General features: G+C 42.9%; 2 protein-coding genes across 4 annotated transcripts; both read left to right on the top strand.

Annotated features, from left to right (window-relative positions):
* The first annotated feature begins 3,112 nt into the window (after positions 1-3,112).
* DMRT1 (doublesex and mab-3 related transcription factor 1) lies at positions 3,113-96,658 on the top strand. Of its 3 annotated transcripts, XM_061613321.1 has the most exons (6): positions 3,113-3,953; positions 11,681-11,867; positions 42,641-42,924; positions 57,536-57,698; positions 63,998-64,039; positions 95,613-96,658. In XM_061613321.1, the coding sequence occupies exons 1-6, from the start codon at positions 3,645-3,647 to the stop codon at positions 95,765-95,767; spliced, it is 1,140 nt and encodes a 379-aa protein (XP_061469305.1). In that variant the 5' UTR covers positions 3,113-3,644; the 3' UTR covers positions 95,768-96,658. The 3 variants fall into 3 exon arrangements, with proteins under 3 accessions (XP_061469305.1, XP_061469322.1, XP_061469331.1); XM_061613338.1 differs by lacking the exon at positions 63,998-64,039; XM_061613347.1 differs by lacking the exon at positions 63,998-64,039 and having other exon boundaries at positions 95,665-96,658.
* Positions 96,659-119,085: 22,427 nt separating this feature from the next.
* Positions 119,086-135,497, top strand: DMRT3 (doublesex and mab-3 related transcription factor 3). The gene is made up of 2 exons (XM_061628888.1): positions 119,086-119,930; positions 133,889-135,497. The coding sequence occupies exons 1-2, from the start codon at positions 119,444-119,446 to the stop codon at positions 134,851-134,853; spliced, it is 1,452 nt and encodes a 483-aa protein (XP_061484872.1). The 5' UTR covers positions 119,086-119,443; the 3' UTR covers positions 134,854-135,497.
* The last annotated feature ends 8,682 nt before the right edge of the window (positions 135,498-144,179 follow it).

Consider the following 144,179-nt stretch of genomic DNA (forward strand, 5'->3'; position numbering starts at 1 on the left):
GGAGTTTCATGGCTCCGGGGGGCGGTGATGCGGGTTGGACCCCCTACACATCTTCAGGGTGTGGCTTGAGCTGGGGTCTGGCACAGGGCAGCCCCGGGCTCAGGCAAGGTTTAGTCGCCCTGTGGCTGCAAGCAGGCTTTGCGTGGATCATCAGAATGCTCCCGCACTTGATTTCCCCTCTGCAGGTTCATTATTCTAATTGATTCCGTTTAATAAAGTGGCCCACGATTTAACCCAATGAATGGTGTTTGTGTTTTATTTCGGCAATAGGCCGCAAACCAGCAAATTCAGGCTGTGCAATTAGAGGTTTTGGTGCTCTTGCACAACAAACCTGCTTGCAAAAAACCAAAACAAAAAAACCCCAGACTTTTGTGGTAACGAAAGATGCGAGAAAACACACTTTGTTCCAGAAATACCAAAACATTGGGACAATATACTAAAACATACATATGAAATAACTGGATATAGATTACCTCATGAAGCATGTGTTATTTTACTAAATTATTTTAAAGATGTAGTTATAGACAGACTTGGAACTGATAACTCAGCTTGGAAAAGTTACTTTTTTGAACTACAACTCCCATCAGCCCCAGCCAGCATGGCCACTGGATTGGACTGATGGGTGTAGTAGTTCAAAATAGTAACTTTTATTACCATTAGCAAAAACTGAAATTGCAAAACATTGTAAGCAATCTAGAGCACCATCAGTTCTTGCCTGGTTGAACAGAATCTGGGATTCCATCAGTATGATTAAAGTAACATATTTAAGATGAGAAACAGGCAATATATAGAAAATTGGGCAATTTTTATTAGTTTTTGGAACCAAATGTATCAGGAGAATAAGTCATCTATACAAATTATTTTCTTGGCTTTGACTTATTCTGTATATGTAACTATGTTTATACTTTTGACTATATATGTCTTTTCTTTTTGATCATTATTTATTATTTCATATATATATATATATTAACACACACAAGATGAACAAGTTGTATCTGTAAAAAAACTTTTTTCTCCTTTTCTTTTTGCTTTTTTCTATAATTTTTATTTTTTTTAATAAAGATTAGTTTTTAAAAATTGATTGACAAGATGCCATATAACTTCTCCACAAACAAATCGAAATGAATGCTCAATAAATGGCCAATGCCACATAATCTCCCCAGAAACTTTGTGCCAGGAAATCAGCATGACTGCTCAATAAATACATCTCCTGGAAGTGACTCTACTTTGATTCTCTGGGGAAAAAGCTGTTGTGTGTTCCCAACTTTAAAGAATCCTCACAACTTTTCTGCTTTGAGCATGGGCCAGTTTGGTTTCACATAGAACACGTCAATTGTGTTTTGCATTTCTTGTTATATGGGTAACGATGTCACAGTGACTCGCATTATACGTGTTGAAATGTTAACATTTTTTTCATTCCTCTATCATACTCGCCATTTAATAATGTGGGAGAGGCTACTTCCTGGGAAGGAGGTTTCTATAGCAAGAAATGACAAACAGCAATTGATAATGTACATCTTTAACAACAGCATCTCTTTGGAACAAAGTTTGCATCCCTCAGATCATTTGAATTAAAGACCCACATACCTAGGAATTATTATTCAAATTAAAAATGGTTGTTTTTTGTGTTCCACACCACATTAACCATACTCACAAGACATTGTTTTTTAAAAAAAAGAAAGTTAGAATCTAAAAGACATTCTTCCTTTCCACGCATTTATTTCACTGTGCAGGGAATATAGTTGATTCGTAAGTTGAAGACAAACAATAGTTGTTTTTCCCTCAAGAATTAAAAGGCAATTGGAAAGAGGACTGCTGTTCACTCATCCCCACTTCTGTCTCTGGTAAACCTGTCTTAACACAATGAGACTAACGTAAGAGGGGATAACCTGTGGGGCTGTCAACCTGTCCTTAGACTCTAGCTGCCATCAGCCCTGGCTATGTCAGGTAAGGCATTAACCAAGGACCCCAGGGGCTCAGAAGGGTCCCCACTAGCGTGACCTGGGTGTAATGCCACTCACTGCCCTATGCATCTGGCCCCTGTATGGCTGTTTTAGTGGTGGGTGGACTGTGGCACCACTTATGATGGGAACCAAGTTTGGCTTCCATCCGCAGTGGCTGCCCACTATTTTCACTTACCCAAATGCAATATGCTGTCCTGTAACATAGGGCAAATTTAAATGGCAGGCGGCCACTTTAGGTAGGAGCTGAGCTTGGCTTCCCTTCAAAATCTATAGAGCTATATGCCTGGGCATTGCATTTTGGGTAAATTAAGCCAGTGGGTGGCCACTGTGGATGGAAGACAACCTTGGCTCCCATTCCAAAGTGCCAGTGCCAATTACCCACTAGTAAAATGCCATCGGTGGACTGGTGGAGAGTGTGGTGAGTGGTGCTCCTGTCACCACCAGTCTGTGCCCACACCAGCAGCATAAAAATACAGTGGCTGCACTGGGGGCTGGAGGGCATGCATTGTGGGGGGTGGGGTGTTGACGTTCCTTAGCAGCATCCATGCTAAAGACCCCCTGAAGTCTGGCACCAGTGCTCAGCACAACCAATGAATATGGCCGATAATGGGAGTTGTAGTCCAGCAACATCTGGAGATGCACAGGTTAGCCGCCCCTGGGTTAAGTACCGTGCATGTTCTCCTTGGAAAGTGATGATGTCTCAACCCACTTCTCTTTCACCACTATCGCTAAAACAGTTTTTCACGGGACAGAGGCCCCTTTCCACTTCCAAGTAAACATGCTGAAAATTCTCCGAGAGTGAATATATGAAAGGCATAACAATTAATTGCTGCCTGCAAAGTATGCGGTTTAAGGGGAGGAAAATGGGTCAAAATGATGTGACCCCGTCCGCCCAGTCAGCAATGCAAGTTCACCTGCCCGCCCTTCCATAAAACTGAACTTGTTGCAGAGGTGAAGCGGCGCTTGCTGCTTGCTTACTTTTGCAGCAAAGTGCAAAGCGCCCCGTCTGTGGATCAGGAGGCTGCACTCGAAGCTAGCACGCGCGGGCTGCGACCCTGCACGCACACTGCCCTGGGAGTAAGCATTCCCATTGGAGCAACCGGGTTTTTTCCCCCACTGCAAATTTAAAGGCGCGCGGGGTGAGGATCCCAGTCCGGACCACAGTGGGCTGGCAGTGTTAAAGCCCCTACCATACCACGTTATTGTTTTCAAAAGAAACAACAACCCTGCATTCAAAAGTATAACTGAGTAAACTTTGGCCCTCACAGGAGGCCCTCACTCGTAAGGCGATAAGCACGGCAGGCTCAGGGAGGAGGCCGCGGGCTCGGCCTTGCAAATGGCAGCCCACTGGAGCAGGTGGGGGGCGGAGCCTGGCACGGTCGGGTGTCCAGGTCTCCCCCTGTAACGTCCCCTGCAGCCTCCTGAACAAAACTTCTGTGCCCCCCGCTTCGCAGCTAGCGCCAGAAGCCTGAGCAAATAAGAGCAACCGCTTCCTGCAGGCTGAGCGCAGGAGCACCTGCACTCTCGAAGGCCCATAGTCTGTAAGACTCGAAAGATAAATTGACTGATCATTAAGATATACTTACTGTCCCCCCAGTAAAAAAAAATAATTAAAAAAAATCTTAACCTCACATTTCCCTTGCCAAATCAATCGGCCAGAGAGAGAGAGAAAAAAAAAGGATGCCCAACGAGTCCTCGTTCAACAAGCCTTCGGCATCATCGGAGCATCACGGCCAAGGGGGTAAGATGGGCACTTTCGGGAAATCCTCTGCGCTGGCAGCCGCAGGAGCTGGAAGCAACGCAGGGGGTCCTGCTGGTGCCACCCCTACTTCGGGGAAAAAGTCCCCTCGGCTCCCCAAGTGCGCACGGTGTAGGAACCACGGATATTCTTCGCCTCTGAAAGGGCACAAGCGGTTCTGCATGTGGAGAGACTGCCAGTGTAAAAAATGCAGCTTGATCGCCGAGAGACAACGGGTGATGGCCGCCCAGGTGAGGAGCGGTAGTGGAAGATGGGGGTGAAGAATCTTCTGGGGGAGTAAGATGCGGGAGACCTTATTCCCGCTCGAATATGACATGTTTGAAATTCGAGGTAGGCTGATACATACGCCACTTGCGTGCTCTGGCATGCTAATCGCGGAGAAGGGATCACGCCAGCAGTTCGCATTTGAAAATTCGCATTTGTATTCTCAAAAGTAAGACCCACTGAGATCAGTGGGCTGCTGCCTAAGGGTGCGTAGAATTGCAATCTCAAGTACTTTTCTCCTGGATTGGGGGGGCACTTAGGGGATGTGTAATTAAGAGTCCAGTGATACGGCTGCAGTGCTAGTTTTCCTGGGAGTAACCCATATTGAATACAGTGGATCTTATTTCTGAGTAAGCATGCATAGTATTGTGTTAAAAAGCTCACCATTCAAGAGTTGAGTTTACCCCTATAATATTCTTAGATACGTCACACCATGTTACATTAAAAGAAAAAAATAGTCCAACTACTAAACAAAAAAAATATGTGCTGGGGTTTGTTTATTGGTTTGAAATAATATCCATTATATAAATTCTCTCTGTCGTTTTTGAATCTTTATCTCCCTTGTACCTTGTATATCAGCTATGGCTATAGGCTGTATTCTGTAGACCAGTATTCAACAAGTTCTGTATAATGGGTTCTCCTTTGTTTTCCTATATTTGCTTGTGAAACAAAATCACTGGAGTTAAGTGTATACAATTTAAAACTAAAATTAGAGGGGGGGGAAGTTGAATATTGTTGAGGGAAATCTCTAAACTAAAACAATTACATTGGAGGTTGGAAAGACTTATAATTACATTCCGGGAAGGCATATGGTTACACTAAAAAATGCATTTAGAAAATATTAAAAGGGTTTTATAGTACAAATAATAGCTCATGTCCTGCAATCCTATATCCACTTACCTGGGAGTAAGCCACATTGACCTCAGTGAGACTTAATTCTGAGTAGATATGTATAGGATAGTGCTGTTAGTCAGGGGGGAAACTTTGTTCTTTGGGATGAAAACAATTGAAATCATAAATAAGATGAAAACTCCCAATCTTTATTAAGCAGAAACTCCAGAATTTGGGATTCTTGGAAGTAGGTTGGCTTTGTTTTACAAGCACAAAAATATTTTGATTTGCCTGGTCTTCTCCATAAGTGAAAACAATCACTTTGCAAAATAACAACTCAAAAGGTTGAGTTGCAAATTAGTGTGTAAATACCTTTCATATATATTGTTGGATTCTTGTTCTTTCTCTCCCCATTATAAATCTGTTTCCCCCCATGTAAAATGCTATGTAATGACTTGGCCTGATGCAAAATGGGATGAAAAAGATCTGTTACAAATGTTTTCACAGTTCCCAGTTTTAGAGCATTTCAAGAGTTTCAGTCATCAGTCCATAGATAACAAGTAGCCCATATTTACATTCCAGTTAACCTTGTTGTTGCTGTTACGTGCCTTCAAGTCGGATTATGACTTATGGCGACCCTATGAATCAGTGACCTCCAAGAGCATCTGTCATGTACCACCCTGTTCAGACCTTGTAAGTTCAGGTCTGTGGCTTCCTTTATGGAATCAATCCATCTCTTGTTTGGTCTTCCTCTTTTTCTACTCCCTTCTGTTTTTCCCAGTTAAACTAAGATATTTAAATTTCAGTGAATGTCCCATTAACCTTAATAATAAGCATGATCTGTGTATCTTCATAGTAATTTATGTTTTTAATACCAGTGTTTTAATCATTTTTATCTGAGTTTTTTCACAGAAAAAGATGTATATAATAAAGATGTAACCAGTTATAAAAGCCCAATCTCAGAATAAAAAAAAGAAATAAATATACATTTAAATATAGATATACCAGTTATTATTTTTACAGTGTTTCTAGTAGTACATATGATTGGATATTTTCTTCAGGCTTGTTCTGGTAACACAGGGGTCACCACCTTTTTTGGATTAGAGGGCACATTTCAAATTTTGAGAGTGCTGGGGGCATCAGTCACAAAATTGCTGCCAGGGGGCATGGCACAACTCAAAATTAGAGAGTAGTCATGGTGAAACTTCCCATAATTATATTTCCATACTAGAAAAGGCATGACATGTCAAATTTCTGCCTGCCATACAGCTGTCACAGGATCAAGAACCCTCTTTTTCCCCAATGCCAACCCTAAACCAAAGCCTAAGCCTCTTTGCAAAGTTTTTACATTTGCCTTTTGAGGGAGGGGGATTCTTTAACATTCACCCACACTTATTATGTAGTAGTATTTGCAGAAAATAACTTCTGGGCACTATATGATCTTAGGTGAACCTAGCACAGAAAAGATGCATCCTGGTTGCTAGGGGAAAAGGAAGGAAAGACTAGGGTCTCTAGAAAAAAAGACAGAAGCAGGAAAAGCATGCTAAAAGGGAGAGCAAAGCAGCAGCTCTTTAGGACCCCAGGGATTCCTGTTGTCTGGTGTCCAAACAACTCACTTGTCATTCCCAGCTCTGACTTGGCTAAAAAACACTGACAGGCAGGAGCAGCCAGGTCTGCTCATTTCACATAGATCACTTAGAAGGGTACCTGCACATTTTGCTCCATGACTATCTTGCTAGGAGGACTAGAGGCTTACCTTTTTAAAAGGAAAAAGGAAAGCTCAGAATTTGTGTTACCTGCCATGAAGGCCTTCATGGGCACCGGGTTGGTGACCCCCCAGAACAAAGTTGCTCCACTTTTCAATTAATAGGTTACCAAGTTGTCTCCCTTCTATTACTCACATAATATTAGTTAGTTTTACTATCCAATCCTCTAATGTGGGGATAGCCATTTCTTCCAGTTAACACACTGTTATGCCAGCAGCTGTTAACAAATTACCAATTCTATTTCCACTGATCAGACCAAGTTCTTAACATACCAAAAAGTATGACCAGTGGATCAATTGGCAAATCATATCCTGTTAGAAGTTTTATCTCACTTATTATAGTTTTTTTATTTATAGCAAGACCAGAACATGGTTTTATTGCTGGATACATGCATGCCATTTCTGAATATTTTGCAAAGACAGCCGTCACAATTGATCTCATTTGTTAGGCTGTTCTGTTGTAGTTTGCAACCTTAACAGTCCTGATACTTCAGTTTAACTGAGCTGTATAGTTGCTTGGTGGTTTTCAGCATAGAAACTAAGCATAATGTGTGCAGTACCTACCTTTCCAAACATTAATTAAATGTTCTTTGTTGTTGTTGTTGTTATATGTACTTTATTTCTGTACTTGTTTGCACTGCAGTCTCAGTAAGGATTACATTACTGCTCTTTCTCTTTGCTCACTTGTTCAGAAGAAAGATATTGGCTACTCCATATTTCCTTGCCTGTATTCACATCCCAGTTAAACTGAGATAATTTGAATTTCAGTGGCTAAGGGATTCTTGAGTAGGTCTTTCAAAAAGGCACCCTCCCTAGGGTTTAATTCCCTTCTGCTCCAGGAGGATCCATACCATTTCTTTCAAACATTCCAGAGGAAACAGGTGGATTTCAAGCATTAATTTAACACTGAGCTACTGCTGATCAAATACAAACTCCCAAAGCTGGAGGGGTATGTTCCAGCAGTCACAGAGCAATCGAACTCAGGGGAAGCCGGCATAATTTGTGCTGGAGCAAGAGAAGCCTGCGTAAAGGTCAGCCACATCCAGTTGTCATTCAGGAACCTATGGGTTGGCTGAACACCGGCAGGAGCTGTGCGCAGGGCCAGGAAGTAAAAGCTTGCTCTCTAAATACCCCTACTGGAGAGTAAGCCTTCTCCATTGACTTATATTGTAATTATTTTCTTAAACTGACCTTTTTCCCAGTGGAACTTTCACTTGGATTGAGACCTGCAGGAGCGCTCTAAACATGAGTTTTATGTGGCCTAAGGCCCCTCAGCTTGATCCCTCCCTTGACACACCCCTTTTTGAGGCCTTACGCCACTTGTACCAGTCTCGGCTGAGCCCATTCTATGATTCTGTGAGCAGAGCTGAGGGACTTAAGGCGGTGCAGCCAAGCTGAGCTGGGACCCAGCTGGCTGAGCCAGAGTTTCCCCCATATCCAGCTCCCCTCAGACCAGCATAAATGCGGATTGGATTGTGTCCTTAGTCAGCAATATATTTATAATTCTAGGAAAATACTTCAGAAATCTGTAGCATTTTCTGTTACAGAGTGAATCTGCCTCAGTAGGGATAGCAGTGAGGACAAGATCCATTCCAAGTTAGTTGTCATGTTTTTGAAATATGTTTCTTTCTGATTATAAGTACAACATTGGATATTGTAGAGCTGGAAGAGGTTCAGGAAAGGACAACCAAAATGATCAAGGAGTTGGAGCAACTTCCCTATGAGGAGAGACTTTTTAGTTTCGAGAAAAGGGGAGGAAGAGACAAAGTGTATGAAATTATGCATGGTGTGGAGGCAGTGGATAGAGACACATTTTTTTCTCACATGGGGACAGTGAATGAAGCTAAATGTTGGAGGATTGAGAAGAGACAAGAAAGTACTTCTTCATATAGTGCATAGTTATAGCTATAGAATTTGATCCCACAATATGTAGTGATGGCCTCTAATTTGGGTGGCATTAAAAGAGGATTAGACAAATTCATGTAGGATAAAACTATGAATGGCTACTAGCCATGATGGCTATGTTACACCTCCACTGTTGGGAGGCAGGATGCCCCACATACCTGTTGCTGGAAATCACAAGTGGGAAGAGTGCTATTGCACTTGGGCCCTGCTTTCAGGCTTTCCATCGGCATCGGGTTGGCCACTGCGATAACAAGAAGTTGGACCAGATCGGCTTTTGGGCTGATACATCAGGGCTCTTCTTATGTCCAGGGTTGCAAGTTATGCCTCAATCAGAATAACATCACTTAACTGGGTTTGAAAGCTTGCCTTCTTTGATTGGAATTCAGAATGTATTCTATTTAAAAGCTGCCTTTTGAGAGGACACTTCTAAAGTATTTTTAACTGAAAGCATTCATTATATTGGTCTTGCACTGGACTACAGGTATTGTGGTTAACAGAACTCTGTAAAGCACAATACCTGTAGTCAAGTGCAAGATCATATAACAGAAGCCATAGCACTGTGGAAAAGGGCTCGAATGGTTGCAGACTTTAGCATATGCAGTTAAATAAAAGAATGATAAAGACTAGGGACTTACAGTCTACCTCCGAAGGCTGATCCTGTGCATGTTTACTCAGAAATCGGCATGTGTTCTATGGGATTTGCTTCCAGGTAATGGATAGGATTGCAGCTTCATAGTACAGTATAGTCCTATGCATGCTTACTCAGAAGCAATTCCTGCTGTGTATTGTGAGACTTACTCCCTAGTAAGCATGTTCAGGATTGCAGCCCTAAACACCTTTTCAGTCCTGGAGTACCAACTGCTGATTGTCAGTTTGAAACTCTGTTTGCAATCTTTGCTTGCCCTTTTACTGTCTGTTGTTCACTTACAACACGCTGCATGTCCTATCCAAACAGGACCGTGGAATTCATTCAGAGGACTTGAAGTCTACTTTAGATGGCCAAGGCAGGAAGAAAGGAGACGGATTGCCAAGGAATAGTGGAATGAAGATTTTTTTGGTGGGGGAGCTAGGTAGTAAAAATGGGGAACAAGCAAGAGACATCCATGCGAGTGACCTTTCTTTATGTGACTACGTTTGCTGAAGATTGTAGTAGAAAGAGAAGCAGCAATGAGATGTTTGTGCCTGATTCTGAAAAGGCTCTTGGATTTCACCTCCATTTCCTAGAAGTCTGTAGCTCTGAGAGCAACTGAATTGTATTGCTTACATCAGAGGTGCAGGAAACCTGTCACCCTCCAGGTATTGTTGGACTGCTGCTCCCATCAGCCCCAGGCAGCAATGTTCAGGGAAGATGGGAATGGTAGTCCAGCAACATCCTGGTCCTCAATGTGACTTATCTACATAGTGGGCATGAGAACCTCATCTTGCCTACATCATAGTCTTGCTTGTATAACCAAACAGCTTCAGTTGTTTCTACAGAGCTTATTTACTGTATTATTGCAACATATTTCTACTGCCTTTTGGTCCTGACAAGAGTCCCCAATGCTGTTTACAGAAGAAGAAAATACAAAAAAAAACCCCATATTTGAAACAATAACAGAGCTAAAACAAAACATTAAAAAAAAAAAGTGGAGCTGAAACCTTTTTCATGTCAAATTAAAAGCCAGGCAGAATAAAAATGCTTTTGCTGCTCTCCTAAACGTTACAAGGGTGGAGCCAGGGAGGGAATTCCAAACTGGGGTGCTGCCACAGAAAAGGCCTCGTTCCACGTCCCTACCAATCAAAGTTCTTTTGCACCCGAGACAATGATCTCAACATTCTAGCAAACTCATATGGAAGGAGGAGGAGGCTTTTCAGAAATCCTGGCACTAAGCCATTTAGGGGATACACCAGTCGCTTGAGTTAGGGCCTGGAAACAAATTGGAAGACAGTGCAATTGATAGAAGATTAGTAATAATGTTGTCCAAAGATTGCACATTTAATCAGGATTTATATGGAATCATAGCTGTTATTCTGATAAATGATAACATGCTTTTCTTAGCCTCATGCGTCACACGCTGATAATGTTTGCATGCTGTACTTACCCTTGCTTCTTTGACCATGGCATCACCTTCAGTGCTTGGATTCACCTGCTTTATCATCAGCTGAGCTTTTTCCTCTTCATAGCCAAATCTAGTTGCCATTTTTATGTTATCAGCCCCCTGTGTTACCCCACCACTGCCTCTCCATGTCTATAATGCAGCTGTTAAAGGCTCAGGAGCCAAGTGGCAAGACTAAACTCAGGGAAAGGGGACACTTGCACTTTACATATGCCTCCTTTAATGGCCCAGAACGCACAGCCTGCTCCTGTGCTGTTCCTCCGCTTTCACTATAGTGGCAATGCATAGCTTTAAAAACATACACACAAAACCTGGTTTGAATGAAGGAATTCTTGCATTTTCAAGAATAGTCTTCCTAGATTGGCTCTCATGAGATTCCTGAGGGAACAAGCCTTCTGAAATCTTAATTCTGATGCAGGAACACGGTGTTTTGAAAAGAAACCACAAGCTCCTTGCGAAATTATCAATGGCAAGTACAGCTTGTTCTCTTGCTGATGCAGAGCTACATCTCCCAGGATGCTTCTCCACCCACACCCTAGGCTCAAATGATTTCCCTTTGAGAGAGATGGACAATCATCATGTTGTTTAATAACAGATCCCTAAAACAAGTCCTACCTTAGTCACTTTGTACGTTCCCACCCTATACTTTTTTCTGCTGCAGGCCCTTCTGGAGGAACCACATAGATTACTTGAGAACAATATCAAAGGTCTCTGGATTTCAATAGTGGTTTTTACATTTTATTCGTGTGAATCTGATTCTCTTCCAAGAGCCTGAATTTATCATCTTTCCAAGAGCAACCAAGAATTCATTGAAACAAAGGAAGTCTTTCCTTTGTTGACTTCAGTGATTTTTTTGAATTGGAGTCCTGGCTTTGTCTAAGGTTAAGTGATCATAAATGAAGAAAGGTGGTGGTGGTTTTACAGCTGCTCTACCGTTCAGCTCCCTCTCCTGCCCTTATCGTAACACAAACTGTTAAAAATGACATTTCAGTTCCATCTAGCATTTTTCATCACATTTGCTGTTAAGTTGCTGCTGCTGGTGTAATTTTTTTTTTCAAACTAGAGAGCAAACACAGTGAAACATTCTCATTCCCAGGTTGCATTGAGAAGGCAGCAAGCTCAAGAGGAAGAGCTGGGGATCAGTCATCCCATCCCATTGCCCAGTGCCACGGAAATGTATGTGAAGAAAGAAAACAATGCCAACGGTTCCTGCCTGTTGTTGGAAAGCAGCAGCCCGCCACAGTCCGCGACCACAGCAACCACAGCGTCTGCCTCATCCACAGGTAATGCTGTGCAAAAGGACCCAGCCCTCTTTGCGCCTGGGGAAAGAGGAGGAGAACTGTTATAAGAAACAACACGATTATATATACAGTAGATATAGATATAGATAGATGTATAGATATATACACCCCCAAACCAGCTCAGATGACTTGCCTGTCTAGCCCCATATCACACACCCAGCTGCCAACAGCTCTCCATGTTTCCAGCATAGAGGTCTTTCCCATCGCCTGAGCCTTTTTAAACTGGAGGTGCCAGGGACGGAACCTGGGACCTTCCACGTGCAAAGCGTGGGCTCTGCTGCTGAACAGTGGCAGTCGTCCTGTTCGCACAAGGACTTCGGCCTCACAGTGGAACCTCCCTTCCCTCTTCTTTCCTTGGGTGCTCCAACACTCCCCCAAATCTGCTCAGAATGCTTGGGGAACCCCCAGAACAGATTGAGGGGGGCAGCTCGTTGATATGGAAACAAAGTGCAAGCTTTTGAGGTTGCAGCCAAGCAGTATGGGAAAATAGCTGCTTCCCACAGTGTTTTGCAGAAATGGACTGGAAAATTCACTGTAATCCAAAGGCCTCCATATTTGTGCAGTAATACAAATCAATGCGGAACGCATACCACCCTTCCCATTTTCTCTCCTCCTCTTGAAAACAAAGGAATCCTCTATTTTCATAGGGCAGGAGAATAGGCTGCTTCCACACTGGAGAAAAAGGCCATGGTCATAGTCCATTTATTTCTATATTGCTTTTTACACAAATACTTTTGAGCTCAAACCACAGGAAAAAAAGCAGTCTGCAATAATAGTATATAATCATAATGTGCTGTTTCTGTTCCTGGCACCCTTGAAACTATTCACTGTGAGAGTATGTCATTGTTTTAGATGTTTCTACATACGTTGTTATTTTATTTTTATTGTTTTGTTTTAAGGCTTTGCGAATGTGGTTGCTAACCTGGGCTCCTTTGGGAGGAAAAGCAGGATATACATTTAATTAATAAATAATACATAATAAAAGTATTTTATTGCTGTAACATAACTCTGATTCAATAATTAACAATTCATTTAAAGTAAATTTTAAAAATGAGTGTGAGTTCACTTAACAGAGTTCAGTACCTTTAACATCCCATAGCAGCCCCAAAGCTGATGGCTTTAGGACCTAGCGACCTCCCCTCTGCAAACAAAAAAGATTTTATACATAGACCCGATAGGCCAGAAACCCCCCTCACATTTTTTCTAGCAGTGGATCCTAATGAAGAAGACTCCTAGGATTGGAGGATTAGAGGATTATTGTTGTTGTTGTTGTTTATTTTTATGCCGCCTTTTGGCCAAAATGCCCTCAAGGCAGCTTACAAAAAATAAACACAAATATAGAAATACGTATCAATAAAAACAGTACAATTTACAAAATTTAAATAACAAAATGATAACATTATTAAAAAGCAACAATAACAACTTTCAGTAAAAATAGAATAACATATCACACTTTCCTAACCCTTTCCTAATCAATTCCTAACAATTAAACAATGTCTACTAGATCTTACATCAATATGTTGACATCAAAACATGATACCACTGAGGTGTTCTGCTGGTACTATGAGGATGAGGCAAGGCAGGTGCAAACAGCCATCCCCAGGTGACTTATTGTAGCTCCACCACTGCTTGAAGGTATATTAAGTCCATTGTGTTAACGGGTCTACTCTGAGTATGACCAACATTGGATATTGCCCATTGTAAGTTATCTCACATTTTCTATAATATCTCATAAGTGTAGGTTTATTTATATTTGATCAATTACTTAATCTGTAATTACATTGTCGAGAAGCAGGCAATCACTAAAGTAAACATTCTTTTATGTATGTGACAGCCTTGCTTGATATACATGTATCTTCTTGCAAAATAGATATATGTCTTCACCCATGGGATATGACATATTAATATGCTTTAAAATACAGGCCACAGTCTCCAGAGATTTGTCATGTAACTGTATAAGGAACATTGTAATCTTATTTATTTATTTATAAATATATTACTATACTGCTATTTTGTTTAAAACATCAAAGTGGTTTACAAGAAGTTTAAAACAAAACAAACAACAACCATACAATAAAAAAATTCAAAACACAATAAAAACAAAGGTTACCTATTGTGACAGAACATATTTTTAATTGCCTGCATAAGCTTGGCAGAACAGAAAGGTTTTCAGCAGACATTTAGAAGTTAAAACTTACTTGCATGCTTACCTGTAAGTTATTCCATTGAATATGGTGTGACTCACTTCTGAGTAAACATGCGTAAGATTGTGCTATGCAAGAACCCAGATCTGCTCAAAGAAGGCATCTTATTTGTACCATGCCCCATTTGTTTTGTTTATTAAAGAGATACTTGTGTGAATCTTTGCAAATTAGTCATGAAGAAAGATAGCTGACATTTTTTTTGCTGGAATCTTTTTGATGTAATGACTTTCGAAATCAGCAGAAGAACCTTAATTTTAAATATTTTGGGTTAGTTGATCAGATAAAGCCCTCCTTTGTAGCTTAGTGAATGGTTATGTATAGGTTAGAAAATGGTTTGGTATGCACCTTCACAAATGTAATTAAATTCCAGCAAATATAGCAGAAATGAATTCTAGAATACATGCCACAGTTTAACTTAGGCTACTATGCTTATACTAATACACCGTGCTGGTTGTGAATATTTTTGCTGCCACATGGGGATTTTGGTGGCCTGTGCCCTCCTTGATTTTTGTTACCATTCATTTCAACAGAACTGACTTTTAGTTAAGTGGTTTAAGATCAAAGTCAAACCATTTTAATTGCAGGCATGAGTGACCAACAACCTGGCACCTGTAGGTGCCATGGTGCCCGTAAAGAGATTGTTGGTACGACAGTGCTTGCAGGTTTTGGATAGGTGAACCTCAGCTATTTTTGGGGAACTTAAAAAAAATAGACTTTTGGGGGAGGTAAAAAAATGGCAGACACTTCTTTTGTGGAAGGGTTTTTTGAATATGTGTGAGGGGGCTGTTCAAGTATGTTTTGTGCATATGATTTAGATAGATTCACTTGGGCAGAGAGGGAAGGAGAGATGTATGTGTTTGGGGGGGGAGATATATATGAATATGTGGGAGAAATGCACCGGGCAGAGAGAGTGAGAGATGTATGTGTGCCTGTATACAGTATATGTGAAGTGTGTGTGTGTGTGTGAGAGAGAGAGAGAGAGAATGAGGAAGAGATACGTGTGTGGCTATGATATTGTTGCGTGCCTCCCCCAGTCTCCGAGCGGTGAGATTTCAGGGGTCTCTGCGCCTCCCCAGGGTTTGGTTTCCTTTGGGAAGAAGGTCAGCGGAGACTGCGGTGTCTTTATGAAATATGGTTTATTTATTTACACACATTCCAACCTGAGCTCAAGGATGGAGAGGTTCAATGCATCAGCAGTCCAATATTCAGCTTTCCATCTGGGTGCAGGGGTATCCTATAGCCGTGATGCAGAGGGATAGCCTCTCTGCGTGCCTGCAGCCCCAGCCATTCTCTAGAACACACTAAAAAACTACAAACACACTTCTGCCAGCTCCCAGAAGTGGGGGGAGAGACTCTCCTCCAGAAGAGTTTCAATCACAAAAGGGGTCTTCCTAGCCCATTCACTGTTTCTAGGCAACTGATCGGCCCATTATCTTACCTGGCCACTCTATTTAATTAACGAAGGAGATTCATCTGGCTAGCAGAGCCAGCCCCCAGGGCATAGGATTCCAAATCAGAGGCTGGAAAGGTGACCCATAGAAATCATCCATTCCAACCCCCCCCCCCATGCTCATAACAATATGTATGTGTGCTGGTATGTGTGTAAGAGTGAGTGTGATATGGCCACCTTGCATATTTTTCCTGCTACTGGAGAACGCTCCCTGTTGACATTAAACAGCAACAGCATTGTTGTGTGCTTGAGTGGCAGGGAAATCAATACTGTGTGATCTCCACAGTTTGGACCAGTAGGACATAGCTGACTTCCCACAGCAAGCATAAGGTTGTCCGTGGGGTGGGGGGGAGCAGTAATATTCTCTCTAATTTTGTATTATGCCATGCCTGCCATGTCAACCGTGTTGTGTTATGCCACACACCCATGGCAGCTATTTTGTGATTGGCACCCACAGCCCTTTTTCAAAATGGTTTAGACGGTTTAAGAGACTGCACCCACAAGCAAAGGCATGCTGCAAAGTGCTGCTGCACGAAGACTTTAGGGTTGCTGCACATTATGCAGTGGCTCCCACATTTTCCCCCCATGGACCACTTGACAATTGCTGAGGGTCTTGGTGGGCCACTTCATGATTTTTCTGCCTGTTGTAGCAAGTTGTGCTGTGCTAGGTGCTGTATGTTTTGTAATTGTATTTCGTATATATTGCATTACAATTTGAATTCTATAGAAATCAAATTGTAATACAGTAAAATGTAATATGAGAAATAAAAGAAGCAATAAAATTGAAAATCAGTATGAATGTTTAATCCAATGGATGTCATCTCCCATAGTCAGCTACAAATCCACAGACACACCATGGCCCACCTGAATGAAGCTCGTGGACCACAATTTAGGAACCCATGTATTAACAGATGTGCAACTCAAATCTGTGTATGCTTGCTTGGAAGTAGGTCCCACTGAGTTGAGGGGAACTTCAGTCCTAGAAAAGTATGCACAATTATTGCTCAGCAGGTCCACGATATTTCCAGAGTAGCAGCGGGTTCATTTTTTCCTTATCAGGATCCTCTGACTGCCCTCAGGTCTATCTGTTTTTCTTCCAAACTTCATCACACTATACATGGTTTACAGGGAGAGGAATAGGGTGTGAAGGAGCCACACAAATCATACAAGGTACCTGAAAAGTCTTTTTCTTGCTGTATCCATTTTATTGGCAGGACAGAAAAATTACAGCACATTGAGAGGCCAGAGATAATTTTTCAAGCTTCTGGTGACATGCTGTTCTTCAAAAAATAAGATAAGGCAGGGGAGCTGTTGTGCTTACCAGCATGCTCATGGTAGTCATGTAGTCATGGTAACAATGGTTATTTTTAAAGGAGTTTATCCAAGTTAAGGGAAAGAATAGGAAAAAGCTGAAGTAAAACCTGAACTGTTGGGTCAAGTAAAAACTCTGGAATTCAGCACACCTGTTCGCTGAAAACTTCCTTGTAAGTAATTATGCTTAAAATTGCAGCCCAAATGTGTTGCAGGTTATGACGATCAAGTGCAAAGTAAGGGCCACCACCTGCTGCAGGAGTCCGTAGTAAATCTGTTTAAACAGGTTTCGGGGCTGGGTGGGGATGAATACTTGTGTTGAATGGTGGGGTTGTGGTGGTAGCTTCTTACCCTCTTTCCTGGTGTGCTAGAGGAAAATTTGAACCAAGGATTTTGCATTGGGCCTGGGACATTTGGGATCCTATCTCAGGGTCAAATTTGAGGTGGCAATATGTGTGTTTTAAACATGGATCTACCTCAGTCACATAGAGGAAGTGGGACTGTGGGTCTTTTCTTATTTTTTTAAGAGGAAAAGGGAGACATGAATAATGATGAGTGCACAAAAGCATTCCCCCCACCATCAACACTTGACCTTTCCCCAAACGCTTTTCTTCCAGTGAGCACAGGAACTTGGCTAAAAAGAAAAACATCTTGGGGGGCGCAGACAGAGTGTGGGAAGGTAAGCAGCAGGTGAGTGGAGGGTTCTGCACTCATCAGCTATGCACTTTCAACTATGCATACCCTCATTCTGTTGTTTAAACATGGATCTGTTGTTGTCACATCTGGATTTGCCTTTAGCCAAGTGAGCTGAGGGGCTGATCACTGTCTCAAGTTTGGTGGAACAATGGAAAACAACAGTAATTGGTCATATGTGGTTGTTGCAAGGCCAAATTGGAGCAAGAAAATATCTGCATTGAGCATAAACGAGGCTGAAGGTATATAAATAAAATAATGACAATGACAAAAAATTGTAAGGTGACTTCACCGAGCGTAATTTTTCAAGATAATTTCAGAATTTTAGTGCAAAGTGAACACAGGATTTCAAGCTGTACTTCCATAACCTCTTTCTGTAAGACTGAACTATCAGGTGTAACAAAGAATTTACATATTGTTAATGTGTGACTGGATTAAGAAAGTAGAAGTTTTTATTATTGCTATTCCCCCCCCCCGATTCATTAATCATGTTTGATGAAAACAAATAGGCTCTGATGGCTTATTGCAAAAATAAGCTAATCTGAATCTGGGTATATTGTGCTATGTCCAGGACAGTGTTCTTTAATTCTGCCATCAGGTTTTCTGGCTGTAAGTGGAAGTCTGAGTGATGTACAAAATTCACACGTGGGGCTTATTCGTTTTTGTCCATTTGCTGTCTGCACCTTATGCTTTAATACTGAAATATTGCCAATCACTTTTTTAAACTTTTTGGGAAATATCTAATGTTGCATGAGTGGATAGCATAACAGGACTTCTCCTTCCTCTCCTCTCTCCTGAAGCCCCTGTATCTCCAGATCTGCTCCAGAGCACAAGCACGCATGCTCTGGAGGAGATTTTGGGACTGCAGAAGAAAGTCCCATTGCATGTGTGGAAGTCTGTTCCACTGACAGAGGACACAATTGGATTTCACCCTCTGAGTTTAAAATTAATTACAGATGTGAAGGAGTTGTTAAAGTGAAAACTGATGGGGAATGACAGTGCATGCAGATGTTGTGTGTGAAAGCTCTGGGGTGGAGGTTCCGGCAAATGTTGAAATAAAGAACTATCTGGAAAACTTTCTGATTTTTCTTTGGGAAAACTTTGTGTTGCCCTTTAGCAAATTCCACATATTCCAGTAGTCAAATATAGATTAACTGAAATACTTGAAGATGGGATTAATAACTCACACTTTACTTAGGTGGTTTAAATTATATATTCAAACAAATTCAAAGCCTTAATTTCCAAGGAAGGGTTTGAATTTGTTTGGATTCATAACTTTATTAATTTAGTGCATTTTTATTAATTCATTTTAAAAACTGTACATCTTTACAAATGAGTATTTTGCCATGGAAAAATATAATAAGAGAAATATTTTCCCCACCCCATTACTGGTACAAACTTGAACATTGCAACAAATATTCTCAAGTTTCATAGGTGCTCCAGTGTCCACACAAAGCTTACTGAGCAAGTGGGCTTTTATATTAACATGGAAATGACTGCCTTCAAGTCGATTCCGACTTATGGTGACCCTATGAATGGTAAGCAGTATTCAGGGGTTGGTTTACCATTGCCTTCCTCTGAGGCTGAGAGGCAGCGACTGGCCCAAGGTCACCCAGTGAGCTTCATGGCTATGTGGGGATTCGAACCCTGGTCTCCCAGGCCGTAGTCCAACACTCTGACCGCTATGCCACACTAGTGTCGGTTATTAAAAGGGCACACTGTTGTAGTCCTCATGGAGCTCTGTTCCTCAGATATATATATGGGGAATTGCTGGTTTGAAAATAAAAAATCCTACGCATGTGAATCTTAAGGATAAGACTTCTAGCTTATCCTCCTTCTCTCTTGGCTATAAATATTGGCTATAAATATACAGAGGTTCTGAATTGGTACATGCTATTCTATTCCTCACTCATTTAATCAACTGTTGAAAACACTGACTCCAGAATTCCTGACTAACAAGAACAAAATGAGTGTCCTAAGCCTGAGCCTTAAAACCAAGGGTGGTTAGACCAGAGTATAGTTTGTAATAAATAAATTAAATAAATAAAACTAGAGAGGGAGCATGACCTGTCTCTCTCCAGCTTTCTTGAAATCCTACTTTGAAATCTGGCATCAAGCTTTTTGAATATCATTATGAAAAGTGTGCTTAGATAAATCTGAGTAAATCAACAGACGGATGACAAAATGATGTACAGCTTGTAGAAAAGGAGACTATGGGTAGATAGACTATAAATATTTGAGAGGTAATAATATGAAGGAGGGGGAGGGATTATTTACAGTGCTTCAGGCAGCATCACAAAGAGCGGTGGCTTGAAACTAAAAAATATAAGAAAAATAATTAATTTAGGAGACTCTTAACTAGAAGCGCAATTAGGCTGTTCAATGGCCTGTATGAGGACAAGAAGTTTCTTCCCATATCATTGCCAGAGGGATTTAAGAGAATTGTTTGGGATTGTGCTGAAGATTACTCTATCCCCACAAAGGCGATATAAAAAGGCTGTCTTCCTACTTACCCATTGTTAATGGCAGCTATATTTAACCATATTGTAACTTTATAACTGGACTGTCCAATGAGGACGGCCCGGATGGATGAGGGGGTCTGGAAAAACCAGGTCCTATGAGAAGCAGCTGAAAGAGCTGGGCATGTTTACCCTAGAAAAGATAAGATGACCGGGGGGGGGGCAACGACGGGACATGATAGCAGTCTTTATATGTCTGAAAAGCTGTCACATAGAAAAGATGGAGTGGACATATTCTCTGTTGCTCCAGGAGTTAGAATAATTGGGGAGCAGATTTCGGCTAAACACCATGAGAAACTTCCTAATGATTTGAGCTGTCCTATAGTGGAGCAGACTGTCTCAGGAGATGGTAGACTGTTCTTGGCAGGAGGGATTTAAGGCTGGATGGCCATCTGTCAGGGATGCTGTTACTGCACCCTGTATTGAGCAGGGGTTTGACTTGCAAGGACCCTTCCAAAACTAGGATTCAGTTGGTTGGTTGGTTAGTTAGTTATATCCTGCCCTTCCCCCCAGTTGAAGCCCAGGGCAGCAAGGCTGTAGTCAGCGCCGCCCCTAGGCACCGGGAAGGGGGGCAGTTGCCCCGGGCCCCGCGCTTTGGGGGGGGCATGCTTGGCAATGAGAAGCTGGGCTGCAGGGTTTTTTTCTTTTAAGGCATGCAGTCTCGCCAGCTGCTTCCCACTCTTGGGGAATCTGCTCTTTGGCTGCATGCCTGAGCGGTTTTTCCCCTCTCCGCTCATCAGCTGTGAAGCGGGTGTTTGTGAAGCTTTTAGGCGGGAAGTTTGAATTCCCTGCCTGAATGTGGGGTAGGGTTGCCATATTGCCCAGTTAGCCAGGTTTTACCCGGATTCTTTGCATGCCACCCAGCGCCCGTTTAGCCCCTTAGGTGTCCCAGATTCTCACCTTTAATTTTTTTTTAAAATTAAGTTTCTAGGTGGTCCGGTTCTCCAGATATACATAAAAACGTCAGCCCCCCTGTTAAATCTTTTTTTAAACTACTGTATAGCACTTTGTAGCTTTAACCCCGCCCATTCAGGATTTCAGCCAATCAGTGAAGTGTTTGTTTGGTGGCAGTGTCTGCAAAACCTCATTGCAAGGCCAGAAAATGGTTGTTTCCCCTCCTGTTTATCTGAAAATCTCATAAATTGGGTAAGTATATACATTTCTGTTTTTTCCCCTCTTGTGTGTAGGAGTCAGATCCTGCGCAGTGTTTTGAAAACCTTCCCAATACTTGCTTTTGTGGGGGTAAAAGCATTGCTAATCCCATATGTCCAGAGTAAATCCCATTGAATTCAATAGGACTTATTCTTGAGTAGACATGGTTATGAATGTGCTGAAAATCAATGGGACTTTGGAGTGAATGTAAAAAAGAATTGTGTTTGTGTTCTCTTTCTGTGTCCACCCCCCCCTCCAGTCCTATTTTAAAGCAAGTAGGCAGGGCTTACTTAGGTATTACAGTTTTTATTCTGTAGGAAACTAATACTGATTTTTAAAAAACTAATACTGATTTTTCTGCAATGACCAACTGGTTTGACAATAAACTATTATATGGACTGTATGTATTTATACATCTGCAGTGTGTGTGTGTGTAGTCTTCCCAACAACCCTGTGAGGTAGGGTTGGAAACCAAGGCAGCTCACAACAAGAAATAAAGCCATTTAAAATCCAATAACCATAAACACAAGTATAAACAGTTGCAAAACAACGTAAAGTGGCATGATTCAGAATTTTGGGTTGTATGAATGAAGTTGCTTATCACTTGAGGTTGCAGTTCTGTCCCTGTTTGAGTACGTTCCACTGAATACACTGGGACTTGCTTCTGAATAAATAAACCTAGGATTGCACTATAAATATCTTTACAGTTTGTATAAATAATAAATATATTTGATAGTCATGCGTATATAAATATTTCTTCATTTATCCTATTTTTGGTTTTTGGTTAGGAATCCTGACTGGTTGTGAGATGCTTAGTTTTCTGCCTTACTCATAGGTATCTTGTTGTGGTTGGTATGGTATTACATTTAGGAAAGTGTTACTGCCTTTTGTGTTGTTTTTTTCCTATTTGCATTTCACTTATCTTTAACCTTACTCCGTTACAGCCATAGAAGCAACAGCAAGCATATGCAAGATAATTAACTCCCATTAGTGATAAGAGCAAGAATTTATAATTATTATTTTAATTAAAACAAGAGGCTTATCAATACTTTGAAGAGGACCAGATATTTATTTTCTTTCTGAACCCAGGACGGGGTCTTTCATGATGCCTGGGGGGGGGAGCAGGAGAGTAGTCAATAAAACAGACATCCTGGCATTGGTAATCTATTAGCAAGGTATGTGTGGGGTTGTTGCACACTTCCAGGCCGTTTCATTTTGAGTATGGAGGTGGAACCTGTGTAGATGTGGTTGATCAAAGGGAGAAGAAATTTTGAGTTAAGCAAAGCTCTGCTTTTATAAAACCTAAGAAACATACAGATACTTTGAATGTCTGAGTGCCTGCACCAGTGGAATACTGGAGGAACTTGTAAAGCTTGCTGCAACAGTATTTAGAACTGAGCATGTGGCGTGAAAGACTCCTTTTCCTAACATTTTGGCTTGTTTTTCTCCACCCACCACATCTCTGAAATATATTGTATATGTAATGGTTAACCGTACTGCTGCCCTGACTTACTTTATGTTTGTTGCTATTTTGTGTTTTTATTATGTTTTTATATTGATCGTGTATTTTTATTGTTTTTATATTTGTAAGCTGTCCTGGCCTCTGTTTTTAACAGCAGAAGGGCAGGATATAAATCCTCTTAATCAATCAATCAGTATTCCATATTGTTGGAAACTAGAGTATAGGCATTTAAGGATGAAAATGTTAAGTTTTTTTTAAAAAAAGATTTCTCACATCTTTCCCCAGTTTTTGGTGGTAATTCCTAGGCACAAAAACAAAACAGCTGGACAATCCAAATATTAATATGCAAATAATTTGCATAATATGCAAATTAGCCTGTCCAGATTTGTGGAACTGGAATATGGCAACCCTAATGTGGGGGGCCTCCAACTATGCTTTTGCCCCGGGCCCCGCAAAGGCTAAGGGAGGGCCTGGCTCTAGTATTTGGAAGTTATCCATCCTTGCTGCTCCTACAAGACTCATTTGTAACAGGGAAGACTTAGAGTAAGTGTGGGGCACCTTTGACCCTCCAGATGTTGCTGAACTACAACTCCCATCAGCGCCAGCAAACATGGCCAATGGCTTAGGATGATGAGGGTTGTAGTTCAGCAACATTCAGAGGGACAAAGGTTCCTTGTGCTTGACACAGAACAACATTCACTAATTGGCAAAAAACCTTGCGGTTTAAGAATGTAACCCACAGATATTTCTATCAAACTTTTAAAAGCAAGGAAATTGGGCAGCTATAGTGAATGCACCAGGGAAGCGGAAGACCTGACCTCCTCTCTGAGATACTGGACTGCCCTACAAATTTGTCAAAATGCAAACACAATTTGGGTTGGTCTTTCACAGTCCAATCCACTTGCTGTGTAGCTTGGAAGAATTTGGTAACATATGCCTCTGAGCATATGGTGAGTGGTGGCAATACCTGCCATCTCCAAAGATGAAGAATTACATTTTTGTATGTTTGTTGGTGTTCTTCTTACTTTGCTTCATTCCTGTGTTACTATTGTTTCTACAGAGAATCTAATCTAGAAAAAAATATTTCTCTCATTATTCATCCTAGAAACCTGTGTCAAAATTATTTTTATTAATTTCAAAGCCTTTTTGTTGGTCAGTGTCATATGATGGCGAAGACAGCCTTTTGTGTTTCAAATAGGAGGTTATGTTCTCTTTCTATTTTGGGTGTGTTAACAGTTGAATCTGAAACTGCAGTTTGATGTAAAATCAGGCTGATTACAATATGTTGCTACTTCAGGAATGACTCTAGCTGTTGGGGGGGGGAAACGTAGCCTGCCCAAGATGCATGTTTTCAGCCTGCTATGTTTAAACCACTTCATTTAAGGCAAGGTGGGCACGGTCAATTAAAAAAATAGAGCACACCTAGAATTTTGCTAGAATATATTTCACCTCCCACTGTTTTATATTGTGCAAATTGAGACACTCCTGATGTCCACTGGAGACTCTTCTGCAGAATAGTCAGTGCCAAATTCCACAATTTTTTTGGAGTTTTTTTAGTGTAAATTTTGCAAAATGTTGCTGTACTTCACATATTCAAAGAAACAGAAGCAAAAGAAAACTATTTCCTATAGGAAACGTCACTAAAATTGCAAAGGAAATCAGACATATTTGACGTGACTATCTGAACTATGTCAACTGTTTGCTTCCTCCCTGCTAAAACAAGATCAGCACAGCACATCTTGTTTCTGTTATTTGGGCTGATTGCAGGTGTTGCCACCACTCACCATATGCTCAGAGGCATATGTTACCAAATTCTTTGAAGCTACACACAATGTGGATTGGACTGTGGAAGACCAACCCAAATTGTGCAAAATTTATTAAATTAATTAAAACTCAGCCAGGCATTTTTTAAACTTTTAAACTGCAGAAGATGAAGAAGAGTATGGGGCAAGGTCAGTAACAGGATTACAGGTCCTCTGTGAACATGGCTGATTTTTAATGAATTTCAACAGATTATGAGGAGTCTCAGAGAAAAAAGTCCAAAAGGGCTCTGGTTTTTTTCTCTCTCTCTTTAGACTGAACTCTCTCTTCTCTCTGACTGTTTTGTGTATCACCATGAAAATTGAGAGGGTTGTTAAGCAAGTGTTTCTGAGTTCAGGACTATAAGTTTTGTAAGGTTTTGTTTTGAAATGAGCTTATGGGAAGAATCAGAATGGCATGGGGGTTATTTTCAATTTAACACTGCGGAATGTGAAAAATCCATGCTGGCTATAGTATACAGCCACTCTCGTGGCTGTATAAACAATGAACATGGACTGCCTTCAAGTCGATCCCAGGTTATAGAGACCCTATGAATAAGGTTTTCATGATAAGTGGTATTCAGAGGGGGTTTACCATTGCCTCCCTCTGAGGCTGAGAGTCAGTAACTGACCCAGGATCACCCAGTGAGCTTCATGGCTATGTGGGGATTCAAACGCTGGTCTCCCAGGTCATAGTCCGACACCTTAACCACTACACCACACTGGCTCTATGGTGGCTGTATAATTAGGGCTGTTATCTGAGTCTGTGACTCAGACAATATTAAAGCCCGCTGGAGGGTTTTGTGATTATAATTTCTGATTATAATTCTTCTTTGGCAACATACTCATTAGTGAGTAGTGCTTTGCAGAGCTAGAGGCGATCCCCTACTCTGATTTTTAAGACTGCAGTCTGTGCACATTTACCAGAAAGTAAGACCCCCACTGTAGACAATGAGGCTCACTTCTGAAAACATACATAGGATCACATGGCATGTTAGACCAGAAAGAAAAGTAACAAGGGCAGAAATGAGGTTTTTGACCAAGATTGTGCAGTTGAATGCAAGTTTAGCTTAAAGCTTCCTCACACATTACATTTTTAGTAGTATGCCTTTATTTTCACATGTACACTTAAAAACATGTAATGTGTGAATGCAGTATTTTTACATGTATTTGAAAACATACGTATCATACATACATCATATTATCATAAGACATACTTTCCAGGAAATTAAAAAAAAATGCTGTTTGTTATATTACCTCTATAATATTGTATTAATACATATCTTAGAAAAAAAAGTCTGCTTTAGAAATAGGAAATATATTGATTTGGCATTAGGATGGGAGAGAAACTATATGTTAATTCAAAGGGTTTTAGTAGGGTAACTTTGAGTTTTATTTTTAAATAATTTAGAAAAGTCAGTTTTAATTTCAGTGTTTGGGGAGATGTATTGCAATTTGAGAGGTGAGGCAGCACCTGTAGGGAAGCTCCTGGTTGGGGATTTTCCAGACCTATAGGGCCACATTTATTCCACTATTATTCCACTTTAAACAGTCATGGTTCCCCCAAAAGAATCCTGGGAAAGGTAGTTTGTGAAGGGTGCTGAGAGTTGTTAGGAGACCCCTTATTCCCCCAACAGAGCTGCAGTTCTCAGAGTGGTTTAACAGTCAATCTCTGCAGCAGGACAGGCTGGTAAGGACAGACCACCGTTTCTGTTCTTCCATCACTGGCCACTTTTACGGGCTAGGCTTGTGGGGAAGGGCCATAGCTTAGTGGTAGAGCATCTTTGCATGCAGAAGGTCCCAGACTCAATCCCTGGCATTCGTAGGTAGGGCTGGGAACGTCTCCTCTCTCAAATCCTGATGAGCTGCTGACAGTCAGTGTCAATAATACCAAGCTAGATGGATCAATGACCTGATTTGATATAAGGCAGCTTCCTATGTCCCTTGTGTGGTAGCAGTGGGCAGGACTGGCAGGAATACATGCTCTGCGACCTCCCAGTCTGGTTTGCTCCTGGCTGGCTGGGCTTTTGTCATGAGCTGGTGGCTTGGGCAGTTGTAGCAATGGTGTTCTCCTTCCTGACAATAGCTCAGCCTGGGGAGCTTGGCTGCTTCCACTCAGTTCTGAGCTTGGTCCCTTCTGCCCACCCTGCCACAGTAATACACGCACTGGAAAAGGGTCACCCAGAGCCTGTTGCCATCCACCCAGTAAGCAGTATGGAACAGGTCTGAGGGGATGATGAGGTGATGGAGTAAGGATCAGTAGCAGTTAATTGTGCCCAATCTTTTAACTGGGCGTGAGAATTTTTAATAGATTCCATTGAACTGATTAGTAGATGAATGTTGCAGCACTAATGGGTGCCTTTTTCAGAGAGCCAGGATTGGCCACTAACATTAGGGAGCATTTTGAAAAAAAACCAGTACTGGTTTACATCAGACATGATTGATACCGAGCAATATATGGCATAAAGCAAGTGCAGAGGGATACATGTCTTTCTAGGATAGAGAATAACTTTAATTGCTGGTTGCATTTTAAACTATCTTTTATTTTTAGTGTCACTACCAAATACAAAGTTGTTTGTATTTGTAATTTTTGTATCTCCTTTGTGCTTTCTGTATGTTTGCATATTAGTTCTCCGTAAACTATAGGCATAATTTTTTCTAGGTTACTTGCCACTTTTTTATATACAATGACTGTGAGCCACAAATTTAATTGATTGTGTCCATCAGCTTTATCTCAGCTTTGAGCAGGATACTCCCTTCATTCCCATTTTCTGGTTTTTAGAAGCCACCTGGGTTTCTTTCATCATGTTGCTCTTAACGAAGTAGACTCTGGTGAATTCTTATCAGTTGCCACCTCCCTTAGTTTATTTTTAGTGTGAATTATAATGATTTTATCCTAGTCGTATTTTCTCCAAGGCCTTCCCTCTCAGATACTTGAATAGCTCATACTCCTCTCTCAATACTGTCTTTGATATTCTCTTACTGAAATTTATTCTGTTCTGACTGTAACCATGCTAATTTTGTTTCTCCTAGAGTTTTTTTGTTTTGGAATTGTGGGGTGTGTTATTCTTGTCTGGGCTTTTCTGCTGTCTTTCCTACAGATCGTAATTTCGTGTTTTCTGAATGGTCTTACACTTTGGCATCAGTTACTTGACTTGATCAAAAGTTAAGCTCTGTTTGTATTCTCTTACTCTACTCCCCAATAGCAGCACCCTAGGATGGAGTTAATGTGTAGAGGTCTGATTTCTTTTTCCCACTTTTCCTTTCGTCATGTAAAGCAGGTTAAGTTGAGAGAAGAGCGGGGGAGGGGGCTATTTCACACCTTTGTTTCCAATTGCCTGTTGGTTCAAAATCCCCCTTCCAGTTGCTATAAGCAATGATATGAGGTGGAAAATGTCCCAGTGCTTTATTTTTCTGAGAAAATTTTTCTGGATCACAAGTTCATTGGTAACAATGAATGGATGGTATTAGGCAAGCATGGCAGTTTCATGGTTTTTAGCATTGTTTTCTAAAGACAAGCAAAATAAACATGCTAACTTAGATCACTCTCTAGGGAATTTTCTGATGCAAACTGTAAGTTTTCCAATGCAAATTATTCAAAATGCTCATCAGTGCCCAGAAGTCCCCGTATATTTTACCTTTGGGGGAGAAAAGCTGCTTGGGGCAGATTGTGGAAGGAAAGGGTTAAACTGCTTGTCTCTTCTGAACCCACCAGCAGAAATTTGGAGAACGCTTCTGCCCAACCATGCACAGCATTTAGCTCTGGCATTGGAAAAATGGACTGCCTTCAAGTCATTTCCAACTTACGGTGACCCTATGAATAGGGTGTTCATGGTAAGCTGTATTCAGAGGTGGCTTACCATTACCTTCCTCTGAGGCTGAGAGGCAGTGACTGGCCCAGGGTCACCCAGTGAGCTTCATGGCTGTGTGGGGATTTGAACCCTGGTCTCCCAGGTCGTAGTCCAACCCTCTGACAGCTACGTCACACTAGCTCTCTAGTTCTGGCATTACATCTTAACAAATGTTAAGGAAACCTCTTGCTGCAACAATGACAGAACAATCTTGGTTTTTTCATTGTTGTCTGAGGTCAAAAGTGGCCTTCCATATTTCAGTCATGTGTAGCAGGACAGCTGCCAAGATATGGGCATATACTGTATTCAGTTTTTGAAGTTTTTCTGGTTTCATACCATAACTTCAACGGAATGAGGATTTGCCCCTTCAGAAAGCAGTGATCGAATTTACATCAAAATCCCAAATAATTGGATTGCCTGTTTCCAATCATTGCAAAATTTCAGGTCAAATGTAGGTGTTTCCAGACCTGGACGATTTAATGGAACCCAATTACCTGCTTGAAGCTGAAAGTGGAATAGCAACTTTCCCTCCCAACTTCTGGAGTCCAAATAACATTTTGTAGCCAAATGGGCGGGCCCCCTTTTCGCAGCATTAAATGTCAGTGGTAGGAGTTTTCATTGGGACCATTGTTGGGAAGGGAGGAATTAAACTGGGGTGGGAAACTGGATCTGGCTAGTGGGCCCTGTTCTTATCTTCTCCAACCCCAGAGGGCCATGTTTGATAGATGGGCGTGACTAACCTCCTGTCATTCACCTGATATATTAATGACATCAGGAGACCTGTTTTCATGCAGATTGTCAGGGCTTCAGAGCACTGCACATTGCTCTCTGCAATCACTGACAATCACCAACCCTCTTTTTGTTCCAGTACAACTTTACCTGCCCCACATCTGGCAATGTATATGGCTGGCAGTTAAAGCAAACCTTTATGTGTTCCAGAATTCTAACACCAGAAACATCCTGTCTTGGATTAATTAGAGACTGGATGTCACTCACAGGAACATAGATTCCTCCCAATTTTAGCTCAACCATGCCTTCATAACCTTCTAAAACAATAGGTAAAAGAGTAGTCGTAGAGATAAGGGGTCTTGGACCTCTGGCCCACCTAAAATGGAAGCACTGTGTATGGGTTCCAGAGCTTGGAAAAGTTACTTTTTTAAACTACAACTCTCATCAGACCCAGCCAGCATGGCCACTGGATTGGGCTGATGGGAGTTGTAGTTCGAAAAAGTAACTTTTCCAAGCTCTGAATCACCCACATCATGAAATGCCCCCATGTGCCACAGCTATGAGGAGAAACTAATGTATGGGTTCTAAGCCTGCACAGAGCACAGTTTGGAACGTTCTAGAGCAGCCTTTCCCAACCTTTGGGTCCTCAGATGATGTTGGACTACAACTTTCATCAGCCCCAGCCAAACTGGCCAGTGGTCAGAAATGATGAGAATTGTAGTTCAGCAACATCTGGGGACCCAAAAGCTGGGAAAGGCTGTTCTAGGGCTAAGCTTATTGAAACCTTTTTTGAGCAGGATGCATGTCCATTGGGCCATGGCCACCTCCTTGATTCTCAAGGCCAATCTGCACATTGCATTAGCCATGGGAAGGCTTTAAATCACTCCACATGGCAACAGTTCTCACATTGTGAAATGGTTCACTATACATTGAGTGATTTTCTCCATAACTTCCCAGAACTCTTTGTTAATGTATATTTGTGGCGTTTTAGAGGAAAGTGCCCAGCTGTGTGGTGCAGCCTTTTCTAACCTAGGGCCATCCAGATGTTTTGGAATCAGCTTCCGCCAGCGCAGCCTGAGAGCCATATGAAAACCATTCTAAATGACTTAGGATAGTTGCCTAATGTGATAGAGGTGAATAATCTCTGGAGCCTAATTGCATGATAATTAACATTGTATGATAACTAATGGGAGAACTTTGACATGTTGATATAAATAGTACAAGTGCTAATATAATGGGAACTCATTTCTGGAGATGGTGACTGCAGTAGGCAGTGGTGCTGACTTATCATTGATGGGGAGAATGCTGTTCTTTCTTTCATTATATTAACAACACAACTGAGCGTTGTTCCTGGCAAAAGGGGTAAACCTTGAGAAACACGTGAGCTTAAGCCTTTGACGTCTTTGGAGATAAAGCTAGCGTCTGCCCACAGACAGCTTTCTTCTCCCCTGCTGAAAGGCCTTTTATGGATGCTTGATAATTTTTACAGAAATAGTACTGTTACGGGCTAAAGCCTGCTCTACGTGTTGGAGAGCCTATCAGATATTCTCTAGTCTTTCAAAGAACTGCTCAGTGACTGTTTTGTTTGAAGAGGACAGGGTTGGTTGTGGGGGGAAGAGATTATGATGGAGTACGAATTGGCAACTGTGTAAGTGTCTTGTTATATGTGGACAGCCCCAGGGAGGAGGGGGTCATGCAGTTTTATTCCATTTATATCTTTAATAAGCCAAGACCGTATAAAACCAGCAGCCTCTTATTTTACTGTCTCCAGGATATTGAGCGTACTTTTTTTATTTCTCTGCTAATGGAATTTTTGTATTACAGCAAAACCAAAAATGTATTCGTATTAGGCTACTAAGATTGAACAAGGGATATCTTCTTTCGCATACACTGCAGAATTGCAGATATTTTACATGGAATGAGTATGCAATGGATAATATTAAGGCATGGTCCAGCCAAGGAAATTACATTTTGATCACCTCGCAATCAACATGCTTGCTGGATTAGGGTATTGGATGGAGGGAATGGGGGAAAGAGATTTGTATCCTTGACTCTCTGTGGGAAAAATCTGGGGAATCTCTTGCAACAACTGAACCCATCATTCTCTCTGAAATTTAAACATTTCAAAAGGCCCTGATCTTTAGTGGAAAAAACCCCACAGGAATCACATGGGTGCATTAGTAGGAATATGGACTATACCTAACATTTGGCAGTGGGGACAAGTAACATTTCTGACTTTTAAGCAATGCAGCACATCCGAGTAGGTCCTGTAGGATAAATCACACGCTTAAACAATTTACTGCCCACTTTTGTATGTACGGAGAGTAGTACTCTAAAGGTCAGGTAAGCTTCCTTGATAACATAATGCACTGAGCTGTAATTGCATCAAATCCTGGGAGTTGTAGAGCAGCCTAGGAGAAATAATTATGCCTGGTAATGGGTAATTACAGATAATGGCTCTTTTTGGGGGTGGCAGGAAAAAAAACAGCCTTGTCTGGAATGAATGTTGCGTAGCACATTAACTTTATGGTGTTGGACTATGACCTGGGAGACCAGGGTTCGAATCCCCACATAGCCATGAAGCTCACTAGGTGACCTTGGGCCAGTCACTGCCTCTCAGCCTTAGAGGAAGGCAATGGTAAACCCCCTCGGAATACTGCTTACCATGAAAACCCTATTCATAGGGTCGCCATAAGTCGGAATCTACTTGAAGGCAGTCCATTTCGTTTCATTTCACAAGTTCAGCACTGAAACAGCATAAGGTGCAAGGAGAATTTTTTATTATTTATTTAAAGTCAGGGCTTATTTGGTTAAAAGGTGAAACACCAGGCTTCTTTCTGTTGGCTCCCTTTCTCTCCACACTGTTCAGAAACACAACCTTGATGCCTAAGAAAAACTGGCTGGCAGTGAGGTGCTGAACAACAAAAAACTGCTCTGTCATGATAGGTCTGGTGGGAGAAACACATTGTTCTGCCGGTTTCTGATTATGGCTTTAGGGAGTTATTTCACTCCAGCCTTATTCAAGGTCTGACCTCAAACACAGCCTGGACACAGCCTGAAAAGCACAGTTAGCTCTGCTAATGAGGAAGGGAGGATGCTTCCACTGGGTAGAGGGTGGGGAGATGCTGGGGAATTGTTGAGATTTAAACTTCTTTTTGTGCATAATTCTTGTGCATTATTACTTCTACTTCAGAAATCATTGAGACTGTTTAAAAGAAGTTGCTCGCTGCTAAAATAATACTCTTTTCCCCAAAAAAAGATAGGAAAAAAATGCTCTCTTGTTGAGGACTATCTCTTTAACATACTATCACTTTAACTGTTAAGGTTATACAGAATCAGGAAGCGATATGAAGGTTAGCTTTAAGCCACAGGTTGTAATAAATGGAGAACAGTTGTCTATTAGTCAGATTGCATTTTTAAAGCTTTACCAGTTTGGATGTCTGGTAATTTGGGAACACTGAATTCAAAGATGTCCATGTCAGATCTGTCATTCTGTGGATTCCCAGATAAACACTGGCACCCAAATGTCCAGAACAGAAAAAGAGACTTGCAGGATCAGACCAGGGGCATGTCTAGGTTAACATCACGTTAGCAGTGGCGGCTAGTGAGATGCTTCGAAATAGCCCATGCACGGGATATGAAGGAAACAGCCCTCCTTGACTGCCACATTATTTGGTAGAATAATCTGATTTGGAGATTTCACATGAACATACTCCACAATAATACCATTCCACTCAGCAGTGGCTTTTGCTTATCCACTCAGGGACTACTTTGGTCCCTAGTTGCTACCTGCCCTACCCATAAATATTTTGACACTGTTGCTTATACTTAGGAGATCTGGGAAGATAACATTTTCCTCATGTCTTTGTGTTACATGCTTTTAGTGTGCTTTAGATCTTTAGCACTAATCCTCCCATTTCTAGTTTTAGGTTGGTTTTTATGTTAGTTTGTGCTGGCTTTTATGCTGATTCCATGCTTTTTGTTGTTGCGTTGTTATTGTTTTTAATATGTCTTGTTTTTAATTCTGCATTTTATTATTCATAATTTTTGTATACAGCCCAGAAGATTCTAATGGGCAGTATAAAAACACCATAATAAATAAACCAATTTTACTTTTAAAAAATGCTTGCCACTTCGCTTCTTGCCCATGACGAGGCTTCCTGTATTCCACAATTTCATCCCACAGTAATCATGTGCTCTGCTTTGACAACCTTGCTTTGGTATAACCTCTGTGTTGTATGGTAAAGTACATCTGCATTTTGTAAGGTGAGATTGCCTGAACCAGCCTAAGGGCTCGAAGATTCTGGGGGAAGTGGCTCCTTGGAACTGCAGAATTGAGAAGACAGTGGCTGGAAGGGGAGGGTGGACATGGGGAGAGACACAGAGCTAACTCTGAGTGTCAGAACTTTAGGCAGAGGAACAGGATGCTTAGAGGTAGAAGGCCGGATACCCAAGAGGAAGGAAGAAACGGGAACAGATAAGAAGGGCCTTAATTTTGTTGGAAGTGGGGCAAGAGCAACTCCTGTTTTGTTCTTTTGTTTATGTTCCAGAAGGGAGATAGAGTTAGGGTCCTCTAGATGAGTGGAGAAGTTTGCCGTATTCTAGATGAAGGAGAAATATGTTGCACTGCAAAATTGAAAAATGGAATTTTGCATTTAGAATATCTTGAAGCTATGCATGTAAATATGGTCAAAGAAACCTGTAATTCTGAATGTTTGCAGATTTGGCATAGAAGAATGGGACATGCCAGCTTAGTCTGTCAGTGCTCTAGAGAAAGAGGATTTAGCAAGAGGCATTAAAATGGGACAGTGCAAATGTACGGAAAGATGTGAGTGCTGTATAAAGACAAAAAGTGTGAAACCAAAATTTCCTAAGAAAAGTGAAAGGAAAACCAAAAACCCTCTAGAATTAATTCACACTGATCTTTGTGGGCCAATGAAAGTGCCATCTCAAGGTGGAAATTTATACATGTTAACTTTTATAGATAACTACACAAGTTATACTACAATATACCTGCTAAAAGAGAGAAATCAAGTACTTCAAAAATTGAAGGACTATGTCAGAATTGTGTCCAACAAATTTGGCAGAAAGCCACAGTTCATAAGATCAGACAATGGAGAAGAATATGCAAGACTTTCTCTGTGAGGAAGGCATAGAGCACCAGACTACAGTTGTCTTCAACCCAGAACAAGGACACATGAACTGGACTCTTGGGCAGGTGATTCGTTCCTTGTTGGAAGATGCAGTTACCACAGAAGTACTAAGGAGAAGCAGTGGTTACTGCCACCTACCTGCAGAACTGACTTCCTGCATCTGCAACCAACAAAACGCCATTTGAGCTATGGCATGATCAGTCACCGAGTGTGTCTCACCTTCGTGTATTCGGGTGCAAGGCGTTTGTGCATATCCTGAAACAAAAGAGGTCAAAATTTGACAGCACTGACAGGGAAGTAATATTCATTGGATACTCTTCAACGCAGAAGGGATATTGAGTAATAGATCCCAAAACTGGCGAAGTTGGAGTGTACAGAGCTGTCCACTTCGATGAAGGAAAGCATGTACACTGACCAAAAGGGGCACCACACCAAACAGATGACAGTGAAAACAAAGAAGAAGCTGAGCTATTCTTCCACTACAGAAAGGGTCATAATGATACACCTGCAGAGGAAGGCGAGTCTGAGCCAGAACAGGCATCAGAGCCAGAAGGGGCAGTGGAAGCGCCAGCACCCAGGCACTCTGAACGCACCAGCAGAGGTGTACTACCAGAGAGATTTGCTTACCTCGTGAGAGATAAACGTCCAGAGCCAGAGACCTGGAAAGAGATTGAAGCCTTACCCAAAGCTGAAGCAGAGAGGGAGAGGCAGCCAGCCAAGGAAGGGCTGGAAGCTCTACACAAAAATAAAAGTTGGACACCGACCAAGCTTCCTCAAGGATGGAAAACCATAGGCTACAAGAAGAAATTCATGAACAAATGCTAAAAGAAACATTGAGAGATACAAGACAAGACGTCAGAAAACTTTCATATATTAGTACTGACTTGGCCAGATGTGGTGTTAGCAGTGGGATACCTGTGCCAAAAAATCAGCTTGCCAACCAGAAGGACTGGGAAGCAATAAAGAGAGTGGTGAGATATCTAAAGAGCACTACAACCATGAAACTGAAGCTAGCAGCTACCCAAGATCCCAAACTATTGGGATATGCAAAGGCTACTTGAACTGTTTAAAGAGTTAGGCATCTCTATACCTGGGCCTGTTGTGATGCATGAGGACAACCAAGGATGCATCAGACTCATGGAGTCAGAAGGGGTGAGTTCATGGACCAAGCACATAGACATGAAGCACCATTTCATTAGAGATACCTACTGCAGAGGACTACTCAAGATGGAGTATTGTCCAACAGAAGACATGACTGCAGGTGCCCTCACAAAGGCGTTGGGCAAAGTCAGACATTTAAAGCTGCAAGACAAGATGACCCTGGTGGGCTGAACCAAACACTTGTTGAGAACGGATGTTGGAAGTGGGGCAAGAGCAACTCCTGTTTGGGTTCTTTTGTTTGTATTCCAGAAGGAAAATAGGGTCCTTCAGATGGCTAGGCTTGACTACCTTTACTTGTGATGCTGTGACTGACTTCCTTCCGTTGCAGACTGATATGCTTAGGGAAGCTTATCTGCTCCTCCTCCTTCTGACCTTTCTTCTCTTCTTCGACTGTCTGAGAGAGAGGAGACACCTTTCTGCTCGCTCTCTCCTGAGCCATGAGGGCAACTCCCAAACCTGGACGTTGCGCCTCCAACTTAGTTAGTTAGTTAGAACTAGGTATGCCTTTCCTATCTACTATGTATATTGTATTTCTATCAATAAAGTAGCTTTTCTTATTTTACTAAGTCTTAAGTCTCGGTGATCTCAATGCAGGGTAAAAGCCTGCTGCTTAGGTAAACACACACACTGGCACACACACACACATGCAATTCAGACCGACTGTCAATCTCTGCTAATATCTATACAAATTTACATAACAAATTTAACGTTGTGTAGTAATTTGGGCCCAACTAAATGTGCCATTTATTGCATAGTTGGAATTAACATGTTTTTAAATTGCGTGTGTGTGTGTGCGTGCGCATGTGTGATCAGGATTGGGACTGCTGGCAGGAGATTATCTCTCTCTCACACACACCGGCCCTGATGAAAGCCACCCTCTTCTTCCCAAGCTGCTGTTCAGTTTGGAAGGGAAGCTACCATTGGCACTGATTGGAATGTTCTGTTCTAGGAAGAATAGGAACGTTGGAGGAGGAGGATTTTTCATTTGGGCCACAAGATGAAGGGTAAAGGTTCACCACTGCAGTTCTAATCCTGACCTCCCCCCCCCCCCAGTAACTGCCATTTAAAATTTAAAAACACAACATGTAATTGCATACATGCAATTAACAGCACATCTTGTTTAGAACTAAACCTGTAGTTCATGGGGCAGTGTGGATTTGAATTTTGTGGCAGCCAAGGCAATTGGTAAATGAAAGTTCCCTTAAGTTTCTGAATGGAAGAATTGAAATTCTCTCCCTATTTGTATGATGGGTTTAGCAGGCACGGTAGACCTACAAGAAGGATAGACTAATGGCATTCATTCCCATGTTGTCAGCAGATGCCAAAACTGCCAATTTTAGTGCCTGTGTGCCACAAGCAGCTGACATGAGGCACATATACAGTATTTGCACTTGGATATCTCTAACCTGAGTATTATTATTTTTCAAAAGCAAATAATAGCCTTATTTTTGAAATTCAAAGTTTCAAATTCAAGGTTAGGAGTAGGGATGGGATCTGTTGACCCGTGCCAGTTTGAAAGCATTCCACCAACCTAACAGACGGGTACCAACTTGAGTTTGTTCTTTGTCTGCAAGCCACTTCTTTATTACCATTTTTCTTCTTCTTAGAAAAAAAGAGATATGTTAAAGGAAATATCAATATTTTGAAAGGACATGTTGATAACTTAAGAAAATGTCAATAAATTGAAAGAAATACTGATAACAATATTGATACTAATATCAATAGTGTTGCGCGCCTCCCCCAATCTCTGTGCAGTGAGATTTCGGGGGTCCCTGCACTCATCCATGGTTTGGTTTCCTTTGAGGAAGAAGGTCAGCGGAGGCTGGGGTGTCTTTATAAAATATTTATTTATTTACACACATTCCAACCTGAGCTCAAGGATGGAGGGGTTCAGTGCATCAGCAGTCCAACATCCAGCTTTTCCATCTGGGTTGCAGGAGGCACCCCAAAGGCCATGGCCCAGAGAGCCAGTCTCTCTCTGCCCTGCCTTCCAGTTCCCAGCAATTCTCTAGACACACTAAAAACAAAAAACTCTCCTGGGCTCCAGGAGGGGGGGAAGGAGGCTCTCCTGAAGAGTTTCAATGACAAAAGGATCTCCCTGGTCCATTCACCGTTGCTAGGCAACTGACCAGCCATTATCTTACCTGGCCAATCTATTTGGTTAACAAAAAACTCATTTGATCAGCAGAGTGCCTCATTCCAAGGCACAGGATTCCAAATCAGAGGCTGGAAAGGGGACCCACAGGAATCATTCATCCCCACCCCTATGCTCATAACAATATTTTAGACTTTTTTAAATTAAAAAATCTATTTTTGAAAATCACTACATAAAAATCTGATTCGCAAAGATAGCAAATAGCTGAATTAAAGGAAAATTCAATATCAAATTCAAATTGGATGGAATTCTAGCACATGCCTTCTTAGGAGTATTCATTTAAAAAACCAAACCATTGATTGCAACACACACACTCCGGCTGTTCATTTTAACTGCTATTAAAATTCTAAAAATTTCAATTTTGAGAAAACCTTTTGCTTGTGGAGAACGTATTAAATACAAGTGCAGATCTACTGTACATAAGGCTTGAGGATTATAGCTATGCTGTTCTATTCAATCATGCCAGTTGCAGATAAACGTCTGTAGCAGAGGAGGCTTCCAGACGGAGGGCATGGTGGGCATTGGCTGGAGCGATTCAGAATGCATGATCCTTACACTGATCACGTCTAGCTCAAAGAGTATGCCAGGCAGTGAAAATGAGGGACTGCTCCAGCAGTGCAGTTGGCTGCTGAGGGTTATAAGGCTGTACAAGAATATGCAATGCCAGGATTGTGGATTCAAGCCTCACCTGAAGCATTATGAGCATTGGTTTTCATTGTTGGGACTCACTGAATAGCAGACTGGTGGAGAAGCCATATTACGGTTGTAGACTGCATGTTTTGCTACCTGGAACTGATCCCTAGCTCATTTCAAAATAAGAAATAGCTTCATGCATGCACAAGAGATTGTTGCAGTTAACCTTGAGCAGCTTTGTACCTCCTTTTGTTTCCCTTGTTTGTTTGTTTGTTTATTATTTGGTTTATATCCCGCCCTTCCTCCCAGCAGGAGCCCAGGGCAGCAATATGTACAGCTTAGCAGTAAGCTGACCCCTGGGCACACCTTCTGCCCTAACATGGCCCAGTAGGGTTTCACTGGCTGGATCAGTAACATTTTACCCAGGAATGGGCAACCTGTGGCTGTTGGGCTCCTCCATCCGCCCCTGCCAGCAGGATCAGGCACATTGGGAACTGTAATCCAGCAACTAACCCAAGCTACTAACCCTGGTAGCTATGCTCTCCCTCTACTGTTGGACGCAGTCTGCTTTTGAATACTAGTTGCTGGAAACCACCGGAGGGGAAAGTGCTCTCGTGCTCAGGTCCTGATTGCTGGCTTCCCATTGGCATCTGGTTGGCCCCTGTAAGAACAGGATGCTAGCCTGCTCCAGAAGGCTTTTCTTACGTTCTTAACATCTGGACGGCCGCAGCTTCCCCACTATTGGTTTGCCTGTATTGTAGTTGACCCCACTGCTAGAAATATACACTCTTCTCTGAAATGAATTATTGCTACCTGCTGTTAATATGCCACATGGCTGAAGCCTTTTGTATGACGTGGAAGATCAATAACGGTATTTATCATATGGTGCATTGATCTGGAATGAAAGAGAGAGCTGCATTTCAACGTGTGGGAGTACATCAGGAAAGGTAGCAAAGATGCTGTCTAAGGAGGATTTTAAAACATGGAGAATCGAGATGTAATGTTAAAAAAAATCTTTCCCCAACAGCTAAAAACTCAATGTTTTATTTCCCTTATTTTAGTATTAAAATCAACAACATTGAAGCTTTCCCTCCTCCTTTTGTGCAAATGTGAAGTTCCCCTCTAATCTTAGAAGCTTTCATCTCTTTAAGATTTTCTCCACACCTGTAGCATCCAGGAACTTGTTTGTTTTAGATGTGTTATTCAATATATTTCTATACCATCCTTCATCATAAATAACCTAAGGGTGGTTTATACATACAAAATTATTAAAAAGGTAAAAAATATAAAACACATTATATCCAGTAATACATTATATCCAGTCCTAAAAACTATTCCAAGCCAACAGCAGAAAGCAGTCCCCATTACAAATGGGCAGCATTAATCAACTGCCCCCCTCAATGCCTTAGTGAAGAGATATGTTTTCATATGTAGGCAGCACAATGGGAGGGAATTCTATAGCCAGGGTGCCTCCACAGAAAAGGCTCTTACATGCAGTCACTGCTTGATGTCCCACAGATACTGGACGGACCTCTAGAAGGTCCTTTCTGCAGATCTCAGGGCCTGGGATCTAGATATACATTACTTTTATCTAATCTAACTAAATTTTGTGAAACAACATTTTATCCCTATTTGTTTTGTTGCAATTATTCATGATTGTATGTATTTCTATATTTATCCATCTTGACTGTTTCTTTCCTAAACTGAGGGTACTTCTCTGGGGGTTTTTCTCTTGAAAGTAAGAAAGAGAAACTAGATTGCTAATAATTTATCTTGCCTTGCTGTGCTTTTTTCAAGTCCTGTGCTGTCCTTGGAATATTATGTAGTACTCAGACTGCAGATACTAGCTTAATTTATAGCGAGCGAATTAGCCGCAAGTTGCCTGGATTTATTTGTTTATTGATTGCAGAGGACCTTTAATTTCAACTGTGGCATTTTTGTTGAAATATTTAATACATTGCACTATTGACGATTTAGGAGCCAATGCATTGCTAATATGGTAATGCACTTTGTTGCACAAAGAAGCCCTGTGGCAAAAAGAAGTATCTGTCTCCTCCATGTTTTCTCAGCTGGCTTTCAGACACAATCAAATCATATTAGAGCTTAGTGGCATGCTGCTTGAACATGTGGAAAAAATAAAAGGAAATCAGGCCCAACATAGAACTGCAAAGAAACAAACTGTAAGTTGGGATGTGTAATATTAAAGAAAAATAAAAATACACATAACCCCAACACTTTAAAGATGTATGGTGTTGTGGTTAGAGTGTCGGACTGGGACCTGGAAGACCAGAGTTCGAATCCCCATAAAGCCATGAAGTTTACTGGGTGATCTTCGGCCAGTCACTGCCTCTCAGCCTAACCTACCTCACAGGGCTGTGGGGATTAAATGAGGAGGGGCAGAACCATATTTGTACGCCACCTTGAGCTCCTTGGAGAGAAGGTGGCATATAAATAATAATACTGATGATGATGATGTAATAAATTTTATAACTGGCGCAGGTAATCTTTTTTTCTGTTGAGGGCTATGATACATTGGAGGTCATCTGACGGGCCATATGCTGGCGCGATTGGGGCCACTTTACTCTCTGTCTCTCCCTCCCAGCCCAGCGGGCCCCCATGCTTGCCTGAGATCCGAACTGATTGCTTTGGAGACAGCTTTGTCTCTCCCTACAGAATTTTCCCACCGCATGAAGCAAATCATCTTTATTTGCCCTAGGTTGTAGGTTTCATGTGAAGTTATTTATGTAAACTTGTATCAGAGTGATCATTAGGCTGGTTGTTGTGGTTTTGTTATATTACATGGATCTTTTAGGGTTCTTCACATTTGTAGACAAGTAGGAATTTTTTTTTGTTACTTACTTGTGCATGGTCCGTACATCTTTCAGGTTTTAGGGACATTGCATTGCCCCAACAATGAAACTACAGCACTGGGGGAAATGTCATTATTTCCCCAGATAGTGGCTGCTTCCAGGCAACCTATTTATTAAGTATTCATTCTGATCTGTTTATACAAAATTTGTAGGGAGATTATATTGCATCAGCAGTTTCTTGAGCATTCTTTGCGGGAATGTTATGCAATGATGTGCCCTACACTTTCCAGTGCATTTTCCCATCACTTTCCTTACCAGATTGTTTTGGAAGCAGGTTTGTTGCACAAGAGCACCAAATCCACTGTAATTGCATAACCTGAATTTGCCAGTATGCAGTTGAATCCCACCCACAAATATAGCATCAGTCTGGAAACACCCAGCAGATCTTTCAGCTGTGATTGTGATTTGGAATGCATTACTGCGAAGTAGTTTCCACCTCCTAGGTATTGACTGTGATGTCACTGATTTGTTCAAGTGACTCATCACTTCTTCCCTGTGCTTCACAATACTTAGTTGTGTTTTTAAAAAAATGCTTTGTAGATTCCTTCAGTGGCAGTGTGCTCCCTTGCCACTAGTGGACTACTCTTTTAATCTTTTTGCTTTTGAGAGGAGGGAGGTATTTGAGAACAACAAGGCCATAGCCCACTCCCATTGCTGTTCCATATATTGGACATCTAGGGATTTTTCCAAGTTCATTGGAAGCTCTGTGCTTTTCTAGTCTTGTGCTAAATACATACCTGTTCAGATCTGCCCAGAACAGCAGGTGTGGCAGCAGAAACACCTAGTGGTGTTTTCAGAGATGACTTTGAAAAACATCTCCTGATCACCAGTATCTCTCTCGACTGTCACCACCTTTCAGAGGAGCAAAGCTAGGAGCCACATGGTTCTGGTATTGTGAGGGCCCAATGTATGATCAGCAGGTGCAAGAGATCACCACTTTACTGAGCTAAGCAGGTCTGGGTTTGGTCAGTGCCTTGATGAAGGACCACCTGGGAACCACATGTACGTGGCTACCTTGGGTTCCATGATAGAAGGCAAGCTAATAAATGTAATAAAACAAAATAAATACCATCTGTCTATAAAAATCACTAAGAACCATTATGGTTGAAAAGTAATATACATTTTTAAAACAATATATGGGGGGCTTCAGCAGTTCTCCCTACTTCCCATTCATTATATGGCAAAAGAATATTGCATCAGTGGAACCCTCAGTGATGAAGCTCATTAATGACACTGGGCCAGTCACAATCTCTCAGTCTAACCTACCTCACAGGGTTGTTGTGAAGATAAAATTGGGAGGGGGAGAACCATGTACACCAGCTTGAGCTCTTTGGAGGAAGGTGAGATATAAATGTAATAACAATGAATAAATAATATTGATGTGTGCAGAAGGATTGCAAACGATGGTGCATTAATCTGTGGGAAGACCTGTTTTCCTTTTATGACATCTGGGTTGTTACAGAGAAGGCTTGTTTGAGCTCATCCGTCTAGTTATGCACTGTCTTTTACTCTTCAAGTCAGAAGTATACTAAGAGATAAGAAGCAGCCTTTTACAAATTTCTTTTGCTATTTCATAACTGGCTGTGTTTTTTCCCCCTTTCTGTTATTTTCAGAGGGACGGATGCTGATTCAGGACATTCCTTCCCTGGCCAGCAGAGGGCATCTGGAGAGCACATCTGATTTAGTTGTGGACTCCACCTACTACAGCAGTTTTTACCAGCCGTCCCTGTATCCTTACTACAACAACTTGTACAATTACTCCCAGTACCAGATGGCTGTGGCCAGTGAAACCACCTCTGGGGACATGGGGACCCCCCTGGTTGGGTCCCCTGTTAAAAACAGCCTTCGAAGCCTCCCAGCAACCTATATGTCAAGCCAATCAGGAAACCAGTGGCAGGTACTGTGTAAATTAGTAATGTCAGTGTGCTGCATGCTAGACCCATGGTCTTGCTTGGAGAGCACTAAGATTGCTTTTAAGTTCTTTTGTCATCATTGGGATACCTGCCGGATCAGTAACGTAGTAGGATCTTGCAAGAATAGAAGATTAGAATGGTACTGTGGCATATGATACAGGAAACAAGCTATACACATTAGATACGGACCTCACATACTGAAGTAGCCTGAGAAGCTACTGATTGGCACCTGGGAAGCATTTAGGAACACAGGAAACTGCCTTATACCAGATCACGCTCTCTGTCCATCCAGCCCAGTAGTACTTACTCTGATTGGCAGTGGCTGTCCAAGATCTTATGTAGGGAGAGGGATTTGCCATCACCTGCTGCCTGATCCTTTTTAAAACTGGAGATGCCAGGGACTGAAGTAGGGTCCTTTTTGTGTGCAAAGTATATGCTCTACTGCTGATCTATGGTCCCTAGTGCTGCATTTTTCTCTCCATACAGTGTTCTGTGTTTATTAGGGTTCATAGTATACTCCTGCTTTGTTGGATTTCAAATCTATCTGTTCAGCATCAAAGGCAACATTTTGTCTCAGGAGCCATTTGCAATTTGTTTTTGTTTTTTAATTTACAAATAAATGGGTTGTTCAAGGTAGCTTTGAAAAAAATAACATTAATAGATTGATACCCCATATGCTCAAGGAAGAGGATTCACATGTAAACCATTACACATGTTGGCATATAAATATCAGCTGTATTCGTTACCATATAAAATAAAGTTTAGAATGACCAAATGCTGTAAATCTAAAACTTATAAATAAGAAAAAAGGGGAGTAAAAATACAACAGAAGATTATGTTTTTTTTAAAAAGAGTCTCATGATGTCACAGTTTTAAATCAACAACAATATTGATTTATTCAAGGATATTGAGTGTAGCCACTGATGTCATGCACCTTTCACCAAAGAGTGACCACCAGAGCTTGGAAGATTACTTTTAAAAAGTAATAAATTACAGTTATAGTTACATGGCCCCAAAAAAGTAGTCATTACCATTACCATTACCATTGCAATTGCTCTCAAAGTAACTGATTACTTTACTTTTACTTAAAAGTAATCACTACAATTACATTTTAGTTACTTTTTAAAAAAAATTGCCTACAAGGTGCTGGCCTTGGCTGCTGCAGTTCTAAGTAGCCTAAAAAATTAAAAATAAGAACACACACACAGAGGGTAGTAGAATAATTTTTTTAATCTGTAAGATTAACAGAATGGCAAAACAGAATCTCACATACCCCCACCCACCCATGATGATACCCCAACACGCATATAATTCACTTGAAATCAAATTTACACTTGAAATGCTGCTTTTACAATACATTTCTGTTATGTCTCAAAAGAACAGGATGCTCAAAGAGCATGTCAGACAAGGAATGTCTTTTTACAGATTACGTTGCCACCAGTACTGAACAGGTGTTCTACTATGGTGCTTGAAGGAATGCCTGTGCAAAAAGCAATGCAGCACCCCTTTCATCTAAAACACATTTTGATCAATATGGAAATCCCCTATCATCAAAGAAAAATGCAAACTTTAGTACTTTTCTAGTTGCCTTTGTAATTTTTTTTTGTCAGCAGTATAACTTAGAGGTAACTTAATCCTGTACATACTTACCAGGAGTAAGTCCCATTGAACTCATTGGGTAGACATGTATGCACATTGAACTGTCAGAAGCAGAATTTAAGAGACATAACGTAGGTAAACAGAAAATGCATATATCAAAAACAATCCACCAGCATAAAGGTTATCCCTTCTCCTGCAATTAAAAATGTGTTCTTGCCCAGCATATAGTGAAACTATGGAATTTACTACCACAAGAAGCAGTGATGGGTACCAACTTGGATGGCTTTAAAAGAGGATTAGACAAATTCATGGAGGATAAAGCTATCAGCGGCACCTAGCAATGATGGCTATGTTCTACTTCCACTGTCAGACATAGTATGCTTCTGAATATCAGTTGCTGGGAATACAAGTGAGGAGGGTACTGCTCATGCACTCAGGTCCTGCTTATGGGCTTCGCTTTAGGGCATCTGATTGGCCACTGTGAGAACAGGATGCTAGGCTACATGGGCCACTGGTTGGATCCAGCAGGCTTTTCTTATGTTCTTGTATGTATTGCAACAAACAACAAAAGTTACTTGTGGGGTGTTGGAGATCAGGGATAGCCAACATGGTGCCCTCCAGATGTTGTAGGACTACAATTTCCATCATCCCTGATAATTGGTTGTGTTGTCATGACGCTGAAGTTGGTTCCTAGTTCCCAGTTCTTTATTTGCTTGAAAGTTCAAAACACTAAAAATCAAGAAACGTTCACAGCTACAGCAACTCCGTAGGAAAGTTAACATGTCTCTGAACCCTAAAATATATGTTGGGGTACCCCATATCATATATCGCTGTGATCTGGGGACTCTCCCTGGCAAGAATAACAACAAATTTATTCAATCAAAATTATCAGGCTTCTTAAATGCTCATAAATGCATAATGATGCCATAAAATCATAAAAAATAAGTAACTGAGGGTGCCCACCCCAAAATCTGCTCTGGGCCAGGACAAATCATACACCCCAGGAAAGGGGAGGGTGTCCTCTACGAGATGCCAGTGCTTCCTGCCTGGCCCACAACCTTTGCTGGGTGCAAGGCAGGGATAAGGGCATCTATGCACAACCAAAACAGACAAAAATACGCAGAAAAAAATAAGTAACTGAGGGTGCCCACCCCACAATCTGCTCTGGGCCAGGACAAATCATACACCCAAGGAAAGGGAAGGATATCTTCTACAAGATGGCAATGCTTCCCACTTGGCCCAGAGTTTCTGTTGGATTCAGGGCATGTATAAGGGCATCTATGCACAACCAAAAGAGACAAAAAGCAAAGCAAAGAATAGATATCTGGGGTTGTTCACCACAAACTCTTGTCTGGGCCAAGATAAATCAGACACCCCAGAAAATTCCTCTATGCTATGCCAGTGCTTATGATCTATGTGGATTTAAAAAAATGTATTGGTCTTGCCTGTTACTTTGTTACAGCTCAATTATTATTTTTAAAAGCCATTGATGTTGGTGACAGAAGGACTTGTGGCAGGGTCAACAAACAATGATTTCTTGAAGAAGATGTAATTTCATAGATGACACTCTAAAGTATGCATGGATGGCATCTCATAGCACACTCTCCTAGATGCATGGCAGTATCATATGTGGTGCCCCAAATCATCTTTTAGGATAGGTACTCCAGTTTCTTATTTTCTTTCCTCTACATAGTCGCTATTTTTCTAATACATGTATGCTCTTGTCTGTACCATACATACAAAAGAAGCTCTGAACTGGTTGGGAGCCCTCTCCTGCATGCATGGATGTATGACTTGTAGTGCCCAAAGCCTGTTTTGGATTGGGAACCCGCAGTTCCCTATATACGTTCTGCATTGCTTGTTGTGCATAGATGCACATATCCGTTTCGTGTGTCCACAAGAAAATCCATTCCAGGCAGGATGCAGTGGCATCTCGTTGAGGACACTCTTCCCTTTGCTCAGGTGAATGGTGTTTCATGGCCCACAGCAAATTTTGGAGTGGTCACCCCAAATTACATATTTTTCTCTACTTTTCATTATTTTAGTTCTGCACAGATAAACTTATAAGCAGAAACTATAGGCCAGGTGGGAAGTACTGGCATCTTGTAGAGGCCACCCTCCCCCTTCCTGGGATGTATGATTTGTCCTGGCAGCAGGGGTGTAGTTGTCCAGGGGCCCAGGGAGTCATAGACCCCTTATTTATTTTGGGAGCAGAGTCCCTATGTCTCCAGCATCATATGAGCTGATCGGCATGAAAGGGGAGTGTGTTAGCCACTGAGAAGAGTCTTCTAATATGCTTCCTTGTCCTTTCCTGCTGATTGGAGCTAATCAGAGTGAAAGGAGGTGAGTCACCCACTGAGAAGACTCTTTTCAGTAGCCAATACTCCCCTTTCACACTGATCGTCTCCTAGGGACATCAGTTGTTGTGGGAGATGGCATTAATAAGGACCTCATTCTCACCTCAGGAGCAAAATAAGGAGGGAGGGGGGTCTGGCTGTGGCTGAGACTATCATGAAGGGACTCTGCACTTCTGAATTTGCCACTACACTACTGCCTGGCACAGTGCAGATTTTTGGGTGGGCACCCCCAATTTCTTACTGTTTTCTGCATATTTTTGTCGCTTTGGGTTGTGCATAGATGCCCTTATCCCTGCCCTGCACCCAGCAAAAGCTCTGGGCCAGGCGGGACACACTGGCACCTCGTAGAGGACACCCTCACCTTCCCTGAGGTGTATGAGTTGTCCTGTTTCAGAACAGATTGTGCGGTGGGCACACCCAGTTGCTTATTTTTTATGATTTTATGGCATCATTATGCATTTATGAGCATTTCAGAAGCCTGATAATTTTGATTGAATAAATTTGTTATTCTTGCCAGGGAGAGTCCCCAGATCACAGCGATATATGATACAGGGTACCCCAGCACATATTTTGGGGTTCAGAGACATGTTAAGTTTGGCTTGGAGTTATTGTAGTTGTGAACTTGTCTTTTTTTAGTGTTTTGAACTTTCAAGCAAATAAGGAACTAGGAACCAACTTCAGCGTCGTTATGTTATCTGAGACTGATGGGAGTTGTAGTCCAACAACATCGGGAGGGCACCATATTGAAGACCCAATTAGATTAACACAACTCCCTTCCCACCCACCCATCTGTTTCAAACACATCCAGAAAAGTATGTCTCTTAAATTCTATGTCTGACAGTGCATTCCTTTCAGAGGTAAAAATTAATCTGCAGTCCTATACAGTAGGGCCCCACTCATAAGGCAGGTTATGTTCCAGGCCTCCACCAAAAAGCGAAAACTGCTGGAAAGTGGGGCCCTACTGTATTCCATCAGCCATGCTCCAGCTGACAGCCATCAGCTGTAGTGCGTGAGCTCCCAGCGCTCCAACTGATCATGCATACAGCTCATCAGCTGTAGCACACGATCAGCTGTAGCGCGGGGAGCTCTTGCGCTACAGCTGATCGTGGTCAGCTGTAGCGCAGCAGCTGGAGCTCCCCACACTACAGCTGATCACCCCACTGGCACTGCCGTATTAGCGGAACGCCGAAAAGCAGGGCACTACTGTATACTTATCCATTTAACTCAATGAGGCTTAATTTGGATTAGACATATATAGGACTGGACTCCACCAGAATACATTTCAGCATTTCAGGGGCTATACTTTATTAATGCTGTACCAACTACAACTACCACTTATGTACATATATTGTCTCTCTCAGCCTAAGCTACCTCACAGGGTTGTTACAAAGATAAATGGGGGGAGGGAAAGGCAATGGTCATGGCATTCACAAATCAAAAATAAATCTGAGGAGGGGGGCACACAAAAGTAATAAGATGTCTGACAGATATAACAGGTGACGCTTTCCCCATAATTGTATTTTCATACAAAAAAGGCTTACTCCATTTAATTTCCACCTGCCCCACAGCTGTCCATAAGAGCCTGATCTTCTGCAATGCCACCCCTAAACCATGCAAATAACTCAAGTAAAAACAACCACCACCACAGAATTCGGGCAATTTTTTTTAAAAAAAGAACATCTGTAACAGTATGAAATACGACATTCTGAGGCAAAAAGAACTTATGAGACAGTAGACATAAAAACCCACACACAAAGCCTTGACAAAGAGCGACAAAAATACTCTGAGCATGAGCATTTTCACATTTTCAGTTTTTACTCATCATTGCTTTTGCTTATTTATTGCCTTGAGCCAGTCCCTTACATTCGGCCTATCCTACTTCACAGGACTGTTGTGAAGATACAGAAGGCAGAATTAAAATGGGAAAGAAGGAAACTAAGGCTGCAATGAAGTACATGTCTACTCAGAAGTAAGCTTTATTGGGTTCAATGGAACTTAGAATCATAGAACAGTAGAGTTAGAAGGGCCCTATAAGGCCATCAAGTCCAACTCCCTGCTCAATGCAGGAAGCCAAATCAAAGCATTCTCAACAGATGCCTGTCCAGCTGCCTCTTGAATGCCTCCAGTGTTGGAGAGCCCACTACCTCTCTAGGTAATTGGTTCCATTGTTGTATGGCTCTAACAGTTAGGAAGTTTTTCCTGATGTTCAGTCCAAATCCGGTTCCTGCAACTTGAGCCCATTATGTCCTGCACTCTGGGACGATCGAGAAAAGATCCTGGCCCTCCTCTATGTGACAACTTTTCATGTACTTGAAGAGTGCCATCATATCTCCCCTCAGTCTTCTCCAGGCTGAACATGCCCAGTTCTTCTTCTGATCATCCTTGTTGCCCTCCTCTGAACCTGTTCCAGTTTGTCTGCATCCTTCTTGAAGTGCGGAGACCATAACTGGATGTGGTATTCAAGATGAGGCCTAACCAGTGCTGAATAGAGGGGAACTAATACATCACGTGATTTGGAAACTATACTTCTGCTAATGCAGCCTAATACAGCATTTGCCTTTTTTGCAGCCACATCACACTGATGGCTCATATTCAACTTGTGATCAATGACAATTCCAAGATCCTTCTCACATGTCGTATTGCTAAGCCAAGTAATCCCCCATCTTATAACCGTGCATTTGGTTTCTTTTTCCTAAGTGTAGAACTTTGCATTTATCCCTGTTGAATTTCATTCTGTTGTTTTCAGCCCAATGCTCCAGCCTATCAAGGTCCCTTTGAATTTTGTTTCTGTCTTCCACGCTATTAGCTGTGCCCCCCAATTTTGTATCATCTGCAAATTTGATAAGCATGCTCTGTACCTCCTCATCCAATTCGTTAATAAAAATGTTGAAGAGCACTGGGCCCGGGACCGAGCCCTATGGTACCCCACTCGTTACTTCCGCCCAGTTTGAGAAGGAACCATTGATAAGCACTCTTTGAGTATGATTCTGGAGCCAACTGTGGATCCACCTGATAGTTGTTCCATCCAGCCCACATTTAGCTAGCTTGCTAATCAGAATATCATGAGGCACTTTGTCAAAAGCTTTGCTGAAGTCGAGATATATTATGTCCACAGCATTCCCACAGTCTACAAGGGAAGTTACCCGATCAAAAAACGAGATAAGATTAGCTTGACAGGATTTGTTCTTCATAAATCCATGTTGGCTCCTAGTAGTCACTGCATTGTTTTCAAGGTGCTTACAGACTGACTGCTTTATAATCTGCTCTAGAGCGTTTCCAAGGATTGATGTTAGGCTGACCAGTTCTTTCTTTTTGCACTTTTTGAAAATAGGGACAACATTAGCTCTCCTCCAGTCATCCGGCACTTCACCAGTCCTCCATGATTTCACAAAGATAATAGACAGTAGTTCTGAGAGTTCTTCAGCCGGTTCCTTCAGTACTCTTAAGATGCAATTTATTGGTCTCCCAGGTCATAGACCAACATTCTAACCAGTTTTCCACACTGGCTGTCAAGATTGGGGGGGGAACTCCTTTTCATATCTACTCAAAAGTAGGTCCCACTGAGTACAGTGACACTGACTGCCTGGTAAGACCTGTGGTCCTCTGGATGCTGTTGGACTCTTATCATCCATCCGCTCCAGCTAGCATGGCCAGTTGCTAAGGATGATAGGAGTTGGAGTCCAGCAGCATCTGGAAGGCCACAAGTTCCCCCACCCTTTGGGGGCAGGATTGCAGCCTCCATCTGTCCAATACAAGTTAACATTTTAGTTCTACTGTCAGGAATCTTTCCAAGTAGGAAAGAAGCTTGTCAAAATAGGAATTCTACAAGGTTCTGCAGAAGGTTTATCTTTGAGGTACAACTGTCAGGTCTCTCCTGCAAATGACCTTGGTTGTTGGAGATGCTGTCATAAGTTGCCCTTCAAGTCTAGGACAATTTCTGACATTAAACCTTGACTTAGTACCTGGAATTAAGACTCTGAAGTTTTATATTTTAAATGCAACATAGTAAAAATCACCATGTTCCCTTTTGGGTATCTCCATTTTTATTTCCGTCCTGAGGCAATGATTAAGAAGAAAATATAAAATAAACTGCCATGGAAAGCTAAAATGAAAAATTAATTGGCTGTACTGAGAGATATATTACATTGTTAATTACAAGAGGTGTTGAGCTTGTTGACCTAAACAACTTGTGTGTGAAGGATTTAAAAAAGCACCGACATCATTTAAGCACCTTAGAATGTGATCTCTGATAATAGTTGCCTCCTTCGCCAAGAAAATGTTACCCTCATCACCTTTCCCCTCATTATAGTCCTCAGATGGGAGTCACCAAAAATGTTTTGGGTGGTTGTGCTCCACTGTCCACCTAAGGGCTGTAATATGTGGAAACAGATGATGGCGAAGGGATTCTCATGACTTACAGGGAGACTCCATTTCAGTTCCATGCATTCCTAATGGCTGTTGTGGAGCCTCTTCACAAGATTTGTGGGAATCTCCATGGTGAGCCATTTCCAGAGGTTCGAGCTGCTACAAGGGAGTGTTGCCATAGGGAAACATTTTTTTCCAGAAATTGGGAGCCATAACGTTCGAATCGGCCTTCATCCAGAGCTGGTTGCTTCTGCTGCTAACCAGCAGCAAGTCATGATCCTTGACTTAGTATTTTGTCCGAACTGGAGGTTGTGGTTTGCTTCACTCCAAACAAACCGCAATCTGAAGCCAAGGTTTGTTCTTTGCTTCCCAATTATGGTTTGTTTGAGTAGAACAAACCATGATCCCTAGTCCAGACATTATGCTAAGCCAAGGGTCATGGCTTGTTGCGCCCAGTCAGGCCTGGTGGGAGGAGGGAACAAACTTCTCATTCACAGGAAGCCATTAATGGTGGTTCATAGTAATATGTGAACCAGCCCATGTTGTCCTGTAAGGGTTTGCACAACATTTTAGATATGTCTTTATAAGAAAGAGAGTAATGGAGAGTTGTTGGGGGCTAATTTACAGTTTGAATGGTAGGCAGATTTTTTTTAAAAACTCAGTCTTGACCAGTTTAGAAAAAAAGGCCGGTCCGAATTTAAGTATTGGACCCAGGATTAAAATAATGTTGGATTCTGTCAGGAACCTAAAGCAGTTCTGGTTTGCCATGCCAAGAGCATATCATACTCTGTATTTATAATACAGATTTATGTTAAAAGTAACCTAATGTTTCTGACAGCTGAAGTGTGACATGAATATAATCCATATTTCTCAGAGAAGCTAATCTAAGCTGTTTATTTTCCAATAGTGCTGATAGGGCTATATCTCTTGATGTCACTGGAGTTGAGATTCTGATGGTAACATATTGTTTGTGGGTCACTGCTTTTGTCTTAAATGGTAGGTTGGAACAGAACAGCAAAGGTTAATTAAGTTTGTCTATCAAGGTAGGACAGATATAGATGGCGCTTGGGTTTTCCATCCTAGAATCCAAGGGAGGGTAAACCATGGTAATGTCACCATTTATTTATTATCCTCATGGTGGAAAAGTCACTTAGTAGATTTTAGAACTGGAAGTTGGTTACTCCAGACAGTTCTAATGGTGCAATTCTTAAAGATAAATAATTTAACATAGTAATACTGAAAATTTCCTTTTAAAGCTCTAGGTCAGGTGTGGGCTAACCTTTGGCCCTCCAGATGTTGCTGAACTACAACTCCCATCATCCCTGGCCATTGGCTGTGCTTGCTGGGGCTGATTGGAGTTGTAGTTCAGCAACATCTGGAGGGCCAACGGTTTCCCACTCCTTCTCTAGGTGATACTTGCAACAAACCCGGGGGCTGAGGGCCACCTTTACCCTTGGCCAGTCCTTTCAGGAACTGCGTGAAAGTGGTGGGTATGGCTACTCTACATTCTTATGTGCACACGTACACATAAACACAGATTCTGGCACACAGACCCATGCAGATGAGCTGAGGAGGAAGGCTTATCACCCCTTCCCTGATCATCCAGTGATCAATGTGATGACTGGAGAGGGGATGATTTACATTCCCATCAAGGTGCTAAACTGGGTGCAGAGGCTGAAACATCTCTGTCTACCCCTGCATCAGGGGCCACCCCACCCCCCAAATCAGTGGAGTCTTGAGGGGGAGGATAAAAATTTGCTACAGGGGCACTGGGCCTCCAGGCTAGGTGTTAATCACCCCTGAACTAGCCCATGAAAGGGGACAGTTATTTGGGGTGTGGGAATGCTGCCTTCCATTTACTGTATGAGACTGTGATAATCCTGTGAACTCAGATAATGAAGAGATAGATTTCATGGAGTTTTTCTGGACACAGCAAAAGAGACACCAACTTTGCAACCTGTCCTACTGCAGCAGAATAAGTGTAGGATCGGCTGTTCTCTCTAGTGAGTGAATCACATGGGTTCTGAACATGGATGCATTTTCTTTGACAGATTAGGGTGAAACATCATATGGGAAGGTTAGTACATCCTAAGCACACCCTCGATGGTACCAGAATACAACTTTCCATGGGTCTCAGGTCCATCCTGGCTCTGGAACACCAACACAGAGGAAGCACTTAACAAGGAGCATTTTGAAGATTTACCTTAGTCTAGAGTTTTTCATTCTGAAACCTATGAAAATTAGCTATTCATAGCGTACTGAATCTTTTTGCCCTCTTCTCTCACACCCAGGATTAATGGTGTATTTTTGACACCCCTCTGACACATTAAGACAAGAATTTTTTAATGTGTCTTCGACTAAAAGAATGAAAACATGCACCTCTTTGCATCTTTATTGGGTAAATGATCTTCTAGGTCCCCTTTGTAATATAGTGCTACGGTCAAGCATTTTTATGTTTGGCTGGTTCTTTACTGTTACCATAAAACACGGTAGCTAAGCTCTATAAAAAGGAAACCTTGTGGCTCAGATTACTGTAGTATATATTCTAAACAGTTTAATAAAACAAAGCCTAAAGCTTTCTAAATTTTCTTCAGTGGTTAATCCAACGCCTATTGTTTGCAGAGCCTAGCCTCCATCTGTCGGTTGTACCGTGGTTCACAGAGTTGGTGCAGGTAATAAGATTATAAAACGTCTCTTGCTAGCCAGTGACCACATACTACTAATAATAGTTGTAATAATTCATTGGATTCTGGGATTTTAGGTGTGTGTTTTTTAAAAAATAAGGGGGGTTGAGAGAAAAACAAGGCTTGAAAGGAAACAGGTCATTGCCCGCATCCTCTAGAGAAGGAAAACAAACTAGACATCCTTTCAGTACCAGTGGGTAGTGGTGCCATTTTATAGCTGCTAAAATTATATTGCCCTTGTCCAGTGATTATTTTTAGAGGATTCACAGAAACACAAAAGAAAGATCATGGTTTGAATAGCAGGCTTGAAAGCCCATCTGTGCAGAGAGTTACTCTATCACATGGCAGCAAGAGAGGATAGGCTATGTACATGGATGGAGGATGAATGTTCAGTGTTAGGATTCAAAGTTTTGTAAATTGCTTGCATCCCAAAGACCTTAGTTGGTTATGGTTGTTTTTCATTTGGTGTCCAGCATACTTAGGTCAAAGAATATATGCAATTTTGATCAATTCCTTGCTTTTCCATTTCGTAGAATCTGGAGAAGACTAATGGAAAAACCACAGACTTGCTGCATATTCCAAAGTTCTGGGTGCAGTTTCTGGGCTATCATGGTAATGATTTTGGAGGAGCGGGGGGAGAGAGAGAACAATTGCTGTAAACGGCCCAGACAGCTTCAGCTATGGAGCTGTATATAAATGAAATAAACAAGTCAAAGCCCAACTGTCCAAATGAGACTGCATTATGTGGGGCTACAGATACACTAGAGAAATGCAGTTCTCTAAGGTACAACTTCCATTTAGCTCAGTCAGAACTGGAATTGTGCATGTGCAAGAACACCAATATAATTAAGGGAGAGGGGATTAAATGATTTTTCTATCATGATAAACCTGATTACACTAATCATTTAAAATACATATGATTTGCCCCAACTATATGAAACTTGACAGAGAATCTATGTGGCAAGTCTCACAAGTTGGCCTGATTTTTAAAAAACATTAAGAAATGACTTATTGGTTATAACAAGCAAAAGATTTTCTTCCCTTTGAAATACAAATTTCTACTGTTTGCACCTTGTTATCTATAACATACCTTCCATTTTTCATTTTGCTGATTTAAATGCTTCCAAGCACTCAAAAGAAAGTGCCAGGGTCTTATTCTTCCTGGTTTGGTAAAGATCTATTGCATATTCATAAAAATCTGAAGTGCTAAATGATTGCTTTAAATGATTAAGTGGGGACAAGTCATAAGGCAATGTTTTCCACATGTACCCCTTAATGAGAGGATTTGTGTCCCTGAATTGAGTTTTCAAAAATCAAAACACTTGCAGAAAAGTTAAGGAATGTATACATTCACTCATGCACCCAAACACTTTAGGTTGTAAGGAGGTGATAGGGAATCTGTTGTACTACTCCCATTAATGCTGAATGTTGGCTATGATGGCTGGTGATGCTGGGTGTTGCAGTCCAACAACATGTGGAGGGCCACAAGTTCCCCATCCCTGTTGTTGAGTAAAGCATTCCACTGTCTCAGATTGGTACTCACAAGTTAGTCTGCACACTCCACTCTTTCCCTTGACAAGTAAAGGATTGAGACTGAAAGACCAGATAAAGGATGGGATGGGGTGTGTGGAGACTTAGTTATAAGCGAGCACAACATGCTTACATGGTGCAGACGTTAAGGCCAGTGCCTTAACTTGCCATTTCTGTGCTTTTTTAGTGCATGAGAACATTTGTAAGTTCCTTAACTCTTCTCTTAAATTGAAGTTTTATCATACAATAAATAATTTGCATGCTTGAGAAACCTGCTGTAAGATCTCAATTCATTATCTGGTGTGAGGGGTGCAAAAAGTATGATGATAAGGATCAGATCAGCTACGTATGCTAAAATGATGATCTGACTTCCTTTTCAGCTGAGAATGTAGCCTTCCTTACTGCCTGTACATGACTTCTGAAGCTGGAGACAGGCAGTTGCTTTTAAGACAATCAAACTGGTTCAAGAGCAACTTCAGTCCCCTGAAGTCATGACCCCAGAATCCAGCAGTGACCAGGAATCAGAGCCTACAGTGTTGCTGGGTACAGAGCCAGACTGAGGCTGGCAGGCAGAAGCCTACTGAACTAGATGTCACAACCATCAGGCCCGTATAACCGAAATTAGGTGCCTTTCCCTGGGCTTGAGAAACTGAGTGTCTCCCACAGTACCTCACCAGTCCACCAGCACAGAGAGCACACCACGTGGGAGATCTCAGAATGCAGGAAAAGTGTCCATTTTCAGGGCAGAGGGTTGGCACTTTCAAAGACTCTAGTTCTCCAAAAGGAGCCAGAGCGTAAGAGATGGACTGAAGACAGAGGCTCAAAAGGCCCAGTTTGTTTCCAATCTTTGTTGGAGCAAGTTGCCCACTAGAAGCTCTCCATGGTGCTGCAACAACCAACCTGCCTTGCCCTGTGGGCTCCCCTGCCTTGGTGTATATATCTTTTTCTTTTGTCCCACAGTTATCTCTGGTCAAACAGGGCTACAAGTTTTAGAAGCGCTACCAAAACCTGCAGAACCTTTGAGTGGTAATAACAGTGCTACAGTCATGGCAGCATCTGCCACAACACCTTGAACTCTGTAGGGGCAGAAATTAGTGATTGGAATGAACTAGTTCAGTTTAACAAAGTTCACTAAATTAGTTCAAAAGTCCCTGAACTACACCTGACAGCAGTTCTCATAATTGTCAAGTGAACGGAACACAAGTTAAGTTCATTTTGGGATAGAACTTTGAACAATTTCCAGTTCATCTTGAAGTTCATTCTCTTACATGTTTTTTTACTTTAGACTTTTTGGGCCTTTCAACTTAAAGATCATAGTTGCTGTTAAACTTAAATAGTGTTGTTGTTTTTTATCATAGGTTGTTATGTTTAAATATCATAGTTAATAAGCTTAAAGATTGTTGTTAGATAACTAATATTATTAGATATTAGTTATTATTAGACTTAGTAGTCATTTGTCACCTAAAAGAGCTCCAAGTGGCTTATATCTAAAAAACAAATGTAATCTTTATTGTTGGGGAAAATAAACAATTCACATTCCACTGTGTCTGTTTTTTTATTTTTTCTTAGTCTTCTTGAGTATATTATATACTTCAGCACAGCAGCTTGTAACATTCGGAATGCTGGAAAAAATGCTGATGGTTAGTTGGGTGAACTTGGATTAAACTGTGAATTGAACATGAACCAAACTAGTTTGTTTTGTAAAGGGACAAACATGAACTGAAATTAGTTCTTGAACTAGAACTAGTTCCTTTTCAAAAATGAACTTTCCCAGCTCTGGGGAAAATAGTGTCTCATTCTAGTTTGAAAGCCTTCTCAATAGATTAGAATACTAGCCTGGCAATGTCTTTTTTTAAGGAACAAATTGAGGGCTCCAGGCACAAGGGATTCTCAAGCTGATAGTTTCAGTTATGGTTTCGGTGCAGGGAAAATACAGTGCTGCTCCTGATGAACAGGAGGGCAGGGGGGAATCCCTAATCTCCAGTAAATGGAACTCCTTTTTTCTTTTCCTGTCTCAGATTTCCGTTAACAGGCTTCTTTTCTTATTTTCCTCTAAACAGGTAAAAAGCCCAGACAACCGCCATGGCATGAATTCCCAGTACAGGATGCATTCTTACTATCCTTCTACCTCCTACTTGGGGCAGAGTGTTGGGGCCCCTGCCTGCGTTCCCCAGATTTTCACCTTTGAGGAGAGCCCTTCTTACTCTGAAACAAAAGCAAATGGTAAGCAGATTATGAACCAGATTCTAATGGAGAAGAAGACTAGGGATCGGGGGGATGGGACCAACATTTTTTAAAGCCTGTGACAGAACTAGTCAGAAATGTGTAACCCTGCAAATTCTAAAATAATCAAAGGCTTGAATTAATATTTTCTAAATCCCTCCATATTAATTAACCTTGTGGTGTAGTGGTTAAGGTGCTGGACTACGACCTGGGAGATCAGGGTTCGAATCCCCACACAGCCATGAAGCTCACTGGGTGACCTTGGGCCAGTCACTGCCTCTCAGCCTCATGAAAACCCTATTCATAGGGTCACCATAAGTCGGAATCGACTTGAAGGCAGTACATTTACATTTAAATCCCTCCAAAATATGTTCATTTACCCTGTTCTTTTCTTCAGCTTTTCTCTCGCACCCGACTACTAATGGGCAGCAACAGCCTTGGTGCTGTGTTTGTATATTTATTTATATTTGCATTTATGGGACTGATTTTCTACCTGAAGACCTCTATGTTTGTTTAGTAGCCCAACTGTTGGGTTTCACCATCTGTAGCAGACACTGTGATGTAAGAATAGCCATCATGGTGTCATCCAAATGTTATTTGACTATAATTCCTGCCATTCGTGACCATTGGCCATATTTGCTGGGGCTGATGGGAATTGTAGTCCAACAACATCTAGAGGGCAACATGTTGCCTACCCTGATATTTTTCCTTCCTACTAACATAGCCTTTCCCAACTAGTGTGCCTCCAGATGTTGTTGGACCACAACTCCCATCAGCCTCAGCCAGCATTGCCAGTGGTCAGGAAAGATGGGAATTGTGGTCCAACAACATCTGGAGGCACACTGGTTGGGAAAGGCTGTACTAACATGTTAAATTCCTCCTGTCATCTGGTATTTTTAAAACTAGAAGGATTGGGGGCTTTTTAAAAAAAAAATCTGCATCCCCTAATGTGGTCTTTGATCATAGGCAAAGGAGACCTGTGTGTTTGTAAACTGTAGAAAATGCCACGTTTTCAATCATTATTGACCACTTGTTCAAATGATATTCCACATACTGATATTGTTCCCTAAGTTCATTCATCAATCAGGAGTGGACAAGCAGGGAGATGTAATTTACTGAGCTGAAGCCGTGTTTTCCAAGCTCTGACGGAGTGTTTTTCCATAGCTGGGGAACCTGCCGGCATGAGAAGCTCAGGTACAATTATGAAGGGTGTGAATAAAAAGACATGGCACACTTTTTTGATGGTCCTCCTAATAGCCCTTCCTTTTTGCAAACACATTGATCATTACATACACATACTGCACATTTTCAGTCCAGAGCCAGAAGAACGTCTTCAATTCCTGTCTCTGTGTGTTCTGCTCCCTAAAAATCTGTTACATCACAATGTGTTCCAATTCAGGCAGGAGAGCACAGACAGTGGAGCCCTGTACCTATTTAAACTGAAATGAAAGAGTTCCAGATGTACACCACCGTCCCCCCTCTCCACTTTCTCTGCTGCTCTTCTATTGGATGCCAGAATGAACTTTAACCATTTTCTACCTGGTATATAGAACTTGATCTTGCTTTGCCAGTCTACGCAAAGCGTCATGTGTTCTGCAGTTCTGTTCCACCTGGCTTCATTAGCCACTGGATAGGACAAGGGTGAGGAACCTCAGGCCTGGAGGCCAAATGCAGCCCTCCAGACCTCTCCGTCTGGCCCTTGGAAGTCCCCCAGGTCATCCCCCACACTGGCCCTACTTTGCACATCAAACATTTTTGTCTGGCTAGAATGTGTCCTTGAACGCTGATCATGCCTCTTGCTTGTCTGGATGGAAGATAGAAAGAGATGTGTACAGAAACTAGCCTCCTGCATTTGTATTTGTTGCTCCACCCACTTTTGCCTCTAATCCTGCCTGCCACTAGCATGTGGACCTCAGAAGGTTGCCCAGAAGGAAATGTGGCCCTCTGGCTGAAAAAAGTTCCCCACTCCTGCGACAGGACAGGAAGATAGGAAGCTGCCTTATGCCGAACCAGACCATTGATCCGTCTAGCTCAGTATTGAGGTCCCAGGCTATGGTCTGAAGGCACATAAGGCCAGCTCCGTGCTGAAGCTAAGCAGGGTCAGGTCTGGTCATGCCTGGATGGGAGACCGCCTGGGAACCACATGTAAGCCGTCTTGGGTTTTCAACCATGAAAAGAAAGGCGGGGTATAAATGTAATAAATAATATTGTAATAATAATAATAATATTGTCTTCAGTGACTGATAGTGGCTCTCCAGAGACATTCCCAGCTCTACCTGGAAATGCTAAGAGTGAACTTGGGATGTTCTGCATGCAAAGCAGATGCACTCTATGGTCCTCCTGTCCACTAACTGAAAGTTCTTCTTATTCCTAAAAAGTGAACTTCCATAGCCAACATGACTCCTGGGTATGCAGAACTTAATCTAATCATTTGGATGCATGGATGATTAGTGACTGGTAAAGTTGCTGTGAAGATACAGTTAAGTTACACTCTGGTGCACTTGGGCAATTGTAGACTCCTGACTTAATGGTCTTGTGGGGAGTGGGTCCCCTCTGTAAGTGAGAACTTGCATTGGTTTGCTTGCTTCAAAATACAGTAAGCCAGCCTGGCTGCATTTAGGAGCCCTCCTTCTCATTCTGCTGAGTGGGGCCCTGACTGAACATTTGCTCCAGTGTCCTTCCCTGACTGGTTTTACTGGAGGCTCAGCACATTGCCCGTGGGGCTGAAGTGCTCAGATCTTTTCTGCAACGCCCACATTGACTTTCTACCACCTATCTGCCTATCTATGCTACAGGCTTTCCAGCCTAGCCTGCAGACAAAATATTTGACTGCTTGTTTGAAATCAGTAGGTGGCTTTTTACCTCTGCAGTTCTTAATCATGCACTCCTCTCCTTTCTGCCTGTTGTCTCTCCTGAACTCCTCACTTTGGAAGGTTCCTCCTCCCCCTGGATTCTTCCAGCTCTGCTTCCTAAGCCCTTTGTTTCCTTCAGTTTGCCTTCCCTCATGCCTTGTGCAGGATCCCCTGTGGGGGCCCCTCCCTTAGAATCATCACCCCCTCCTTATTGCTACTGTTGGCTGCTGCCCATTCACTTGACCTTTCCCTTTTGAGTCCAGTCTGCACTGCTGCCCAGAGGGAGAGGGCAAGATGAGCCAAAGCAACTGCTGCTCCTTTAGCAAGCTCCTGTCACTGACTTCTTACCCTGACTTCATACTTGAATAGGGTTTGCTAAGAGCAGTGACAGCAGGGGAGCGGCAAGATCGAGGGGGGTGGGTGGGATCTGAGGATTGGCAGTGGAGCCCCATCTGGGGGGGTGGAGCCTTGGCAATTGCCCCAAAATGCTCACACATTATGCCAGCCGTGCTCCTGTATCCTCCTTTCCTGCCCTGACACATCCATGGAGAGTAAGGTTGTGTCTTCTAGCCACAATGTGTATGTTCTGCCTCCACTGTCAGAGGCAGTATGAATACCAGTTTGGGGGGATTCCAAGTGGAGAGAGCACTGTTGCATTCAGGCCCTGATTGTGGGATTCCCTTAGGCATCTGGTTGGCTGCTGTGAGAGCAGGATGCTAGACTAGATGGGCCTTTGGCCTGATCCAGCAGGACTCTTCTTACGTGCTAGTGACCTTGCACCTCCTTAGGATCTGAATTGCTCAGCTAAGGACCAGAACATCTTTCTCCCTTGTTAGCAGATCTTCAGCCAATTTACTCCCAATGTCTTTGTCCTAGCCATCACAAAATTCCCTAGTGCAGCATTTGCACAGTTTCTCATCATTCAGGTGTTCTTCCCCCTCAGCCAATTACCATCCCGTGTGAAGAAGTGTGGCGTGTTCCCCTCTGGCTTCACCCCTCCCTCACCTGCCAGTCACCTCTCCCATAGCTCTCCATATGTTGGGGGCTGAACTCGTCTAGGCTCAATGCTGCAGAAGTAGGAAAGACAGCAGAAAGTCAGCCACTAATGCGCGGAAAGCTGAAAGGTGATAGTAACATGAGGGGAAAGGAAAAGCACCCCTGCTTTCTCTCCACCTCTGCGTGAGGAGGAACACCTGAAGAGGGCTTTTGTCACTCTTGTTTTTCTTTTGCTGGTGGCCAACCCTGCCCTATGCCTCAAACTTGAACCTGCTTTTGCGGGGAGGGTATCTGAAAACAATAGAAAAAAACTCTCATGAATTCTCTTCACACTCCTTGTTTTGTTTTTTTCCCTCCTCTTAACTCAACTTATATTTTAAATTCACCCTGCCCCCTTTTGATGCCATAAAATAAACAAAGTGGTGGGTCAGATGCATGTTGCAACTTCATGGGGCAGAAATATAGATTGAGACAAGCTGAAAAAGCAATAGCTCTTAAAGTAAAAATCCTTCTTGATGCCACAGTTATCCTTCTAGAGGTTGGATGGTGTCTTGCTGGTTATTAAGCAGCAAGTGTCTGATCAGACAGGAGATGAGAGGAATGTCCTTTTAAACCACAGCCAGTAACCAAAGTGTACAATGTTTTTTGTATAATTCATGAACTCTGTTATTTGCCTCAGAATCCTGAGGTTTTATGGAGGCCCTGCCAGTTCATATATTAGCACTGTTAGGCCTACCGTTTCATTAGCGTTGTTCTGCTGTTTGTGCTGTGTTTTCTTTTATGAATGGTGAGAGGTTTGTGAGAAGCTTCTGCCTTTTTTTTTTTTACACAAGGCTACACTGTTATTACTATTGTTTCTAAGGGAAGGACATTTTCTAATGACAGACGGGTCAGTGACTTGGTTGGGGAGGGGGCTCTGTTGCTTTCCAGATCTTGAATCCCATCAGCCCCAGCCAGCATGGCCCAGTGTTTAAGGAGGATGGGAGCTGGAGTCCAGGACATCTGGTGGACCACAGGTCCCCACCCCATTTTTCAGTTTAGAATACCGCTTTAGGTACTATTCCAGTGGTATCACCGCCCACCACAACTTTTTATAGACAGGGGCAAGATAAAGAATTCAGAAATAAATTGTTACAAAGTTAATCTTAAAAATATTAATTCATTTTGGGCAGTATTCCCCTCAGCTCAATTTCAAATTTGGTTTGCAGGTTGGGGAACTGTTCAATTACAAAGTAATTGAAAACCATTTTCCCCCTGAACTTTTCAAACCTCAGACCATGTTGTACTGCCAGTGACATTATTAGGACTGCAACAGATTGTTTTATTTTATTTTATTACATTTATACCCCATCTTTCTTTCATCAAGGAACCCAAGGCAGCATACCTGTGGTTCCCATGTGGTCTATCCAGGCACTGATCAAATCCAGACCTGCTTAGCTTCAGCAAGGTGGTGGCCTCATGTGCCTTTACACCATACTCTGGTACCATACCCAAGAATCTTCCATAAGTTCCCTCATCAGCTGCCTTCCCCTCACCCCAAACATACAGTAAGTGGCTGCAGTAGTGATGGAAAGCCTTGCAATGAGGTCTCTGTTATGCTCTAAAGCATCGTCTCAATGGTGCCCCTTAACTTAGGCATCTTGGGAAACATAGTTCCCAGTGCTTCTTATGCCCTTATCAGGGCATCAAGAGCCATTAGATTTACCGTTACTTCTGACACCTCGGTCACTACTGTGTATGCTTCTTACAAGACTTTCCTGTCACTACTGCTACTGTAAGTTTGTGAGGAAGGAGAAAGGGTGGCAGTGGAAAGTTATTTGCCAGCAGTTGGAACTGCACCCAGAAACAGCGCAGCAGCCAATGAAGTTGGTATGTAACCTGCCCTGTGACCTTCAGGGGAAGGATACGATATAAGCTTTAAATAATAAATACATTTAAAAGATGAGTTAACATGCTCCTAAAATCCAGTTCTGATTGAACATTTTGCCACTGCATTTTGTACCAGGTAAGGATGGAAATGTCTTTCAATTTCGGTTCTTTGTGTTTCTCATTTTTCCAGTCTTCAATTCAGTGCTCCAGGTTTCTGTAGCCATTTTCATTGTTTTTTTAAATCCCCATGATAACTCTTCAGCATTTTAGTGTGAATTTTTCCTAATAAACATGTTTATATATGCATTTTGATTACTGTACACATTTTTGCAAGTGACTTCTCCTTACATAAGGCATTGTACTTTATTTTCACTAATATATTTATTTTTACGCACATTTAACTCTAACATATGTATTTTTTGTAAACATTGGTTGGTTAGAAAACTGCATCACAAAATTCAGATGTGTGAATTTCAAAGGATGGGTCTGTTTCAGTTCTCATACTGCTTTGGAAGTGTGAATTTGATAGATTTGGGTTCAAACCTGAACTGAATAAAATTTCTCCCCCATCCCTGGTACCAGGTGAAGATTCCACTCTTCAAAGACAGCCCCACATAAAGCATGGTACGGTAATCCAGTTTTGATGTAACTAAAGCGTATGTGATGGTACAATAAGGAAAGTGGTGGGAAAATGCACTGGAAAGTAGGGGGAACACTTCCTTTGACACATCATCATCTAACCTCCCCATAAATAAATCAGAATGGATGCTCATTAAATAGCCAGCATTGTCTCATCACCCTGCTAACATATCAGGATGAATGCTCAATAATTAGGTGACCTGGAAGCACCCTGAGATGGAAAAGCAAAATAGAGCTGCCTATCTACAACACAGCAATTTTGGTGTGGTTTTGGTGCTGTGATTTTGTTTCTCAGAATCAGTAACCCTTCATGGACTGGGAGTCTGGTGGTCTCTCTATGGGTCACTATGTACTTGAAGTGACTTTTGAAAGCTGCTTACTGCTTCATACCTGAGATACCACTCATGCTGCTACATTTCTCAATATGGGATAGTAGTGAGTCGATGCCCTATAATTATGTAGGAAAGTTTCTCTTGTCCCTTTCAGTTCAGCATCTCTGGTAACCCAGGGGGATATACAAAGAGGAAAGGCTAAAATATCCTTGGATTTCTGGCGTGTCTGGATGGAAAGGCTGTTGATTTCAAGACAACAACACTGAGTTAATCTTAATGTTCCTGGCCATGTGAAAAATAAAAGATTGATAGAAGGTTAAAGGGGTTGTTGTCTAAGGATAACTAGTGTCCAGTACGGCAGCTAAAGGAAGCTGGGGCAGCCATGCACCATGTGCCAATACAGTTTAAGGCTAAAAACGCAAGATCACTTAGCTTAGCATTTGTTATTCTTAACACATTTTAAACCCTCTGCCATACTTGTAGGCTAGGAGAGTGAAGAGAGGTGAAAAGGCTGAATGTAAGGATACGGTGGGAAGTGTACACTTAGAGATGGAGTTTCTTAAGTTTGCTCTCGTTAGCACGCCTTTTAATGCTGGGGTTCTGGTAACCAGCAAGTTGATTTTCCAGTGCTTAGTTCTTCAGAGGCAGAGCTTAGGCCAAGTACAAGTTGAATAACCTTCAGGAAAGCTGTGCTGTCCTTCTGTCGGCCGCTGTCTTTGAAAATTGCCTGCAGAGTTAGTGAGCAGGAACAGTTAAGATTTACAAACAATGATGAAGCTTGTCATGCATCTTTCTCCATTCATCATTTGGGTGCCGTGGCTGGGCGGTGAAGTGTTCTTCATAAAAACCAGCTCAGTGTGAAATACACCTCGCTGCAATGTTTACTGCTCTGAAACTCGTCAGAAGCCCTTTATAGTAAATCCAGATTGCGATGTGACATTACAGTATATCACTGCACAGCGCGGTGGGGTTTACACTAGGAATGAGTGCAGTTCACACCAGATGAGATGTCGAAATTGAGTTATGTAGGAATTTGGCTGTTATATGAGGATAGCTTTTGTTTTCTCAAGACTGAAAAGTTAGCTTTATATATATTTAGATAATATATAACATGCTTTAGTTTCTATACATATACAGATGCGGGAGGGTACATACATAGTTGTCCTTGGTCATATATATCTGCAAGCATGCATGTGCATATGGATTTGTGCATGTGTATCTTTCCTGTGTGACATACAGAGTTGACAATACGCATATCTGTAGAGATATATACATTTTCTTTAATGTTATGTTACATTTTGTGTATATGTACAAGTAGCTTTTCATTACATATGTAAATGTATTTAATCTAAAAAGCTAGCAAGTCTTGTCCACTACCATCCTAAATACTCTTACTTACAAGATTCATTAACAAAAATTTGTAAGGGAAGTGTCTTCAAATGATCAAAACTGCAGCTGACACCCCAAGTGTTTATGTTGGCATAACTTCATGTGTGGCAAGTCTCTGCTAGTACAGCCTCATCTAAATAAATGGCTTTGCCAGTACTGCAAATCCTGAGATTGTCATTTTACTTTAAGCACAAGGTTGGTTTTTTGGGGGGAGGGGGATTTCTTTTGAGCTGCCAGCTTTATAGTCCCACTTCAAACAAAAGCATTCAGTAATGTTTGAATTACTTGCCTTTTCAGTTGTTGCAGTTCTCTATTTAATTTCCCTATTTAAAATCAAATTGACAAGTCACATTCCATGATCTGCACCTTTCCACATAAAGTATAGAACACCCTTTCTCATAACATACAGAAATCAAGAAAGTTAGATTTTGGACTCTTTCCCAAGCCTACTCAGGAGAATGTGTGCCTCATAATTTAACAAAGTATTCCAATAGCTTGCAGCATGTATTGGATTTATATGAAAGTGGACTTTCTTAAGAATTTCCAAGTATGGGAATTGCATTGTATTGTGAATTGCTAGAGGTTCATCTCCCCCTTCACCAGTTCTCAGACTACTTAGGAGTGATATTTAAAAAAGCTCACTGTAAGTCTGAGACAAGGTGTCAGCAATTGGTGGCATTTGAGCCACAAACCCTGAGGTGGGAGAGAGATTTTCTGTTTGACTCTTGCATTCCCAATTCAAGTTCCAAGAGAAGGCGGAAAGGTTGCTGGAAACCCTTCTAGTTGCAAGGTTCTAGTCTCTATCCTGGGGAGGAGTACACATCAGCTGTGTTCAGTGGCCTCCCAAACCGCCACTGATAGATAAAGGGAACTGTAGACATGTGGGTCCCAGTTGCTTTTATTTATTTAAAATATTTATAGACTGTCTCTCATCGATGATTTCAACACAGGGTACCAAAATAAATAAATAAATAAAGTAGACCAGCAAACACCATATAAAAGTGCACTTAAAATTATCAAAGTTTTAAATAATGTGTTTTAAATGCCTGGATATTTTTTTTATGATGGGCACCTAAAAAATAGCAAAGTTAGTGCCAGGTGTACCCCCCTAGAGAGGGCATTCCAAAGCTGTGGTGCACAGCTTGTTACAGCAAGCCTCATCTCTGAAACAAGATGGTATCTGGCGAAAGATATTGGCTGATTGGCTTAGATGGATTGACCTCCCAGTGTGCAGAACCTAGAGGACAAGAGGGTCACTAGACATCTACTGTGAATAAGATATGAAAGCTAAAAGTTGGCATCTGTAAATATGTCTAGAAAAATGATCATTGGTGTTGGGCAGCTAGTGGACAGTGTTAGCAAGACTCTTCTGTAGACACGTGTTTCACATTCACACATTCTACAAGCCTTGTGAATTAGGATCTTTAGACATTGGCAATAGTGCATCTTGGCAGATTTACCCAGTAACCTACCCTTACACAAATCTTAAACACGGGAATATTTATTGAGCATATACACACAGAATCAAAATATACACATTTAACACTTCAATGGGGAATAGATCAGTACCAATACATATCTATTGACATCAGTGGGAATAGCTCAGTAACAATAGGCATGGGGGAATTAATTAAATAAACCTAATCATAACCAAATTAACACACGCGTGCGAAGGAGCAAGAAACCATAAAAGGAGATGAGGGGTTGTTGAGCTCAGCACAACTGAGGAAGGCACACTAGCCTGCCCTTCTCTCTCTCTCTGGGCTTCCTTTGCAGACCAGGCCTCAGTCATGTGCAGCTGGGCAGGGAGGACTAGAATATGGCTTCTGAAACACAGTCACACACACACAGTCAAAGATAGACAGAGGAAGCAGATGTGGAGGCTACAATTTGGAGGGAAAGGACCTCCAGAAGACAGAATAGGGAGCAAAATATACCTTTCCCAAACCTGATGGGCAATTTGGGAGTAGAACTGGAGCCTGTTGAAACTCCTGGATCAGCCAGGGAAATAGCAAAGGCAGCAGGCAGGCCTTGAAATGGCTTCTGGGATCTTGCAGAGCTAAACAGGAAAAGTAGTGGAGCCCTTAAAAGGGCTTTTGAAGCAGCTTCAGCAAGTAGGGACCTGTTTCAGCAGGCAGGGGTCCAGAGATAATGAAGGAAAAGCAGGGGAGGGTCAGGCACCTGGGTTCTGGTTGGCTAAGTGGTTCAGCAGGTGACTTCAGGTAGAGTGACATTCAGCAGGGTAGGTGGCCAAGACCCAGAGCCCAGAACAATGATTCAACAGGTGATTTCATAGTCTAACTGGGCAACCAGAACCTGGCTCTAAGAGTCCAGTTTTTTATACCTTTCTGGACAAAAGCCTCAACAGAGAATGCAGAATTGATTGGATCAGGCAGGTACCCCTCCTTAATTTCCATACCTATGATGAGTCATATGGTCAGGGTAATGGGCTTTTCTTTTGTGAAGACAGGTGGTGGCATTCACCTTTCAGCTAGTTTGATAAGATTTGAACAATGGGCTCCTCTCTTGAGAGCCAAACTTTTACAATTACTTTTGGGATTGCACTGGTTGGATTGCCAAAGGTTCTGTCCTGTGCATATGACTGGCAACATCCTCTTGGTTGAAATGACAGACCTGACTTTCAGCTACTTTTTCATCAGGTCTCAAACAGCCTTTTTGCAAAGTGAACTGAACTAAAGCCATTTTAAAAATCATATAGGCCATGTTGGGTTTATAGGCTCGTAGCCAGCCTACCAACAACAGAGGTCCTATATTATGCAGAGGACCCCTAAGAGCAGCTTCTGGATATGTAGGAACATAGGAAGCTGCCTTTTACTGACTCGGACCATTGGTCCATCTAGCTCAGCATTGTCCACAGTGACTGGGGGCTCTTCAGAGTTTCAGCAAGGGACACTCCCAGCCCTACCTAGAAATGCCAAGGATTGATCCTGGGACCTCAACGTGCAGAGCAGATGCTCTACCACTGAACTATGGCCTTTCTGCAGTAGGTCCTCAGCTTGCGTTCTGCACTTCCATCCTCTCTGCACAAATCCACTCCTTCATCTACATGGCCCTGTCCTGGGTTTCCATTTCCTCATCACATTAGAGTAAACATGGGGAACCTTTGGCCCTCCAGATGTTGCTGAACTACAGCTCCCATCATCCCTTGCCATTGGTCGTGCTTGCTTTGGCTGATACATATTGTAGTTCAGCAACCGACACTCTCCAACACTGGAGGCATTCAAGAGGCAGCTGGACAGCCATCTGTCGGGAATGCTTTGGTTTGGATTCCTGCATCAAGCAGGGGATTGGACTCAATGACCTTATAGACCCCTTCCGACTCTACTATTCTATGATTCTATGAACATCTGGAGGGCCCAAGGTTCTCCATGTTGGAATATATTGGGTTCAACTCCAACTTGTGGGTTGAGGCTGCATGGAGCTAAAGGCGTAGCTAGAGAGGAGACCTCTTAGTTGCTAGGCTATACCTGTCCTTTGATCTCCTGGTGTCTCTTCCTTCCTGCTAGACTGATATGCAAAGAATGTTGATCCCTGTTCCTTCCCGCCTTCCACCATTTTTCTTTCTCTCGGGAGCAGACATTTTTCCTTTGTCTCTCCCTCTCAACCAGCATGAGAGCTAGCACTGGAACCAGTGCTGGCTGCTCCAGCATAGCTAGTTAGCTAGATATAGAACTCTTTCCTATCAAGCATGTACTTCCAGAATAAAGTAGTTGTTTCTTATTTTAAAGCTTAAAGTCTCTGTCTGACTAATTTGCAGGGAAGGTAGAATCTTAGCAAAGTTTTAAACACACACACATAAGCTCACTCAATACTCTCCGTTCCGCTATGCAACTCTGCAGGGTCCTACAGGACATTGGGCCCAGCCTCCTATAGGTTACGAGCACCAGGCATGCAAAAGGAGATATGAACAATTAAGGAGCTTTGTGTTGCGAATCAAGGAAGCTAACAATGAAAAGAGTTAAGGCTTTTATTTAAGAATGGCGACCTTAGCACAACAGCTAAGCATCAACAAACGTACACCCGGAGAGTGGAAGCTATGGGAATTCCGTGTGAAAAATCACCTAAGGCAACAGAAGATGTTGGACGTGATTACAGGATCGGAACCAGGAGAAGATGCTTCTCGGGAGGAACAAAGAGTTTGGACTGAGAAAGATGAAAAGGTTCAAGATATTATTACGAATGCGTGAGTAACTCCCAAATCCCTTTAATCATGAATTGTAAAAATGCCAGAGAGATGTGGTCTACTCTTGAGTCAAGTCATCAGTCGAGAGGCCGGGGACATCTGATTGCTATGTTAAGAAGCCTTATTAACTTGCAAATGAGGGATGGTTCTTTTGAGGAACATCTTACTAAATTTATGGTGTTAATCCAAGGGATAGAGGAAGCAGGCACAGTTTTAGATGGACCGGTACAAATTGCCTTGTTACTAGATTCTCTCCCAAAATATATGGAAACTTTCATACTAATATTACAACAACAAAATAAGACTCTGAACGAAGTTATTTCAGAAGTTAGGGAACAATTCCATCAGCAGAGCGAAAGGAAAGCTGATGCAAGAGAGAACTTTCCTAAGTAAAGAAAGGGCTTCTGGCGGACAGCCAGTCAAATGCAGATTTCGGGAACAAAGGGAATCCAAAGGTGTGAAAGCCAAGCGTTGTTATCTGTGTGGTTCAGAAAAACACTAAAAGGGCTAGTGTGATAAGAGAGAGAGGTCTGAAGGACAGAACAAAGAATTTAAAGGAACAGGCAAGAAAAATGCCAACAGTGTACAAGTAACTCATGTGGGAAAACGTTGCAATGATAAAATATATGTGGATTCAGGGGCAAGCGCTCATTTAATAAATGAAAGGACTTTTTTGGATAAATTAACCCCACGTGGAGGATCAGTCAAGATGGCTGATTCGAGGGACGTGCCCATTAAAGGGGCGGGAGATGCTAAGCTGGTTTGCCAGACTCCAAGCGGCACTGAGGAAATTTATCTCAGGAATGCGCTCTGGACCCCAGGAATTTCTAATAATTTGATATCTGTCAGTGAAGCAACAGACAAAGGATGTAAAGTATTATTTGAACAAGATTCCTGTGTAATTTCTAGAGATTGTGAAATTACATGCACAGCTACTAAGCGAAAGGGAATGTATGAAGTTGATCAACAAAGCCCAGAAGCTAATAATGTTGTAAAGGACTGTTGTAACAAGTCATGTTTGCATTTGTGGCATAGAAGATAAGGGCATAAAGACATTGCAAAGATTAGTACCCTTCAAAAGAATAATTTAGTAAGAGGCATGAAAATTGAACCCTGCCAAGAAAAGGGGAGATGTACAAGCTGTGTTAAGGCTAAAGGGACCAGATCCAGTGTTCCTAAGCAGAGTGAAAGGAAGACTAAGCGCCCACTAGAGTTGATTCACAGCGACATTTGTTAAATGCCAATCCCTTCAACTGGTGGAATATATCCTTAGTTTTATTGATGATTGTTCAAGATTCACTGCAATCTATATGTTGAAGGAGAAGGGGGAAATGCTTCAGAAACTCAAAGAGTATATTGCAATAGTGACCAATAAATTTCAGAGAAAACCACGGATTCTACGTTCTGACAACGGGGGGGGGTACATATCTCATGCTACCCAGCAGTGTCTGCGTGAAAATGGGATTGAGCATCAAACCACTGTACCCCACAACCCAGAACAGAATGGAGTCTCGGATAGAAAATTCAGAACCCTAATTGAGATGGTGAGATCTATGCTAGAAGATGCTAATCTCCCACAGAAACATTGGGGAGAGGCAGTGTATACTGCCACCTATCCACAAAATCGTTTGCCAACAAAGGTGAATGGCAACAAGACTCCATTTGAATTATGGTATGGGTGCATACCCAGTTTGGCTCATATAAAGGTGTTTGGATCAAAAGTGTATGGTCACATTCCACACCAGAAGAGAACCAAATTGGACAACACTACAAAGGAAAGAATCTTCGTTGGATATTCTTCAAAACAAAAGGGATACAGAATTCTAAATCCCAAGACAGAAAGGATTGAAATCCAAAGAGCTGTCTACTTTGATGAAGGTCAAGGTGCATTCCAACCAGAAGGGGCACCACTCCAAGACCACGACAGTGAAGAAGATAAAGTAGAAATACCATACAGTACTACAGATTACAGCGACATGCCAGCACTGGAGGACAGTGAGGAATCAGAGCAAGAAGGGGAACCTGCACAGCCAGAAGGGGCAACAGAGAGTCCTGTACCAAGACGCTCTAACCGCACCAACAGAGGTGTACCTCCACTGAGACTGTCCTACCTTGCAAGAGCTGATGAACTTCCAGAGCCAGAGACCTGGAAAGATATTGAAGCCTTACCCAAAGCTGAAGCTGAGAGGTGGAGGCAGGCAGCCAAGGAAGAGCTGGAAGCTCTACACAAGAACAAAACTTGGACACTTACCAAGCTTCCTCAAGGAAGGAAAGCTGTAGATTGTAAGTGGGTATTCAAGAAAAAGCCAGATGCTGAAGGAAACATTGAGAGATACAAGGCAAGGCTAGTGGCCAAAGGATACTCTCAAAAGTATGGACAAGACTACTATGAAACCTTTGCTCCTGTAGTCAAACATACAACAATCAGAACTCTCCTAAGTGTTGCTGCTAACAAGAAAATGCAGGTGGAACACATGGATATAAAAACAGCATTCTTGCATGGGGAAATAGAAGAGGAAATCTACATGCAACAACCACCAGGTTTTGAAATACAAGGAAAGGAAACCCTAGTATGCAAACTGCAAAAGAGCATCTATTGACTGAAACAAGCTGCAAGAGCATGGAATGACAAACTGAACCAAATGCTCTTGAAACAAGGCTATAAAAGAGGCAAAGCAGACCAATGCCTATATAGCAGATTCAAGAACAACAAATGGACTTATATTTTGATTTATGTAGATGATTTATTCCTGGCTTATGAGAATGCACAAGACAAGCAAGAGTTAGTAAATAATCTAAGCAAGGAAGTTGAAGTGAAATGTCTGGGCGACATCACATACTACCTTGGAATACAAATTGAAAGAGAGGATGATGGATCCTTTCTTCTAAACCAAAAACAAAAGATTCAAGACCTACTTGAGAGACTAGGACTGAAGGATGCACATCCAGCACCTACACCAATGGAAGTAAGATACTTGAAACCAGACCAGAACAATCAACCCTGGGAAGACAATGAAAGGTACAGACAAGCTATAGGGAAACTCCTGTACATCAGCACAATAACCAGACCAGATGTGGCGGTAGAAGTGGAGTACCTTTGCAGAAAAACCAGCTTGCCAACCAAAGACTGGGAAGCAGTCAAGAGAGTGGCAAGATATCTGAAAGGCACTGCAAATTTAAAACTAAAGCTATCAGCTACTCAAAATCCTAAACTTCTAGGATATGCTGATGCTGACTGGGCTGGAGACACCAAAGATCATAAGTCAACCAGTGGAAACTTGTTCTACTATGCACATTTTACATCCTGGAGTTGTTTCCTGCCTACTGATGCTTGTGCTATGGACCTGTAGGTGTGCATGTTTTCCATATATACTATACTAGAGACCTGTAGGCTGTGCTGGCCATGCATTTATCCCTCAGCTCTCCTTGTGGCAAACCTGGGGAAATTAAGGGACTGGTGGGGGTAATAGAATCCACTGACAGGAAACTTCCATTAAGGAAATGTCCTGGGAAGATTAACCACTGGCTGTTGCTCTTCTACAGTAATTTCTCAGGATTCTAGGCTTCCTTGAGAATGTCGCTTCTTTAGGACTGGAAAGTTAGGGTTTTTTTAAATGGATGGAAACTGGATTCGATTGGGAAAACACAATAATGTGTAGTTTGGAAAGCAGATTGCCGCCGCTGCTGCTGCTCCTCCCTTTCCCAGCGAGGAGAATATGACTTTATTATAAAGAGCCCATGAGGGATAAAGCAAACTGGAAAGAAATAAAATAGCACACGAGGAAATACCCTAGATGAGGAAACCTGCCTCACAAATAAGCAGAACCTTTGCTGGTTGATTATAGTGACCGGCTTACAGCATCCCAGAGTTGTCAATCACACCATAATGTTTCTAGAAGTGGAAAGTCAATGCCTTGTTGTTTAATTTGACATGACTCTTGAGCTGTGGAAAAGTATAATCGCTGCAGGGGACAGTTAAGTAACTATGTTCCATGTCAGCCTGTCTCGCTCCGACTACTGCACTAAACGCTTTGCTGATGAGCGATAGATTTGGTTAAATACCAGGATAATTGCTAGCTATAGTACCCAAGCACTCTCGTAATGCCTTGTACTACATCAGTACTAGCTCTCGCCTCAGGCTGTTGGAGGCTTATCCACTAAAGAGGGCACTTATGTTCAATTACATTGTTCTCTTTTCCCTTTTTTGAAGAAGCAATTGTTGCTGAGCCAAATGAGCTATAATAAATTATATTTCTTTTCCCTGTAGACCTGTTGAAGGAGATCAGGCATGCAAATGCCAAAGCTGCTATTTTGTAAAGCTTGTAAGTAATTTGTGTGTGTGTGCATGTTGGCTTCACATAGCAGGAATATGCCAGTATTACTTAGACAAAGGTTTTCATTATAAAGACCTGTGCACTGCAGACCTTCTCACTATGTATTTGGTATACAGCCAAATTCTTAATTCCTCATGCTGTAGAATGTTTACTACTACTTTTTTTTGCAAGCCAGTGACACTTTTAGGCGAAAGTATATCCATGCCATATATGTGAATAGCCTCATATATTTATAGTGACACTCAGCCTCTGCTGGAAACTTAGATGCCAGAATTTCTTTTCCAGTTTATAATGATCGCAGTTAAGAAGCTGAAGTAGTACAATCTATTGCTGTTGCAACAGCTGCTCTTACTAGCTGTGCTCTGATTTTACTAAATGTGGCTTTCCATATTGGGGTGGGGACTAGGCCTTAACTCCGGATGTGTGTGAGAAATGCGGTATACTTTCCCAAATATAACATAAAGTACTTTGCTTATCTTCATTCATGTAAATGAGAGGGTGGCCAGCATGGTGCTCTCCAGATATTGTTGGACTCCAATTCCCATAAGCCCCAGCCAACATGGCCACTAGAATGGGACAGTAGGAGTTGTAGTCCAATATCTGGAGGGCACCTTGTTGGCTATCCCTGATGTAAATACTCTCAAAGAGAGAAAATAGAACATTCCAATGATCTTTCAATCCAAATGAACAGGTACCCTGTGTAAGAATCACTCTGCCAGCTGCAGGGTAACTAGCTGACTTGTGAAAACCGCTCACTGGGAGGTACTGAGTGTCATTTGGTTCAAGCCATTGCTAAGATACCAGTCTCCCACCAATTCCAGTGGAATTTTTCCCTGGCCGAACAGGAATACATATTATTTGTAGCAACTAAACATGGGCACAAATGGATACATCCAACAAAGTCTAATACCTGCATAGAGCCATGCCACTGATATAACTAAGGTCTAGAATGTCTTCTTATAGAAACAGAAAATCCTACTTTGAAGTGTTGATACGAACAAAGGCTAAATTGACCCTGGTTTTCTGGCCGCTGGTATTGCTCTTGATCATGTATCTTCTGACCCCTTGCACCTAATATGTGTTATTGCACCAGTTAGTGGCTGGCATGAGAACTGCAAGTCATTCAGGTCTACGCAGTTCAGACTGGGCAGCTACAGCTGTCCTGTTCATCAGTGTAGACTTGGCAGATGTTCTCAGAGATACTCATTTTTCCATAGATCCAAAGTAATGCATATGTTTCATCATCCTGATCTGGCAACTCCCTTTCTGTAACACTCACTCTCTTTCTCTTTTTCTCTCTGTATATACACGTACAGTAATACCTCGCATTAACGTACTCAATGGGACCAGAGCGAGTACGTAAACCGAAAATGTCCTTAAAGTGAAGCACTACCTTTTAAAACTGTTTTTACCTCTCCTTCATGCGGAGCCTCAAAGCCCCACACTAAAGCCTCTGCTGCTGCGCTGCCGGGCCTCTCAGCTGATCGTGATCGCGCCTCCCAGCTGATTTGCGGTGGCGCAATCGCATCTATTTCCACCCCCACGCGCTAAAGCCTCTGCTGCTGTGCTGCGTTTCTGGAGAAATACAGGCATATGGAGCATGTACGTTATAGCGAGGCAACGTTAAGTGAAGCGATGTTAAGCGGGGTATGCCTGTATATGGGAGGTGAGGTGGAAGATGGATTTTAAACTTGGAATACTGGTCTGAGATTGCTGCCTTCGTTGTTGTGCATTGAAAAAAGAAGAATCCCTCTCCTACCTTTCTTTGACACATATCTTACAAATGCCCAGTCTTCTTGAAAACCAAAACTTCTGCTGTCAGCATGTCTAGATATGTGGTAAAGGAACTGTAGGGGAATTTCTTGTTTGCTTTTTCCAGCATATCAACCAGTCAGTTTTTTCTTAGATAATCCCCTGGTTAGTGACACACTGGCGAAAAAAATATCAGTTACTATATTCCATTTGGAACCCTGTAAATATGATTGCTATACTTCTCAACTACTGTCTGGCCTACAGTGGCATAGAGGTGAATTCTGAAGTACAAGTGCATAAGGACCTCTCTAGTCATGCCCCCTCTAAGCCTATACAGCAAAAATGAACTTTTGACCAATGGAGATAGTATGGCCTCCATACCAAGCCATTTTCCCCCCATTCCCCACTTTGCTTAGCTTACAACCTGATGAAAAGTTCTGGTGCACTCAAAAGCTTGCTCACTAAGGGAATCGATTACTTAGGGAGGTGTTGGGCTCTCAGACACTGGAGCCATTCAAGAGGCAGCTGAACGGCTACCTATTGGGTATGCTTGTAAGTTGGATTCCTGCACTGAGCAGGGGGTTAGACTCGATGGCTTATAGATCCCTTCCAACTATACTATTCTATGATTTGATGATTCTGTGACTATTTTGTGACTTTTTGGTTAATTATAATAAAGAGACTTGGGAATCTTGTACAATTGAAGTGGCAGTTCAGCTCATAGTCATGCACACTAATGCTCACTTATTTCATGAGTTTCCCTCTGAGAAATTTATTTGACATGCAGAGGATTGGCAAATAGCACCCCAGGATATGACATAATCACTCCTGCTATGAAATGAGTGACAGTGCTTCATCTCTGCTCCACTACACTACTGCTGGTCTAGCTTTTGAACTATTGGGGTTGACTGATTCCAGAAAGACATCTGAGGGCATCCTTCAACAACACATTTTGCAAAGCTGTCTTGAACAGAGAAAAGTGGCCCATCTAGAGGTCCTTGATTTTGTTGGAAGTGGGGCAAGAGCAACTCCTGTTTTTTTTTGTTTGTGTTCCAGAAGGAAGATGGAGCTAGGGTCCTCCAGATGGATAGGCTTGTTTAACTTTTACCTGTGATGCTCCGACTGACTTCCTTCTGTCGCTAGACTGTGATGTCTTTAGGGAAGCTTACCTGCCCCTCCTCCTTCCACACTTTCCACTCCTTTGTACTTCGACTGTCCTGTCCGGGAGAGAGGAGACTATCCCTTTGTCTCTGTTCTCTCCAAGCATGGGGCTAACTCCCGCACCTGGGCGTTACGCCTCCAACTTAGCTAGTTAGTTAGAACTAGATATGCTTTTTCTATCTACTATGTATTTCTATAAATAAAGTAGCTTTTCTTATTTTACTAAGTCTCAAGTCTCAGTGATGCTGATGCAGGGTAAAAGCCTGCTTTCTTAGGCAAACGCACACACACGCTGGCACACTCACATTTCAACATCTGCTGTTACTCTGCTGCTCTTGTGTTGCTTTAAATGAAATTAAGCACACAAATTACACACAGCGCAACAGATTTGGAGTTGCCATTAAATCTGGACACCTGCTGATATGAGGGTGTTGCTTGCTTGCATACATTTGCTAATGCTGTTGGGGTCACAGGACCCCAAAAGCCAAATAATAGTTTTGATGGGGGGAAAACAGTTCTGCTGGGCCAATAGGAAGGTTGTAACTGGGGGGAAATCAAGTTTGTAAAGGTTTTTGGTAAATCTGTGGAGTACTATTGACCCCTAATACCTTTTGCAATTATATTAAGGAAAGTGAATGATTTGTCTATTACAAAGACTGGCTTTTTTTCACCCTCTGCAGTCCTTTCTCCCAAGAAATGGGAAGGCCTAAGCATCTGTAGAAATTTAACTAAAGGATTTAATCAGCATTTTGTGGGGTCACATTGACTCCTAGCATCTTTATATGCATAGTTTTCCCCACCCCCAAAAGTTGTAAGATTAAAACTCTGAAGTTTAATAAATTAAGTACTAAGAGTGAGGGCACAGAAACATCAGAGTGAAATCTGTTGGAAGTGGGGCAAGAACAACCCCTGTTTTGTTCTTTTGTTTATGTTCTAGAAGGGAGATAGAGTTAGGGTCTAGAATGTCTTCTGAATTTTGACTTCTCGATGCCACACACCCTCCGCAGGGGTAAAGGACCTATTAGAATGGTCCGCCCCAGGCGCCTGATGGATCCGGATGGATTCCTGACTGCGCTGGGGGATTTGGAACCTGCTGGAGGTCGTCCGGTTGAAACCCTGGTGACGGAGTGGAACGAGGGAATCACCAGGGCATTAGACCGGGTGGCTCCGAAACGTCCTCTCCCCCTGAACAGAACCCAGACAGCACCGTGGTATACACCTCGGTTGCGAAGTCTGAGACAGGAGGTGAGACGACTAGAACGCCGGTGGCGGAAATCCCGCTCTGAAGATGCTCGAACACAGGTTAGAGCAGCAATAGCTGCCTACCAGGTGGCAATAAAGGCAACAAAGAAAGATTTCTTTGCTGCCTCTATTGCATCCGCAGAGTGCTGTCCCAGGAAGCTGTTCCAAGTGGTCCAAAGCCTGGTCGGTCCAGTCGCTCAGGAACCCTTGGAGCATTCAAAGGCTTCCTGTGACAAATTGGCAAGGCACTTTGCCGATAAAGTCGAACATCTGAAGAACTCGATTCCGTACGCTGTGGATGCAGTAGAGGATCCAGAGTTAACCAGCTGCAATCCGGTTCAGTGGGATCGGTTCCGGCCTCTTCCTTCTGAGGATGTGGACAAGGTACTTTCAACGGTGAAGCCTACCACCTGTCTGATTGATCCTTGCCCATCATGGTTCCTTATGAACTGCAAGGAGAAATTGGGCGAAGGGATCAGGGCGGTGGTAAATGCATCCTTGAAGGAGGGTGTAATGCCACCGGCCCTCAAGGAGGCAATTATAAAACCCATTCTAAAAAAGTCCTCCTTGGATCCCCAAGTTTTGAACAACTTTCGCCCCATTTCGAATTTGCCATTTTTGGGCAAGATCATTGAGCGAGTGGTGGCTAACCAGTTGTCAGCACACTTGGATGAAACGGATTATTTAGATCCATACCAATCGGGTTTCAGGACTGGGCATGGTACAGAAACAGCCTTGGTCGCTCTGGTAGATGATATGAGGAGGGCACTAGACAGGGGAGAATCCACCTTTCTTGTCCTCCTGGATCTCTCAGCGGCTTTTGATACCATCGACCACGGTATCCTGTTAGATCGCCTGGAGGGATTAGGAATAGGAGGCACTGTTTTACAGTGGTTCTGTTCCTTTCTCTCTGACAGGCATCAACAGGTAGCATTGGGAGATGAGGTTTCAGACCCTTGGCCCCTCACTTGTGGAGTACCACAGGGTTCTATCCTCTCTCCCATGCTATTTAACATCTATGTAAAACCGCTGGGAGCTATCATCAGGGGTTTTGGGCTGCGATGTCACCAATATGCTGATGACACGCAGCTCTATCTCTCCTTTAAATCTTCACCAGAGTTGGCTGTAGAGACCTTGTCCAAGTGCCTGGAATCCGTGAGTAGATGGATGGGAAGAAACAGGCTGAAGCTCAATCCTGATAAGACCGAGGTGCTACTTGTGGGTGACAGGGGAAGGTTGGGTGTTGCTGACCTGAATCTTAATGGGGTAAAATTGCCCCTGAAGGATCAGGTCCGCAGCCTCGGGGTTGTTCTTGATTCCAAGCTGTCCATGGAGGCTCAGATTTCGGCAGTGAGCCGGGCAGCTTGGTATCAACTACACCTCATACGGAGGTTGAAACCCTACCTTCCTATTCATCAGCTCCCACTGGTGGTACATGCCCTGGTTACCTCTCGTTTAGACTACTGTAATGCGCTCTACGTGGGGTTACCCTTGAAAACGGTCCGGAAACTACAACTGGTGCAGAATGCGGCGGCACGTCTGCTTACAAACAGCTGCCGTCGTGATCACATCACGCCGGTGTTATTTCATCTACATTGGCTTCCAGTTGTTTTCCGGGCCCAATTCAAGGTGTTGGTCTTAACCTTTAAATCCCTATACGGTCTCGGCCCAGTTTACCTGAAGGAGCACCTCCAGTACCACCAACTAAGCCGCCCGACCAGATCAGCCATACAGGGCCTTCTCTCCATCCCACCAACGAAAACAGCTAGGTTGGTGGGGACTAGAGAGAGGGCATTCTCAGTGGCGGCCCCTACTCTCTGGAACTCCCTCCCGTTCGATCTTCGCCATGCCCCTTCCCTAGATACATTTTGCCGAGCCCTAAAAACATGGCTCTTTGGACAGGCCTTTGGGGTCCCCGGGGTGGGCTAATTTCTTTATATTGCTTTAAAATTGTCTATTGATGGCCCTGTACTGCCGCTTTTTAAAATGGTTATTGTTGACTGCGCTGTATTTTATTATGTATTGTATTATTATGTATTGTTGAATTTAATGTTGTACGTCGCCTAGAGTGGTTTCGGCCAGATAGGCGACTCAAAAATAAAATTTATTATTATTATTATAGGGTCCTCCAGATGGCTAGGCTTGACTACCTTTACCTGTGATGCTCTGACTGACTTCCTTCAGTCGCAGACTGATATGCTTAGGGAAGCTTATCTGCTCCTCCTCCTTCCGCCCTTTCCTTTCTTCTCTTCTTGGACTATCCAAGAGAGAGGAGACATCTTTGTCTTTGCTCTCCCTCCTGAGCCATGAGGGCAATGCCCACGCCTGGGCTTTGCGCCTCCAACTTAGTTAATTAGTTACAACTAGGTATGCCTTTCCTATGTATTTCTATAAATAAAGTAGCTTTTCTCATTTTACTAAGTCTTAAGTCTCAGTGATCCTAATGCAGGGTAAAAGCCTGCCGCTTAAGTAAATGCACACACTGGCACACACACATCTCAGATCGTTGACGATCTCTACTAATAACTATACAAATTTACATAACAAAATCCATACCTCATCCTGTTGAAGTCTAACAGAAAAGTGTTATGATTTTTCAAAGCACAGTGTTGTTCCCTTAGGCACAATCCATCAAGTAGTTCTCCTGCATAGTCCCTATTGAAATGAATGGGAGCAGTGCAGGACCATGCTAGGCCTGTTACGCAGTTCCTGTGAATTTCACTAAGGTTATACAGGACATCTTCCTACTGAATTGGCTCCCATTCTGTCTTGACATGCAGACTATGCATTCATACATATACTTACATACAACATTTTGAAAACAATTTATCCTTGGTCTGTGAAAATCTGTTTAGTGACTCCATCAGTAGTGTAGTGGCAAATTCAGAAGTGCAGAGTCCTTCCTTATACTCACACCTTCTAAGATTATACATCCTTCTAAGTTTATAGAATAATCTGGCCAGGCTTGAATACTGCTTTCTGCTTCTATACCACTGTCACCATTCGACTGTCCTTTCTCACTGTCAGAAATATTGCTAGAATTACTGAATCCATTGTCTACGTGCTTATCTCCTGCTGCTACCAAACTGCTTGATGATGGAGATGGGATGCTACCACCAGGATTAACTGTCTGTTCTTCTGCAATTACAGAATTCTCGATTTCCGCAACTTGGCTTTTTGAAGTAGGAACTAATAAAGGCTTGCTTGCAATTGATACTCATTGGGACCTGCATAACTCACTTGGAAAGCCCTACAGCAATCAAGAAAAACACAAACTGTTTAAAAACTGCTTGGTGTGTAGGCTTACACCCCTCTCACTCTCTTTCCTTGAGGGCATGTTAGAAGATTTTTCCCAGTGGCCAACACACTCCCCTTTCATGCTGATTGGCTCATAGGATGCTCTTTCTGTGTGGGCTTTTTTTGCTTCTGGGTTAAAACAAAGCCTGTTTTTCCTAAATGAAGGAATTCATATGCTAAGCAGGCCACTCATTTTACATAGGAATTTGTAACCTTTTGAATTTTGCCACCTCCTAGAAGGTAGGGTGGGATTTTCTACCTCCTCTTATCTCCCTGCATCACCCCCTCCTCTTTCCACACATACCCAGAATTTTAGAAAAAAGAGAGAGGTTTTAACCCATTCAGGCAGTTTTTCATCATCATGCTATAAGGTGAGGATCAACAAAGGAAGTTCCTCACCTTATAGCATGATGAAGATAAAGAAAAAGTGCCTGAATGGGCTAACACCTCTCTTTTTCTAACTCAATAATTTCCCTTCTTGGCTGCCATACTAAAACTCAGAATAACTGTGTTTGAACAGATCTTAGGAGTTTTAGGAGGAAACTTAAGCATGAAAATCCTCATCCTAACTTCTGGTGTTGGTTGCACCACACACACATTCTTAGGCATGTTCATTTGAATTTCACCTTTTCATACATGACACTGGCACACACACACATATATACATTTACATCATTAAAAGCTGAAATACCATCATATACATATATACTCCCCCCTTCCCTGAATGTATTTTTTCTCTCTTTTCCTCTTCCTCCCTTACTTCTACCTTTGGACTGGAACAAAATCATGCACATCAAAAAACCAACCATTATTGTCTTTTCTAGTGAATCATGTGAATTTCTAGTGAATTAGTGAATTTAAATATAACTTTAAAGTTGACAATGAGGACATTGACAATGAGGACAATAAGGACATTGAACTTGTCAAGGATTATCAGTACCTCAGCACAGTCATTAACCAAAATGGAGACAATAGTCAAAATCAGAAGAAGGCTAAGACTGGGGAGGGTAGCTATGAGAGAACTAGAAAAGGTCCTCAAATGCAAAGATGTATCACTGAACACTAAAGTCAGGATCATTCAGACCATGGTATTTCTGATGTCTATATATGGATGTGAAAGTTGGACAGTGAAAAAAGTGGATAAGAGAAAAATCAACTCATTTGGAATGTGGTGTTGGAGGAGAGCTTTGTGGATACCATGGACTGCAAAAAAGACAAATAATTGGGTGTTAGAACAAATGAAACCAGAACTGTCACTAGAAGCTAAAATGATGAAACTGCTGTTATCATACTTTGGGCACATAACGAGAAGACATGATTCACTAGAAAATACCATAATGCTGGGAAAAACAGAAGGGAGTAGAAAAAGAGGAGGATGAAACGAGAAGAATTGATTCCATAAAGGAAGCCACAGACCTGAACTTACAAGATCTGAACAAGGTGGTTCATGACAGATGCTATTGGAGGTCGTTGATTCATAGGGTCGCCATACGTAATAATCAACTTGAAGGCACATAACAACAAGTGAATCATGTCTTCTCATTATATATCCAAAGTATGATAACCTCAGTTTCATCATTTTAGCTTCTAACGACAGTTGTGGTTTAATTTGTTCTGACATATCGAGTTCAGTCAACAGAAAAGTTATTTTGGAATATCTTGGATTTTGACATAAATTAAGCTCAAACTGGTTGCCAGTGTGGGTGAGACGTTCAGGAGCTTCTCCAAGTCCAGCCCTACGTTCCTGCAGCCCACAAATGCCCCATAAAAGTGGTCATTTCTTCCTTGCCACTGTTCTAGACCCTAATTCCATATGCCACAAGATGGACAAAAAATAAAATCAGCATAGTTTCAATTACTGATTGTTGGTTGTTATTACCAGAGCTTGGAAAAGTTACTTTTTTTTGAACGACAACTCCCATCAGCCCAATCCAGTGGCCATGCTGGCTGGGGCTGATGGGAGTTGTCGTTCAAAAAAAGTAACTTTTCCAAGCTCTGCTTACCACAGAATCCCTAAATGCAGGGAATTTCAAGGGGTTACCATTTCCTTTAGAATTGAAAGATGGGGGACTTGAAATGTCATTACAGATTTACAAGCTGAAACAGACTGAGCAGCAAGCACAGTTCTTAAGGCAAATTAGGATTGGCCCCAAATTCCAGCAAACAGAGGCTGAGAACACACTAGTCACCAAAGCAAAGTATTTCCATTAGCCATTCTTGGAGGGGGAACGGGTTGATCTACTGATCAGTTGTGAAATCTCTTTGAAGCTGAATTAAAAAAAAGCCCCTCAAGCTGCTCCCACCAGGTTTTATCATAAAAAGGGGTGGGGTTTGACTAGCATTGCGTGCCTCTGTTTTCAGAAGAGAGGTGGAGACTCACTAGAACCAACAGAACTGAGTGTGTTTCTGCCCTCAAACTACACACTAGTCTGATTCTTTCAAGCTTCCAGCAGCCAATACCAATAATACAGTACCTTCATTTCCCAGCCCACCTTCAGTGTGATCTTTTTCTATCCAAACTATATTTTTATGGATCTAGATAGGCAGAATAGATTCATACCTTTGTTTTATTGACAAATCTACCTAATCAACCTAAACTGGTTCTGTTAATCGGTTAGGCTTTCCTCAAATAGTTAGTCTTTGGGGACAACACAATGGTGTTTCCTTTGCCTTTACATATTTCCATTTCCAAACTGGATCTACACTGGATCTTCATCTGCTATTTACATATCTGCATTCAGAAACCCCACATTGCCAAGCCCAATCTACATTTATACCACTAAGCTTTTCATTTTGAAGAGAAGTCTTCCCCTCTTTTTATATACCATCTTTTCCAGTGGAATCAAATGCTAGTCTACTTGGAAGTAAGTCCCATTGATTTCAGTGGCACTTACTCCCAGATAAGTGTGCATAGGATTGCAGCCTTAATGTAGAAATGAGCCATTAGATCCTAACACTGAGCAAGCCTAAAGAATGGATGTGTGTGTGTTTTCCTTCCCTGAATAAGAAGGTGAAAGAGCTTTAATAAATTGTCTGTACCACTTGAGAGCTTAAAGCTTTAAAAAAATGCTTCTTATTAAGAGTCTAATGGTTTTTAAATGTAAACACAAAGAACATTTTGCCTTCCAAGCATGACTATCCTAGTGGTTTCTCACATCACTAGAAGCATATTATGTTTTCCAGGCCATTGACTTACAGCAGATCACTCAAGCTAGTCAGTTCTTTGTACGGCATCAGTCCATTGATGACTTTATTTTGGAGGTTATATGTTTTTCCTTTTGTGTTTTTTTGCTTGATATTGCCCAAAAGGTATCCAATATCAGCCCCCCAAAAGAAAAATACATAACCTCCAAAATAAAATCATCATTATTTGCTAAATTGTATGTGCCCAGATAAACATGCAGATATTTATGCTGTAGTAAAAGTGAAACAACAGTATTCAGGCTTGGCTAAGTCTGGCATGTTCCTGGGAGATCAGTATTCATATCTCAGGGCATCATCTACAGACTAATCAGGTGGATTGGCGGGGCAATGCCCTCTCAGCTGTTGTGTATACTTTGCAGCATTTCAGTGTTCTGTGCTATGTGTGCCTATGAGTGTATATTTACCTGAAGAAGCAGGCTTTTACCCTATGTTTAAATCAGTGAGACTTGAAACTTTGTAAAAATAAGAAAAGCTACTTTATTGTAGGAATACATAAAGATAGTTATCAAGAACTAGGGTACTTCCTTAACTAAGGTGGAGTAGCAAAGTTCAAGATGGGACATTGCCCTCACACTTCAGGAGAGAGAACAAAGACAAAGATGTCTTCTCTCTTAAGACAGCTGGAGAAGAGGTAAACAGGAAGGAGGGTCAGAAGTGAGGTCAGCTTCCCTGAGAGTATCAGTTTACAGGGAAGGTAGATAGGTAGAGAAGATCCTTTCTCTATCTCCCCTCAAGTGTGGAAAGAGAAGTGAGTTGCTCTTGCCACACATGCAACATCAGTCTGATTCCCTACAAAATGAGAAAAAAATAATGACCACTTTGAGTTGCAAGAAGAAATGAGAAAAGGGTTGAACAAAACTGTGTTGCTGCAGAGTGTATTTTGGGTGGATTTGAGGCTGAGCAGGTGCATCTGCTGAAACCCTCTTGGATTGGGGGTTGTGTTCTTCCTTGCAACTAGTTATCATATATTGACAGTTGGTATAGCAAAGAGCTAATGTAGAGAAGTATGTGAGATAAAGGTTGGGGTCATCACCAATTGGTAAGACTTCCCACATTTCCTAAGAAAGTGTGTTGCTGATACAATAACCTGTTTAAAAATGTATTCTCTGGAGCTTAGATAGAATAGCGTGGCTTGTCTGTCCTGTTCCCCCCCCCCCCCCGGATGTTGGATTTTACCATTCTGAGTATTGTTTAAGTACTTTGAAAGATTTAATTCCTTGGGTTTTTTTCCATGAGAAATTTTCTTTTTTGTTTGCATTTTTCTTTTGGTGTATTGGAGGATTTCTTTTCTTTATGGAGAAAGTCTTCTTTGATTGTGTATTGTATGATGAGGGGTTAGGTGTGGTATGTGTATATATGAGTAATCTTTATTTTAATGTGTTGATTGAGCTGGGGGTGTCTTGAAAAAAGTTAAGTTGTGCATGCAAATCCATTTTAAAAACCCACCATGAAATGCTATAAAAAATTACAAGTTTGGCAACCAGTACAAAGAACACCATTATCAGCATGAGTTAGCTTTTAAGAATGTGGAAACAGAATAAATGTTCAATAAACAACAAAAACTAGAGTGATAACTTCCTCCATGCAGTAATGCATGAAGGGATAGATTGGACAAATGATGAGGTAGGATTGGGATGGAGAACCTGTTTTCTGTAGAGGGTCGCATTCTCTCAGAGGCAATCCGTGAGGGGCCACATGCTGGTGGTATCTAGTGCCAGATCTAAGTGTAACAAAGACAAGAGAAATAAAAATAACATTGAATGATTATTAAAATAACAATATAAAGAAAAAGAATTATTATTAATAATACTTATTTTCATTGTTGTTGTAATAAACTATCACATTAAAGATACTATAACCATCAGTACATCCATCGTAAGTTAAACATATAATTTAATACAAGTCTTCCAGATTTCTAAATAGGTATCTACACAAAATTGATGTCTATATGTAGTCAGGGCAGTGAGATCTTCAGACCATTGTGTGATTTGTTAGACTGAGTATTAGTAAAATTAGCAGAGTTTAGCTAAGTGTAGCTTGCTCAGCATTTTGGTACAGAATGAGTATGTGTGGTTTACCTAGAAGAAAGAAAGCTTTTACCTTTCTTTGAATCACTGCGACTTTAAAAAGGTAAAGGTGTCCCCGCACTTGTAGTGCGAGTCGTTTCCGACTCTTAGGGTGACGTCTTGCGACATTTACTAGGCAGACAGTATATATGGGGTGGGATTGCCAGTTCCGTCCCTGGCCTTTCTTTACCTCCCAGCATATGCCGGGTACTTATTTTACTGACCACGGATGGATGGAAGGCTGAGTGGAACTTGACCCCTTTTACCGGAGATTCAACTTCATCCTTTCATTGGAATCAAACTCCAGCCATGAGCAGAGCTTCGGCTGCATTACCGCCACTTACCACTCTGCACCACGGAGGTCGCCACTGCGACTTTAGACTTGGTAAAAAAAGAAAAGAGTACTATTAATAGAAATACATGCAGTACTTTATAGGAAAGGCTTTAGTTCACAGGAGAGGATGAAAGCTCCCTGAGTGTATCAGTTTACAACAGAAGGAAGGCAGGTAGAGGAACACAGGTAAAGACAGGCAGTCTAGCCAGCTGGAGGACCCGCTCTCTATCTCCCCTTAGGAATGCAAAAAGAACCAAATGGGTGTTGTTCTTGCCACACTTCCAAAATGATAGACAGTCAGTATTTCTGACACTCTCCTCTTCCTCCCCACCTGACAAGTTGGAGACAGACTGTTCAAGAGGCTTGAACTGATAGCTTGAAGAGTGATTATTCCCTTCCTTCCCTCTGTTTTGGCTCTTCTCCCTCCCCTTTGTTCTTCCTCTCCTGCATAAAATTAGGTTGAGGAGTAAGTAGGAGTAACAGCAACCTCTGAATACCGCATAGCCAGCTATAGTTGCCTGCTTTGCTGCAATTTAGCATGTATTTAAGAAATGGGAAAACTTCCCTGCATGTGTATATTCACCCTATATTTACCAGCCACAATTGAAGCCTTTTTTTTTACTTTTTTGTCATTAATTTTATTCAAATTTTCAAACACAAAACAAAACAGAAAAGAAACAAATCAAACAATAAAATAAAATGTTGACTTCTGATTTGTCGCAGATCAGCCATAGGTCTATGATATATAACAAACCTTTCTCTTAACATATTACAAAATCACTTTCCTCCAGTAGTTATCTTAATTAATCATCAAATCTCATTAACATCGCTTTATTCTTTCCGCAAGAAGTCAAAGAGAGGTTTCCACTCCTTGAGAAATATATCCATCGATTTTTCTCCAAATAAACATGTCAATTAATCCATCTCATCAAGTCTGCTAGGTCCAATAATTTCAATAGCCATTTTTCCATTATCAGTGTTAATTCCATCTTCCAACTTCCATCCTTGCACCCATAATAATCTTGCTGTCATAGTCATATAGTAAGAGTCTGATGGGAATTTCCTTCATCACAAATATTTCCTTGCCATCAATTCTGAATGTGTTGCTGAAATAGTGTTGTAAGGTCATATCTCTGTTCCTCTTTTTTACGAAATGCACTAGCACATCTCTTGAGAGTTTTTCCATTGTCACATATCTGGAATTGATTCTATAAATTTTCTCTATTTCAAGTTCCATCAAATCATTCCAGTCCAGAAATTCCATCGAAACATTGATAGCTTTATCTCTGATATCTTCATCAATTTCTCCAGAGACAACGCCAAATTCCAAACAGTAATCTTTATCTCCAGGATCCACAAACTCCAAATATTTTTCCAGTTCCACACTTGATATATCTGTTCCAATCTCCAGGACTTGCATCCTCCCTTTAATTTTTGCCATAAAGTCCAAATCTTTTTCCAATTCCACATTTGATATATCTGATCCAATCTCCAGAATTTGCTCCTTCCCTTTAATTTCTTTTTCATCTTCTATTGCTTGTCCATCTGCTTTTTTTCTCATATAATCCTTTATTTCTTTCAGCTCCTGTTTCACTTTACCAAATTCAGTTGCCATCTCTTGTCTACTCTGTCCCAGTTCTTGTTTCATTATCTTAATCTCATCCATTATCTTCTGAAACATATCCAGAGGGGAAAACCCTTCCAGGGGTATATCCAGGGTCTCTGCCACTTCTTTGATTGTCATTCTTAAAGCCGAAAAAAAAAACCCTTCAAATTTCCAATATAGCCACAATTCCCAAGCAAAGAGTAATTTGCTTCTTTTTCCAGCAATAAGAGAGTTAATATTCCAGGCCTGTTGACATCATATGGCCAGCACAGTTCTTATCTCCCGCATGTCCAAGAATGCAAAACAAATTTGGTTCACAGCGCCGAACAATTAGTAACATACACGAACAGCAGATTCGTCTAAAGAAAGTAGTCCAAGAAAAAGTAGTCCCAGACATATATCAATCAAATAATCATCTAAATCAGATTTTCTCTTCGGGTAAGTTGCTCCTCATCCATTTTAATCTTTATAGTTTCCAAATTCAGGCCAGCTTTTTGCCATAAAAAATAAGATAAGCTTTTTAAATTTTCTTTCCTCCTCCTTAATTCCTTGTATAAAAGAGAGAAGTGTAACTCACCCAGGTATCTTAATTGCTGATTCTTAAACAAATCTCTTTTACTGTAGTAATTTAAGCCAAATGATAAGATTAGACAGAAGAAAGCTCGCCCATTGTGGATCGTTTAAAAGAAAAAACATCTCGCTTTTTTTCAGCCCAGCTTGTTGGAAGTCCTAACTCCGTCCTCGGCTGCTAGGTATGCCTTCTTTTCCCAGGGAATTCCTGATCAATTCCAGCCACCGACAGCCCAACGAAGTTTCTGTGGATAATCTTCGGTTCACCCTTGCCTGGGAGAACATTTATACCAGTCAAAGTTCCCTTTTGACTGATTTTAAACTGAAAAAAGCTTCCTCTGAGACAGAGCTCATCTCAGAGGCAGCCACAGGCGGAGCAATCCTTCCGGGAAGTCCACAATTGAAGCCTTTTGATTATAAGAAATAAATTGAAAAATAAGCAAGTTCCAGTCATAATAAATCCAATATTTTTCTTCTAAACATTAACAGCCATTTTAATTCTCAAAGCAACCTCAGACTATGTCCACTGACTTCAGTGGCAAGAATCAAGTGTAGAATCTGTCCCAAATGAGAGATTCATCATATTTTGTCTCATTGGGGGAGAATCTCCAAAAATGGATTGGCTCCTCCCATCTCAACTTTGTTTCCTTTGGATTCAAAGGCTCCAGTGAGAGAACAATTTTTTTTAACTGCTTTGTGCGCTGGAGGAGCCCACTTTAGCAGAGGAATCTCAGATTTCTTTATTGAACCAGAGGCAGCTGTTAAAGGTTTGTGAAGCCCATCTTGGTGGAGGATACGTGTCATCTTTTAAGCAGTAGTGGATAGGGTGGGACAGCCACATCACTGCTGCATGCATACTGAGATGGGGAGGGGCAAAGTCAGTGTGTTGGAAATGCACCAGCAGAGCCAATCTGGCCCTGCTGTTGGTGTGTTTGCGCTGGGACAGCCTCACCCCTCCCCACCCCGTATGCAGCAGCCGTGACAAAGGTTATGAGAGCTCCGCCATCCCTGCTGCTGTGGGGATGAATTGGCTTGGATGTAAAGATGTTGGCATCAGTTTATTTAGCACCTGATGAAGTTCTTGGTGGTGTGAAGATGGAGCTCAGGTCTTTAACACTGTTTATTGTTAATCGCTGATGGTGCTAGGTTTCCTGTAGCTGTAAAACAATGGGTACAACTTGGCTACAGTAAATCAATGAAGTCAAGGGGGTTGAATTGTTCTATATTCTCTTTTTGAAAGATCTTAGCTGGGCACTGCTCCCCACTAAATTACACAGATTCAAAATGGAATAAGTACATATTAAGGACTCAGGCAGCCTCTCATGTGATTTAGTTTTTTACGAATGACTCAGACCGCCCTTGTCTACCAATGCATTTTGCTAATTACACCATAGATTTCCTCATTGATGAATACATGCTGAATTAACACAGGTGCATTAATGTTACCCTTTCACTATTATTGTTGTACAAGAACCATGGCAGATGCTGGCAGTTAGTTACACAAACATTAGTCTTAACGATTGCCCATTTGGATTTGGTGACAAACGGCAGCCTGGTGGAAATCTGAGCCTCAAACCAATCAGGAAGTTAATGAGGAGAGAAATTACCACTGCAGCTTCCCCTTAATTACATCCAGGCTAGGCGGGGAGTGCTGTGGGTGGATCTTGACTCATCAAAGGTGAACAAGGTCAGAGACCCTTTTGCTTTGTTTTATTTTGTATCTAGTGGAGATAGAAATGTTGCAAGTATTTCTAGCACTATGTTTTTAAATTCTTTTAATATTTCATTTCAATCTGAATTTTATTTTTCTGGAGAGTGATTGCTTCCTTTTTGTTGTGGTTTTATTCCTGCCTCTTTCTTTCGCTCCCCGTTAAAATACCTTTGCCTAGCACCAGTTCTACAGTAGTCTGAGCCTGGTTCGTATGTAATCGCAGCAGTGTGATTTCCTCTTTCTCTGTGATTGGCTTCTTCCACACTGCCCCAGCACAAAACATTTTGCTGCAAGTTGATTCCGACTGATGGCCTGAAGCAGAGCCCAAATACTGCCCACTCCCTAGGGCCAGGGCTTTTAAAAGTCTTGCTGAAGCATTCAGATACCAGCTCCTGTCTTTTTCTGTCTCTCCACACCCATACACCATGATGCTGCCTAAAGCAGATTGCTTCATGCTGCCACATGGAAGAGCTCACCCTGGACTCCCACATTCCCAAGGTAATGTGTGAAAAAGTTCTGTTCACATCTGTGTCCTGCATCACATGCATCCTTTCCATACTAGGATGGAATACTAATTCCATACTAATATATGCAGAATTTCCCATGCATTTCTTTGTGTAGTAACAGAAGTCTGCTCTGCAAATTGATAACAGTAGCTGACAGCTATTGGTGGTGCTTGATAGTGATAATGATGGTGCTAATGAACAGTATCCAAGGAATGCATCCTGTCAGTGCAAAGACTTTTGCTTGCAATGGGACTTCCCCCCTTTTCTGTCCCCATGCCCCCCTGTGTCCTCCCCAAATCTGCTCTAGAGGGTTGGGGGAACCCATAGAGCAGATTAATTGGGTGAGGGAACATGCGGTGGAAGTGAATTGTGCTTGTTGGCTCATCATGAAGTGTGCAGCATCCAGTAGGCTTCTGCGCATGTAGGTACCTTTTATTTTTCTGGAGCAGATCACATGCCAACACACTTAGAGTATGTATGCATGAAGAGGATTGCTTTCTGACTTATTCTCATTAGAGGTACCACCTAGGAAGCTGCGTTATACTGAGTCAGACCATTGGTCCATTGAGCTCTGTATTGCCTATGATGACTGGTAGCCGCTCTCCAAGGTTTCAGACTGGGGCCCTACCTGAAGATGCCAGGAATTGAACCTGGAACCTTCTGCCTGCAAAGCAAATGCTCTGCCACTGAGCCACAGCCCTTTCCTGTCCCTTTTAAGAGCAGGTAGAAATTTAGCTGGTGAAGCTCTTCTCGTCAGTGAGAAAAAGCTCTGTTTGCTTCACTACTTGTTTATTCTGCTGGGGTTTTTTTTGACAAAGCTAATGTGTACACCATCATAAGTTGCCTCTGGGATGCTGCTTCTGTAGGAATGTGTCTGGTTGCTAAGAACTAACTTATTTGACTACACCACCACCCCTGTAGCATGCAAGTGGTTGGCAATGACGGAGAGGGCCTTTTCTGTGGTGGCATCCCAGTTCTGAAAGACCTGGCGATGTTTGCTCAGAACCTAATTTATTAAGTAGATTTATATCCTGCTTTTTGACTAGAGAGAGAGACAGTGTGGTGTAGTGGTTAAGGTGTTGGACTACAACCTGGGAGACCAGGGTTCGAACCCCCACATAGCCATGAAGCTTACTGGGTGATCTTGGGCCAGTGCCTCTCAGTCTCATGAAAACCCTATTCATAGGGTCACCATAAGTCAGAATCGACTTGAAGGGAGTACATTTACATTTTTTTCTACTACAACGGGGTAGCCAACACATTGCACTTCAGGTGTTTTGAATTACAGCTCCCATCATCCTTGACCATTGCCCAATGCTGGCTGGGGCTGATGTGTGTTGTAGTCCACAACATCTGGAGGATGCCACATTAGCAACACCTGGACTATACTCCTCAAAACAGTTTACAAAATTTATAAAACAACAGTTCTACCAAAAAAAAAACCTTTAAAAAACAGCTCCACAGAAACGAGTTGGCATCTGATGTTCCTTCCCAGAAGGTAGTTGGTGTCAGTTGGCCTGGGAGGAGGTGCGGGGGAGTTGCAGTCCAGCTGTTGCCTTTGCCTGTTTTCCTTGCTCTCTTCTTCCTTCCCACAGGGCAGTTGGTGTCCGTTGGCTCTGTGGGGGCCCTGTGTTTTCATTTTTAGGCACCAGGTTATAAGCTTTTAATTGAGTTCTGATACTGATTTTATTATTGTCCCTGAAGTTTACTGCTCTAAGGTTATATGGTTTTATTCTCCTTCTGCCACTTATAAGAAGTTGTTCAAAAGATTACAATTCTTTTATATTTTATGGCATGCCATTTTTTCACCTTTTAAATTTCTTTTGACTTTTTTTTAAATTAAGGGAGAAAGGCAATAAATCTAAAATAATTCTGTTAATATTATTGCAAAGTAACAAAAAAAACACCTGAGTGAGCTTTGTGTGTGGTTTGAATGCTTGCTAAATAGCATACCTTCCCTGGAATTAGTCATACTGAGGCTTTAAGCTTCAAAATAAGAAAACTGCTTTATTCTTGAAGTACGTACTTGACAGGAAAGAGTTCTACATCTAGCTGTGTTGGAGATGCAAACACTAAGCCTAATGTTTGCCCACATGCTGTGAGAAGAGAGGCAAAGGGGTATCTTCTCTTTCTCTCTGAAGAGAATGCAGAAGAAGGTGGAAGATGTGGTCAGCATCCTAAGAGTATCAGATTACACAGCAAAGAAGAGTTGGCAGGAGATCAAAGGACAGGTACAGCCTAGAAGCCAGGAGGTCTCCTCTCTATCTACCCCCTTTTTAACCCATGCAGCCGTAACCCACCAGTTCAAGTTGTACCACATATTCCAACAGATATTGATGGGAAGAGCTTAATCCATTGAATTAGGCTTTATTGACATCATTCAAATACATTTATGCCACTAGAATTGGAATTGAGTTTTAAAAAAGATTTTGCACAAAACACAATCTACTCATTGTCCCCATGACCTCCCCATGCCAAGAAGGAGGTTTGGGCAGTTGCTAAGTGAGAGTTCAGTTGTTTCTTTTCTGATGGAATGTACTTGGAATCCTGGTTGATTGTTGCAAGGGAGGAAAAGGAAAACGGGGTGAGGGAAGTGGGAGTATCCCAGAAGATGGTATGACAACTCTGATCAGCAGCACTCCACGTTCATCTGGAACATTTTGTTGCTGGTTCTACTTGTTGAACCTGTTTTTCATAGTGATTTTGCAGCTAAGTACCAATTCACAGTATCAAGCTGCTGCTTTCTTGTCTGAATGCCTGACTTCTCCAGTGACTAAACACAGTTTTTTTGCAAACATTGTACAATGTTGTTGTCATCACTGAAGAAGGTGAAGACTATGGGTGCTTCCAGATGATGCCCTGTTCATTGAGCATTCATCCTGATTTGTTTGCAGAGATATTAAGAAGATGTTGACTATTTAATGAGCATTCATTCTGATTGGTTTGCAAGGAGGTTAGATGATGTTACATCAAAGCAAATGTTATCCCATACTTTCCAGTGCATTCTCCCGTCATTCTCCTTATCGTAAAATGTCTGATCTTTTGGGGAAGCGGGTTTGTTGCACAAGACCTCACAGTCAATAATTGAATATACTGGTATGTAATTGAATCCCACCTGAAAATAGTGAGTCTTGAAGCACCCTATGTTCACAATGAACAGCTTTGGACTTGGCATTGGTGGCATTCAGAACAATTTACTGCTATTGCATGACCATAGGGCAGAAATGACGTGTGTGTTTTGAAACAACTGTCATTTGTGACCCAACTTCTGCTATAATGGTTTGTTTATAAGCACTCTGGGCTCCTGCTGGGAGTAAAGGCAGGATATAAATTAAATAATAAATTAATAAATAAATCCAGAGATATCTGAATGGTAAATGAGTGAGGATTCTGCATTTGTTGGACTCCAACTCCCATTAGCCTCAGCAAGCATGACCAGTGGTCACAGATTATAGGAGCTGTAGTTCAGTAATACCTGGAGGGCCACAGGTGCTCCACTGTTGCTCTAGTAGGTCTCACTGTCTGGGAAAGGAGGTCATGGGAATATTTCATGAGCATAGCAGCAGTCACTCACATAGCTCTAGACCTGGACTCCTACCAGATGTGCAACCAGAGATGCACAGATGTGGGGGACAGTTCACTCCACTCAACAGCCACTTGTTCCTGGGACAGGAATAATCCATATGTGGGAACATACCTAGCCAAAGAAAAAAGCGAGTGACCTGATCATTCCATGCCTTTGTCTGTCTATGTGTATATAAGGCTGGCTGGTTGTACGCTCTTACTAATCTAGATCACTTAACTTTGTATTCCCTCTTTTCTTTCCCCCCTTTATCTGTTGCCTCCTCAGTATTTTCACCACCCAGTAGTCAGGATTCTGGCTTGGTTTCCCTTTCCAACAGCTCTCCCATCAGCAATGAAAGCACCAAAGCTGTCTTGGAATGTGAGTCCACCTCTGATTCTGGAACCTTCACTGTTCATTCTGTCATGGAAGATGGAGAATAAGCAATGTTAAAGAACATCCTCCTGGATTTCTTGAAGTGCCTTCTTGTTCAGTTGTGTTTGTCTGGTTTGTGATGACTGATGCTGAAGTAACTGTTGAAAAAATGTTCCCTTTATACTGTTCAGCACACTGATCTGCAACCTTAGTTGAAGAACTGTTTCCCACTTAGGGACACCAAGAATTACTGGGGGTAATTGTAGTGTAAAAATCTGATATTTTGTAGTTAACATGTAATCAAAGTTAGCTGAATGGCTAAGTTACTCATATAAGCAAATCTAAGATTTCTACAGCACAAAGGGGTTTAGTTAAATCTTTAACAGTGTTCAAAAACAAGATAATTTATAAAACAAGCTTTTGGTATAATGAAGATTTTAAGAAATTGGGCATAAAGGTTGATAATTCTCTGTCACAAAGTAATTTTTTCACTTCCTTATTGAGACAATAAAACAGAACAGAGAATGCTAATTACATAAGAGGTTCTAGAATTTACAAACATGTTCACAGTTGCTGCTTTTTTATCCTTTCATAGCCTGCAAACAGACAAATGTTTCAGTAAGAATGATACTTTAAAAAAAAAATCTGATGAGCTACCTTCGTGTTTGGATGTTTTTATGGAAGATGCTAGATTTTGGCCAGGCATGTTTTCTGCTGTCAGCATAAAATTAACATATATTTGGTATTTTACAGGTTAACCTATTTGCTACAATCTTGACCAAGTAAGAACTGCCTTTTAAGAGTCATTACACATTTTCAGTATTTGTTAAAAATGGCTTAGCATGTACTTTTTCAGGGTTACAGAAGCCAACCTGAAATGAAACTAGTCTTTGGGGGGAAATGCATTGTTCTCTGTAGTTGCAGCAGTACCTGAAATAAAAATGTTATTGATGACCAAATTTTCTTGTGTGTATAGTTGGCAAGCTGTATTAAACAGGAAAAAAAGAAATTACTTGTATTTTCTTCACTCTGTGCTTTGAAAACATCTATTTGATTTCACCCCCATCTGTTGTAATCAATAACCTGACCATCTTGTTTTTTATTAAATGCACTTACTCTTAATTTCATCCACCAGTGGTTTTAGAGAGAATAATGTGGAGTTACCTATATGGGTTTGACATTATAAATCACTTCTCAGGGCTGAATCGTATAGCGGTATCGATTGATCCTGATATATCACAGAAATTTACTGTCACTTCTGTTTTCAATTAAAGATACAATCAGTCAGATAATGACTTAATTGGATTTTACAGAAGATTGAGTTTTATTGCCCAGTGCTTTACGAGTTTAGTTAAGGAAGATCATTTTATCACACTTGTCAGCCCCGCTACTGCAGTTGGGTGCCCTTCTGCCACTGCTCGCTGCTGTTGCCATTGTGACAGAAGCAAGGTGGGAGCACAGGGCAGGTAAAGAATAATATCAGGTTGAGGATGTGGTGCTGTGTTGTAAAAGAGCCAGTTGCCACCAGGAGATAGGATTCAGGTCTCCTCCCCTCCCTCTTTGTTGTAATTCCTAAATTGTTGTTGAAATATAATGCTATAATTTATTAGGAAAGCTTGCAGCTTGTCCTCACCCACTCTGACATATGTAGCAAGGCAAAGGATAGTTTGAAAATGTGTATTTGAAAATGTGACACTGACATTTTACCATTCTAATGTCACTGAGCAATAGGAAGGGGAATGTAAGGACACATACTCTCAGCACTACACTGGCCAGACTGTGCTCTTTATCTTTGCAGTACGTTGCATGTTTAAGTGAGATTATGTGTCTGATCTTGAATATGCTTCAAACATTTCACAGCTACATAAGTGCAACTGAACTTTGCCTTGGAAGGGTGGCCATTTTACTGTTAGTGACGATGGGGGGAATCAGAAAATATATACAACAGAGCAGCAGCAGCAGCAAGCAAGCAAGCAAATAGGTGTGGAGTCCTTTTCAAATAATGTATTTTTGTTTCTTGAGGATGTTTTGGTGTTTCTCCCTGATCACAAAACAGGATCTCCAGTATATTAACTGAAGAAACTGAAATGGGGCTTTTATAGAAAACAAAACAGCAGGTTTCATATAAATACCAAACTCACACCACCACAAAATTCTGCCTGATCCAATATATAAATTCCTTTCAGACAAGAAAATATCCCCCCTTTAATCTATTCTGTTTAAATAGCCCTTTTTGTATGTTACCATAGCTTCTCATCTGCAATCCAGACAAGTGAAAATATTTGAATGAAACTGAGTATATTTTTGGAATCCAAGTTATTGTGCATTCTCTTTCTCTTTATATACATGCAAATTGCTTTTGTATTATTTAACCTACCTATTGCCTATGAAGTAGTTAATTATATTCCCATTGTACAAATAGAGAACTGTGGCTTACAGAGACTGCCATATCCAGGTGTGTGAATGTGTATACTGCTTTTCCACGGGAAATGGTGTATGACAAAAACAGCAATATAAAAACCCAGCAGGAAAGAAAAGAAAGGAGGAGGGAGCAAAAAACTGGGTAATGGCATACCTGGATGTCCAAGATCACTGTTATAGCACCTGGATGATACTTTTTTGAAAAATGTCTTTAATCCTAATACAATGCACTTCATTTGCCTCATGTGCACTGGTGAAAACACACTCTAGTTAATAGTGACACCGACCAGCATAGGCAGCTATGTAAAGCAAGAGAATCATTTACTTGGAGAGTACAGTACATAGTATACATCATCTTAGCTGTGTTGTCTGAAGGTTATTAAAAAAAAACTTGATCTGACTCCTGAAGGATGAAATTACACAATTGGATTTGAAGTTCTGTTGTTTTACACTACCCTAACATACTTGAGTCACTGCTGACTTGAAACACACTGCAACATTGCAAAAAGGAGCAGTTGTCTTTTTCTCTTTTTTTGTAATCCTTTTTAATATGCTGTAAAGACAAGCAGTTTTAGCTAGAGTTGCCACCTTTTTTTTGTGGTAGATAGATAGTCTTTATTACGACCATATGGTCAGCAATTTTTTTTTTTGTGGTAGGACTCCTGTGCTTTTCACAGAAGTCATTCACATTTTTCCACCAGTGTATTTCCATACTGGAGAACAAAACACATAATCTGCTGAATTTCTTTCATTTGTGTAGCTGTTAAATAAGCTCTGCTGCAAATAACTTTTAGCAACCATTATTACTGTGGTTTATCCAAACTGGCTAGTGCTGCTTGTGCCAACATGTGGTTTAATCCTTAACTGCCAATTTCCACATAGAAAATAATTGCAACAAGTTGTCATACTTCTAACGTGATAAAACAGCAGCAGCACAGCTGTGTTTACACACTCATAAGTTTGAGAAAAACAACAGAGGCTGTTTCTTTATGCCACAGCTATTGTATTTCATGTGTGTCTTTGACCACTTTCATATATGAGAGCCACACTTACTAGCCATGCCATGTGTGAATACTGGTACCACAGAGAAATCCCAAGGCAATACAAGTTTTAGGCTTAACATGAGAGGGCAAATTTTAAATGGGCCAATATAATCCTCAGGAGTAACTTCAGGGGCAGATGAAGACACACTGAAGCCCTAAAGCATGTCAAGATTCAGAGGCCCCATACTGTAAAAAAATAAAGAGAAATGGGTGTATTGCATTATAATAGAAAGGGTAATGGAAAAAAATGGCAAACCATCAGACTTGAAAATAGCTGCAATATTCTACTTCAGGGAAAGCCACCTGAATCTTATCTTGGAAGATGTCCTAATACAGATTCTGGTGGCATGTGTCCTTTATCTGAATAATTGTGCTTCATATAAGCATGGAAATTAATTACCCAATGAAGTTGAGATCAACATTGTCAGGATAGTCTTTCCTCACTAAGTTTTCACCTTCACACATTTTTCTGTGGCTTCTATATCAACCAAAGACATAAATATTTTTGCAACATTATTGTATATGATTGTTCTTTTCTTCAAGTTGACTTCAAGGGCATCTGTGACTGGAATAAAGGATCTTTCTCAGAATTTGTCACTTGTGGAAAGCATTTCATCAATAGTGGTTGCATCACCATCATTGCCTTGTTCTTCACTCTTTTTCTTTTGTCCACCCACTTTTATTCACACACTTACAGTCTGTATCAGGCAGTTTACTTTGGCTTTGAGTTCAGATTTATCAAAACTCTAGTTTCTTCCATGAAGTGATAGAGCACTATGTAAGATTTACACATGTGCTAAGGCCAATCTGTGGATCTGGTTTTGTGGAGCTGATCTAACAAAGGATTCCAAAGTTCTAACATGTAGGGAAGTTGATGGGATTGGGTGTGGCCTGGAATGCGAAAGTCAGGGTTCAGAAATTTGGTGGTGGTTTCTATATGAAAGGTAATTTAAGCCAAAGCAATTTCAATTATAATAAACCTTAATTTTCTCCATCATATTTAGAGGCCCCACATTATGTGAGGCCCAAAGCCACGGTTTACTTGGCTTATTCCAAAATCCGACAGTGAGTAACTTGGAATATTCGGAGGACCATTAAGAGGTGGAGCCCACTCCCAGGTAAAGAGCTGGTATCCATGCATATTTGTGGAACTTATGTTCCCCTGGAAAGAAAGATATAACCCACCATCCAGTTAAAGCACATGGCTTCACACTCACACACCCAAATCCTGAGATTTCAGTTAAGGGTGCTGGGAATTGTAGCTCTGTTGAGGGGTGAGAGCTACAGTTCCCAGGATTCTTTGGGGAAGTCATGTGCTTTAAATGTATGGTGTGTACAGAGCCAAAATATAGATGGGGGACATGCAGTAAGTAAATAAAGGAAATGATGAAAACAAAAAGACAATTCAGACACCAGTAACTGCAATCCTATACATGTCTACTCAGAACTGAGTTTCATTGAGTTTTATAGGGGTTTGTTTCAGGGAAGTGATGACAGGACTGCAGCCTGAATTTCACAACTTGAAAAAATAAAAAGAACTCTGCAGTTTTTGAGTCTGTAACTCAGGTTTTTACCCTTTAAATGCCTCCCTTTTCCTAGTCCACATGTATCTAGAATGAAAAATTGGTCAGATGGTGGGTAAAAAGCAAATGCTTCCCTTTTTTGGAATGTTGCAAGGCATCATCATCATCATCATTAATTACCAGCCCTTCACCCAGAGGAGGTTACCACCTAGGGGAGTGTTAGGGATAAATTGAAACCCCCAGTGCCTGTAAAACTATAATTCACTTGTCTTACCTAAACCAGCTTGGGCTTCATGGGAAATAGAACCAAAGTGGCCTTTATATGACTCTTGATATAAAATGTCGGTTTATTTCCTGGTGACCTGACCCTTACCTACATTCCAGTGGCTCGCATAATAAAAGCCGGTTTAAGCTGGAAACTTCCCTACTATGCATTTCTGTATCACATTTATGCTTATGGCCTTGCTTATTGTTACAAACGCGCCTTGCATAGAAATGTCAAACGCTATTCCAATGCCCCTCATATCCTTGACTTGTAATACTCCTTTGATATGTAAGCAGAGTAATATCATGTCTGTCTCCAGTTTAGGGGGCGCCCGGTTGCAGCTGGGCCTCCCCTCAATAGTTGCCTTTGTCTGTTCCTGCATAGTGCTTATCTCAAGGACATGCGAAATATGCAGACATAGAGTCTAAGAGATAGTCTTGATGTTTCTACTTTGTCCTTCCCCCTGTACCCCTTTACCTCCTTACATATGCCCCAAAGCTATGACAGTTGGCAATTGCTTCTTTTGTATCTTATGACGTGAACCCGATATTGTAAACTTCGGGGTAAGCCTATATAAACCCTTGAACACCAATAAACGAGGTTCCCATGCTGGCCTGCTTCGGCTTGTAAGTATTGGGTCCCCTTTGCAAAGGTTTTTGTCTCGTGTTACTTGATCTCTGATAGTGGGTTCATTTGCACTCAACTCCGCACTCTTCCCGGGTGTAATAAGCGAGTTGGGGTTGACAGGGCGACTTGCGTGTTGGGTTTGGACCTAACAATTGGGGGCTCATCCGGGATCCCTTGTGCGGACCCCCTTTTTGCCATCGCACCCCTTAATTTGATAACAGGCGCCACGAGAGAATTTTCTCGGTTATCAATAAAAGCGGGCGGCTTTGACACTTTGGGGATAAAGCACAGTTGAGGAAAAACCCGTTATCAGACGTCATGGGAAATAAAGGGAGTGTGCCGGTAAAGGACAGCCCTTTGGGAATCATGTGTATGCTGTGGCAAGAGGAGGAATTGCCAGTGCGAAGGAGAGGCCTGAAAAAGAAAAAGATGATAGAGCTCTGTGAGGAGGAGTGGCCGCGGATGACTGCAGTGTCGGTGCCGGGTGAACGGTGGCCGAGGGGTGGGTCCTTTGAAACCGCTCCGCTACTGGGAGTGCGGAGACGGATTGGGGATACCCACCCGGATCAATTGGAATTCTGGCTCCTATGGAAAATAGGGTCGCAAAAATGGGATAGTCTTACTTTGATGGCAGTGAGAACTTTGTCCATTGAGGAACCCCCTCCTCATTATTTTAATGACGATACGTCAAGTAAAAGAACAGTCTTGAATCGTTCTATAATACCCTCTGCTCCGGATCCGCTACCAGCTCCCGGGGGCGGGGATCCCAATCCGGAGGAAGAGGCCTTTTCATTTGTATCAGATGATGAGACAGACGAAAAGGGGAAAGAGAAGGGGACCTCAGGGGGCATGGACACGCGCAAGCGAAAAAAGGAAAAGAAAAGAAAAGAGGCAGAAGCATTGGAGATGCCTTTGCTTGTACATGATCAGCTGTCCGTGGATGGCCACGGGGGTATCCAGCGTACTGAGGTGGTTGAACTAAAGAGTTGGTTGGAATGGGACTTAAAAGAATGGAGTAGAATGGCTGGAACCTTCGGGGAACAGCCAAGGAGAATCAGAGAACTATTAGGCAGGTTGTTTGAAAGCCACAATCCGACGTACTCGGATGTGGAGCATTTGTTGAGAAGAGTGCTGACAGGTGAAAAACGCAGCAGGTTGTGGACGATGGAGACTGCTTGGGCTGCGGAAGCGACAACAAATAGAGCTTGGTCGGACCGAGCGCAAACGGCTGCAGCTTGGGCAGCGGGAGACTGGACGCAGCCTCGCCGCGCTCAGCTGCAGACCGATAGGGATAGAATTTTGACTCATTTGGAGCGAATGTCACAGAAACCCCCCAACCAAGCTAAATTTATGGCGATCAAACAAGAAGCCAGCGAACCTCCCAGAAAATTCTGGTCGCGCTTGCTAGAGGGAGCACGAAGTTATACTAATTTGAACCCAGAAAACGTGCTGGACCATCCGACTATCATTGGCAATTTTGTTCACCAAGCGCAGCCAGCGGTGAGGGATTATATTCTGAATTTCAGACCTGGATGGGGGGGGGAGGCTGTGACTGTGATTTTAGAAGTAGCGGATTTTGTATGGGACAAAGATAAGGAGAAAAGTAGAAAGAAGGAGAAGAAGGAGGATTTTGAAATGCTGGCTCTTGCAATAAGAGGCCAGCCACCAAATAGAGGATTTCGAGGCAGGGGAAGAGGTTTTCCGAGGGGGCTGAGAGCCGGAAACCAGAGAGGAAGGGGACAGATGAGGCATTCATGGCAGGGAGATAGGGCTTGTTTCCAATGTGGAGAGTACACTCATTTCAAGAAAGACTGTCCGTGGAGGACAGGGGACGTGCAGTACACCCCTAACAACCCTTCTTACCCAGATTTTACAGGTACGAATGCAGATTTTCCGCCCCCACCTCCACCTGCCGCTCAACAGACACCGGCTTCATGGGACCAGTACGGCGGACGCCCAGTGAATCAGCAATGACTAAATGTGGATAGGGAGGGGCTGGGAGCAGGGCTAATGAATCTTATGTCTCTGGCAGGTTTCTTTCTCTCTCTCTCCCTCCCAATCCAAGAACCCAGACTGTCCTTAAATGTGCAGGGACAGACGGTGACCTTTTTGGTGGATACTGGAGCTACATATTCCCTGATAAATGTTGCATCCGATAGTTGGTTAAGCAAAGAAGTGAAAATGACAATGGGGGTAGACGGAAACCCCACACCTATGTGCATAACGTTACCATTGCAAGTAAAATACAATGATAAAATGTTTAACCATGTTTTTCTTTTTTCTGCTTCATGCCCTATTTCTTTAATGGGCCGTGATATGTTATGTAAACTGGAGGCTACCTTAACCTGCACCCCTGACGGGGTGGGTTTGCTGATGAGTGTATTGGGGGTGCCTGCGGGGAACACAGTTAAACACAAACATATAGGTCACAGCTTACCAGAAGATCTCATTGATTTACCACCCGACTTGTGGGGCACGGAGGATACGGATGTGGGATTGTTGCGATCGGTAAGCCCTGTCAGAATTCAGGTAAAGCCATTCCTCCCGCCACCAAATGTTGCCCAGTATCCTCTGTCATTAGAAGCAAGAGAAGGCATACGCCCCATAATTGAAGGTTTTATCGCAAAAGGAGTCATCTGGCCGCAGCGAACCCCCTGCAACACGCCTATTTTACCCATAAAGAAACCCCCAAAGAAACCCGGAGATCCAGTCCGGTGGAGATTTTGCCAAGACTTGAGGGCGGTAAACAGGTATGTGGTCCCTTTACACACTGTTGTTCCAGACCTGGTGACAATCATCAGTCAGATTCCATGGGACGCGAAGTGGTTTACCGTCATTGATCTAAAAAATGCCTTTTTCAGCATCCCTCTCCACCCAGATTCGCAGCATTTGTTCGGGTTCGAATGGGACCAGCGCTCTTTCGTTTGGACCCGAATTCCTCAGGGATACTGCGATAGTCCCGGGGTGTTTAGCCAGTGTCTACGGGACGACCTCGAGGGGTTCACCCCAAAAGGGGGTTCAGTTCTTGTTTTGTACGTTGATGACATCTTGATTGCGAACGGACACCAGGGGGCACTGCGAGAAGACGGTAAGGCTTTCCTACTATACTTGCATTCAAGGGGTCATAAAATCGATCCGAAGAAAATTCAGTGGCTATCAGAGAAAGTTAAATATTTGGGGTTCATTTTAACGCCAGAGGGGCGACAAATGGATCCCGGGCGCGTCTCCACCATACAAAATTGTCCGCTCCCAAAGACAAAGAGACAGTTAAGAGGGTTCCTGGGACTAATTGGGTTTTGCAGACCGTGGCTGCCATCCTGTGGAGAATTAAGCAAACCGCTACACGCGCTAACTGCAGGTAAAGCTCCTGATTTGATACAATGGAGCCGGGACAATGAAAAGGCGTTTGAATTACTAAAACAGAGTGTAGCCACGTCTATGTCTTTGAAACCGCCGAATTACGGTAAACCCTTTCATCTGTTTGTTCATGAAAGATCGGGGGTAGCTAGCGGAGTTCTGACGCAACTGTACGGTCCCAGTCACTTCCCAGTGGTGTTTTATTCGCAGCAAATTGACAATGTGGCTCGTGGGACCCCCACATGCACACGCACGCTGACAGCGGCGGCTTTACTTTTGACCAAGGTGAAAGGATTGACCCTCGGTCATTCCACTACTGTCTGGACTTCGCATGCACTTTCGGCCTTATTGCGCAAAGGTACCACACAAGTATTTTCAGCGCAGAGGCAGCAACAGCTGGAAGTGGAGCTGTTAGAGGATCCTAATGTGCGGTTTGAACGTTGCGGACTGTTAAACCCAGCTACCCTCCTACCCGAGTTGCCTCCGCCCTTCCCAGACCATGACTGTGTAGAAGTTTTGCAATCCACCTTGCAGATCAGACCGGATCTGTCTGATGAACCGCTACCAGAATCGGATGTCATTCTCTTTACGGACGGCAGTTCCTACTACCAGAATGGGGTAAGATACACAGGTTATGCAATAACAACTCAATGGGATGTGGTAGAGGCGGCAGCACTCCCAGGACGGTGGGGAGCGCAAGCAGCAGAAATCTACGCACTGGCCAGAGCATGTCAATTGTCGACAGGTAAAAAGGTGACCATTTTCACAGATAGCAGGTATGCTTTCGGGGTTATACATTGTCACATTCATTTGTGGAAATACAGGGGGTTTAAAACTGCAGGGGGTAAACCAATCCAACATCTGGAACTTGTGCAAAAGTTATTGCAAACTATTCTTGAACCTTTAAAGCTAGCAGTGGTGCATTGCAAAGCACACACCAAGGAGCAGGATCCTGTGACACTAGGAAATGCCCTGGCAGACCAAACTGCGCGCCAAGCGGCACTGCTTCCTACAAGTATGCCAACTTTGGCGATGGCAACCACTGCTTTTGTCCCGCCTGTATCTGTTTCAATACCCCCGCAGGAACTGAAACGATGGACCGAGCTAGGAGCGATCCTGAAACAGCAGTTATGGACTATGCCTGACGGTCGAGCATGACTTCCCAGAGCTATGTACCACACAGCAGCAAAATGGTTCCACGAACATGGGGGCCATTATGGTAAACATTCGCTAGTGGATTCGATAACGCGCTTCTGGTATGCTCCCGGAATTCAACCAGTATGTGAGGCAATAGTGAAAGCATGCCACATTTGCCAAGCAAACGGCCCAGCTTTACCAAATAGGGCCCCGCAAGGGGGCAGACCCGCGCCGGCTGCACCATTTTTACATCTGCAAATAGACTTTGTTGATCTCCCTAAAGCAGAAGGAAAGAAACATCTTTTGGTCATGGTATGTCCCTTAACAGCATGGGTAGAGGCATTCCCAACCACAAATGCCACCGCTACAACGGTGGCCAAATTGCTATTGAAAGAAATAATACCGCGGTTCGGGGTTCCAGAGGTAATAGACTCAGACCGAGGAACACATTTTACAGGACAGGTTTTGGCAAAAGTCGAGGAAGGTCTGGGAATCAAACATCTATTTCACACTGTTTATCATCCACAATCGTCCGGGGCGACGGAGAGACAGAACCGGGAAATTAAGACGGCATTGGCTAAGTATACTCAGGAAACAGGTTTAAGGTGGCCTCAGGTACTCCCCCTTGTTCTTTTCCATTTGCGCACCCGCCCTACCCGAGCCTTAGGGCTCTCGCCGTTTGAATTAATGTATGGCAGGCCTCCCGCAAAAGGGGGGAGCTTGCCAAAGGTGGATGTTTCACTATTGGGGGGGATCGCATAACTGTATCCCAGTATCTTTCTCTGCAGAATAGACTCCGTGAACTGTGGAAAGCTGCGGGATCCACCAAGACGGTGCCCCTTGAGGACCAGGTGCATCCATACTGTCCTGGGGACTTTGTCTGGGCAAAGAAATTTGTGAGGGGCGATTCTTTGCAGCCAAGATACACAGGACCACATCAAGTCCTTTTAACCACATAAGCAGCCATCTTCCTGGAAGGACGGAAGTTGTGGATACATCATTCCCACGTAAAGCCTGCTGTGGTAGCGGCACCACCCCCCCCCCAGGTCCCCAAAATACGTTTGCAGAGGAACGAAGAAACAGGCCAGTGGCAGGCGGCCCAACTCCCTTTCCAGGACGCAGACATCGAGTAAACATCAATGCAGAAATGCCCCGGCAAGGATGGAGGATGTCTGCCTACTTGTGGGTTGTGGGTGTTTTGATTCATCATGCCTGGCCCCTATGTTGCCCCCCCAATGTGAAAATATGCAGTGACAATGACTATTACTATCTGAAAGATTTTGGACGAACAATTCCAAAAACACAGGACTGTCCAGATCCCTTCCTGTATGATGTGGACCAGATAAAGGAATGAATGGTGAAGGCTGACATTGCGGGACGTTTGTGTCATAAAGCAGCTGTTATATTGCAACATAACTACACAGGCAGCTGGATAGTACATTGTATCCGAGTGGAAATTGAATGGCCCATCAGACTTGCACTTCGGTGCAGACAATATCGCCCTATGCCTAACTATGGTTGCCCCCCTAATGTGGATGTAAAGTCCATAAGAGCGGAGTATAACATGCTTACTTTTCAGACACAAGATAACAGATTCAATTCAGAACAACAGAAAAACATAAGTTTTGTTTGGGTATCGGTATACCCTCTTGCTATGCGTGGCTGAATGATAAACTGAGCGCTCAGAAACCTTTACAGAAACAGGTAACAAAGGCTACACAAAAAATAAAAACATTAGGTGGGTTTAAACAAAGAAATACTAAAATAGGCGATGGGTGGGATGGTAATACGTTTGTTGCCTTAATGGAAGAAACAGCTCCTAAAAAGGGCACTTGTTATGTCTGTGCCCACACACCACCACATGGACAGGCTGGAGTCCCCTTGTCTGGGGCCCCTCTGCCGTTAAAAGAATATCTTTCCTTTGCCTTACATTCCAGCTCACAGGAACTAGAAGGGGGGCTGGTTCTAAGCGGGCCCATCGCCAGATCAGTCTGCGTAGGCAGCGGAAGCCAGCCAACGGGTGGGATGATGTGTGATGGCTTGATTTACTCTACAAACCCGGGTAATTGGACATTTTTGAATGGAACGCACAGAGCAGAGGGCTTGACTTGGTTATCCATCTGGCAGCATCTGTTGCGGCTGACTTTTGCAGACCATCATCTGGTGCCTTTCCTCATGGACTTAGTGGACCACCAAACCCCAGCTGGACTCTGGTGGCTTTGTGGACACTCAGCGGTAAGGAAACTACCAGTATCAGGCTCCTGGACCTGCACTCTGGGAAGGGTGGTGCCAGGGCTCCGGGTTTCCCCCACTCTGCCCACTTTGCGCCGCCGTAATAAGAGAGGCACAGGGGAGGCAGTGCTGAGAGGATTTTTTTCCAATGTATGGCGCAGCCAAAACATACCAGGAACTCATAGAACTTTCCCAAGCCTTTGAACGTTTTATGAATGATTCGGCCATTTCTTTTTCAGATCTTACAAATGAACAAGGACAAATTAGAACTGTAGTTTTGCAAAACCGGCTCGCCTTGGATTTTTTATTAAGCTCTCACGGGGGGGTCTGTTCGTTAATAGGGAGCGAATGTTGTACCCATATTACGGACAGCAAGGTTGACGTCATTAAACACATTAACGATATCGGAAACATTTATCATGAGGTAGAGCGCATTGGGAATTTCTCTTTGTTCTCTGGGTTTTCTGACTGGTTTTCTGCATGGCCTGACTGGCACAAAATTTTATTTTACATTGTTAAGGTACTTGCTTTGTTGATTTCTGCTTGCTGTTGTTTGCAATGTATTCCTAATTTGATGCAATTAGTCTCGGTTTGTTTGGGCAAGCTCACACTGTCCTTTTCCCGAAAACCACAACCAACTTACGTGGAAATGGCTTTGAGACCGATTTGGCAACCCAAGCAGGGAAATACAGCTACCTGAGAGACTAGTCAGTCTCTCAGGGCTGAAAGGGGGGACTGTTAGGGATAAATTGAAACCCCCAGTGCCTGTAAAACTATAATTCACTTGTCTTACCTAAACCAGCTTGGGCTTCATGGGAAATAGAACCAAAGTGGCCTTTATATGACTCTTGATATAAAATGTCGGTTTATTTCCTGGTGACCTGACCCTTACCTACATTCCAGTGGCTCGCATAATAAAAGCCGGTTTAAGCTGGAAACTTCCCTACTATGCATTTCTGTATCACATTTATGCTTATGGCCTTGCTTATTGTTACAAACGCGCCTTGCATAGAAATGTCAAACGCTATTCCAATGCCCCTCATATCCTTGACTTGTAATACTCCTTTGATATGTAAGCAGAGTAATATCATGTCTGTCTCCAGTTTAGGGGGCGCCCGGTTGCAGCTGGGCCTCCCCTCAATAGTTGCCTTTGTCTGTTCCTGCATAGTGCTTATCTCAAGGACATGCGAAATATGCAGACATAGAGTCTAAGAGATAGTCTTGATGTTTCTACTTTGTCCTTCCCCCTGTACCCCTTTACCTCCTTACATATGCCCCAAAGCTATGACAGTTGGCAATTGCTTCTTTTGTATCTTATGACGTGAACCCGATATTGTAAACTTCGGGGTAAGCCTATATAAACCCTTGAACACCAATAAACGAGGTTCCCATGCTGGCCTGCTTCGGCTTGTAAGTATTGGGTCCCCTTTGCAAAGGTTTTTGTCTCGTGTTACTTGATCTCTGATAGTGGGTTCATTTGCACTCAACTCCGCACTCTTCCCGGGTGTAATAAGCGAGTTGGGGTTGACAGGGCGACTTGCGTGTTGGGTTTGGACCTAACAGGAGGTTACAACAATTTTAAAACATATCATTAAAACAGTTAAAAAACATTCACCTCAGATCTTGATATCATTGTCAGAGACTATGTAACATTATTTGAACATGGGCAAGAGTGTTTTTGTGTTGCTGACAAATAACCACCATCAACATCCATTCATCTGGGGTTATAGAACAAGAGTCAGAAAGAACAAGCACGAGTCTCCTTTTAAAATTTACCTTTAGCTCAAAGTCACCACTGCATATGATTGAGAGTGTTGGAATATGTGGTTCAACTCCAACTTGTAGGTTGAGGCTGCATGGGGTTAAAAAGGGTAGCTAGAGAGGAGACCTCCTGATTACTAGGCTAATACCTATCCTTTGATCTCCTGCTGTCTCTCCCTTCCTACTAGACTGATATGCATAGGATGTTGACCACATCTCCTTCCTCCTTCCTTCTCCTTTCTCTTGAGAGGGAGAGCAGACATCTTCTCTTTGTCTCTCCCTCTCCTCCAAGCATGAGGGCAAACACTAGGCTTAGTGTTTGCATCTCCAACTTAGCTAGTTAGCTAGATGTAGAACTCTTTCCTATCAAGTATGTACTTCCAGAATAAAGTAGTTATTTCTTATTTTAAAGCTTAAAGTCTCTGACTAATTCGCAGGGAAGGTGTAATCTTTAGCAAAGATTCAAACACACATAAAGGCTCACTCAGTCTTTCCATTCCCAGTTTCACCACTCTCCGACAAAGAGTAGGTCAAGCTCCTGTAGTAACAGATGAGAGTTAAGCGGAGGGTTTTGCCCAGATTGGATTCTTCTCTCTTCATGTCTTACACATAGTGCCTCACACACTGCACAAGGTGTTTTCGTATAGGAATTCATCTGAAAGTCACATTGTAGACAGAACCAATTCTTCCTGTGGGGTTTCTTTGCATGTATAACTTCTGCTGGCAATAGAACATCCCACCCAAGATCCTGACAAGAATTGATAAGCCTCAATAAGCTGGTTCTGCTAAACAGCAGTAGTTTTTTGGTTATTTAAAAAAATCAGAAGTGAGAGTCTAGAAAATGAGCATAAATAAATCTGTTTGAAGCCCAGCATTCCCATATGAACCTTTCCATAGGCTTATTGCCTTAAATGAACATTTGGAGCTCTCCCAATAATTTGTGGTATGGCTCAGCCTCAGAACCACTGTTCATGCCGTGAATATGTTAAGTGGTATTAAAGTGTGTTCAGTCATGTGCAAAGTATTGAGCAACCACAGTTGGCCCCAGAAAGCTAAAATAAGCTGCTGCTTCATACGTTTTGTAGAGAGAAAATATTTCTGTGTTAAGAATTAATGTGTTGCATGTAGGTTGTACATGTTATATAGTCTTGGATATGACAAACATATTAATATTTACACAGAAATAACCTCCATGTACTCTTTTTTAAATCATTGCAGTAACCCTTAGGAGCAGAGTGTGACTTCAGTCATGAGCCCCACCATCTCAGTTTTAGAAATCAATCACCATTTGTTTACCTCTAAAATTGGGTTCAAATTTTAGTGGGAATTTTCACTTATCAAGGAATTTTTGCTGGTATTTTTGAGGAGCAGAAAAAGCTTAATCCTTATACAACAGTCATAAGATGAAGCTTTGAAAGGCATGGTGAGCTACATCCTTTGCAATTCCATCAGTAGGGCTGCATCCAAACTTTATTTACAGTCAAGTTCATGGAGAAGTTTGAGCATGTGTAGAAACTGGACAAATTCCACCTCAATGCCTTAAAAAAAAAACTTCCTTGTGGAATTGTAAATGAAAAGAGAACTTCTAATGCAAATGAACTTTCCAAATGTGCCTTTTAAGTCTAATATTGTAAATGGAGTTCCTTTTCAACAAATTTAATTTTGGGGGAAGGCAATAATTTTGTGACAAGTGGTCCCTTTAAGGAAAGAAACCTGCTTTCAGATGGCCTTAATCCAGGTTTAGGATCACCGTTGGATGTTTGCTTCTGTATGCATTTACTTAGAAGCTAGCTCCATTTATTTAAATGGAACATTCTTCCAAGAAGCTGTTCTTAGGAGTTTTAAGAAAATGAAAATTGTGCAAATGTGGATTTTTAAAAATACATACATGATTCCAAAACACACTGCTCATTTGTGTCAGTCATGTATAATGCAAAAATGCAAATGGTGGGGAAATCTTGCTAGTAAGACGTTGCTGTGAGCTCACTTGCACATACGACCTTTGCTGACTATGCCTTGTCAAGGGGCCAGTTTTCTCAAGTGCATATTAGACCATTTTTCCTGCCTTGGAAAACTCATCCTCTCCCACCTGCAGCATGTTTGTGTTTCAGCACATCTGTACAGACCCGTGATGTGCTGTCTTACGCTCAACATTTATAAAGTGTCATAGTGCCTCTGAGCATGTAGAGAGTGCTGAGTAGCCATGGCCCAGATATGGGATTAGGGGCAGGCAGCGACCTCACCCTATCAAGGAGGCCCCCCCAGGACCGCTTATGCATTAGCTCTCAAATGTCAACGCGTTTATTGGCTGGGCTGATCTGCAGCCGACGGGGAGTGAATAACGCCAGACAACTAATGCGTTTCCGTTTGTTTTTTGCACGTTTCCTTCTGCAGTGCTGCATCTTCCCCACAGATCCCTTAGGTGTAGCTGCGGCCCAGCGATGGGGATGTAATGCCTGCCATTGTTTTGTCAATTTCATCTTACCCTCCCGACCGGTTTGTCAGTTTCACATCAGTCCTCCAAGATACTTTTAAAAAGCGAGAAGCTCCAGAGCAGGTTCACAGCTGTCAAATACCAGCGCGTCTCTTCCTCCAATGATTTCACGGCATAATGGGAGGCATTTTGCTGAGGCCCTCCAATTAGCTCCCTTGCAGGATGTAAGCCCCCCCGCTTTGAATAAGGGCAATCGCGAGACGCTGCCTCGTCTAGAAGAAGGGGAGAGAGACCAAAGCCCTGCTAAATCCTGCGCGGTTGGAAAAATGAAACTTTCCTTTCGCCTTCTGTCTCAGGTTCCAGGAAATGTCCCTTTTGTGCAACTCACAAAAGCGCCCTGACCTGTTCCTGCCTCTCCGAATTTAACGCCAGAGGCCGAATCTTCCAGCCCCCCCCCCAATCAGTCCTGAACTTGTCATTGATTGCTTAGCGCCGCTACGTCTTGAAGTGACTGAGGAGATGAGGAGGGGCTAGATTCCTCCTCCAGGCCTCTCTAGAGCTCTATATATTATTTTCTATTCTTTCCACTCCTCCTCCAGGGCAACTATATAGCTTCATATGAGCGATCAAGCCCCAACATCTCCTCATCCGTCATATCACACGGCCCGTTTATAAAAGTATAACGAGGCTCTCTCTTTAGCGGGCTGCCTAAAAAGGCTGGAGTTGAGACACCTTGAGGAAGGCACAATTCGTTCCCCTTAAAAAGCCCTGAAGGATGGCTTGGGAAGTGCGGGGAGAGGGAGCCAATCCCGCGTGGAAATGTTTTGCCCGGCTCGGGGGTGGCTGTCGAAATGAACGGGGCATACTTCCCAATTATTCGTGCCCCTGAAAAGAACCACCCTGAGCCAAATTCTCTGATGACGATTCTGCCACGGTCAGCCACTTAAAAACACACACACACGCTTACGGCTTTTAATCGGAGGACATTAACCAGGATTTCGTTGTGAAGCCTTGTAAAAATCAGACCTATGATGGCTGTTTCACCAGCTTAGGTTCTGGAGTTGAAGCGTGCCCTCCCTTTTCCAAACGACGATTTCATTATAGCCTATGCCAAATGTGAGGAACCTTTGGCCCACCAGATGTTGCTGAACTACAACTCCCTATTGGCCAATAAACGCCAATAGCCAAGGACGATGGGTGTTGTAGTTCAGCAACATCTGGCGGGCCAAAGGTTTCCCATATCCGTCTTAAGCCTTCAAAGTATTGGACGCAGTGGAAATGCTTTCTCCTCTTCCCTAAAAAATCCATAGGATGGGGTTGTATGGTCCTAATCCTACGCTTGCTCAATGCGACTTACTTACTCATAAACACATTTCGGATACTCTCGAGTCGCCTCTTTCGAGATCCAACTTCAGAACTGTGACCTGTTTATTTAAACAAACACAGGCAACAAAGCAAATGAGTTAAAAGAAAAGGGGGAATCCTGCCTTTTGTGGAAACGAATCTAACCAGCCTGGAACTTTTGCATCCTAGAAACAAGTAATTTTCCTTTGTATTAAAATGGAGAGGAGGTGACGAGTTCACCTGAACAAGAAACGTGTCACCAAATATTTGTGAATGGCTGGTGAGCAGTGACCTGTATTAATGCTATTCATTTCCCGAAGGTTTTCCCCGGCTGTTTACCATGCAGCTGGGGTTCATGCGTTCTCCAGATTATATAAACTCTGCGGGGGGGGGGGACTCCTGCCTTTACAGTTAAATGCGTGGCTCATTTCGAGCGCAGAAGGGGTCCCATTCCGTCGAGGCCCTCCCCGGAACCGGGCGCTTCTAGCTTTGTGCCCAGAAATCAGAAGGAGGAGGCGCCACCTCGCAGCCCAGGACACGGTTTGGGCCCCAACGCCCGAAGCTGATGTGACGTGTGGGATCAGAAAAACTCGCATCTTTTTCTTTCCAAACTTCGGGGGGGGGCGAGAAGAGAGAGAAGTGTTTCTATCAGATCTTCTCACACACACGCAGAGCAGTCTTCTCAGAATCCCTCCCGCAGCCGGAGAAATGGCCAAACGGATTTCCTCGCATCAGTTAGTCGGTTTAAAATTAAGACCCTTCAGCGCCGTCTTCTTCTAAAGCGGTTGCAAGGTAAAACAGTGAAAGTTCTTGCCTTGCCCGGAACTATTTCAGTAAACCGCAATCTCTAACGCCCTTAGATTGGAAAATAGTCTCCAACTGAAATGAACGCGCTTCCAAATAAATGTTTAGGAGTGAGGCTGGAGGGGGGGAGGTAATGTTCAAACTGCATTGACAACGGCAAAGGTAATTATTTGGAAATAACATGGACGGATCCTAGCGGAGTTTGTATCTGATACGTATTTTCTTAAGTTCGTGATGAAAGGGAGCACACATACTCGAGACCAGATTTCTCTCCTCTACAACCCGATCCTAGATATGTTTCCAGATGTCCTAGTCCGTGGGAATTTGGTGGGAGCCGGTCTTACTTCTGCGCGAAAAGGCCTCGGCTTTTCCTGCCCATTCCTTTGACTCTCTTCCGCACGCTCACATTTCCTGGGGATGAAAATGAGGGAGCTGGACCCTACGATAGCAAGCTGGCGGGCAGAGCCGAAACTTAACCCGCTTAGAGATCTGTGACAAGGGAAGGACGGGCTGGGACTGCTCGCTGCCTTGTAGAGACGGAGCGCGAGGACGTGCTCGCCGACGTGGCGCTTCAGAGGCCGCCAGGCCTCCGCGCTCGTGGGAAAGAAGACGTGCCGGCGCCCACATAATGGTCAAGAGGCAGCGCCCCTCTGCCGCGCCCCACTGCGCTGGAGGGGCATTCGAGCGCGCTACCCAGGACGCATTCCAAAGGGGCAGTCGCTCGCGCCGCTTCCCTGTGGCCAGACGGGGGTGGCTGGGTGGGGGACTGCGTTGCTGGCCCTCCAATGAAAGCCCCTGGCTGAAAACGCTGCTGGATCCTTTCTACCCGCTGAAAGGTTTCCCAGCCTTCGCTCTGTTTGGGCGGAGACGCCACTGTTGGGCCAGGCAGGCGCTCTTGGCTATAACCCTCCGGCCGTGCCCCCTCTGAGGCTGTACAGCAGTGAATGGCTTAACCAGCGCAGACGCTGCGGCCTCAATGGAGCAAGACAAGTTTTTTTCTCTCTCTCATCCCGCCTCCCCTTTGGCCCGACATCCCGCTTGATGAAGAGTTCTGGTGGACTCCAAAGTTTACTCGCTAGTTTGAGACATTTTGGTTGGTCATCATGAAGGGATTTTGCCCCATTAAACTGGCGGCTTAACTCTTAGCCGTGCCCGCTGACGTGGCCCGCCTCTTCCTTTGCTGAGCAGATTTGGCTTCATCTCTGAGAAAAGTGTTCCTGACCTGCAGAGGGTTGGGGGTAGCGCCCCAGGCAGACGGAACAAGTGGCGGCCCTTGGGGCCCCCTGCCCCGGCTCCACTACACGGCTGGCGGCTCCTGGATTGGGGCGCGCGCGCTTCCTAGCTCGTCTAAAGGACAAAAAGAGCCCGCTCCAATGTGAAGCCGCGTTTCCCTTTGGGCAGGATCAAGCTGTCCGTTACCTATGGACGATCATTGGGAGAAGACAATTCTCGGGAAGGGCCCTTGGGCAGGTTTCCCTCGTCTGGGCGCCTCGATTTCGTGGCCGCCGCTTTCCCATCCATCCCTAAGCGGCGGACCCCTCCGCCGCCCCCCCCCCGGGCGTGATTGCGACCATATGTTTGGCCCATTCATCCCCTTTCAAGCTATTCTTCGGGGCGCTAACTGCTAACACGTTCTAGTCACCTTGAAATTTCCTCCTCTCTTATTATGATTTTTCTTTTCCCAATTAAAAGCTTAACAGCCCTGGAAACGGAGTTCATGTGGTGAAGTTTACCGTGGGCTCTGCTTCTGAAAAGCTTTCTGCTGGGATCCCATCATGTGCTTGACTAAACCTTTTCTGCCCAGAGCAATGGGACTCGCTCTTGTCAGGTGTTGAGTTACAATAGACTCTCAGGCAGGGGAGATTTGACTAACATAAATACGAACCTGGCCCTATAGGGAGATGTTGTCAAATACGAGGGGCTGGAAGAAGGAGAGAGAGAGATTCCCATCCAAAGAGGAGGAGAACAAGGCATCGCTGCACTCTGTCAAACGGCCCGAGGGTTGCAAGCCGGACCCAAGTGAAAGGGTGCCCCCGCCCCGCTCACTTCACAAGAATGCCTTTGCAGGGCCCGCGGGAACTAGGTAGGGGAGAGCGCCAGGCCGACTCTCCGGGGCCACCAGATCGCCCACCCCCTCCCTTTTCCTCGGGGTACAGCTAAAAGCAAGAGGGGCGTCTGGCAGCGTCGCCTGGGCAAGACTGCCTTGAAAAGGAGGGGGTGAGGGTCACCGGGTCCGGGGTTTAACCTGGGAAAACTGTCGATGCCAGGGAAACATCCAGATTCAGGCACCCGCCCCCTCTCCAACCACACATCTGTCTGTTACATCCGTGAGAAATATATCTCTTCCTTTGCCAAATCGATGTTTTTCTCTGTAGTAGTTTTTTTTTAAAGGACCGATATATAATTCGAATCGTTTTGGTGCAGTGTGGATTTGTGAAGTCCCAACGGCTCCTGGGTATATTTCTCTATAGTGATTTTGTTTTAAAACAGGAGTTACAGCGCCTTTCTCTCCGTGCCGCATTTCAAAACGTCATTTTTGAGTTGAATAAAACTTATATTGCTCTCCCTTTGTTTCCAGCCTGCCGCCTTCTCTCAAACACCCCCCCCCATTTTCCATGGGATTCTAACCCCTCATGCTCAGTGAGGCCGCGGGCATCGCTATGAGAACAGGCTGCCGGACTAGACGGGCTTTTGGCCGGATCCAGCCGTGCTCTGCTTAGGTTCTTCGTCGTTCGTTACCTGCACAAAATAGATCCCCCGGCCTCGGTCTTACCAAACCCTATTAACGTTTCTAATGGTTGCATTTCGAAATAAAAGTTTAGATTTTTAAAGGGTTTTTTTGGAGCTTACAAATTAAAGAAGAACGCGATGCTCCATTCCAACCCGTCCACCTCTATTCTGGGGGTGTTTCGGAGAAAACAGCAAGCCACTGAATACATAATAAAGGATACCACAGAAAAGCAGCCAAAAAGCCCGAGTAAAACCGAACAAACAGGCAGTCACGAAAGAGTAGAAACGAGAAAGAACGAATGTTTTATCTTCCATTCCATTTGATAAGAAAACTGGCTTTTGTTTACCAGAACAAATCAAGCGTTTCGGTAACAGCGCAATTTCAGATTGGCACCCCTGTCAGAATCGGATACAACTATATATCATATAGTCCTGCGGAAATATTTTTATAACGTTGTCACGTGTGCGCAGATATTGTATTTAGAATTTGAGTAATTCCACAATCTTTCTTGCCGGCAGTTTCGAGAAACTGATTAGCCAGTCATTAAAAAAAATAATGTTATTAAATTTGATTTTGGACAGGAATGCCTGTACAGGGGTATTTTCCTACAGACGTGTGCTGAGCCAGGGAGCATTTAAAAATCAGGTTATTCGACCCGCAAATCCCTGTGGAGTCCGCAGGACTATGCCAGAGAAACTGATTTGACGATGCAGCCTCCAGCGTGTAAGATTCAAGAACTGTGCAGCTTCCCCCGTCAAAGACACAAACTTTCATGCAATGCACACCTTATTTCTGGCGTTTCTGTTTTAACTTCATTCAGTCTCCCCCCATCTGATAAAATCAGAGAAAGCATCACCATCTGTGCTCTTTCTCTTTCCGGCAAAGGTGGAAACGCAAAGTGAAACTGGTCTGGGTCTTGGTAGCCTTTGCTTATTATAGAAAGCAAGCCTCTTAATATGCCGGGCCAGGACATTTGTAGCAAGGCGATTGCTGGTTAAAAACAGTAATGGCAGGCAAGAAGGAAAGGATTAAGTCTAGAAGTTGCCCTCCTACTTTATTGCAGCTTGTAACCAATCCCCGATCCTCAAAGTTTTAGAGGGGTGGGAAATTAAGCCAATAGCTTTCCAGCAACTCAGGCGGGGGGCGCGTCCTTTCCGCCCAACCCCCTTCCTTTTAGAAGGTACAGGTGCGCCAAGCGTATCAATCAGCAATCCAGTGCGCCTTCACCCTGGCTGGGAGCAAGTGCTATTGGATGCAGTGGGACTACTTTAGAAGTAAAACTGCGTGGGATCGGGCTGTAAACACCTCGCAAGTCAAAGGGGCTTTCAGCGCATGCCAAATAGTTTTGGACTGGAGAGCTCTGCTTCGGCTGAAGCTTGTTGGGCGTGTGTGTGTGAGAGAGAAGGAATGGTTGACTTCAGGGGAAGGGATCTCAACACAGTTCTAGTCTCTGTTACGATTAATCCAGTAAACAGATCCTATTTCTCCTATTATATTATGCGTGCTGTGAAGGGAAAAATCCACGTCGGCCACCTTTCCCCTCTCTGAAATAGGCAAGCACCCCTGCCCGCCCTATAATGCGCTCTTTCCACTCACCGCCGGCCTCTCCCTCCAGCTTTCAAGGAAGGAAGGGCTGCTTCCTAGAGGGGGAGGGGGAGCAATGGGCGAGCCAATCTGCCTGAGACAGGGGGAGAAAGCAAATGACAGGCCCCCTTGGCCACTGCCTCTCCTGAGGAAAGCGGTGAAGCTAAAAAGGGCGGGAGTTGCTCCTCGCCGGGGAGGTTGAGAAGTGCCGCTTCTTCAGCGGAGGGGAGGAGCGTAGGCGGAGAGGCGGAGAAGGCGGGCGACAGACAGACAGACAGAGTGAGCAAATAGCCAGCCAGCCAAGTTGCGCTCGAGCTCCACCGAGAAGGCGCCCAGAGTTCAACCCGGTCTACAGCGGCTTCACTTTCTGCAAAGGCTCGGCCTCTGGAGATGCGGCTGGCGAGCGGCTAACGGCCCTAGGGGCGGCCCGAGAGCTGCGGCCCGCTCGTCCGCTCTGCCGCCCAGGCCAGCGAAGCGCGCCATGAACGGCTACGGCTCGCCGTACTTGTACATGGGCGGCCCGGTGGCTCAGCCGGCCCGGGCGCCTCTGCAGCGGACGCCCAAGTGCGCGCGCTGCCGCAACCACGGCGTGCTGTCCTGGCTGAAGGGCCACAAGCGCTACTGCCGCTTCAAGGACTGCACCTGCGAGAAGTGCATCCTCATCATCGAGCGGCAGCGGGTCATGGCCGCTCAGGTGGCGCTGCGCCGGCAGCAGGCCAACGAGAGCCTCGAGAGCCTCATCCCCGACTCCCTGCGCGCTCTGCCCGCCGGACCACCTGCGCCCGCCTCGGCCGGCTCCACGCCGCCCGGGCACCCCGCAGCAGGGCCCGCGGCAGCTGCCCCCGCCCCGACAGAGGGACCCGGTGGCGCCCCTAATCGTCCCCCGATGGAGCTGGCCGCAGCAGCCGCCCTCCGATGGGCTTCCGAGCAGCCCACCACGGTCCTGCCACCGCAGTTGTCCAAAGCAGGTAGGTGGGTCGAGGGGTGGTGGTGGTGGTGGACTTGGATGACACCCAGAGGCAACTGACGCCTCTGGATTTCTCTAGCTAGGGCCTCGCATCCTACGAGCGTGGGGGTGGACGCGGGGGCTTCAGCTAGAGGCCTGTGAATTCTCCAGAGACTGTAAGGGGTTCACCGGTTTGGGGGGTGTATACAATGGAACCAGGTTTCTGTCGGGAAGCCACCATAAAGACGGCAGTGTCCCTAAGCATCTGCAGACTTCACCACAAAGGAACTGCGGCCAGCTCCTGCGTTCTTAGATGGAGGAAGGAGGAAGAGGGACGCTTTCAGACTTTGAGCTCTTTCATTACATAAGTTACCACCGCTGCATACCTACTTTGAAGTAAGCCCCGTTGACATCGCGGCAAGGCTTACTTGCGAGTAATCCTCTGGCTCAGACTGGAAGAAGATCTACAGAGTCTGGGCCCGACTTGGAGACTCAACGTTCGTTGAAATGATTGAGTAGATTTAGAACTCGGTTCGGGTTGACTCAGTGATACAACTTTCCCTGGATGATTGGAAACCTCATGGGGGATCCCTTGCTGGCGAGTTCTCCTTTACGTTAGTAGTAAGGAAAGACGCAGAGCAAGACCCCAGGGAGGGAGGGAGGGAGGAGATGGTTCACATTGGTATGTGGGGGCTGGATTCGCAGTGGGAAAATGGGTATGTGTTCTGCCCTCGCCTTGGGATGGAATAGAGGGAATTGAAACTAGAATCATCAAGGCGGGAGTCGGACTTTGACCCCCATTGGGAATGCCAGAGGTGGGGAGGTAAGCGCAGCGTCAGCCTTCCCAGGACATGCGGGGAGCGAGGAACGGCGGTGACTTGGTCCTAAAAGCGCCGGAGACTGAACCGGGAAAAAAGGTCCTTCCTGCCATCTCCGAAGACGCTCCGGAGAAAGGAGGAGCGGTGGCATGCCGGGAGACAGGCGGAGGTTCGCTTGCCAACTGGGCCCGGATTTTGAGGAGGGAAGCTACAAACAGAGGCTGCCTTTGAAACCGAACGGAAAGAGTTTTTGCCTTGGGCGCAGGCTGATTGCTGTGATGGAATAGACTGAGGACAGAACTCGTGAAGAAAGTTTAGGGGGCACTTCTTGGTCCTTTTTCGGCTTCTGGATTGCCAGCAGCCGTGCGTGCGTCCGCTTCCCCGAGGGATCAAGTTCGGCTTCCAGCCAGGGAGCTTCAATTGGAAAGAGGCAGCCCTGGTGGTATCGCTCGCGTCCTCCTCCTTTCTTCAGCGGCGTGGCTTTTTTTGTGTTTAGAAAGAACAACTCCGTGGACTAAGAAACTGAAGTGGGAAATTACCCCCGCTACGATTCAGCTTTTTTTAAAAAAACGCAGTGTAGAGAAACAGGCCATTTCTCCCGCAGCACCATCCTATATGTTTTTACTCAGAAGCAAGCGCCCCTGTGTTCAGTGAGGCTTACTCCCAGGTAAGCATGCACAAGACTTCAGCCTCAATCCGCTTCCCACCTACGGTCACTTAACTCGCCCACGTAGAAAGGGGTTAGGGTATCCTCTACCTGCCCCATCAGGATTCAAGGGGCATCTTCCTCAAGCCATTTGAAATCTTGTGTTTCAGCATATTTTGGTTTTCCTCATTCCTCAGGACGTTGCTCAGACACGTGTCGTGCGGTTTAAAAACCTAGAAGAAAACACGCGTAACGATAGAAGCACGCGGTGTGCTGCAGGCCTGTGCAGACTGACTTGGCGTAAGTCTGACTGAACTTTCCAATCCACATTTGCGGCATCGGCTTGAGCCTGTCGCTGTTCTGACCGCAGGTCGATGTCCCTTTGCCCTTCAGGCTCCACCCTTTCGAAGCGCTTTGAAACTGAGTCGCGGGGGCTTACAGGCAATAAGCCCTAAAGGCGGCGGGGCCAGATTAAGGATCAAGGGCTTTTCAGACCGGCTGAGCCAGACTTAGAGACCTTCTAAAAGCGACTTTACTGATTCTCAATGGTCTGGCGAAGCAAACTATCCGCTACAGGTATATTCGTTCAAAAAAAAAAATCTAGTTGGCTTCAGGAGCCGAGGCGGACCCTCTCTCGGACCAGTTTGCGTCTTTCCAGTGCCTAGGAGAGGCTCTTTAAGGAAGTAGAGGCTTTAATAGTTGGAAGAACAGGCTATCTAGCTAGCTATCTGGATACATACACATATCTATATCAAAGATTGCAACAGAGAGAGTGAAATTGGCGCGCGTGTGTGTGAACGATTGTGAAAGCGCTTCAACTGCCATTATTTTTAGCATGAGTAGGGGAGTGGATATTTCTTTGCAATGACTTGAGTTCATACCCTTTTGGGGGCGGGGGGAGGCCGTGTAAGCCGGCTCTGTCTTTAAAGGGGTCCTGAGTTGAGAAAGCCAATCATTAAGACCTGGCATTACCCACTTGTAAGTCCTATAGAACTCCATGGGGATTGAATGGGCACTTTTAGGATTGTGCTGTATTTAAGCCGGTGTGTCACTTCTAAATCGGCCTAGAATTGCTGGCGGTGAAGTCCATTTTCGGCAGAGTTCAGCGTGCTTCCTGGCTGCACATTAGAGGCTAGAGTTGGACCCTGCAGTCACTGCCCAATCCTACCCACGTTTTCTTGGAAATAAGCCCCACTCGAGTTCCGTAGGCCTTACTGCGAGGTAAGTAGGCATAAGACTGCAGGGTAAGTGCTGTTGCAATTGATGGAAGTCGAAGGACTTCAGGAGCGAGATTGATTTTGCGTAGTTTATGGACAGCAGTCAGAGTGGGCTGTTTAAAACACCGCGTCACCGCCACCAGATTTTTCTGTTGCAGCAACTGAGTGAAACAGAAGGACAGCTTCAGACCAGCAGACCCTGAACTGTATACAACGGAGGAGTAGCTGCGAGTCTAGAGTACTAAAACACCAAATCGTGGTGAAAGTAGAGAACCGTCCCGTGTCCCGTCCCGTTCCGCTGATTCGGTCGCGGCAGCAATCCTGTGGCGCTGCACTCAAGCCCATAGCGAGCAGCTAATGAGTGCAGCATGGAAAGTCGCCCAGGACCCTGCAGCTCCCTGGGAGAGGATCATGGCGTTGATTGACCAGCTCGGCAGCCGCTTCTGAGCGGCGCCTCATCACCTCCACTTCCATTCTGGGGAGTTAATTGGGAGTCACTCCCATCAGGCGGAGTGAACAAGCCATCCTGGCCCACCGGTTCGATCAGGAAATCTACTCTTTTTTCTTTAACAAATGTGATGTTGGCCGTCATCCGTAATAAGCACTCGGTTAGGTCCCCGCAGGATCGAGGCCACAAAAAGACCGGATCAGGTTTCAGAGTGCCCCGCTGGCTGGAGGAGGCAAAGCAGAAATAGCGTTTGCTGCTCAGTTGGAAAAGGAAAAAGGAGGCGGGCAAAGGGGGGACTCCATATAGCTGGAGTGGAGAATGTATAGTGTAGTTTTCTTCTTGACCGTATCTTCTGACTCCATGCTCGCCACCTTCTTTTTTTAATAAAAAAACTAGCCCCCTAGTTTGTATTTATTTAAATTATATCCTGCATTTCCACTATAACAGAGCGTTCAAGGCAATGAACTGCTTTTAAAAAAACAAACTGAAACATTTATAACAATTAAAAGAATTATGCAAAATAACAAGAAGGACCAGTCCGGCACAACAATTTTAAAGCCAGCAGAGTCTGGATAAAAAACACACACACCAAAAACCTGTGGCCCTCTTAAGCATAATCCTCTTGGCTGGACAGCGCGAACTAAAACGGGAAGGAGGCAAACGAGCTTCACGACTGAGGTGCAGCCACTAAAAAGGCCTTCTAGAGCATCCAGACCAGCCCGTGTTGGGGACCTCGTCCTCTTCAGGACGTGTGAGGGTGCGGGTAGGAAGGACTGAATCCATTTAGGGTTTTTAGACATAATCAGAACGGAATAGTGCCCAGAAACGTGTTGGTAAACGACTGCAGTTGTTCTGAAATAAGCCCAATGTACTTGCACGACCATGTTTTCCTCGGTACCAATCCCTGCTGCATTCTGGACCGATTGGAATTGTTACAAAGCTATGGATTTAATGTTGGCGCCCCCCCATATAGGTGACGTTTGCGTTGATACTTTTTTAAAAAAGCTTTCCCACCCTTATTCCGTCAAAGAATTAGAGGCTGCCAATCTATATTTAATTGTTTTTGAGATGATAAAAGGGGCAGGAAGACCGAAGTTCTAAACCACTGTATATCAACTCGATCCTGTATCTAGACTCATTTAAGAAAGCCCCATTGGACTGGGTGGGACTGACTTCCGAGTAAGCCTGCACAGGAAGGGGATGCACAGGAAATTGGGTTTGAGCCACGCTTACCAGTCCAGTAAAACTCGAGGCGCACGACTTTAAAATTGAACTGTATGAGTCTCTCATGAAGATTAATGTTTTCAACTCCTTCAGAGGGGCGATCTTGATCCCCCGTGACGTGTTTGTTTGGAGAATTGGGTACAATACAATCCGGACGACTGAGGGGCGGGATGACTTGATCCGAACGTTGACCCTCCCCCAAGCTGCAGCAGCAGCAGCGAGAAGGGGCACCTTAGCCCATGCGAGGCTGGGACGGCTCGGAGGTCGAGCGGCTTTATCTCGGCAGAAGTACGCTTCGTCGCCCGAGGCTGGGCTGTGCTCCGCGCCGGGCTCGTGGCCTTCCTCCTCGCCTGTCGTGCAAAAGGTCGTGGCGAGGTGAGGCCGCTTTTGCCCATCAGGCCCCGGTGCCAGAGGGCTCCTCTGCAGGGTTTCTGTAACGAAACGGCGGGAAGGGCTGGGTCGCTGGAGCGCCATCCTGGAGGCTTGCCTTTGCCCCCAGGCCTGCCCCCGCCCTCCGCGACGGGGAACTTTTGCGGCCCGACCCCCAGATTTGCTCCAACAGAAGGAAATGGAGTAAACAGAGTTAGAACAGCACCCTGCTTTTCACACAAGTAAGAGTACGATCCGTTGTCCCCATTAGGGCTTCCCTTTTAGTAGGCACGTACAGGGGCAGCTTCTCTTAACGCTGTTTGTGCCACCTATGGATGTTGTCCATGTGGATATAGACGGCAGGGAAGCAGCGTCCGGCCCCGGAGCGAAGCAGAGAGGGGCGTTTAAATGAGACGATGTTTCTGCCGTCGGAAGGAATTGCATAGTGAATAATGCCGGGGTGAGGGTTACTGCCGTTTATGAGGGGAGTAGCATGTTTTGTGGAACTAGTACGATCACTACCGGGCAAGTGGATCGAGGTTGCCCTCTTCCATTCCGGTTTAATCTTTATTATAGCCTTGAGAAGTCCGTCGGCTGCGCTTCCCGGGAGATCAGTTCGCTTGATCCTGCAGCCCTCCTTTGAAGACAAGACGCAGGTCGCTTCTGCAACATAGTTCAGATGCCCCTGATTGAAGGCAACTTGCACCTGGATCCCAAACTTCTGTTCGCCGGGAAAGGAGCGTTTTTTTACTTCACTAAGCGGCCTTGAGCCCGAACTGGGTTCGAGGTTGCAAATCTAAGGATCGGCCCGCCTCAGGTAGCCTGTGGTCCCAAGCCCACGTTTTCTCAAATGCCAAGGCTCTTCTGTCTATGTTGCTTTGGAATGGACTCAAGTCTTTGTGGTTACTTTTGTGTAACGGTGTGTGTGTGGTTTCCCAAGTAAAGTTGGTGAGTGAGGTAGCACAGGGCATGCCTCTTTTTTTTTTTACTACTGCTCTGGCACTTCCGTGCTGGATTGTGGCGGGGAACTTTTCAGGCAAGTGCCCCGCCCCCAACTTGGGGCTCCTCTTTTTCTACAGGAGAGCGCAGGTGCGGGTGGACCGTCAAGCGGACTAGCCCCTTGGGAATCCCCTGTCCTTGAAGGTGGGACGAAGGGGCTCGGCGCCCGCACCAATCTCCCGGGGCATCCCATTTGGTGCTCAGGGAGGATTTGACGCCATCCTAAAAGGCTTGGGGATATGTGCCCGTTTCTGCCTCTGAAAAGCATGGCCGGGATGAGACATATCCAAAGACTCCACCTAAACGGATATTAGGTCTTTTTCGACGTGGCTTCATCCGTGGGTGAGGAAGGTTGCGGTCTCCCCCAAAATGATATGGAACCAGAAAACACCGCTGAGTCAGCCCAATGGGACGTGCTCCGAGTAGAAATGGTCTCAGGGCGGGGCCCGCCTCAGAGCACCAGGGAAGGTTGGTTTGTTCGCATCTGAAAGAATTTGGCAAGCGAGGCTGAAGCTGGTTCTCAGTTCCTTTATTTGTCGATGGAGATGTAAAAAAAAGTTGCCGGACCGGCTGGGCGTTTAGATGTTGTTCGGCTTACCTGCAGAAAAGTCGAGGCTAAAGGAAACAGTGTACCAAACAACAGAAGCCCAACCACTGGGCCGATTTCTAGGGATTCGAGTTTGTTTTTTTGGGGGGGGGGAGGTCATTACTGTGGTACACACGACCGATTGAGAAAGTGACTTCCAGATCGTTTGGGGTTTTAAAAAAGCATAATGTGAATCCCGATTAATGGATCTGAGCACATTATTGGAGAACTGTGGGTAGGATAGCAACCCTCCATGCCCAGGGAAGAGTGTTTCACACTTGTGGAGGGTAAACTTCAAAACAAAACCTCACCCTTCCCTATTAATTCAAAAGAACTATTCCCACTTGATTTTTTTTTCCAATTACACCTTTGGAAATGCACTCTACCCAATAAGCATGATTTTAAAGTGTTGTGTGGTGCTTTTCCAATTTGCCACTGTACCTGCAAGCATTTTGACTGCAGCTAAAAGGAATCTTGGGGGAAAGTGTTGGAAATATGCTCAGGAGTTACATTCCCCAGTTGCCCTCTCCTCTACTACTTTCAAGTAAACATGCTTAGGCAGGCGGCCTTCAGTTTTCAGCAAGCAAACCAAGGCTACAATCCAAAACAGGCTTACTGGAGAGGACTGCTGTAGTTCTGTTTGCACTTATCTGGTGTGACAAGAGCAATTCCTATTTGGTTCTTTTTGTGTACCTAAGGGGAGATAGAGAGAGGGTCCTCCAGCTGTCCTTCCCTGTGTTCCTCTACCTGTCCTCCTTCCATTTATACACTCAGGGAGCTAAACTCACTTCATCCTCTCCTCCCTCCTTTCTTCTGGGACCATCCAAGGGAGAGCAAACATCTTGTTGCAGAGTAGTGAAATTAGATATTTAAGTGTCTGAGTGAGCTTCATGTATTTGAATCTTTGCTAAAGATTACACCTTCCCTGTGAATTAGCCAGACAGAGACTTTAAGCTTTAAAATAAGAAATAACTACTTTATTATGGATGTACACACTTGATAGGAAAGATTTCTACATCTAGCTAGCTAAGTTGGAGATGCAAACACTAAGCCTAGTGTTTGCCCTCATGCTTGGAGGAGAGGGAGAGACGAAGAGAAGATGTCTGCTCTCCCTCTCAAGAGAAAGGAGAAGAAGGAAGGAGATGTGGTCAACATCCTATGCATATCAGTCTAACAGGAAGGGAGAGATAGCAGGAGATCAAAGGATAGGTATGCAGAGCTTGGAAAAGTTACTTTTTTGAACTACAGCTCCCATCAGCCCAATCCAGTAGCCATGCTGGCTGGGGCTGATGGGAGTTGTAGTTCAAAAAAGTAACTTTTCCAAGCTCTGGCAGGTCTCCTCTCTAGCTACCCTTTTTTTAACCCCATGCAGCCTCAACTCTCGAGTTCAAGTTGAACCACATATCCCAACACCTCTCCCTTATGTCTCTGTTCCCTGAAGGGCATTTCACCTCCAGCTTAGCTAAAACTAGAGCCTTTCCTGTCATGTATGAGTTTCTATCAATAAAGTAGTCTTTTCTGATTTTACTAAGTCTAAAGCCTCAGTTATTCAAAGCAAGGTAAAAGCTTGCTTTCTCTCAGTTAAACCACACACACATTCTTCACAGAGAGGCTGAGCAAGCTACACTGAGGTAAACTCTGCTAATTTTACCAGTACTCTAACACCTTTGAGTAGTTATTGCATAAGGATGGAGCTCTAAATCTCACCAAGCTGAGTGGAGTTTATTCCTGTTTAAACATGCCTAGGATTGTTCTGTAGGGCTGTAACCCTGTGCACATTTGCTTGGGGCTAAAACCTCTGGAAGAAAATGGGATTTCCTTCTGAGTACGCATGCATAAGACCAGGAAGCCTGTTTATCTTAAAGAGGTTTGGTGATTGTCTCTAATCAAAAGGGTGTGGGTAAGTGAAATAGCAAGGCAGAAGCTTCTAGATATAAAAGCAAAATAACCACCTGCCAGCAACAGACTCTGTCCTTAGAATATGTCTTTCTGCTCCAATCTGTCTCTAACTTTGCCAGTGGTGTGTGTGAATATAAACTGAGATACAGAGAACTCAGGCACATCTCTCCTTTAAGGATCTTCCATCCTATTAAATGTGGTTAGCAGTTTGTCTCCAATCCACTGAGGATTTTAAGGCCCAGGATGTATTGATTTCCTGTCTTCTGTGGGGAAAACTCCAGTCCTTCTCCCCCTGCCCCCCCTGAAGATTTTGCCACTGATTTTAAAGGAAAGAATTTATTGAATCACAATTTTTGATTGCACAGAAATGGCAATGTAGAGATCACTCTCCTTTCAAAGGGAAATGTAATTGTAAACTTTTACATTCAGTCCCATAGTTAGAGAGGAGTGAGAGAGATCCTAGGGGAGTCTTGCATCCTGTTGCAAAGATGTGTTTATGACTTTTCTCCTATTTTGTCCAGCTTGAATAAATGGAAATATACTTAAAATATTCTTAAGTGTTCTAAAGTAATATATTTGTTATACTGTTGTTTAGAACATCTGTCTAAAGATTCTAACCCTTCATAAGAAATTATTTCTTGGAAAATAGCCTTCCATTCTAATGGTTTGGTTTTTAAAACAAAATATATGAATCACCTGTACCTTCTCCAGTGCCTTTGCTATGAGTTTAAAGCGGAGAAGTGAAATTCAGAAGAAAGTTGTGATGAAAGCAAGTTCTCTTTTGTTCAGCACCTTGTTTTTAGAAGTGTCAATGCTGTATTTGGAATTACTCTTGTAGTATAATGCTCTCTGAATAGTTCAATACACAAACTGGACAAGATAAAGTAATTACAGTTAAATCAATCTTGTCCTGGAGAAGTTACCTGAAACTGAAATCCACAGTTGGGCAATTCCTTTATTGGGACCAGCCAAGAGGCCACAAAAGTGTGGCAAGCATTTAGATTCTCCAGAACTCTCAATCAGACAAGATGTTACACAAAGCAGGGGGTGGAGGGGGCAAGGGGGGGAATACACAAAAACTAGGTTGATGTAGCCATGAGGTTGACTTCTGGACTCATTTCCAAGATGGAGACTGCAGGCTGAATAAGTCTTCTTTTTCTCCTTGGAGTTTAATAATGCCTGAATAAGTCCATTGCAGGTGCTACAGATATCAGATTACACATCTAGGATTCTGGGATAAAGAAGCAATGGCTGTTCCCTATCTCAGAGAAATTGAAGTCTGGCTTGTAACCCAGACCCACATCAAAACAAAATGTAACCCAGCACCCTGCACTGAAGTAAGCCTCCTTGATAGTAAGTGTATGTGTTGATTTCAGTGGAACATAGTTTAGTATGCTTGGGTTGACAAGTCAGAGGGTTCCTTTAGACCATACAACATCTTGAGAAGAACACCGTCTCTACAGAACTAGATGCAGTAGTAACTAAATAGTGAGATGTCATGCTAACATCTGTTTAAATCAAAGCAGGGTCCCTTAACCAGTTTTATATCTTAGACAGTATGTATAGAAAATCTCTCCAGAGAAAATTTATTATAATTGCTCTAGTGAGATACCATTACATACTCCACAGTTAAAAGAAAACCTTAGCCATTTTTCCTTTTTAGTCCCAACAAAGTCAATTGACATTTTGGTTGGTTGTGATAAAGAGATTTGAGATTTTTTGCAAAATAAAAGTGGCAATTTAATCTTTAGCCATGCATGCTGATGTAACTTCCCTGTTCCTCTACTTAGCTTATTTGGTGGGTTTCTCTCTGAGAAAAGCTAATTTATTTGGCATGCAGAGAATTGACAAATAGTGCCCTGGGAGATGACAACTTGCTGTGAAATGTAGTGATGCTTTGTCCCTGCGCATTCTACACCACTGTACTACATCTCCCATAATCCTTGATCGTTGGCCATGCTGGTTGGGACAGATGGGAGTTGGTCCAACTACATCTGGAGAGCCACAGGTTCTCCACTCATCCTATGAGATTCACTATCTTAACTGATAGTGTGAGTTTTGCATTCCAGACAATAATAACCCTGGAGGGCTGCATTGGCCTCTCCATCACTTTAGGAAAGGTACTGCTAGAGGCCTAGAGATTTCAAGCTGGATTGGGAGGAACATGGCCTGAAAACAGAAAGTCCTCTTTGAGCTGTAAGAAGTTTATAAATGTGATGGATAGAAGCACTCTTGACACACGCTCCCCTCCTCTGATATATGAACGTCCCACTTTAAAAGATTACAGTAATCATGGGAGGACAGTGTAAATCGAATCAGATAGCAATAACTTTTAGGGAAGGTCAGGCTCAAGTGAAATGTTACCAGGCAACAGGCATTTTGTTTGCAAAATACAATCAAGGAGCATTGACGAGAAATCCTTTCCTGCCAGCTAGTCAGCACTTTCTGCTTAACAGCTTTCGGGGGAGGGAGCACTCCTTGGGCTAGAATGCTGCTTCTTAAAAAGCAGGGCAGGTCTTGATGGCTATCTCTCTGAGAAGTAGGACAAGAAGGTTCAGAGCCATCAAAACTGCACTGTTTTGGCATATGGCATTCAATCTGTATATGCTGCTTTTAGGGTGAACATGTAAGTATTCTAAACTGTAATAAGAAGTGGTGTAGATGGTGACACCTTGAATTGTGGATGGTGCTGAAGGCTGCAAATGCATCAAGCACAAATGTTTGTTTCTGGTGGGATAAATTCAGATATATATTCAGAATTGTTGATTTTCCTTAGCAGATCCAGTAGGGTACATCGTGTCAAAGGCTTCCCACATCAGTGAGAAATATTAATAAGCTTGAGGCTATGTAAAAAATATTAAAAGAAAAGAAACAAAATATGTTTTAAAATAAGTGAGAGTGGAAATCAGTTGATGCATTTTCCCTTTTTGATTCTCATAAATAACTCTGTGTGACTTTCTTTCCTTTTGCTATCCATGTGATTATCATTTACTATTTTAGCTAAAGGAGATGCTTCACTATTTTGTGGGAAGCTAGTGGGATTGGAGGTGGGTTCATAATCTGTCTTGGACATGTTTTAACAAACTTTATTCAATTTTAGAAAATGCAGAACTGATGTGTGAATATAGTAATCACAATCGTGTGTGGAATCTATGGTGCAAAACAATTTCATTTCATGAAAAAAACAATATATTTTAATCATCGTGACCTCTAAACAAAGTTAGATTTGGACTAACACTCTGGATGACTTCCAGTTTCAATGAAGAATTAACTGATTAGGATATAATTTGATATATGCAAGGCAACATGAAGTTCTTCAGATGTAACTGCTACTCAGATTATATATGAATACAAATGGTTTCAGTTACTACATAAGTTCCTAACTAAGTCTGCAAGAACTTCCTCAATTTCCATGTTAAGAATAAAAAAACAAAAAACAAAGTATAGAACAAATTATTCTCAGAAATATCTAGTTTTCCATTTCAAAATAGTTTTCTTGACTAACCAGTGTAAGAAAAAGTTGTATGTAACATGAAAACTTACATAGTATATTCTGAATACTGAGCGGTTCTAATAAAAATGATTATTTTACCAACCTTGGCAATGTTGTTGTAATGGGCAAACATGCCCACTTAATTTTGTATTAACTATTTCTGATATATAAATGACCTCATCATAAGCCTTTTTCTCTCACTTTAAATAAGTATAAAATAAATAATGCAAAGGCCAGCAGGGGGCTGCAGACTATTCTATTACACCCCAGACCTCCTAAATGGAATATCAGAGTACTGTATTTAATTTCAAGAACAACAAAAATATTGGTATAATTATTAACATGATGTGTTTCATTGAAACCACACTGAAAATGCTGTAAGCCTAATGATTCTCCTATGTAGTTCATTGTTTTGAGTCCCCTACCCCCCCCAAAAAAAATTAGTGATGAGAGAGTACCAGATGTATATGAGTTCAAACAGAGTGCATCTTTCTCTGTTTCCCACCTTGAGAGCAAAACAGAATGAACATAACAGGATGGTCTTATGTTCCTCTGGTATAGAGTTCAATGTCTAGAGAGCATAAAACAAGACTGTGTACATGTACAGGGTGTTTCTTTGCTGCTACTTCTTGGTTATTTAAGCAGTGACAACTTACTGCACATGCATCAAGATACAAGATAAGCAGTTTTTGCCTAAATAAAAGAATGTTGAGAGGGCATCCAAGAGAAAATTCCCTTTGTCAAGTCCATTTGTGTTGTCTATGACTTTGTCATGGAAAAGTGCAGCTTGTTGAACTCTACAGACAAATCAAATAAAGGAAAAGTACAGGATTAGCATAGAACAGTAATTTGTATAGCTACCATAGTCAGGCTGGTGAGGAGCAGACACGGCCCTTGTTGGAATATATGTGGTTCAACTCCAACTTGTGGCTTGAGGCTGCATGGGGTTAAAAAGGGTAGCTGGAGAGGAGACCTCTTGGTTGCTAGACTATACCTGTCCTTTGATCTCCTGCTGTCTCTTCCTTCCTGCTAGACTGATATGCAAAGGATGTTGATCACAGTTCATTCCCTCCTTCTTACTTCTTCTTTCTCTGGTGAGGGAGAGCACATATTCCTTTGTCTCTCCCTCTTCCCCAAGCATGAGGGCAAGCACTGGGCTCAGTGTTTGCAGCTCCAACTTAGCTAGTTAGCCAGATATAGGACTCTTTCCTATCAAGTATGTACTTCCAGAATAAAGTAGTTATTTCTTATTTTAAAGCTTAAAGTCTCTGTCTGACTAATTTGCAGGGAAGGTGTAATCTTTAGCAAGGATTCAAACACGCACACATAAGCTCGCTCAGAACTCTCCGTTCCCAGCATCTCGACTCTCCTACAGCCCTAGTGCCTCTAATAGTTGTGTAGAAGAGGGAATTTCAGCAAGTGTTACCGTGTCTTCTTTTTCATCTGGCCACCCTAACTGGATTGTGGGTGTGGCTCTTTTGGCCAAAGACATGGGTGAAGCTGAAGGAAGCAGGAAAAAGTGTAAAGGAGATTGCTAACTGTGTTGAGAATACAGCAGCATAAAACTGAGTCCAGTGGCATGTAGGTTGTCCGAGTGCCTCAGATTGGGCTAAAGTTAATCCTTAGACTCCAAAGTGGCCTAATTTTTCAAATCTCTCTTCTAATGTCAATGGTGTCTGACAAAGAAGTATTAAAACCTAATGTTATCTTGACCCACAAATCACTCTTGCATCTTGGCAGATTTAGACCCATTGAAGAAGCTGAAATGTAATCTGCTACAAGTCTTCTGGCAGCACTGATTTGCAGACTATAGCTGTACTAGTCTCAATGGTTATGAAAAGGAAGATTCATATTTCTTATGAAGGGGAAGTTTTTTTAAAAAAGAACATTCGCATTGAAGGAATGATTTAGGAATTATGGGATGACCCCCATTGGTTTTTAGATGATCCAGCCCTTTGATTCTATGAAAGGGCACTGTAGTAGTGCAAGGAAAGGGATGGTGGTATTTAATAAATGCTATAAGGACTAGCAGATTTGGACAGAAAGGTTTCTTTGTTTCCATCTCTAATTTGTTGTGTTCATAACAATACTCAAGTTAGTACATAAGGAAAAGCACCGAAGAGTGGTTGCCAATCAGTAGATGGACCAATTGTCTGATTCTATTGCAAAGCACCTCCTTTAATACTTGTTGAAATCTGAAACTTTTCCTTCAGTGCTTTCCATATTAAGAGAACTGTCTACAGCCATTTCTGACATAACAAAGCTGCCCTCTGTTTTACAGACATGACCGAAGAACGACTGGGTGACACCAGCGGAGCAGACAGTGCTGAGACCTATAGTGACAAAGACACTGACCAAAGGAGTACCCCAGATTTGACAAAGCCCAAGAGCAGTTTCACTCCTGAGAGCCCAGAGATTGTGTCTGTGGATGAAGGAGGTTATGCCATCCAGAAAAACAGTGGGAGCACCGACAGCAGGCCTGAGAGCCCCAAATACCAATTGGAGCAAAACCACCTCCTGATCGAAGGTCCATCGGGGACAGTTTCTCTTCCTTTTGGCTTGAAAGCCAACCGGCCACCCCTTGAAGTGTTAAAAAAAATCTTCCCCAACCAAAAGCCAACCGTGCTAGAATTAATCTTGAAGGGCTGTGGGGGTGACCTGGTGAGTGCTGTTGAGGTCCTTCTGTCAAGCAGGTCCTCAATAGCTGGGGGAGACAGAACTTCTGCAGAATCGGAAGGTCTGGTTTTGCCTTCAAATGGTCACCTGTTTGAACACACTCTGAGTTCCTATCCCATTTCTTCCTCAAAGTGGTCTGTAGGGTCTGCCTTTAGAGTCCCAGACACACTGAGGTTTTCTGCTGACACTAGTAATGTTGTGCCAAATCCATTGGCTGTCCCCTTACAGCATCCATTCCCACAGCCACCTCGGTACCCACTGATGTTGAGAAATACTTTGGCAAGAAACCAGCCCAGTCCATTTCTACCCAATGATGTTACTTTGTGGAACACCATGACACTGCAGCAGCAGTACCAGCTGAGGTCTCAGTACGTCAGCCCTTTCTCCACTAATTCCACCAGTGTCTTCCGAAGTTCTCCTGTGCTTCCTACACGCCCATCAGAAGATCCTAGAATTTCCATCCCTGATGATGGATGCCCAATTGTGTCAAAACAGCCTATTTATACAGAAGATGACTATGATGAAAGATCTGACTCTTCAGACTCTAGAATACTAAACACATCTTCCTAGAATGACAATTCACAGTGATATTTTGCAATGTGGCAGAAAAATAAGGAATTATGATCCGTGTAACTGTATTTTTAAAAAGTGACTCTGCTTGTTATTATCCTTTAGCAATAAGACATAACTTATTTTATTTCTTGCACTTCACTGGAAAATGCCAAATAGCTACTACTTCATGGCTTTAGTGCTGAATGTTTGTTACAGAAGAAAGATTAATTTTAAGCATAGTTGTGAGAAACCTGGGACTGTGGAACATTTTAGAGTGGAACAATTGGGAATGTTGATATTGTACTTGAATGCAGTGTTCAAAAAAGAGGACTCCTCAGGATATAAGATATTAAAAGCAAATAATTCACTAGCAAGTGGACTGAATGGGGACCTTGTTGACAATAATCATCCTTGGGTTAAAACCAAGTGCTGTGAAAGACTAAGAGTGAACCATTTCCATGCTTGGACACTTTTTGGAGATACCTTAAACACTATTCACATGGCTAGATGGAAACATGTATAACATAAATGTAAAGTCAAATGCAGCTGTGAATTGCATGAAAATGTATTGTGAAAAATGAATACATGATTAAACATTTGTCGGGTTAATGTAGCATGCTAAGGACTCTAGGGGCAAAAATAAACTTGGATGATGATCTTGGGTTTTTTTTTTTACATCATTTGTATTTGTAAGAGAGACTGCCCATATGGACAGAATGCCAGATTATTTACAAAGCTTATAAATGAGCCTGGTTTTATTGATAAGTCTGGAACTAGGACAACTGGTCTGAGCTGAAACCTGGGTGTGTACATAACTGGTGGGGACAAATGATTGGAGTTTAGCTGAGGATAGCAGAGAATTCAGTATTGGCAGTATGTTTACACTAGTCCAATTAAATATCTTGATGGCCTTTAATACCAGTAAGTATTTACAGTTGCCATACAAGCTTTTTAAAGGCTGCTTCATATGTCTGTCTGAATGGCTAAAACTCTCATGCAATTATTTTAATATCCAATTTTCTTGTGGGCTGTCTCTGTCTGGCATTACCCCCACTCCAAATGTGGGAGTATCCCATTATTGCATTAGATCGAAAAAGGGCAGAGAGCGGACTGGGTGAGGGGAGACTTATATTGACCCACAAGTCCAGACTGTACCTATGACCAATCCAGCTGCAATGTGGAAAAGAGTGCTTATGGGCATGGGAAAGTAGCCATTTCTGCCTCATTCTGTTTTGCTGTCATGTTGTTGCAGACCTTTATGGTACTACTTGGTATAGAGTAGGGGTGATGGTGGAAGGAGCATACCTCTAATTGCTATATAATGGGGGGGGAGGGAAAGACAATAGAAGACGGCTATCATGATCAGGGGATCTTGTGTTTCATGGGGGACCTGGTGGGTTACTACTGGTGGTGTCTATACATATGCTGGGTGAGATGGACCTTGAGACTGATTCAGATAGGTGGTTTTCCTCTACATAATGTGGGATGTCTCAAACAGAGATTAATTGGTTAAGCTTATTGTCTGAGGGTGCTATAACTTTTGAAAGGTGAAATGCCCTTCCCTAGTGTAATGTGGCTTGGGTACAGCTGAATCAGGTGAATCAGTTCCTCCCTCTTGAGGTGTGTGGTAACAGACTGGGAAGTGTAGGCTTTATAGCTTTTGAGTTCTTCCATGTGTAGCATTTGGTTTAGAAAGTCAAAGAAACAAAACCTTATCTTCCACTGGATTTTTGCTTCTTGGAACCTTCTGATGGCAAACAGGACAAAAGAGTTGAGTGAAATTCAACAAATCACATTAAGGATGTACAAATTCAAAAGCTGTCCAAACAGGTACCTGAAGGACAGAATCCACAACAAATCCTTGCTCTGTTGTCATTCAGCACTCTTCCCCTGTGCCAGACTACTGCAGGGCACAGTGACTGTGCTGCTTCCACTGGTGCAGTCGCGAGTGTTCAGTGAAATTATAAATTATGAAAATATGTGTATAGTTTTATATTTTGGGGGCTTTGTTAATCAAAATCTTTGGCATTATCAGTGAATGGACTCCAGAAGAGCAGGAAGATTCCTGGTTTATCTCTGCCCATACTAACTTTACCTTGATCCTGTACTGGATGTCTTGAAACCAGAATATGACTTATAGTTTGATTTATTCCGTTGATAATGTGCCTTAACAAAGTGTGGCTTTGAGACATAAAATATTCAATTTCAGAATACTTCAACAAACGGATGAAAAAAATCACAGCTTAATCACTATAATAAAAATGTCCTTCATATTAGGGATATACAGATCTCACATGATCATTCAAAAAAAGGTTAAGTTTAACACAGTCTCTGATTCACAGCAAGGAATAGGCACAGAGAAAGCACGTGTGATGTGAATTATAGTCTGGCTGTCTATCCAGGCAAGAGCTTGCATTTCACTTTTGCTAGAGCTAGCGGCAGAATTCTATGCAAGGGCAGTCTCTATTTTTGCAAAACATAGGCAAGTTAAAAGTTCAACAAGCCTACAAGCGCTACTTCCAATACTTAGTTTGCGCCATTGAAATGAGGAACAGCCTTAGCCTTCTTCCCACCTAAAGTTGTTCTGCCCTCAGACTGGGTTCTTTATTAGCCTTCTTTGCCAATAGTGGAAATGATCTGAAGATGGCACAGCTAAACAGCACCTTTAGGGCAATGCAAACTGGGGAAGATTTTGGGTAGAAAAATGGCACAAGACCCTCAATTTGAATTGGGAAACATCCAAGTCTTGAACTCTAAAAGGGGTCAGCTTAAGCACACTTTTTAAAATGTGTTTATCGTAATATATAGTTTGGCTTCTTTTTTTTTTTTTACAATAATTTTTATTCAAATTTTCATAAAACATAGAAAACAAAATCATAAAACATTCAAAGACAAAAAACAAAACAAAACAAAAATGATTAAACAAAAAAAATAAAATGTTGACTTCCCATTTGTCACATATCAAATCAGTTATAGGTCTACAATATATAACAATCCTGTCTCTTAAATCATATTATAAAATCACTTTCCTCCAGTAGTTATCTTAATTAATCATCAAATCTCATAAACATTACTTTATTCTTTCCACAAAAAGTCAAAGAGAGGTTTCAATTCTTTAAGAAATATATCTATCAATTTTTCTCCAAATAAACATGTCAATTAATCCATCTCGTTAATAATTATAATAATCTTATTGTCATAACCATAGACCAAATAAACATTTCGATTAATCCATCTCATCAGAATCTGTTAGGTCCAATAATTTCAATAGCCATTATTCCATTATCCCTATTAGTTCCATCTTCCATCTTCAATAGTCCTGTTAAGTCCAGTAATTTCAGTGTCCAATCTTCCATTATCAGTATTCCATAATAATCTTGCTGTTGTAGCCATAGTCATATAATAAGAGTCTGATGGGAATTTCCTCTATCCCAAATATTTTCTTGCCATCCATTCTGAATAAGTTGCTGAAATACTGTTGTAAAGTCATATCTGTGTTCTTCTTTTTTACAAAATGCACTGGCTCATCTCTTAAGAGTTTTTCCATTGTCACATGGCTGCAGTTAATTCCATAGATTTTCTCTATATCAAGCTCCATCACATCATTCCAGTCCAGAAGATTATCCAAGCCATTGATAACTTTATCTCTAATATCTTCATTAATTTCTTCAGAGATAACGTTAAATTCCAAACAGTAGATTTTATTTCTAAAATCCATAAACTCCAGATCTTTTTCCAATTCCACATTTGTTCCAATCTCCAGGGCTTGTATCTTCCCTTTATTTTTTCTTTTCTCATCTCTGATCTCATTCTCCTCTCTCACAGGATCCCCTATTTCTTTAAGCTCCTGCGTCATTTTGCTCAGTTCAATTTTCAGCTCCTTACTACCCTGTCGCAGGGTTTGTTTCGTTATCTCAATCTCATCCATTATTTTCTGAAACATAGTTACTTCCAGATTCTCAGCCACTTTCTTGATTGCCATTTTTAAAACCACGAAAACAAAGCAAAACAAAAATAAAGAAGAACCACTTCTTATTTCAGCAACAATTGGGTTAATATTCCAGGCTTGATGACATCACAGTATAAACAGAGCAACCTGCCTTATCTCTCTATGTTCAAGAACACAAAACAAATTTAGTTCCCAGCATCAAAACAGTTAGTGGCGTCGTGAAGAAGCAGATTCGTCAAAATAAAATAGACCAAAAAGAGAATAGTCCCAGACAATATAATATTCCTCGGAATAGAAATCAGGAATAGAAATCCCTCTTCTGTTTATTATCTTTAGAATGCACTTCCAGGACAGCTTTTTGCGACAGAAACAGAGATAAGCTGTTAATTTCGTGAATAACAGAGAAGAGTTATAGCTCACCCAGAAGTTGTCCAAAGCCGATCAATCTGACAAATCTCCTTTTGCTGCAACAATTTAAACCAAGTAAAAAAAATAATAGAAAGAAGGGTGCTTGCCTGTTAGTCCGTTCTCTCTTTAAAGAAAAGATAAACGTATCGCTTAAACAGATAGAGCTTGTTCGGAAGTCCGTCCGGCATTGTTGGCTGGACCTTATCTCATAAATTAATGAAATCCAGTCCTCCCAACAAAAACAGGCTTTTGAGGTTGATCTCTACGTTTCTCCCTGCCCGGGAGAAATTTCATCAGTCAAAAAAAAATATGTTCTGACTGATTTATATCTGAATAAGCTTCTTTTGAGGCGGGAGCCCGTCCCAAAAGCAGGCACAAGCGAAGTCATCCTTCCCGGAAGTCCCTATAGTTTGGCTTCTAAAGTCATCATTTTATGCATCTCAGCTGCTCCTTCCCATTTGCCTCCTGCATGAGAGCTATATGGAGCCTCTGGTGCCCTACATGTTGTTTTGGTGGGAATGAAAGAACCCTTTCCTGTTGTCTTGTAGTTGAGTGGTATAGATGCATAACACTTGAGGGTGTTCTGTGCTGTGCACACTACAAAGGCAAGATTTACAGAGCCTTTTGCCTCTTTCTTCATTTTGTGCGGGAGTGATGAATCCTTGGCTCAACCCAAGGCAACCCCCTGTTAAAAATTAGCTTGGGGAGGGACCTTGATCTGTGGTAAAGCACATGCTTTGCCTGAAGAAGGTCTTGGGCTCAATCAGTGGCATCTCTAGTTTAAGAAGGCCAGGTGGAAGGAGATGTGAAGGATGTGGTGCCTGAGACCCTGGAGTAGACAATACCAGGCTAGGTGACCTGATAAAGAACAACTCTCTATGTTTCTAGTTGCTGACAAGTTATAAGCACATCTTCTTTTAGGACCTGCCAGTAGGGTGGGATTTTGTTTTCATATTTGACCAGGTCTCAAAGCAAGTCCTCCCAAGAGGTCTGCAGGGGCCCCTCCAGAACATCTGTTGGATTCATGGTATACACGTTCAATTTGCTTTTGTCTCAACTTTTCTGAAAAATGAGTTTGATTTCCCCATCTCGTTATACTGTTTCGGTGATCTATATTTTATGTGCCTTTGCTTGGCAGACGTGAGAGGAGAAATAAGATGGATGCTAAATTTATATGTTAATTTTAATATTGAAGCTATCCCATGTTTGAAAAATAAGATCAATTCTTCAATTTCATTTCTTATGGGGTGCTGGAGACTGTCATTACAGGCAAATAAAATTATTTCTGAATGCATGCTACCCCAAACTCTCATTCTAGTGGATACATAACTCCCTTGGATATCATTCACTCTCCTTCCTTAAAATGCACTTACTTGAAATGGCATGTTAACATTATCCCAGGACTCTTGGCTTCTGGAATATATATGGCACCTTGACCTTTATATTTGCAAGTTACTAATTTGGCCTTTGAAGATGTTTGTTGCATTGCATCTTGGGAAGGGCCATGACTTGACATCTGCTTGAAGGATTGTGGGCCACAGGTGATGCGATAGCAATCCTGGGTTAAAAGTCCTTGCCAATGCTATTAGAAATGAATGTCAATTGTTTTCATAATGACCATGGAGGCTAGAAGCTATATCCACAAACTGACTTGCATATTGTTTGGCCCTGAAAGTTTTATGATCTTGAGTTGTGAGTGCTTGGTTCTTCATATTGCTGAGGAGAATGACACTTTCCCTGCAATCAGTTGAATGTTTGGTTCAATATGCATATGGCTGATGGCCAGAATGGCCTAAGGTTACAGGATCCCTTTACTGCAACCTCCCGTTCTGAAGCTGCATTCTGTCAGGACACAAGTTTGGCAATGGGTCCAACTAGTGGCCTGGGGGATGTCAGGTGCGGATTTGTCCTTTGCACCACCATCCTGCCCTATGAGGCTGGCTCAAGGCAGTTTGCTACCAGAGGCAAAGGAGAGGGTGCTGTTCCCACCATTCCATATACAGAAGTCAACTGAAGTGGCAGCTGAATCTTACTGCAAAACTGGTTATAGGACTATGTGCCTCCATTGCACCTCAGGGCAGCAGGCATAGCACACACAGAAAGCTCCTCTGTCAGAGAGAACAGTATGGCCAAGGGATGTATGGCCAAGGAGGCTGTGGATGCTGCTACTCCGTCTCTTTCTCCCTGCTCCCCAGCACTCTATCTGCCACCTGAGGCAGCTGCCTCACTCTGCCTCATGGTAAGGCTGATCTTAACCATGCTTTGCTCCACAGAAGAAACTGTATGGGAGCCAGCCACACTACCAAGGCAGCCTCCTTAAGCCAATAGGCCAGAGTGGATCAGGTGCTACTACCTGAACCTTCCACCATTGACTAGAGCAGGGATGGGGAACTTGTGGCGGCTCAGAGGTTGTTGGGCTACAAAACCCAAGATCCCTGATCATTGGCCATGCTGTCTAGAAGAGCTAGGGGTCAGAGCCCAGAGTCCAACTGAAGTCACAGGTTCCCTATCCCCGGAGAGGCTTCTAGGTCCCGCCTGCTTTCTCGTCTAGAAGTCTCCTCTTGCTTATCCTTGCTGGCTACAGATCATCATTGCCTTTGCTTCTGCCTGTGCTTGACTCCACCCCCAACTTAACAGGAGCTGGGTCTTGCTACTGCTACATTGAAGACCTATGGATTCTAATTGGATCAATCTGCATTACACATATAACATTAATGGATCTTCTGGGTACCATCCATTGGGAAGTTCTCATGTACAGTGACACATTTTATTTTAAAAAATTATTTATATGCTGCCTTTCTTGGTAAAGCCCACCCAAGGCAGTGAGTACAACAGTGTGAAATAATCAAAATTGCCAAAGGCAGCAACATTAGCAGTTATTAAAAAGGCAAGTTAAAACAGCAAAGATACTAATAGAACAACTGAACAGAGCTAAGGGTTGTCATAAAATAGACCCACTGAAACTAATGAACCGAAGTTAGTCATGTCCGTTAACTTCAGTGGGTCTACTCTGAGTAGGACTTGTGTTGAATACCACCCTATATTCTGTAATACAGATCATCCCACCCCTGAGGGCAGAGAGTTCTGGGGACTACCAGAGAAAAAGGCCCCCATCTCTTTTGCCCATCAACCAAATTTATTTCAGAAGCAGACATACAAGCCGGGCCTCTGATGTAGATCTCAAAATCTGGGCAAGTTTATGTGGGTGCAGGCTACCCTTCTAATGACTTGGTCCTGAACCACTGAGGACATTTAAACAATAAGACATTGGAATAATAGGAGCTGGAGAAAAGTGCTACTGTTCACTTCAGTGGGACAACTTAATAATATTGTGTAATCCACAAAATAGTTTACAAAGAAGGGCTTTGGATGGAACCCAGTGTCATCCTATTAATTTTTTGCCTAAGTTAACTGCTTGGTGGACTTCAGTTTTATGGTGATCCATAAAATATGTCTTCTTTTTTTTAACCCTCCTTTTGTCACATTAGAACACACCATTACTTGTGACATCAGCATGCTGGGTTCAGGTGAGACATGTTGCTCCTCAGATTAGTATTGGTGTAGTTTCATTTGCTTCTTCACACGGATCACACACTGATCCTTGTAGTAATGAGATGTGAATGAACTTCTCTCAGACCCTTAACTAGCTTAGCTTTCACTTTCTGGGAATAAGCATCATTGCCTTTCCAGCCTTAGATTCCTTCAAGGTGCAAGGAAGAAATTACCCAAAGGGCTGCTGTCTCCAAGAAAACACCTTGTCTAAGTTCACCCTGAAGTATACAACACTTCATGTCCAGCTACGACCCAGAGGGCTTTATTAAAGCCACAACAGTCAAAACTAAGGGAAGAACATGGAACAAGCTCCACAGCAAAAATGAATAGAAATGTCACACTTCCAGTGTACTCCTAGCCATTAGAGGGCGAAGACATTCTGATGTGTTTACTCCTGGAAAGTTGGAGTCTTCCTTTTTTTGATCTGAGTGCCTACCTCATGATTAGCCAATATAGGAACAATCACAGTAACCCAGGGATAGCTCAAAGCTCACACATTTATTCTTAAACATCATGCGGCATGAGCCTGTGCATTCCTACATAGGAATAAGTCCCATTGGACTTCAATTGTCCTGACCACAAGTAACGTGGCCATAGAATTAAGTAGCCTTAGCCCAGCCTTCAGGCAGGAGCTTGCAATATGTTTCTTTGCTCCTTTCTTGAGTATTTCTGCTGCTAAGCCCTCACAAAACCAGTTTGGCCTGGTCTCCGCCTCCTTCACCCCATTCAGCTTGGTAGTGGGAGGAAGGCCCATCACTCTCCTTTGTATTTATATAAGCAGACTTTTTCTGGCAGAGAATATCAGATAAAAAAGGATTAGGTTGTTCCAGCCTCTTTTGGGTTGGATTAACAACCAACTGTCTGGGAAACATCCTTCCCTGGGCTCCTGCTGGGAGGAAGAGCAAGATATAAATCAAATCATCATCATCATCATCATCTTAAGCAGCCTGATCAATCACAAAGACTCTGGCAGCTTCCCCCAAATATGTTAATGAGCTCCTTCCATGCATATTTTGGGTACTCTTTTAATTGCATAAAAGAATTGCTTTTAATTGACAGACAGAGCTTTTCAGGTCTCTTTTTATACCTCAAAAGATTATATCCCCTTAACTCCTGTTCCACCTGGGCCATTTCTCATCTTCCTTTTCATTATCCCATTTCCTGCAAGACATAAAAATATGAAATAATATCCAAAAATATCCCAAGAAGCTCAGATTTTGTAACCAAGATAAATTAGGAAAAAATGCAACAAAATAGGTCTAACAAGTGGGACCTGCAACAAAAGGCTGCAGTGTGGAGTGCTCCTGGTCAGGGTTCCAGCTAGTCATGTCGTCTTTCAAAATACTCTACTCTATTCCATCTCCCTTTCCTGTTTTCTGTCCCCCCCATGAGTCAGTAGGGATTTTTTAGTCACAGTCCACATGAACTGGGCTAT

Source organism: Rhineura floridana, chromosome 1, assembly GCF_030035675.1.
Source record: "Rhineura floridana isolate rRhiFlo1 chromosome 1, rRhiFlo1.hap2, whole genome shotgun sequence".
Taxonomy (NCBI): Eukaryota; Metazoa; Chordata; class Lepidosauria; order Squamata; family Rhineuridae; genus Rhineura; species Rhineura floridana.

Bases quoted from the DNA above. Each gene is read 5' to 3' on its own strand.
- DMRT1 (XM_061613321.1), top strand. From the start codon at position 3,645: ATGCCCAACGAGTCCTCGTTCAACAAGCCTTCGGCATCATCGGAGCAT. The intron at 42,925-57,535 runs GTACTGTGTAAA...TCCTCTAAACAG, and splicing joins AATCAGGAAACCAGTGGCAG to GTAAAAAGCCCAGACAACCG. The intron at 64,040-95,612 runs GTACGGTAATCC...TTGCCTCCTCAG, and splicing joins ACAGCCCCACATAAAGCATG to TATTTTCACCACCCAGTAGT.
- DMRT3 (XM_061628888.1), top strand. From the start codon at position 119,444: ATGAACGGCTACGGCTCGCCGTACTTGTACATGGGCGGCCCGGTGGCT. The intron at 119,931-133,888 runs GTAGGTGGGTCG...TCTGTTTTACAG, and splicing joins ACCGCAGTTGTCCAAAGCAG to ACATGACCGAAGAACGACTG.